Here is a 124,655-nt window from a genome sequence, read left to right as displayed (position 1 = left end):
GTATGATTAGAACTTAACGATAAACTTTATTTTTTAACAGTCATCTGAGTTTATATAGTCACATAACTTTTGTCCCTCTCTTAGAAGTCACCTTGGGAAGTTAAAATCTTTCAACAATGTCCTTCATTGCTCAGATCTTCTGGGACCTTGACCTATGGAACTATAGGCTAAATCAACTGTAGTGTTGGCAAATCTCTGTACTTTGAGGGTTGATTTTATCAGTATTTGCAGCCAAGGGTCATTCTCATCCAAGGCTGGTAAATAAGGTGAGCGGGCAGGCTTGAGTGTTGCCATTTTGAGTCAAAAGGAGATAGCTTCTGGAATAATCAGACTGATGTCTTGTGTGATTTGTGAAGAACCAGGGTTTACATTCATTTAGCTATACATTCATACAGGTTTTCTTAAAGGTCTCTTATTTCTGGATATCCATACTGTAAATACCTTCATGACAATACTGCAGTCTCTAATTACTTTTTAGCTAGACTAAAAAGCCCTTTCTGACTCTGATATCTCACTTCTGATTCCTGCTATTTCTAACAGGCTCTATCTAAGTTTAGAGTATGCATCCATGCATTTTGCATTAAAAAAAAAAAAAAGCCCCTTTATTTGGAATCTATTTCAACTCATAGCAACCCTACAGTATCTACGTATTTTACATCAACTGCTGTTGGGGAAATAGAATCAAAAAATAAAATCGACCCCCAACCCAGAAAACCTCTCCAAAAAAAAAAAAAGAAGACAAGAAAGAAAAACGTTATTATTGAATAAGCATTAAACCGGAATGTGAAGCATCATAGGCAATCAGCTAAAGAGATTGCAAAGACAGAGTTTTTATTTTTTAACACTCATCTAAGTTTATATAGTCACATAACTTTTGTTCCTCCCTTAGAAATCACCTTGGGAAGTTTAACTCTTTCAACAAGGCCCTTCATTGCTCACATACATAACTGAGTATGGAGTTCGGTGGGGGAGGGGGGGAGCAGAAATGAGCAAGTGTTGGACTGCTAACTGCAAGGTAGGCAGTTTGAACCCACTCAGAGGCATTTCGGAAGACAGGCCTGGTGATCTGCTCTGAAAGGTCACAGCCTTGAACGTCCTAAGGAGCAGTTCTGCTCTGCATACTGGGGTCGCCCTAAGTCGGAATCAACTCAACGGGAACTAACAACACATATAGCTGAGTGGCTACAGCCTATTACAGTCATGTGTTCAAGATATACTACTTTTCTAGTATCTTTACGGCCAGAGGTAGGTTTGGAATTTGGGGCCTGGGCCACCTGAAAAACAAAAACCAAACTCACTGCCATCAAGCCTATTCTGACTCCTGGCTACCACCCCAGTGTGTGTGGGGGCCACCTGAGGTTATGCTAATCTCCTCTAGGAAGCTGGAAGTTAGGGGAAAATTACCTGAAGTTACATTTTAAAGAGGCGGCTGCCAGGTCCCAGTTAATAAATACACTTACTTTTCAAAGAGACAAAGAAAGAATTTACAACTACAAGTTATCTAAGGTGAATTCTGAAAGAACAGGGAAGAGGCTCCTTTGTTTTTTCAACACGGAGAATGGAAACATCTAAATTTCAATTTGTGTCTGTCCTCGTTCTCTCCGTGTATCTACAAGATTAAACTATTAGGAGAGCAAGAATGTTCAAAGGAGTCTTCCTTCCACCCCCCTCCCATTTGCTGTCTCCTAGCGATTTTCACTTCAAGTTTCACAAGCCATAGCACACAAATTCATAAGCCCCCAGGCATTGCATTTCCAGAGCCTGGAAAGTCTTCCCTCTTCTTATTTCACTAAATTATATTTCTGCCTTTTTTCCAAAGGCTGTTCAAAATGCATCTACAGGAAACCTTCCTAATTTTTTCATGTGGAGAGTATTCTAATCACTCCAGTGATTCCCTCCACACATTTACGTGTTACAAGCCATTCTATTTTCTCATGTTTCCCATACACCCTCTATTAGGTTGCATATTTTTGGAGGCAGGGAGTATGGGTGTGTTGATTACTACCTTGGAACACTCCGCTGTTCCACATATAAGGGGAACTCAGGAATGTAGTGAAGCAACTTACTTACTCCAAACCTTAAAAGAGCTGCAATGACCATCTCAGACATTGTTATTTTCAGCAAGTTTTCCCAATTTATTTTAAGTAAAGAATAGGTAAGATGTACAAGATAAGGCAAGTTCTGCAGCCCTAGGCTTTCTTTAGCACGTTTTAAGATTATTACAACATGACAGCTTTGCCATATTTTCCTTAAACGGAGTGTGGCTGCTGGGTGTCCCAGCCTGAGCAGGTCAAGCACATTAGGAATATCAGTTTGAATCAACTGCCAAAACCCACTGCACACAACAGAGGCCCTCTGGGCCAAGCAGGGTGGGCCCTGGTTTGGGAGGTAAGGTCATTAGGCAAAGCATCCATGTTTCTCCTTGAACTCCCACAAAATGTTGTTTTTTCCCAGAGATTACTAAGTGAAAAACCAATTGCCATTTAGTCAGTTCCAACTCATGGTGACCCTATGTGTGTCAAAGTAGAGCTGTGCTCCACAGGGTTTTCAACAGCTGGTTTTTAGGAAAATCGCAGGCCTTTTCTCCCAGGCTCCTCTGGGTGGACTTAAACCAACAACGTTTCTGTTAGCAGCTAATCGATTCCTGGGTGGTGCAAACTTGCTTGACTGCTGAGTGAAGGAACCCTTTATTAAAGGTACAGCAGACTCACTGAAGGAGTCTCTGTTTTATGATATATCACTTGTTTTCGGCTGATTTGCTGCTAACCAGTTATTGATGGCCATAATGGCGGGTCTCTGGGACAGAGTGTGACTCAGTGGCTACAGCCTTACTTGTACCAGTTACTATGGAGTCAGTTCTGACTCGTGGTAACTCCATGTGTTTCAGAGTAGAGCTGTGCTCCATAGGGTTTTCTTTTTATTGTGCTTTAGGTGAAAGTTTACAGCTCAAGTTAATTTCTCACTCAAAAATTTATGCACATATTGTTTTGTGACATTGGTTGCAATCCCCACAATGTGACAGCATGCTCCTTCTTTTCACCCTGGGGTCCCTGTGTCTCTCTGTCCAATTCCTGTCCCTTCCTTCCTTCTTATCCTGCTTTTGGACAGGAGCAGGCCATTTGGTCTCGTGTATTTGACTAAACTAATGCCTGTGAACTTTTGAAGGTAGATTTCTTCCAAGGTGCCTCTGAGTGGATTTGAACTGCTAACCTTTCAGTTAGTACCTGACCACTTAAACATTTGTACCACACAGGGACTTTTGGGACAACCATACAAAAAGTAAATTGTCCCTTATATGTAGTTAACCAATGTTTTTTCCCATAACCGTCCTTGAAAGTTGTGAGTGGAAATAGAGTTTCTTAAAGTATGGGCTAAACTTTTGGGACCATAGTCATTAGAATCACTTGGGGAGTTTGTAAAAATATACATTCCTGGGTGTTACCTCAGCCAGAGTCTCTGGAGTGAAGCTGGAGATGTGCATTTTAGCAAGAGGAATCTAGAACCACTGGGACCGAGGGAAGAGGATAACGTGACATACTAAAAAAAAAGCTTTAAAAACCTGATTCTGACTCACAGTGACCCTACAGGACAGAGTAGAACTGCTCCACAGGGTTTCCCAAGGAGTGGCTGGTGGATTTGAACTATCAGCCTTGTGGTTAACAGCCGAGCTCTTAACCACTGTGCCACCAGGACTCCTAATGTGACATAGTACTCTCAAAAGTATAGAAGAATACTGAGGGATCACTTTTCATCATGATCATTACCATCTATCATTAGCTCACAGGGTCCCAGCCATATGCCCCGTAAAACAGAGTGGATAAAAGATATAGACAGGGGAAGGAGATTATACCAGGCTGGAAGCCTGTGCTCTATTTTAGGCCTGCCACTAATTGTGTGGCTTTGAACAGTTCACTAACCCTTCTAGGGTTGGTTTTGTCATCTGTAACTGTGCATTGATCAGCAAAGTGTTAAATTTTAATAATCAAGGAAATGGCCAGTACCATGAGGCCTAGAAACCTGGTCACACACAGGAGTAGCTCTGAGTAATTAAGCATGCATAGTCAGAAGTGAGGACTTACAGAGTTTAATGTCCTTTCTATCCCTAATACTCTCTGACTGAAATATTGAATTTTGAAACTATAAATAGAAAGTACAAACTCTTTTGTTGGCATCTGCGAGGTAAAGGCAAAAGAGGTTGATAGTTTGCACAAAATGAAAGCGTGACTCAGATACAGAGGCTAAAACTCTGCCCCAGGAGCCAGTAACTCGTCACCTACTGGCTGTGTGATCCAGGCAAGTTATCTGCACCTCAGTTTCCTCATCCGTAAAGTGACAATGATACCCGCTCAACCACTTCCTGGGGTTCTTGAGCAGGTCAAAGACATAAACCGTTCAAATGTTTTGAAAACTGTAAAGTACCTATCAATGCGGTGTAGTATCAATAGTCACATCTAGGTTTGGATTAATTCAGGTGAGGATCAGGTATCGTGAGGTGCTTAAATGCTTGCTATCCAGAGTGATGTGGGAAGCACCGTGGAAGCAGAGTTCCATTAGAAAGACTCTGAGGCTTGAGTGAGAAGATCCCAGAAAAAGCCAAGTGGCCTGAGCAGGGCTGAGGGAGGGCAGGCAGACTGTATACCAAGAACCACCAAGAAGTTTATACGACACTTATTTTAGCAGCAGACATATTTAGCCCCTAAGAAAGAAAGTGAACAGGAGAGGCCCTACAATATCTTTGGATGCTTCAAGAATTTTAAAAGCTGCAACTTGGAATTCAAAGCATTCACTTCCTTTTCTAACAAAATTGAGACCCTATAGGGTAATTTCATTCTGAGGACCTCCCTCCCACTTCTTTAAAGCCTGTTTGGAATTTGAGATAGTAGGAACTGGCCAAGACTCTTACTATCTAGGATGAAAGGCATCATAAGGTAGGAGAAAGAGTATGAGCTCTGGAATTAGGTTGGATTCAAATCCCAGTTTTCCATCAATTTATTCTGAGTCTTTGGGGAAATCACCCAGTGTCTCTGCTCCTCAGTTTTCTCATGTGTAAAATGGCAATGATAAAGCCAGGTGTTGCGAGGGCTGATGAGAAAGCACAGGGAATACTTAATACTGGTGACTTTCACGACCACGGTCCTCAGCATCGTTCCATTCTTCCACGGAACAATCCACACTGCTGAAATTGCTAAACGCAGCACATCCCAGCAACCTTCACACGCTACTGAAAATTGGCATAATGGCCTCCTAGTCTTAAACTTTTAAAGATAGAAGATGAACACAGATGCAACAGAACAGTGTGTTTCAGGATTCTCTTCCTATCAGCTGTATCTTGTGAAGGCCAACAAAAGGAAAAGCTGAATCTCTGTGAATCGCTTCAGCCAGTTCAGAAGCATTTTATTCATCACCTAATTCAAAACAAGGTTTTTCTTCCCTCCCCAACCCCTGCCTCTTGGAACAATGCTAGAAGTAAATATAAATGTGAATTTCTTTTAAGCAAATGGCTATCACAGGAATTTGTCAGTATGATCATCATACTACAAACTTATATTTTATCCAGAATTCAAACAACTATAGTGCCCAAATAGCAACAGCTTTTTTTCAGTGACATGTAACAATAATTCTGGCTTTTCAGTTGTGACCTAAACGTGCTTCGTGGTTCAGACATTTCTTCAGAAGTAAAGCATTCAGTTCAGTACTTTTTGTGTATATAATTATTTATATTTAGCTTGTGTCTTATATATATATATGTATTTAAATAGGTCTTTGAAAATTGATAAGTCAGATGTGTTAGATACAGCACCCCTCATTGATCCAGGATATTTGCCTAACCAGAATATCTCATTATGCTTGCTGAGTCAGAAATATGATTTTAATCAATTTTCTTATTTTGCAGCAATTTTTTTTATGCAAGTTTTTTTTTTTTTTATGCATGATATAAGTGATTCCTTCCAGGGACAGGCCTCTAGCAAATCTACATGCAGTCTTTGGTCACCTTGGGTTTAAAACTCATAACGGAACAATTGAAAACACGTTTGTTTTCCTGAATCCATGACAACGACTTTATGCAAAAACCAGCTGTGAACGCCAGTTGACTCCACTGACCTGAAAGAATGCAGGCATGGTCTGTATTTTGCATACGTATTTGTCGGTGGAGTACTTTTTTGGTAGAGAGGAAGAGAAAATTCTGGCTTCTTCAGAGAACTACAAGAAGTAACCCCTCCTCCAAAAGCAGTCAAAATACCACTCTGGAGAACCTTGACTTTATAAGGGAAGGCAGCTTCTGAATCACAGAAAGCCTTTTCCTGCTTAATTCTCACTGGCTAGCCTGGAATGACACTCAGCTAAAAATGTTTCAGGCAGTTGTTGAGTTAGGGGTTTCTGACCTCTTTTCTAATAACAGAACGTGTACATATTACGGCGTCTGTAGGTCTATACCTTACTCACCCCTTTTAAAGTCCTTTTTTTGGAAAGTAGATGTCGAGGGAGGATTTCCCAGGCTTTGAGAAGGAAAAGTTTCTTTGTATAAATTTGGCATTTTGGGTAAAACATTATATTGTTTGATTTTTTTTCCCCCAGACAGCAAAAAAAAAAAAAAAATCCATTGCTGTCAAGTCAATTCTGACTCACAACAATCCCATGTGTTACACAGTATAATGGATCCATAGAGTTTTCTTGGCTGTAATTTTCATGAAAGCAGCTTACCAGGCCTTTCTTCCACAGCATCACTGGGTGGGTTTGAACTGCCAACCTTTAGGTTTGTGGTCAAGCATAAACCATCTGTGCCACCCAGGAATATTTTCAGACACATCTAGACTGAAAATGGATTCTCAGTCTGGGTAGAAGCTCCTTTTGAATAAGGAAAAGTATCCCAAAAAACATAAAAAGTGAAGGGTTGGAAAGCTATTATCTGTGTGTTATTCCAACTTTATGAGGCATTGGTGGTCTAGTGGTGGAATTCTTGCCGTACATGTGGGAGACCCATGTTCAGTTCCAGGCTGGGGCACCTCATATGCAGCCACCACACCTCCCTCAGTGGAGGACTGCTATGATGCTTAGCGGGTTTCAGTTGAGCTTCCAGAAAAGGACAGACTAGGAAGAAAGGTCTGGCAATCTACTTCTGAAAAGAGTCCAGTGAAAACCCTGTGGATCACAACAGTCCTAGCCTCAATTGGCCATGGTGATGGCACAGCATAGGGCAGTGTTCTGTTCTGGTACGCATGGAGTCACCATGAGTCGGGGGCTGACCGGACGGCAGCTAACAGCAACATTGTGACTTTGTCATTTTTTTTTTCTCCTTTTGGAGCCAAGAAGTAGAATCCAAATGGTGGGGGTGAGGGAAATTGGAACATGTTGCTGTTTCCACAGAATTAAAATAGATTTTTCAAATGCCCTGCTCACCTCGCCATCTCCCTCATCTCCCAAAAAAGGCCTTTAGTGCCAATGTTCCATCCAAAACACAGTGCATTGGAAGAAATGACTATTTCCACAGTCTAGTATGTCTTGGGGTCACAGCTGTCATTCTACATCAATGGGCCTTGAACATCTCTATTTGAAAGAGCCTGAAAATCCAAGGAAAGACATGCCCAGGATGGCATATTCTCTCTTGTGCAAAGGAGATTATCAGAGCTTCAGCCTTCATTTGTTGTGGTCACTTTGGGGCTGTTTTACTGAGATTTTTCAGATCTCTCAGATTATCAATTTCTCAAGGAAGCCTGCCCTGGTCTCCACATCTCCCTCTCAACTAGACCCATGTATATACTTTAATATCACTCTACCTTTTCCTCGTGGTGTTTATAATAGTATGCAATAATATATTCCACTAAAAAAAAACCACTGCCATTGAGTCGATTCTGACACATAGTGACCCTATATGACAGAGTAGAACTGCCTCATAGGGTTTCCAAGGAGCGCCTGGCAGATTCGAACTGCCGTCCTTTTGGTTAGCAGCCGTAGCACTTAACCACTACACCACCAATATATGTAATAATATATTCCCATCCAACCCACTGCCGTCGACTCATATTACATATGATTATTTCATTAATCTCTGCTGTCTCACAAGACTGAAGCAGGGACTCTGATTATTTACCATTATATCCCAAGTGTCCATCATAGTTTCTGGGCATCAGAAACCAAACCAAACCTGTTGGCGTCGAGTGATTTCAACTCATAGCGACCATATAGGACAGGGTAGGACTGCCCCATAGGGTTTCCAAGGAGTGGTTGGTGGATTCGAACAGCCAACCTTTTGGTTAGCAGCCGAGCTCTTAACCACTGTGCCACCAGGGCTCCAACCGGGCATCACAGGTGTTCAGCAAACTGGGTGTTGGTAAATTATAAACTCTGCCAAGGCCTTTATGATGAATGAATGAATGAATGCCTATACCCATTGTGAAGTTGGTACTTTATTAAAAAAATGCTGATTGCAGACCTCAGATGTAACTGCACTGATAAGTGAGTTGGTGGGGTGCAGGCGTGAATTTAGACAAATTTTTAGAGATAAAACAGTGCTCCCAATATTCAGGCAACCCATAAACCCCTTATGTTTAGTGTCAAAATGCAGGATAAAAACCAAAATAAATAAATAAATAAACCTGTTGCCATCAAGACAATTCCACTCATAGAGACCCTATAGGACAGAGTAGAACTGCCCCATAGGGTTTCCAAGGAAAGGCTGGTGGATTTGAAATGCCGACCCTTTGTTTAGCAGCCAAGCTCTTAACTGCTGTGCCACCAGAGCTGTTAAAAAAAGACATTTTTACTTTTATGTACCTGTATCAAGGCACCCTGGTGGCACAGTGGTTAAGAGCTATGGTGCTGACCAAAAGTCGGCAGGTAGAAATCACCAGGTGCTCCTTGGAAACCCTATGGGGCAGCTCTACTTTGTCCTATAGAATTGCTATGAGTCACAATCGACTCGTTGGCAACAGTTTGGTTTTTTGTTTTTGTTTTAATAAAGGCACCTACCCCTCACTGGCAAAGTCACTGCCCCTTTCAAGTAGATCTGGCTCTCCAAGGAGGGCCTCTCCAACTTTTGCTTCCTACTCCATCCTCCAGAGATCTTCCCCTAAACCTGTCGCTCTCCGGTCAATTCTGACTCATAGTGACCCTATAGGACAGAGTAGAACTAGTTTAAATTCAACTATTGACTGACCTTCAGGCCGCATAAAAATAAGGGGCTGTCTAATGTTATTTATAATAGCGATTGAGGAACAACAGGAGTTTTGGAAACAGGCAATTTAGGGAAACTTTTGATTCCCATTTATCTGTTAATCCGTTAACATTTGGAAATCCTGGTGGCACTGTGGTTAAGAACTCGGGTGCTAACCCAAAGGTTGGCAGTTAGAATCCACCAGGAGCTCCTTGGAAACCCTGTGGGGCAGTTGAACTCTGTCTTGTAGGGTCACTATGAGTTGGAATCGACTGGAGAGCAACAGATGGATGATTCCCATTTACTTGTTAATCCATTAACATTTAATTTGTTATGTCATTGGATTGAGGTCTACCAATTTATGATTTGTTTTTGTTCATCCCCTCTGTTTTTGTCCTTCTCTTTCTCCTCTCCCGCCTTCTTTGGTACTATTCAATATTTTCTAAATTCCATTTTAATTGACCTATTGCCTTTTTTTGCTATATCTTTTGCTTTTTTTTTTTGTTTTAGTGGTTACTTTAGGGAATAGAACATACATCCTTAAGTATTCAAGATCCACTTAGAGTTAATGTTATACCATTTCATGAAAATGTAGAAACCTGACAAGGGTCTAAGTCCATTTACCTCCCACTCTGTTGTGATGTACATTGTAAACCCCAAACAATGGGATAATTTTTGCTTTAATATTCTCTGTGTCATTCCCATTTTAGTGTATGTGCTGCCAAAGTGAGCATTCCATTTATCATTTTTTAAAAACATTTTATTGTGGTTTAGGTGAAAGCTCACACAGCAAACTAGTTTCCCATTCAATAATTCATAACACTAATTTTTCTGTGACATTGGCCACGATCCCAGCAATATATCAGCACTCTCCTCATTTCTACTCTGTGGTCCTTGTTTCCATTTGTCTGGTTTCCCTGCCCCTTCCTGCCTTCTCATCTTTGCTTCTGGGTGAATGTTGCCCTTTTGGTCTTGCATACTTGACTGTTCTAAGGTGCACTTTTCTCACAGGTGTTACTGTTTATTTTACAGGTCTGTCCATTACTTGGCTGAAAGGTGACCTCTGAGAGTGGCTTCAGTTGTACATTACAAAGGTATCTTAGGGGCATAGTTTTGGATGTTCCTCTGGTCTCTATCAGACCAGTAAGTCTGGTCTTTTTTTATTAATCTCAGTTTTGTTCTACATTTTTTCTTCCACTCTAACTGGGACCTTCTATTGTGTTCCTGGTCAGAGGGGTTGGTAGTGGTAGTCAGGCAACATCTTGTTTTTCTGGTTTCAGTTTAGCGGAGGCTGTGGTTCATGTGGGTACATTTATCTTTTTATCTGTTCCTCATCCATTTCCCCAATAGCTATTTGAACTGAGAATCTTAAAGACAAATTTGTAGCATTCTAGGCATTTTAGATGGCAGATACAAAGACTATGTGTGTGTGTGTTTGTTATGTGAGGGCTGAACTATTAAAAAGAACTATTGCAGAATACTAAAGCAAGATAAAACCCATGTAGAATTCATGGTTGTTTTATTTTACAAGCTACACTTCTATGTCCTTAAACCATAACCTGGTTGCCATCAAGTCGCTTATGACTCATAGTGACCCTACAGGACAGGCTAGGACTGTCCCATAGGATTTCCAAGGAACGGCTGGTGGATTCGAACCGCCGACATTTTGGTTAACAGCTGAGCTCTTCTTAACCACTGCACCACCGGGGATCCTTATATGTTGTTAGTCTCTCCAAAAATAACTTTAACTTCTAAATTTCACTTTTCTATTTTCATTTTGCTTGGACCTTCCCCAGCCCTATGCCTTTCCTCTGTGGGACCCTTAGTTAGGAATTCTCTGCTTGGATAATTCCTGGCACTTCTTTGGAGATGGAGCCCAGAAGATTGACCCCGGAGAGCCTCACTGTGGACCAGATGGATTCCCACACTCGGGAACTTCTGGGTCATCATCACCATCTGAACAGCTTTAAGAGACACAGGAAGAGGAATGTCCTGATGGGGGAGTGATTAGACAGTCCAGAGGTTACCATGATTGTGAAATCCTTTCACTGGAGCTCAATGTAAACAGGACACTTTCCTGTTACGAATCAACTCTTCCTTCCCCTTTCTATAGAAAAATAACATTTCATCCTGATTAACCAATTTAAGTAAGTACCCACAGATGTGAGGCAGCATGCCCTGTCACCTAGGCACTGTTGGGGGTACAATGACACACTTGTCCCTGGTTCCCCAAAAGCCTCTTTAACATGAGCCATTCTTTATTTGGGTACAAAGTGCTTACACTGAACAAACCCTGAACAGTTCTTAGTAATTTAAAGACATATAAATAAAATCCATATTCATTTTTTGCAACTGAACCAAAGCCTTTTCCAAAAAATCGCCAGGCAAACTAGTTTTGCCATGCCAATATAAACAGGTACATATGCCCATGCTTATTCAATCTGTATGCTGAGCAAATAATCTGAGAAGCTGGACTATATAAAGAAGAATGTGGCATCAGGATTGGTGGAAGATTCATTAACAACCGACCTTATAAAAATGACACAACCTTGCTTGCTGAAAGTGAAGAGGGCTTGAAGCACTTACTGATGAAGATCAAAGACTACACCCTCCAATGGGCTCAAGCGTAACAAGAACCTCAGGATGGCGCAAGACCGGGCAGTGTTTCATTCTGTTGTACATACGCTATCAGTCTGAACCTACCTGACTGCGCCTAACAACAACATATGCACATACATGTATATTTCCCTGTCTGTTTTGCATATTTACTTAAACATATACATTCGGAACTATACATTTTTTGTTAACTTTTAAAACTGAGATTAAATTAGACATCGAGAAAGCCCATAAACATAACCTGACTAAAATGATATTTTTTAATTGGCTTAAATCTCCAGTAAAGAAACCAGGTTCTCAAGATCTCTATTTAGGAAACCAACAACAAACAGAAAAATATTCTTGGCATTTTCCCAAAATAGATGTCCAAGGAGTTTGAACTTTAGTCCAGGTGATTTATGGGTCATAAGTGAGACTGAAGGTGAAGCCTTATCTGGTTAATTTGAAGATGTGGGAAAAGCAACTCTCATAGCATGCAATTTATTAAATGTTCTCAGAATGAACTCTTCTGGGAGCCAGAGAGATCAGTTAATGGTTATTAAGTGATAAAAATGTTTTTGTGAAATTCTACCTGACCATTGACCTTGGCAAGTTGTTCCTGTCTCCTGTCTTTAAAAACAAAATAAACGAACAAACGACACCACCAACAAAAAACCCCACATAGACCAATGGAACAGAATGGAGAACCCAGATGTAAATCCAGTGACCTATGGTCATCTGATCTTTGACAAAGGACCAAAGTCCATTAAATGGGGGAAAAGATAGTCACTTTAACAAATGTTGCTGGTAAACCTGGATGTCTATCTGTAAAAAAAAATGAAATGGGAACTGTATCTCAGAGCATACAAAAAACTAACTCAAAATGGACCAAAACCTAAAACAATAAAGATTATGGAAGAAAAAGTAGGGACAATACTAGGGGGCCTAATACATAACATAAATAGAATACAAAGCATAAAACTAACAACGCACAAACACCAGAAGATAAACTAAATAACTGGGAGCTCCTAAAAATTAAACACTGACGCTCATCAAAAGACTTCACCAAAAGAATAAAAAGAGAACCTACAGACTGGGAAAAAATTTTTGGCTACAACATATTCAGCAAGGGTTTAATCTCTAAAATCTATAGAATAACACTCCAACAACAAAAAGACAAACAACCCAATTAAAAAGTAGGCAAAGGGTATGAACAGACACTTTACAAAAGAAGCCATTCAGGCAGCTAACAGACACATGAGGAAATACTGATTGTTAGCCGTTAAAAAAAAACCCAGTGCCCTATGGGACAGAGTAGAACCGCCCCATAGAGTTTCCAAGGAGCGCCTGGCGGATTTGAACTGCCGACCCCTTGGTTAGCAGCCGTAGCACTTAACCACTACGCCACCAGGGTTTGCTGTTAGCTGTTAAAAATGCAAATCGAAACTACAATGAGATACCATCTCACCGCAACATTACTAACACGAACTAAAAAATAAGAAAATAAATGTTGGAGAGGTTGCGGGGAGATTGGAACTCTTACGTACTGCTGGTGGGAGTGTAAAATCCTACAACCACAATGGAAAATGCTATAGAGTCTCCTTAAAAAGCTAGAAATAGAAATACCGTATGACACAGCAATCCCACTCCTAGAAATATATCCTAGAGAAATAAGATCTGTCATATGAATAGACATACGCACACCCATGTTCACTGCAGCGTTATTCCCAATAGCAAAAAGGTGGAAGCAACCCAAGTGCCCGTCAACAGATGAATGGATAAACAAATTATGATACATACACACAATAGAATACTACACAATGCTAAAGAACACTGATGAATTTGTGAAACATCTCACAACATGAATGAATCTGGAGGGCATTATGCTACATGAAATGATTCAATCACACAAGGACAAATACTGTATGAGACCACTATTATAAAAACTCACAAAAAGATTTACACACAGAAAGAAACAATCTTTGATGGTTACCAGGAAGTGTTAACTTTGGTGAAGGGAAAGACGACACACATTATAGAGGAAGTCAGCACAACTTGACCAAGTCAAAGTCATAGAAGCTTCCTAGATACATCCAAACACCTTGAGGGACTGAGTTAGTGGGGCTGAGGGCTGGGGACCATGAACTCAGGGGACATCTAGGTCAATTGGCATAACATTGTTCATGAAGAAAATGTTCTCCATCCTACTTTGGTGAGTAGCTTCTGGGATCCTAAAAGCTTACGAGTGGCCATCTAAGTATTGGCTGTCTAATACACACCTATTGGTCCCAGCATGATTGGAGCAAAGGAGATTAAAGAAAACCAAAGACACAAGGAAAACGTTAGTCCAGGGCTAATGGACCACGTGAACCATAGCCTCCACCAGCTTGAGCCCAGAACTAGATGGTGCCTGGCTACCACCACTGACTGCTCTGACAGGGATCATAATAGAGGGTCTCAGACAGAGCGGGAGAAAAATAAAGAACAAAATTCAAATTCGCCAAGACCAGACTTACTGATCTGACAGACTACAGGGATCCCCAAGACTGTGGTCCCCAGATCCCCTGCTAAATCAGAGCTGAAGCCATTCCCAAAGTCACCTTTCAGCCAAAGATCAGACAGGCCTATAAAACAAACAATAATACACATGAGGAACATTCTTGTTAGTTCAAACAAGTATACGAGACCAAATGCACAACACCTGCCCAAAAGCAAAGAGGAGAAGGCAGGAAGGGACAGGAAAACTGAATGAGTGGACACTGAGAACCAGGGTGGAAAGGGAAAGGGGGAGAATGCTGACACACTGCGGGGATTGCAACTAATGTCCTCAATTTGTAGATAAAATTTTTGAATGAAAACCTAATTTGCTCTGTAAACTTACACCTAAAACACGATAAAATGAAAAAGAAAGAAAGCAAACGCACTGTGTGGAATCGATTCCAATTCATACCAGCCCTGTAGGACAGAGTAGAACTGCCCTATAGAGTTTCCAAGGCTGTAAATCTTGTGGATGCTGACTGCCACATCTTTTTCCCACAGAGCTGCTGGTGGGTTCCAACTGCTGACCTTTTGGGTTGCAACCAAGTGCTTTAACCACTGCACCACCAGAGTTGCTCTCTGCTATTCACTGGAGGAAAAGTAAGGTTACAAAACACAGAAGGAAGAAGTAAAAATTAAACGTGCATCAAAAACTGGGCATTGGTAAGAAAAAAATCAACTTTTCGTTTTACGTTTAGAAGCATTGTCCACTACCCAAAACACTGAAAGACAGAGAGAGGGAAAAGCACAATTGAAATTACAGATTCTTTAGCTGCTATTAAGGTGACTCTCATGAGCTATGGGAGCCCTGGTGGCACAGTGTTGAAGAACTCAGCTATTAACCAAAAGGTCAGCGGTTGGATTCCACCAGCCACCCCTTGGAAACCTTATGAGGCAATTCTACTCTGTCCTATAGGATTGCTATGAGTCAGAATTGACTCAAAGGCAATGGGTTATTTTTTTTGGTTTTGGGAATGGGCTATGAGCCCTGTTAGTGCAGTTGTTAATCACTGGCTGCAAACCATTGGTTAGTGGTTCGAACCCACCAGCCACTATGCAGGAGAAAAATGTGGCAATCTGCTTCTGTAAAGACTTACAGCCTTGGAAACCCTATGGTGCAGTTCTACTCTGTCCCATAAGGTTACTATGAGTCAGAATCCAACTCGATGGCAGTGGGTTTGGTTTGGTTTGGCGTGGTGTGGTTTGGAATGAGCTACACTGTTGGGAGAGCCCTGGTGGCACAGTAGTTAAGAGCTTGGCTGCTAATCAAAAGGTTGGCAGTTTGAATCCACCAGCCACTCCTTGGAGGTCCTATAGGTCAGTTCTGCTCTGTCCTATAGGGTCTATGAGTAGGAATTGACTGGAAGGCAAAGGGTTCGGGTTCCTTTGGTTCATTGTTGGGGGAGAGGCAGAGTGAGGAATGTGAGAGCTGAGACAAAGGGAAGGAAAAATGGGTCAGTGAGTTCCCAGGCTCCACAGCATGGTGCTTTGCCAGCCTTGGCTCCTAGGAAAGGAGGCCTTGTGATTCATCACAAAGCAGATTCCTGCTGACTTCAAAGAGATATGTTCACCAAGAGAAGATGCTAACACTCAGGAGAGATGAGAATCGGATTAAATAATCATCAAGAACCCTTCAAATGTAGGCTGATCTTTGGATAATATTAAACTCTGGCAAGTGTAGGCAGCAATAACCTTAAAAATTAAGTTTGAGGAAAGAAAACATGATAGTCTAAAATGAGACTGATTTTCCTTCCTTCTTTTCCTGTCTTCCTTCCTCCATCCTTTCTTCTTCCTTCCTTAGTTCTTTCCTTCCTTTCCCCCATTCCTTCCTTCTTTAGTTCTTTCCTTTATTCATTAGTTCTTTCTTTCCTTCTTGTTTTTATTAACATGTCTGTTAACCCTAAGAGGTGGAGGAAAGACAACATGAATGCAATTGTTTTCATGATTCTATCAAAAAGCAGGACAAAATTCAAGCCCAGATCAACAAGAAAAGGCTAAAAATGCTTGACTGTATAATTTGATCGCCCTCAAGTTCTGAATCCACAATCAAATGGTAGGTGGATTCAATAGCAAGAGCAAGATCAAAGGACATTTCAAGTGTCTGCATCCTCATTACACACATTCTCCAACATCTATAAAGTGCCTGTGAGCTTTGGGTGAGCCCTGGTGATATGGAGTAGTAGAAAACACAGTTTCTGCTTTCAAGGAGCTCCAAATCTAATTATGGCGACTGACTGACAGAAAAGGCAAAGCTCAGTTATAAAGTGGCCCAAAGACTGAACTGGGCTTCTTTCCACTTGAAATTTTTCTTTTCTTTTCTTACCAATTTCACGGCTTCCAAGCTCCTCATCCTTCTGGTCTTGATGGAAGGAAATTAAAGAGGTCTGTATTAGATACATTAAAGAGTTTGGGGCAATGAGTGGGAAATGGGCAGGAATTAAAAATAATGCACTTGAAATGTAGACCTAAGGAGTCAGAGTAAGAGGTATAGGTGTGAATGTCATCTGGGAAGAGGTGATAGTTGAAGATTTAGGGCATTTTTGCAGGAGGAAGGTGAACAGAGTCTCTGGGTGGCACAAGCAGCTAAGCGCTCGACTACTAGCCTAAAGGTTGATGGTTCAAACCACCCAGAGGCATCTTGGAAGATCGGTCTGGTGATCTGCTTCCGAAAGATCACAGCCTTGAAAACTCCATGGAGCAGTTCTACTCTATGCACATGCGGTCCTAATGAGTGAGAATCAACTGGATGGAGACTAACAACAAAGGTGAACAGAGGCTTGAGGACAATGCTTTAGTGAGCCTCAGGATGCTGGCCATGACCGGTTTTATAGCAGCAAGGAAGCACCTGCCAGGGAAGAACGAGACCTAGAACAGTGGTGCCTGGTAAACCAAAGAAGAGAAGCATTTTGGGAGGCAAAGAGAGGTTGGGGCTGACTATTATAATCATTAGTTTCATGTGTGGTCCCCACTCATTTGTCAAGTCCATGAATGCAGGGACTGGATATCCAGTTCACAACTATTGCCCAGGGTCTAGCACAGTTCCCTGTCTATCTGGCACTGTCCCTGACACAGAGTAGGTACTCGTAAATATTTATTTCATTGAGGAATGATTGTTGGGAGGCTAACTTAAACTTTAAGTCCCCATTCTGGCTAAGAATATGCTTCATGTGATTTAAAGTCAAGAACAGTTCCAAGGCAATGCATAAGTAAGAGTATGATAGATCAGTTCCAAGTGAATTTGGATTTATCTCAAGTATAAAATTTAAAAAGAAGAGAATTTTCACATATTCCAAATATAAAAATCAGCCTCATTTACTCCTCCAAAGTGCTGAGAAAGTTCTAAGTTTGGAAAGGTCACAATGGGGTGAAGTGAATTAGGAAAGACTACGAGGTTTTGATTTTGACTTATATGAAAAGTGAGATTTGGATTGTCCAGGTGGAGGAAGTTGGTCCTTCCAGAGGGAAGTGAGGATGTCAGGGTAGGAACGGGGTACGAGGAGGCAAAACACCAGGAAGTTGGTTTAAGCACAGGGAAAAGACACGGCACCATAAAAGAGGGAATTGGAATAGGTGGAAAAAGTGGTAAACTAGGAGACACTAGACCTATATCCCAACCCCTGCTCTAACATACACAGGCTGTGTGGTCTTGGGCAAGTTATTTAATGTCCTCAGATCTAAGATTCTTAATCTGTAAAATGAGGATAAAATTCTATATTATAAATGAGAAGATTATATGAGATCATGTGTATGGAAAGCATTTTCCTAGTGTTGTTAAATTCTTGGTAAATGTTGGTGAGTTCTTAATCACTGGACAGAGATGGCTTGGAGAGAGATGGGTTTTTTGAAGGAAGAGGCCATTCTTTAACCTCCATCATTGTGGTTTATGGACTGCGGCTGTATTTACAACATAAAAATAATCTAGTAAATTCTATTTTGGGTGAGATTTAGACTAGCATCCAAGAAAAGGAAAGCAAAATGGAGAGATGCAATCCTAGGGCATGGGGAAGAGCCAAAGGTCAGACATTTCCCAATTTAATCCAATGTATACTTTGCTAATAATGCCACAAAGAGGTAGGTGGACGGTGGTCTGGGCCATGGTTCTGTAGGAAGAGAGAACTGTGGGGTAGGTGGAAGAGGGAGATGGGAAATATGGTAGAAAGAAGTTAGGTAAGATATTTTGGACCCTTCCAGAAAAAGTGTCCAGGACCTGGATACTACATATTTCAGTCTGTGCTTGGCTATATACAAAGATTTCAGATTGGTCCTATAAATAAAATAGCATGGGGCAAACTGCCTTATTCACTAAAAAGTTGGGAGATACAATATTGTGCAAAGGACACAGTTTTAGAGTCAAGCAGACCTGGGTCCCTTACTTGCCAGGTGAACTTGATCAAGGTATCTGCCTACAGGAATAAAAAAAACTATTCTTTCCTCATAGGTGTGGATATGCGAATTAAAGGAGATAATATACAAAAAGCTTGACACATAGTGAGTGCTCAATTAGATAGCATGAATGAACTGGTTCAGGAAGAGGGTAGCACATTGTTAAAGGCAAGAAGCAATTACCTTGGTTCAAATTCCAGCTCAGTAAGTTGCTTGCTGTATGACAATTGCAAGATCCTTAGCCAGTCTGGGCCTTAGTTTCTTCACCTGTATAGTGAGCATTATAAGAGGACCCTATCTCATAGGATTTTTATAAGCATTAAATAAAATCATACTTAAAAGCACTTAGAATAATCCCTTGTTCCTAGTAAGAGCCTTAAACATGTTAGGTATTATTATTTAAAAAAAAAAATCAAAAGCTTTGTGTATATTAATAGTTTTCAACATAAAAGACAATGGATTATGAGATGAGAGATCTCACTGAGCTTATTTATTTATTTTGAGAAGAGAAAAATTAAGACATAAAAGGCAGAGTATGTGGCATAGAATTGTCCACGTCCCCATGACAGAAAATTTTTTTAAAAAGGCAGAGATTCAGAGGGGGAAATTCATGGACATTTATGGTCACATTATTCTGATTGGCTGAGGGAATCAGCAGGCCTCCAGCCAGTTTTCTTTCTGTTCACAGAAATAAATGCTCAGTGTTGGGAAATGAACTAAGGTTTGTTTCGGGGGTGGGGGGTGGTTCTTTTCCTTGATAGGAAGACTTTATTTATGTAGTCTGAGCAGACTTGTTTCTATTAAGTGAAAGTCTGGCCTAAGTTGTATAATATTAAGCTAAATAGAAACTGGAAAAAATATATTTATTATGAGATTAGTTTTTGATTTTTCTATATTTCCCATCTAATCTCACTAAGGAAATGCTTAAATAACACTAATAAAAAACAAAAAACCATTGCTGTTGAATTGTTTCTGACTCATAATGACCCTATAGGACAGAGTAGAACTGCCCCACAGAGTTTCCAAGGAGCGCCTGGTGGATTCGAACTGCCAAACTTTTGGTTAGCAGCCATAGCTCTTAACCGCTACGCCACCAGGGTTTCCAAAATAACACTAATCCAACTGGCCATATATCAAAAGTTGAGTTGTCTTGTTTTCATCTGTATGATATCAAGCAACTGGATTGATGGATTGTTTCCCCAAGCTCACAAGACTTGTCACCTCAAGTGCCCTTTCCAGTGGGGGCATTGGCATCATCCATGAGCTTCTTAGACAAACAGAATCTCAAGCCCCTTCTCAGATCTACTGAATCAGAATCTGGATTTTGACCACATCCCAAAGTGATTTATATGCATATTAAGGTTGGAAAAGCACTGAGTTAGTTTGGAGTTTTGAGCCCACAATCTTATACTGTATTTCAGTCCAATCCAATTTACAGGGGTAAGAGCTATGGTTCTTGGACGGGGAAATGGCAAAATTTCTTTCTCGATGGAATTAGTTGGTACAATAAAAAATCCCCTTAGCTTAATATAGTAAGATTTTAGTACATAAAGTCTGAACTTTATGGAAATAAGAAGACGAAAGTATGCTGATAATCAACAGGAAACCATGCACTCAATAGAACAACCAAAACAACTGGGTTTTGTACTTCCTTGAGGAGAGTTTACTTTTTAATCGTAAGGCTGCTGATGTAACTTTTTTTGTGAAGAGGAAGTGGATTCGGCAAGAACTTTAGGCCTCAGCCAACTAGTAACCACGTGACCTTGGTCAAGTCACTGCAAGTGTGTCATCTGTGAAAATGGAAGATGGAACAGAGCCAACTTCACAGGGTAGTTAGGTGTGTGACTTAGATGAGTTGATAGATATGCAAAGAACACACAACTATCCCTTGTACTATAGAAGCATTGCTGTTGTTGGGAGCCTAGTCCAGTGGATTCCGACTCATAGCAACCCCATATGACAGAGTAGGAGTGCCCTACAGGATTTTCTCGGCTGTAATCTTTACAAGAACAAATCACCAGGTCTTTCTTCCCATGGAGCAGCTAGGTGGGTTCTAACTACCAACCTTTAGGTCAGTAGTCGAGTGCTTAAGCATTGTGACACCAGGGCTCCTCATATATAAAAACCCACTGCCGTATTATTAATGATACCTTATTTTTGTTTGATTTCACAATTCCTCACTCCTTAAACTATTCCTCCTAACATATTCTCATGGTTTAAATAAAAATAAATCTAAAGGAAAAAAAAAAAGTTGATAAACCCCTTGGATGACTTGAAAGTTCCCAGAGGATTTCAAAGCCAGATATGGAACGCCTGCTTAGTATCATTCCTCAACGTGGAGGACGGTGAATAAGCCAATTTCCCCCTCAGTTCAGATTAGAGAGTCAGATTGCCTAGATACCCTTTCTGTTTGGATAAACGATAAGATTGCAGATTTGCGAAGAGGTTATGGGGAAGTTTGGGACAGCAAAATGCCTCTTCCTTCCTTGGGTGAGGGGAGCATTACTATCACCCTTTTCCATGCGATTATTCCAATCTGTTTATAAGTAGTATTCTTGTCCAACTACAGGAAGTTATAATGTCAGTGAGAACGTCTTACTACTGGAAAGAGTTCTAAAGTGGAATGAACCTCCTCATGAGGTAGTGGGAGCCAGGTGCTGGAAAGGTTCAAACTGAGGCTGGCGCTTGCTCTTAAGGATGCTGTAGAAGTGGGTCTAGTTTCAAGTGGGAGGTGTTAATCTGATGTCTCAAAGGTCTCTCTGTGGCTGTAGACTGGAGGCTGTTAGGAGTGGGTGGGAATAGCCTAGGCCCCTAACGAGACTGTACATTGAAGTTTTATGTGTTAAAAGCACCAACCTGCTAAAAGAAACATTTAAAACTCTGCAGTTTTGGTCAACTTGTTTTGGTATTTGTGTTGATTTTTCTTTTGCTTCAATATACTAAAAGAACTTCAAAAGATGCAGGCCAATCTCCCCCAGCCAGGCCTCTCTTGACCTTTGACAGGTCTTGTTCTAAGTGTACATGAATCTCTGGGGTCCACTGTTCCCTTGCTCCATGTTCTGCTGACACTTTCCAAAAGAAATCCAATCCAGCCAGCATATTATGATGGTCCACAGGAAGAGAGGACTCATCAAAAAGGGTACCACAAAGAACACTTCCTTGGGGAAAAAAATACCCCATCAGACAGGTTCTTACAAATCTATTCCTCTTGACCCCCCATAGGCCTCACTTCCCTGAAGCCTTCCTCACCCCACTGGTACCCCACCAAATATCCTCACCTCAACTCTAAACCTCACAACCATTTCTCATGTAGGGCAATTTTGCTCAGTCCCAGCCTCCCCAAGCCAGCAGACTTAGACCCACTGTAGTACTCGGGACAGTCTTTCAGGGAATCATCCTACTTAGAAGGCAGTGTGGATAAGGGAGGAGGGTTCTTAGAAATTTTAACTAATTTTAAATCAATACATGCCACCTTCTTTTTTTTTTAGAGTTTCCTATTATGGTTTTGAGCTACTTTATAATCATTTAGGCACATCGCAAAGCAGACCATTGAGATTATTGCTCTTTTCTTTTTCAAACAAGACTGTTTAGTGACATAGAACCAATAAATGAACCACCACAGACACAACACAACCTGGGCCTGCAGTTTGCATTTAGTTATTCATGAATTCATTGGGTATCTGTCTTAATGGCCAGGTCATACACAAAGAGAGAAACATCTCTCCACCTTCGGAACTGACTCTGATCAAAGGTGACAACAAACCACTATCAGGTCAGGAAGTGAAGAGTCTGATCCAATGATTCCTTTTCAGTTCTTTTGGGGAAAGTTTTAAAAATATAGTCTTCTTCCTGAAGAAATCAAGATGATGGGCTGCAGGCAATGCTATGCTCTCTACCTAGTGAGGAGAAGAGCAGCACAGGTATAGAAAAGAGGCACTGAGATTGGTCACTGTGGGCAAGGCCTATGCAAGTTGTCACCCATAAAAGATGTTAGTGACCAACATGGTCATGAGACGACCATTTACAAACTGCAAAAACAAAATACAGTTACAAAATGAAGACAAACTCCCAGACAAATTGTTATTGCTGAGTTTATGTTTACCAGACCCCTAATTATTTGTCATTTGTTTCAAAGTTTATCTTGAATCTTGAAATAAGATCAAGATCAATGCCTTGATAAAACCAGCTGCCGTCGAGTCAATCCTGATTGTTGGCGACCCCATGAGTGTCACAGTAGAACTGTGTTCCATAGGTTTTTCAACGGCTGATTTTTTTTCAGAAGTAGATCACTAGGCTTTCTTCTGAGGTGTCTTTGACTGGACTCAAACCAACAGCCTTTTGGTTAGCAGCCGAGAGCATTAACCATCAGGACCACCCAGGAAGAGTAGAACTGCCCCATACAGTTTCCAAGGAGCACCTGGTGGATTTGAACTGCTGACCTTTTGGCAAGCAGCCATAGTTCTTAACCACTACACCACCAGGGTTTCCAATGCTGTAAGTAGGGTTTACAAAAGCAATTAAGTCTGATTACTTCATGTAATTAAAACAACAGAGTTGAAACTTCCATATATTGCATGGAGGTTAAGAGCCCCGGCTTTGGACTGGGGTAGACTTGGGAGCAATCCTCCACTCTACTGCTTCCCAGCCACGTGAATGGGCAGGCCACCTAACTTCTCTGAGTCTCAAATTTCTCATCTGTAAAGCGGAGATAATAGTACCTACCGCGTGTGGTTGTTTTAAGGGTTAAACGAGATAATTCATGTAAAACACTTAGCACAGTGCCTGCTACATTATAAGGATTCAGTAAATGAGTACTAACTGAGGGAGTTGTAGTAGGCCGTGAATCTAAAGTGAGGGGTGGAAAACAAGGCATTTATTTCCCAGTGGTCTCCTCGCACTCAGCAACAGAAGATGGTGGTCTGTCGGTGTCCCACTTAGAAACACTTCAACCACAAGCCTGTGGAGTCAGTTGGCTCACCTGCCGTTCACGGCATCCTAAACTCTGATTTGGATTCCATTTCTCCGGGCGCTCCTTTCCTAAGAAAGAGGCCCACCAAGGGCCTGCATTAGATATCCTTCTCAAGCCTGTTGGAAGGCAGGCCTGGTGGTGGGTACTTAGAGAACCAATCTTCCAGTGCTAGATGAGGCCTAGAAGGCTACAACAACCGCCCTCCGCCTAGTGCTGCTCTGACACCTTTTCTTGCTGTTTCTCATCTCCTCCCTTCCAGCATCATGTGGAGGGCCTGAGGACAGGCCCTGGTGGTCACTGGAGGACAGAGAGCAGGGCTTCTCCTATAGTAAAGTACTTTAGCAATGGTGGTTTGCAGGCAAATATTTTGTTTCAATAGTTGTGTATTTATTTTTTATAGATACCTTCTAAAAAAAAAAAATTTTTTTTTTTTCTATTTTTGGCAAGGAATGCTGATTTTCCATTTATGGTTATAATGTAATGTTTCATTTTAAAATAATATTAAGAAACTAAGTAAGTTGATTTAAAAATATGTATTAATTAAATGAACATCCAAGTTGAACACAGAAAGGCAAAAGGGTGGGATGTGAATGGCTAAGATTTAGAAAATAATGCTTTAAACAAACTCCCCCCACCAAAAAAAAAAACCAACTTGTTGCTGTCAAGTTGATTCTGACTCACAGTGACCCTATACGACAGAGCAGAACTGCCTCACAGGGTTTCTAAAGCTGTAATCTTTACAGAAGCAGACTGCCACGTCTTTTTCCTGTGGAGCAGCTGGTGGGTTTGAACCACTGACATTTCATTTAGCAGCTGAGTACTTAACCACTGTACCACCAAGGCTCCTTAAAGCAAGCACACCCAGGGCCAAACCTCATTTACCCCAGATCAGCACCTCTTCTCTAGCTTTCCATGTGCTGAACACTTGGTGGTAGGCACACTTCTCAAGTGTGGATTCCTAGAATATCTATGATTTCAGGGTACCCTGAGATGCAGAAAACCGAATTATTAATCCCGGGCCTGCAGAAAAGCTGATTTTTCTATGCACTTATGGCCTACATGCTCTCTGGATCTTAGATGCTACAGTTTAAACTTTCTTTAATCCATCATCTTTTCTAGGTTACTACACCATTTTTATAGTGGGAGAAATTGGGAGATTTAGTAGCTGGCTCCACATCTCAGATGAAGCATGGCCAAAATTTCTAGCCTGGTCAGCCAGGCTACAAAGCACATTTGCTTGGGCTGAGCCGTTCTGGCCTTCAGGCCCAAGTACAGGCACATACAGAAAGTAGTATAGGAATGGAGCTTGAAAGCTGCTTGCCTTTCTTTTCATCTGAACTGTGGCCCCACGTTAGAATCTTGTGTCTGTGAAGGAAGAGCAATGTAAAAGTAGTAGCTAGTATTCCTTGACGGTGCTAGGTGCTTTGCATACATCATTTCTTTGACCCTGTAAGAATGAATATAATTTGAAAACCAAACCCAACCCAACCTGTTGCCATCAAGTCGATTCCATCTCATAGAGACCCTACAGGACAGAGTAGAACTGCCCCATAGGGTTTCCAAGTTGCCGCTGGTGGATTCCAGCTACTGACCTTTTGGTTAGCAGACAAACCAGGGCTCCATATAATCTCAAGGAGATGAAAATGTTTATATGATCAGGTTCACAGATTATCCAAATCAAAGCTCTCCCTTCCTCTTTCTTCTCTTTCCCAAGAACCCGTATTCCCATTAACTGTTAGAAACAAAATTCAATCTGCTTAGGCACTTGGCTGGAGCCTGGTGGTGCCATGGCTAAGAGTTCGGTTGCAGTTCGAATCCATCAGCCGCTCCTTAGAAACCCTATATATGGAGCCGTTCTACTCTGTACTATAGCATCCCTGTGAGTCGGAATGGACTCCACGGCAACAGGCTTGTCACTTGGCTGATGTAGGCTCTGATGCCATCTAGTGATAGAAAGTTTTTGGTAAAAGTAATGTCCCTGGATCTTCAGCTATCTCCACAGGATTGTTTAGGCAAGTATCCTTACATGAGCTGAAAATTATAATTGTTAATTCGTAACAGAGAAACCCTGGCGGTGCAACGGTTAAGTGCTTGGCTGTTAACTGAAAGGTTGGCTGTTTGAACCCATCCAGCTGCTTCTATTTTGCCCACTGTACAAACTGCCCTGCAACCCTGGTTAAGAGCTACCACCGCTATCCAAAAGGCTGGCAGTTTGAATCCACCAGGGGCTTCCTGGAAACCCTACGGAGCAGGTCTACTCTGTCATAGGGTCCCTATGAGTCGGAACCGACTTGACAGCAGTGGGTTTGGTTTTGTTTGACAAACTGCTTCCAAACTCACGCACATTAACAGTGTCATTATACAAACTTCCCTTCTGTAAAAGCCATGCAAAATTATCTAAACAGATAACTACTTTCCCAAAACAATAGTGACTTTGAACAGTGTTAACCAGAGCACTAAAGAATTATAAGTTTTTTTTTTTTTTTGTTAAGAAAATTGGCCAGGAAATAATGAGTAACAAAAGAGGGGAAGTAATTGTGAGCGAATGTTACAACCGGAGCTGTGTGACTTGTCATAGTAGTTAACTTTGTTCTCTTGAAAAATAAAAGTTAAGGGGCCTTCCTCAGAATCCCACAGAGCAGTGTCTGAAAATCTTTCCATATAATGTAGTTCTGTTGGGACTCATAGCGACCCTACAGAACAGAGTAGAACTGCCCCCATAGGGTTTCCTATGCTGTAATCTTTAGGGAGCAGATCCTCGGGTCTTTTCTCCCCCGGAGATGCTGGGTGAGTTCAAAGCGACAACCTTTGGGTTAGCAGCTGAGCGCAACCACGACTCCATGTTCAGTAAAATAGTTGTCAGTCCTTACACCATTTATAGGTTCCTGCAAGCGCCTCGTATCGCAGACACAAGAGAGTTTGGTGACAGCCAGGTTTTCCTCTTTGATTCTCCCCAACGATTAACCAAGGACCCCAGCAGCACGGGTGTTCTTTGCGCTCCAGTCTCGGTTCAGTGCCCTTCCCAACCTTCCTGTTTTGTTTGATTGCAGCAAAAGGGTTTAGTACGGAGAGCGTGTGAGCTCTCAGGGTCCTCACCTGAACTGAGCGTGGCAGCGGGTCCCGGAAACGCCCCAGAATGGGGAATGCCCATTTGTGCTCCTTCCCCGCCCCCCCCATCCGTCGCGCACAAGCCAAGTTGCTGATTCAAAGGAGCCCTCCCCCGACCGGGCGGTCCCCGGCAAAGTTTGTCCCCACCCCACCCCCCGCTCTACCCAGGAGGCATTTTGTAAGTTGTCTCTCCGGAGAGGAACACACAGGTGGTTACAGACGCTTCTGGGGGGAGAGAAAGGGAAGAAACTTGGAGTCAGTGTGTCCGAGCGCAGGCAGCGGACCCCGGCCGGGAACAACCCCCCAGGCCGGGGCTGGGCAGGCTGTCACTTCGGGATCTGCTCTAAATTCGAGAGGCCCTTTCACTTGGGCGGGCGAGTTGCTCCACTGCCATGCCGGGGTTCTGGATCCTCCTGTCTCTGGTGAGTCCTCCCCTCAGTGGAGACTTCTCCTGGCCTGGCCCAGGGGCGGGCGGGCGCGGGAGCCCTAAGGGGCAATGGCCCGGGGGGATGCGCGCTTGCTGATCCAGGCCGCGACCGGCATTTGACAGACAGGCTCCCGGGAGGCGGCTAGGACTTTCCCTCCCGCCGGGGTGGTCAAGGAGGGGGGAAACTCCCTTTTTTGGGTGCTCGATAAAAATGTGGACCCCGCGGGGCAGGCGGAGCAGCTCTGGGCTCTTCCTGGGAGGGCAGTCCGTGCCGCAGGAAAGAGGTGGGCGCGGGGGGCTGGCAGGGGTTGGGGCAGGGCCTGGGAGGTTTGCGGGTCGCTGGAGGGAGACACTGGCGGGGGACAGGAGGACATCTGCTAGACCAGTCCTTACTTGTCAAATCAAAGGGGTGGGTGTGTGTGCGGAGGAGCCAGCGAGCGGCCAGAGAGCCTGCGGTCTTGCTCGTTTCTGACAGTTCCCAAAGTTGGGGAATCAAGGAGCACGGAGGCAATGGTTAAAGCCGAAGCTTCAGAAGTCACCGTTTTCTTCTTGAAAAAGTTACCTTGGGGCTAACTAAGCCTCAGGAGGCTTGTTTACCCTTTGTCACAAAAGAGAAAAAGAAACTGTTTTTGTTTCCCTTCCGGGAATCCCTTTCCTTAAGACTCTGAGTCACTGTGGCAGGGTTTTTTTTTTTTTTTTTTTCTCTCCTTCTTCTTTTTGTTTCATCCTTTCTTAGCTTGCAGTCCCACGGTGGTTTCTGAAACCCGTGGTGGGAGAAAGCCCTAGCTTCCCTCCTCCGCAGCGTGCCTATACCCACTGCGCATGCTCCCAGGCGACTTTACTAATTGAAGGTTTGTGGCAACTGGGAGCTGGTTTTCCAACAGCATGGGCTCACTTGTGTCTCTGTGTAACATTTTGGTAATTTTTGTAGTATTTCAAAATTATTTCAAAAATAATTTTCATTATTATTATTATATCTGTCATGGTGATCAGAGATCTTTGATGTTACTACTGTAATTGTTTTGGGGCGACAGGAACCGTGCCCGTATAAGATGGCGAACCCTTAATGGATAAATGTTGTGTGTGTTGTGAGATGGGCTATTCCTCTGTCTGTTTCTCTTCCTGTCCTCGGGCCTCCTTATCCCATGAGATGGACAATATTGAAATTAGGCCAATTAACAGCCCTACCATGGCCTCTAAGTGTTCAAGCGAAAGGAAGTGTCATACTTCTCTCACTTTAAATCAAAAGCTAGAAATGATTAAGCTTAGTGAGGAAGGCATGTGGAAGGCTGAAAACAGGCTGAAAGCTAGGCCTCTTGCACAGAACAGCCAAGTTGTGAATGCAAAAGAAAAGTTCTTAAAGGAAACTAAAAATGCTACTCCAGTGAACACATGAATGAGAAGAGAAAAAGCCTTATTGCTGATATGGAGAAAAGTTTTAATGGTCTGGATAGAAGATCAAAGCAGCCACTGCATTCCCTTATGACAAAACCTAGTCCAGAGCAAGGCTCTAACTCTCTTCAATTCAATGAAGGCTGAGAGAGGTGAGGAAGCTGCAGAAGAAAAGTTTGAAGCTAGCAGAGGTTGGTTCATGATGTTTAAGGAAAGAAGCCATCTCCAATGGCATAAAGTACAAGACGAAGCAGCAAGCGTTGATGTAGAGGCTGCAGCAAGTTATCCAGAAGATCCAGCTAAGAGAATTGATGGAAATAGCTACACTAAACAACAGATTTTCAAAGTAGACGAAATAGCCTCATATTGGAAGAAGATGCCATCTAGGACTTTCATAGCTAGAGAGGAGAAGTCAATGCCTGGCTTCAAGCTTCAAAAGACAGGCTGCCTCTCTTGTTAAGGGCTAATGCAGCTGGTGACTTTTAAGTTGAAGCGAATGCTCGTTTACCATTCCGAAAACCCTATGGCCCTTAAGAATTATGCTACATCTACTCAGCCTGTGCTTTATAAATGGAACAACAAAGCCTAGAGGAGAGCACATCTGTTCACAACAAGTTTTACTGAATATTTTAAGCCCACTGTTGAGACCTACTGCTCGGAAAAAAAGTTTTCTTTCAAAATATTGCTCATTGACGATGTACCTGGTCACCCAAGAGCTCTGATGGAGATGTACAAGGAGATTAATGCTGTTTTCATGCCTGCTAACGCAACATCCATTCTGCCTGGATCCAGGAGTAATTTTGACTTTCAAGTCTTATTATTTAAAAAATACTTATAGAGCTGCTATAGGTAATGATTTGTAAAATTTATTGTATAGACGGTAAGTTGAAAACCTTCTGAAAAGGATTCATCATTCTGGATGCCATTAAGAACATTTGTGATTCATGGGAGGGGGTCAAAATATCAACATTAATGGGAGTTTGGAAGAAGTTGATTCCAAGACGCACGTAGGACTTTGAGGGGTTCAAGACTTCAGGGGAAGAAGTAACTGTAGATGTGGTGGAAATAGCAAGAGAATTAGAATTAGAAGAGGCACTTGAAGATGTGACTGAATTGCTGCAATCTCATGATAGAACTTTGATGAGAAGCTGCTTCTTATGAATGAGCAAAGAAAGAGGTTTCTTAAGACGGAATCTACTCCTGGTGAAGATGCTATGAACATTGTTGAAATGACAAGAAAAGATTTAGAATATTACATAAACTTAGTTGATAAAGCAGCAGTAAGGGTTGAGAAGACTGACTCCAATATTGAAAGAAGTTCTCTGCGGGTAAAATGCTATCAAACAGCATTGCAGGCTACAGAGAAATCTTTTGTTGTCTTATTTTAAGAAATTGCCACACAGCCAACCCAACCTTTAGCAACCACCTCCCTGATCAATCAGCAGTCATCAACATCGAGGCAAGACCCTCCACCAGCAAAAGGATTATGACTTACTGAAGGCTCAGATGATGGTTAGCACTTTTTAGCAATTAAGTATTTTTTAATTAAGTTATGTACCTTTTTAGGCATAATGCTGTTGCACATTTAATAGACTACAGTATAGAGTAACCATAACTTTTATATGCACTGGGAAACCAAAAAATCTGTGTGACTTGCTTTATCATGCTATTTGCTTTATTGCAGTGTCTGACCCCAAACCCACAGTATATCTGGTGATATATAGGCACATAGCCCCATTCTTTACCACTTTGTTTCTCTTTCTGTCTCTCTTCCTTTTTGGAGTTGGTTTTCTCTTCCCTGGTTTCTGGGCATTATTTTTCTGGCGCTTAACAATAAATAAGTTTGAAATCCCAAAACATTAACAAAGTTACCTTAGAAATTTGGGTGAGAAATAGCTGTGAGTACTGCTTTTTCTTTTTTAATAACATGTGGCCCCACCTACAAGGTTACTGTTGTTGTTGCTAGATGCCATCAAGTCAGTTCCAACTCATAGTGACCCTATGTACAACACAACAAAACACTGCCCAGTCCTGCACCATCCTCACAATTGTTGCTATGTTTGAACCCATTGTTGCAGCCACTGTGTCAATCCATTTTGTCGAGGATATTCCTCTTTTTTGCTGACTCTCTACTTTACCAAGCATGATGTCCTTCTCCAGGAATTGATCCCTCCTGATAACATCTCCAAAGTACATGAGACAAAAGTATCACCATCCTCACTTCTAAGGAGCATTCTGGCTGTACTTCTTCCAAGATAGATTTGTTCATTCTTCTGGCAGTCCATGGTATATTCGATATTCCTTACCAACACCCTAATTCAAAGGCATCAATTCTTCTTCGGTCTTCCTTATTGATTGTCAAGCTTTCATATGCATATGAGGCGATTGAAAATACCGTGGCTTTGGTCAGGCACACTTAGTCCTCAAAATGACATATTTGATTTTCAACACTTTAAAGAGATCTTTTGCAGGAGATTTGCCCAATGCAATGTGTCATTTGATTTCATGACTGCTGCTTCTACGGGCATTGATTGTGGATTCAAGGAAAATGAAATCCTTGACGACTTCAATCTTTTCTCTGTTTATCGTAATGTTACTTATTGGTCCTGAGTTGTGAGGATTTTTGTTTTCTTTTTGTTGAGGTGTAACCCATATTGAAGGCTATAGTCTTTGTTCATCAGTAAGGGCTTCAAGTTCTCTTCACTTTCAGCAGGCAAGATTGTGTCCCCTGCGTATTGCAAATTGTTAATGAGTCTTTCTTCAATTCTGGTTCCTCATTCTTCTTCATACAGTCCAGCTTCTCAGATTATTTGGTCAGCATATGGATTGAATAAGCATGGTGAAAGAATACACCCCTGACACACACCCTTACTGATTTTAAACCATAAAGTATCTCGTTGTTCTGTTTGAATGACTGCCTCTTGGTCTATGTACAGGTTCCTCATGAGCACAATTAAGTGTTCTGGAATTCCCATTCTTTGAAATGTTATCCGTAGTTTGTTATGATCCACACAACTGAATGCCTTTGCATAGTCAACAAAACACAGATAAACATCTTTTGGTATCCTTTGCTTTCAGCCAAGATCCATCTGACACCAGCAATGTTATCCCTTGTTCCATATCTTCTTCTGAATTTGGCTTGAATTTCTGGCAGTTCCCTGTCAATGTACTGTTGCAACTGTTTTCCCAATATTTTCAGCAAAATTTTACTCATGTGTAATATTAATGATGTTGTTTAATAATTTCTGCATTGTGTTGGATCACCTTTCTTTTGAATAGGCCCAAGTATGGGTCTCTTGCAGTTGGATAACCAGGTTGCTGTCTTCCAAATTTCTTGGCATAGATGAATGAGCACTTCCAGTGTTGCATTCATTTGTTGAAACATCTCAACTGGTATTTTGTCAATTTCTGAAACCTTGTTTTTTGTCAATGCTTTCAGCGCAGCTTGGACTTCTTCCTTCAATTCCATTAGTTCTTGATCATATGCTACCTCCTGAAATGGTTGAATGTTGACCTATTCTTTTTGGTATAGTTACTCTGTGTATTCCTTCAGTCTTCTTTTGATGCTTCCTGTTTAATTCAATATTTTGCCCATGGAATCCTTCAATATTGCAACTCAAGGCTTGAAGTTTTTCTTCAGTTCTTTCAGTTTGAGAAATGCTGAGCACGTTCTTCCCTTTTGATTTTCTAACTCCATGTCTTTGCGTATTTCATTATAATACTTTGTCTTCTTGAGCTGCCCTTTGAAATCTTCATTTCAGCTCTTTTACTTCATCATTTTTTGTGTTCCCTTTAGCTACCCTACATTCAAGAGCAAGTTTCAGAGTCTCTTCTGACATTCATTTTGGTCTTTCCTTCCTTTCCTGTGTTTTTAATGATCTTTTGCTTTCTTCATGTATGACGTCCTTGATATCATTCCACTACTCATCTGGTCTTTGGTCATTAGTGTTCAGGGCACCAAATTTATTCTTGAGGTCATCTCTAAATTCAGGTGGGATATACTCAAGGTCATACTTTGGCTCTCGTGAACTTGTTTTAATTTTCTTCAGCTTCAACTTTAACTTGCACGTGAACAATTGTCTGTTCTGCAGTTGGCCACTGGCCTTGTTCTAAATGATGATGTTGAGCTCCTCCATAGTCTCTTTCCACAGATATAGTCAATTTGAAATACCAGTGGCATAACTTCCAGCATCACAACAACATGTAAGCCACCACAGTATGACAAACTGACAGATGAGCGGTGGCCTAAAAGGGTGGTCCTAGCCTGTCTAGGACTAAGGCCAGGCAACCGCTAGCAGTCAGTTTTGTCTCCTACATTTCTTAGAGGCGTTGTCTTAAAAAAATGTTTGAGAGAGAAGAGAGAGTGTTTGGAAAAGAAACCAAGGTATATAAAAGGTATAGTTTTGGAGAGAAAATAAAGAACAATTATTTTATGTATAGGCCTCTGGGTTGTATAAGTGGTTTGTGCTTGGCAAATAACTGAAAGTTTGGTGCTTGGAACCCACCCAGCAGCACTGCAGAAAAAAGGCCTAGTGATGTGCTTCTATAAAGATCATAGCCAAGAAAACCCAGTGGAAGCCTTCTATTTTGTAATACACAGGGTCTCCATGAGTTGGAATTGACTCAAAGGCAATGGGTAAAGGTTTAATGTAAAGTTTAATCATTCTCCTTAAATCAGTATAAGAAACACAAAATGGGGTTACAATGGGTTTCTATTTATTTTTGTTTTTAAATGGACTTTACTTATCACAAATGACTTGAGAAATTTTATGAACACAATAAAATTATGAAATGCAAATTAAAACATTAACAACCAAGATGGAAAAACACAAATGATGGCAAGATTTTGAGGCAAAAAATAAACTGATATATGGAGACTATCAGGGCCTCCACCAGTAGCTACAATTTAGATGAATGAGAAGCCTTCAATTTTTCATGTCCATAACACAATTACCACCCTTAGTGGCAAACTAGAGTTTTATTTGGAAGAAGAAATATTATTTTTTGAGCTGAGTTTGGGGGGGCGGGGGGGAGGGTGGCGAATTAGAGTCAAAAAGAAACTAGAATTTGGATGTTGCCTCTAAGTCTCTTTGGGACAGCACACGAGTCATTTACTTCTAAATAACTCTTAGAGTGGAAGTATCATTATTTCAAAGGAATCTCTCTGAGGGCTACTAGAATGCTTTAAGGAAAGCAGATCACTTAGCAACCCACACAACTGACAGTTTGAGAGAGTAACCATTTTCTAAGAGATGGTCAGAAACCTGAATAAGGAAATCCCCCCCTTGAAAGCCCCTAGTGAGTTAAGTGCCTTTTGGTGATTTATCTTGGGTCCCAAAAGTCCCTTAAAGAGTACATGTTTCATAACCTGTTACAAAATCATAAGACTATTTGCTTATGATTAAAAAAATAATAATAAAGAATGGAAGGGCATAATTTAAAACTTGATCCACAAGATAAAAAGCACATTGAAGGCAAACTTACAACTGTGAATCTGTTTCTTCTTTTTTAAATAGCCAAATTGTAGAAAAACTGAACACATGATGTAGAAATAAAAAGTAAAGCTAATAATGAAAAAAATAAAGTCACTAATTATTGCATCACCCGAATACAAGCATTGTTAGTTTTACTTATAACCTCCCAACCTTGTCTATGCAATACATCATTGCAGGTTTAAGCAGTGCTAAAAAAAAAAAAAATTTTTTTTTTTTAAATTTATAGTCTGCATTTATTTATTTATTTATTAACATTTGTTGCCACTATTTAAATGTTGGGGTCCCTGAGTGGTGTAAATGGTTAATATGCTCAGTTGCTAACTGAAAGATTGGAGGTTTGAGTTCATCCAGAAGTGCCTCAAAAGAAAGGCCTGGTGACCTACTTCCAAAAAATCAGACGCTGATCTTCAACAAAGGCTCAAAGTCCATCAAAGGGGGAAAGACAGTCATTTTAACAAACAATTCTGGCAAAACTGGATGTCCGTCTGCAAAAAAAAAAATGAAACAGGACCAATAAACAAAAACACCATACACAAAAACTAATTCAAAATGGATCAAAGATCTAAACATAAAGCCGAAAACTGTAAAGATCATAGAAGAAAAAAATAGGGTCAACATTACAGGCCCTAATACACAGCATAAACAGGATATAAACCATAACTAACAAAACAAACAACAGCAGGTAAGCTAGATGTCGCAGATTGAATTATGTCCCCCCAAAAATGTGTGCATAAATTCGCCTGGGCCATGATTTCCAGTATTGTGTGGTTGTCCTCCATTTTGTGATTATAATTTTATGTTAAAGAGGATTAGGGTGGGATTGTAACACCCTTACCCAGGTCACATTCCTGATCCAAGGTAAATAGAGTTTCCCTGGAATGTGGCCTGTACCACTTTTTATCTCTCAAGAGATAAAAAGGAAAGGGAAGCAGGCAGAGAGTTGGGGACCTCATACCACCAAGAAAGCAGCACCAGGAGCAGAGCGCATCCTTTGGACCCGGGGTCCCTGCGCCTGAGAAGCTCCTCAACCATGGGAAAATTGAGGACAAGGACCTTCTTCCAGAGCCAACAGAGAGAGAAAAAGCCTTCCCCAGGAGCCTATGCCCTGAATTTGGACTTCCAGCCTACTAGACTGTGAGAGAATAAATTTTTCTTTGTTAAAGCCATCTACTTGTGGTATTTCTGTTATAGTAGTACTAGATAACTAAGACAGTAGATAACTGGGATCTTCTAAAAATTAAATATTTATACTCATCAAAAGTCTTCATCAAAAGAGTAAAAAGAGAACCTACAGACTGGGAAAAAAATTTCAGCTATGACAAATCTGACAAAGGCCTAATCTCTAAAATCTATAGGAAAACTCAACACCTCTACAACAAAAAGACAATCCAATTAAAAATGGGCAAAGGATATGAACAGACACTTCAGCAAAGAAAATATTCGAGTAGCTAACAGACACATGAGGAAATGCTCATGATCACTAGCCATTAAAGAAATGCAAATCAAAACTCCAGTGAGATACCATCTCACCCCAACATTACTCACAAGAATAAAAACAAACAGAAAATAACAAATGTTGGAGAGGCTGTGGGGAGATTGGAACTCTTATGCATTAATAGTGGGAATGCAAAATGTGTACAACCATTTTGGAAAACAATATGGCACTTCCTTAAAATGCTAGAAATAGAAATACCATACAATCTAGCAATCCCACTCCTAGGAACATATCCTAGAGAAATAAGATTTGTCACACAAATAGACATATGCACACCCATGTTCACTGCAGCATTATTTACAATAGCAAAAAGATGAAAACAACCTAAGTGCCCATCAACAGATGAATGGATAAATTATGGTACATATAAACAATGGAATATAACACAATGATAGAGAACAATGATGAATCTGTGGAACATCTCACAACATGGATGAATCTGGAGGGCATTATGCTGAGTGAAATAAGTCAATCTCAAAAGGACAAATATTATATGATACCACTATTATAAAAACTCATGAAAGAAACAATCTTTTATAGTTATAAGGGAAGGGAGGGGTGGGAAGGGAAAAACATTAAATGGACAATAGGTAAGTGGTAACTTTCGTGAACGGTAAGACAGTACACAGTACTGGAGAAGCCAGCACTACTTGACCAAGGCAAGGTCACGGAAGCTTCATATACACATCCAAACTCCCTGAGGGACCAAATTACTGGGCCGAATGCTGGGAACCATGGTCTCGGGGGACATCTAGCTCAATTGGCATAACAGTTTGTAAAGAAAATGTTCTACATCCTACTTTCGTGAGTAGTGTCCAGGATCTTAAATGTTTCTGAGCGGCCATCTAAGATACTCCACTGGTACCCAACCCATCTGGAGCAAGGGAGAATGAAGAAAACCAAAGACACAAGGGAAAGATTAGTCCAAAGGACTAATGGACCACAACTACCACAGCCTTTACGAGACTGAGTCCAGCGCAACTAGATGATGCCTGGATAACACCACCGACTCCTCTGACAGGGATCACAGTAGAGGGTCCCAGACTGAGCCAGAGAGAAATGTAGAACAAAATCCTAACTCACAAAAAAAGACCAGACTTACTGGTCTGACACAGACCGGAGAAACCCCCAGAGTATGGCCCCTGAACACCTATTAACTCAATACTGAAATCACTTCTGAGGTTCACCCTTCAGCCAAAGATTAAACAGGCCCATAAAACAAAACAAGACTAAATGGACATACCAGCCCGGGGCAAGGATGAGAAGGCAGGAGGGGACAGGAAAGCTGGCAGTGGGAAACCGCACATCGAGGAGGGGAGAGTGTTGACACGTCATTGGGTTGGCAACCAATGTCACAAAACAATATGTGTATTAATTGTTTAATGAGAAAGTAATCTGCTCTGTAAACTTTCATGTAAAGCACAGAAAAGAAAAAGAAAAAAAAATCAGTCACTGAAGGCCCTGGAGCACAGTAGAGCACAGCTGTACTCTTGCACACATGGGGTCTCCATGAGTCAGAACTGACTCGAGGGCAAGTGTTCTTTAATTTAAATATTGGAAGATTTTGATTTCTCTTAAAAAAAAAAGAAAGAAGAACAATCTGGGCCCACACCATGCAAGGCCCCTAGACCAACGGAGCTCATGACTGCCCCTTTCTTCCAGGTAGGCACACTGCAATTAATCCACCCCTTCCACTCCTCATTGTCTATTATACCCAGGTGTTTTTTATTACCTAAGTGGCCCCTCGGCCTTTAAAAACTCTGGGATTGTAGTTTAGGATGTGGTGGCCCTCAGATTACCTGTTTGCAAAGATGACTTTTCTTCTTTTCAGGCTTATTTTTGGAAACCTTATGGTTTCCCCAGGAAAAGTAAAATTCTGATTTGCAAGTATAGAACACTGACACTGTTAGTCTATAAAACGATTCTTTTCTCACATGTAAAGGTAGTAGCCTGCTAATCTTGGATTTTGCTTCCTTTGGCCCAGTTTTTCTCCAACTGTGGTGCGCATCAAAATCATAGGAAGGCACTTGTTAAAGATCCCACTCTCAGAATCCTGATTCATTAGGTCTGTGGGGGGCCTAAGCATCTACTTTTTTGTTTTCGTTGTTGCAAGGATCCCTTCGTGAGTCTGGTACATGTCAGAGTTTTGAGAATGATTTTTCTAATTCTAGCACTAAGTTTAAAATTAAACCCCAGGTAAACTTTTCTAGGGTCTATTATTTATTGCTTAGTCGGTCACAGGCCTCACCAGTCACTTATTCCCACTGCTCCAAGCATCTCTCTTCTGGTCTTTCCAAAAATTGGCCTTTAGGAAGAGAAAGGACATTGCTGGGATAAGATACTTGGTGAATTTTTATTTAGACACTTTGAAAAAATAAAAATGAATGAATCTTCGCTTATCTCTTTCCTGTAGAAAATTATTTTGCTTTATTTTTATTTTAGTTTTTCAATAAAGTACCTGTTATAAAATGTCATTACTATTTGCCTAATTTTTGCACAAATATATTAAAGAAGTGTTATATTATTGGAAACAAGGAACTATTATAATGATCTTTTCAAAATTTCTTTTTCCTCAAGTGTTGATAAATAATAAAAAGTCTGAAAAGCAAGAGACAATGAATTAGTTGGCTAAATGTCATTTCTTGCTCCATTTCTTGTCCTCAACAGCAGAAGACTATAAGCTTTAACCTAGCCTAGCAGGTGCCAGTAAGAGCGTGAAGAAGCAGTTCTGGACCCTGTGGATACATTGATGATCCCAGTTCTAAAAATCCTGGGAAATGTTCTATTTAGCTCAGTGATGGTTGAAGATGAGAAATCCCCCTTGGGCTCAGCTCTAAGACATCCCAGATGCATTATGCATCGCTGCTGTACTTCAAATCAAGAACGTCAGGGAATCAAGAGGCTCTAGTTCTGGTCCCGAATCTCTTGAACCAGATGTGCAACTGTGGGCAAGTCGCTTCGCCAGTTTAGGGCATAGCTTCTTCATGTCATCTCTAAAATCCTTTCTGCTCTAAAATTGTGATTATAATGAGACACCAAATTTCAGTTTAAATGAGTAACGTCTTAGGAATTAACTGGAGAATTTGCTGGTGTCAACACCTTTTAAAAAAAATTCTCACTTTTGCTTCTACCATCCTCCCACTGCCCACACTGCCTCCTGTTACTCTTAGCTGAATTCTGAGAGAAGATTTGTGCGGGGGTGGCGGGGAGCTCTTTTCTCCAAACCTGCTAGCCCATCTAGTCTCATCAATGTATCTGAAGTTCAGAACCAGGGGTTTCAATTTCTGCGTTACTACCTGCGATGTCTTTCAAATCGCTCTCTTAACACGCCTTTTTAAATGAAATTCTAAGTATTTTAGTTTATTGTACTTGTATAACAAATAAAAAAAGTATTATACTTGTATAATAAGATTCACTTTTTAAAACACCAGCTGAAAATATAAAATAATATGCCCGATATTTTAAAACAAATTTTCAAAAACTCACACATTGAAATGAATGTCTTTTTCCCCCCAGCGTACTCTCTGTGGGTGACTAAGGAATGAATCTCTGTATTACTGGAATTTTTTCAGTCAGTTTGTAAGCCACACAAGTCAGCCTATGTCCTTTGTAGTTGTGAACAAATGAGTGTTAATCTAAGACATAAATCTACTCATTCACAGTTTGGTAATAGGACAATAAGATGCTAAATTCTGAGATTCATTTTGTTTGTCTTATCATCTTGTGACAGCCCAAGAAGGAATTCAAGTGTCGTATTTTCTCTGTAGAAATCTATCAAGGTGTGGTTAAGTACTCTTTAAAAAAAAATGAACCAAGATTTAATGAGAGCTAGAACTTACTGCAAACTATAGTTACCAGTTTGTGGTGATTTGTAGAACTGTGCTTTTAATTTCAGAAATTAAAAAGATAAATTTCCGTGAGCGTGACGCATCTCTTTGTCCAAAGATTTTACTTCAAAAACAGGACAGGATTTTCTTCAAAAACAACACTGCTATTATGAGTGGTGATATACTTCATCTCAGTGGGCCAAACAGAAATAAGATAGTCCTGGTAAATAATTTTGGGTGGGGGTAAATAATAGGTGAAAGAAATATCCAATTAAACAACAGTTAATGTTCATTACGAAGTTCAATTTGGTAAAATTATGACTATTTAAAAAACTTCAAAGAGCAAAAAGATTTATATGAAAGAGTAAATGATAATAATTTAAAGATTAAAAAAATCCAGTTTCCAAATGGTAGGTAAACTCTTGTGAATTCACTACCATCATTATCCATATATTCTAATCTCGTTAAAAAGGAATAATACAAATGAGAAATCAATGTAGATTTACATACAGGGTCGCTATGAGTCAGAATTGACTCGATGGCACTGGTTTTTTTTGTTGGTTTAACACAGTCTTGCTGCCTCTAAACTTGACTCCATTGATTATTTTATCATACAACTAATACAGGTGCATTGTAGAAAAACCAGATGAATTACACAAAATGAAGAAAAAAAAATCACTCATAGTATTGCCAACTAGAAATAAATACTATGAACATTTCGATGAGTTAAAAGTAATTTTGGCCAGACATTTTTTTCTTGAAATTTTCCTCTTTTACTCCTTTTCCTTTCACTTTCTTAAACCCTAATACCCAGTATTGAATTGTCTGGAGCATTGTTCTGCAGTAACTGAGCACAATGGTCACCTTGAATAAACTCCCTTCTGAGCTTTGGTTAGAAGTAAAATACTTCACGGTGATGACTGTAGAGCTGGTTGCTGTCATGATAACGTGTTAACCCACTTGCCATCTCGTGTCTGTGCTAAGTATTGAAAAGTCTCACTGACAATTCCTGTTCCAGTCATCTGTCTACTCATTTTTTTTTAAAAAATTTATTGTCTTTTAGGTAAAAGTTTCAGCACAAATTAATTTTTCATTCAAAAAATTTGAGACATTTGTTGCAATCCCTGCAATGTGTCAGCACTCTCCCTTTTTCCCTTTTCACTCTGGGTTCTCAGTGTCCATTCACCCAGTTTTCTTGTCCCTTCCTACCTTCTCATCTTTGCTTTTGGGCAGGTGTGGCCCATTTGGTCTCGTATACTTGATTGAACTAAGAAGCATGTTCCTCACGTGTGTTATCTTTTGTTTTATAGGCCTGTCTAAACTTTGGGTGAAAGGTAGATGTTGGGAGTGGCTTCACCTCTGAGTTAATAGGGTGTCTGGGGGCCCTAGTCTCAGGGCTTCCTCCAATAACCATCTGACTAGTAAGTCTGGTCTTTTTTTATGAATTTGAATTTTGTTCTATATTTTTCTCCCGCTCTGCCCAGGACCTTCTATCATGATCCCTGTCAGAGCAGTCTATGGTGATACCAGGCACCATCTAGTTCTTCTGGGCTCAGTCTGGTGGAGGCTGTGCTTCATGAGACCATCAGCCCTTTGGACTGATATTTTCTTTTTGTCTTTGGTTTTCTTCATTATCCTCTGCTCTGAAGATGCTGGGATCAATAGATGTATCTTAAAGGCTTCTCGCAAGCTTTTAAGACCCAGATGCTACTTACCAAAGTTGGATGTAGAATATTTTCTTAATGAACTATGGTATGCCAGTTGGCCTAGATGCCCCCTGAGACAATGGTCCAGAGCCCTCAGCCCCAGCAACTCAGTCCTTTAAGGTGTTTGGATGAGTATAGGAAGCTCCTATGGCTTTGCCTTGGTCAAGTTGTGCTGACTTCCCTTATATTGTGTGTTTTCTTTCCCTTCACCGAAGTTACCACTTGTCTACTGTCTAGTTAGTGATTTCTCCTCCCCACCACTTCTCATGGATAACCATCAAAGATTGTTTTTTGCTGTGTGTAAACCTTTTCTTGGATTTTTATCACAGTAGTCTCTTATAATGTTTGTCCTTTTGTGATTGACTTATTTTACTCAACATAATGTCCTCCAGATTCATCCATGTTGTGAGATGTTTTACAGATTCATCATTGTTCTCTATCGTTGCATAGTTCCATTGTGTTTATGTACCATAGTTTGTTTATCCATTCATCTGTTGATGGGCACTTAGGTTTGTTTCCATCTTTTTGCTATTGTGAATAATGCTGCAATGAACATTGGTATGCATATGTTTATTCGTGTGATGGCTCTTATTTCTCTAGGATATATTCATTGGAGTGGGATTGCTGGATCATATGGTATTTCTATTTCTAGCTTTTTAAGAACACGCCATATTGTTTTCCATTGGGGTTTTACCATTTTACACTCTCACCAGCAGTCCATAAGAGTTCCAATCTCACTGCAATCCCTCCAACATTTGTTATTTTCTGTGTTTTTGATTTGTGCCAGTAATGCCTAGGTGAGATGGTTTCTCATTGTAGTTTTGATTTGCGTTTTTCTAATGGCTAATGATCACAAGCATTCCCTCATGTGCCTGTCAGCAACCTGAATGTCTTCTTTGGTGAAGTCTCTGTTCATATCCTTTTGCCCATTTTTAAACTAGATTATTTGTCTTTTTGTTTTGAGATGTTGAAGTATTCTATAGATTTTAGAGATTAGACCCTTGTTGGATACATTGTAGCCAAATTTTTTTTCCCAGTGTGCAGATTCTCTTTTTACTCTTTTGGTGAGCTTAAATGTTTAATTTTTACGAGCTCCTAGTTATCTAGCTTATTTTCTGGAGTTTGTGTATTGCTAGTTATGGTTTGTATTGTATTTATGCCATATATTAGGGCTCTTAGCATTGTCCCTATTTTTTCATTCATGATCTTTATCATTTTAGTTTTATATTTATGTCTTTGATCCATTTTGAAGTTAGTTTTTGTGTATGGTGTGAGGTATGGTTTCTGTTTCATTTTTTTTAACAGATGGACATCCAGTTTTGCTAGCACTATTTGTTAAAAAGGCTGTCTCCCCCCGCCCACCCCCAATTTAATGGACTTCAGTCCATTGTCAAACATTAGCTAGCCACAGGTGGATGAGCTTACTTCTGGGTTCTTGATTTTGTTCCACTGGTCTATGTGTCTGTTGTTGTACTTCTACCAAGCTGTTGACTATCGTGGCTGTATAGTAGGTTCTAAGATCAGGTAGTGTGAGGCCTCCTACTTTGTTGTTTTTTTTTCCGGTAATGCCTTTCTTATCTGTGCCCTCTTTCCTTTCCATTTAAATTTGGTAATTAGTTTTTCCATCTTGTTAAAGAATGCTGTTGGTGTTTGGATCAGGATTGCAAAATGCATTTATTTTGAAGGTTCAGTGTGTACTTAACACTCAAGCTTCTTGCCAACAAATTGAATTGTTTGCGTACCTAACTGAAAGAAAAGTAATTATGAAATTGACTTACAAACCTGAGACAGAGCCTGGATTTGAGCCACAAGTGCTGGGTCTGTGTCCTCCCTTAGCCACTCCTAACTGTGGGTTATTGGAAGTTCTGTGATCAGCTTCCTCAATTATAAAATAGGACAATAATAATTCCTCATGCATAGGTGTATTTTCACTACCAACGAGATGATATATGTGAATTAACTTTGTTAAAAGCCATGCAAGTTTCATGTTGCTCGAGTCAGTTCTGACTCATGGTGACCCCATATGATAAAGTAGAACTGCCACATAGAATTTTGCAGGCGGTAATCTTTATTTATTTTTTTTAATCTTTAATGAAACAGATTGATGGTCTTTCTCCAACGGAGCTGCTGGGTGGGTTCAAACTGCCAACCTTTCCGTTAGTAGCCAAGCACTTAACCATCGTGCCACCAGGGCTTCTTTGAGGAATATTAGATATCTAAAAATAGGAGTAGAGATTTTTTTTCCAATTGCGATATTCTTATTTTTTAAGTAGTTATATTTTGATTTCATTAGATTGCAGAAATCAAAGGGCTAGCTATCAAAATGCATCCTAAAAAGTAAAGGTTTAGGGACAGAAATTTTTAAAGGAAAATATGATAGTATACTTAAATTTGTGCTTTTATTGGTTTGGACCCACCTAGCGGCACCGCAGAAGGAAAGGCCTGGCAATCTGCTTCCATAAAGATTACAGCCAAGAAAACCCTATGGAGCACTTCTACTCTGTAACACATGAGGTTACCATGAGTGGAATCGACCTGAAGGCATAAGACCATAACAACAACATTGAACCTGTACTATAATAGAGATACGTATCTGAAGTTTTTTCCAGTAAATTCAGCAAAAACTGGACAGGAATATCAAAAGAGAGTTTCGACTTTAATAAAAATCTGAAGCAGACTTTACTGATGATGGTATCCCATGTCCTGGCCTGTGCCATTAATTTACTTGTGGACATTAGCCATAGATCCCCACACATGTGCATGCACACATGTGCATGCACACATGTGCACACACACATGCACAAACACATACACTGACATGTAGCCACCTCCCTCATTATTTACCATCACTTAAAGTAAAATAAGAGTCATAAGAGTGCTCCAGGTTTGTTTGTTTTATAATACTATTTGCATGGAATTTTCAGACTCTTTATATAACAATACCCGTTAACCAAACCTGTTGCCATCAAGTAGATTCCGACTCACAGTGACCCTATAGGACAGAGTAGAACTGCTCCATAGAGTTTCCAAGGAGTAGCTGGTAGATTCGAACTGCTGACCTTTTGATTAGCAGCCGTAGCTCACTATTTCTTTTAACCACTGTGCCACTAGGGCTCCCAACTGTAATAATAGCTCTTATTAGTTTTTATTTTTAATAGCGCTGGGACATAATATAGTCACATCTATACTTCAAATTGGCATATAAAACCAAACCAAAAACTAAATCCAATGCCATCGAGCTGATTCTGACTCATAGCGACCATGTGGGACAGGGTAGAACTGCCCCATAGAGTTTCCAAGGAGCGCCTGGCAGATTTGAACTGCCAACCCTTTGGTTAGCAGCCGTAGCACTTAACCACTACTCCACCAGGGTTTCCAAACTGGCATATAGGATTCCTTTAATAATTCCCTGTTAAATCAGAATTAATCTTGCTAAAAAATCAAAACAGTTGCAAGGATTAAGAGTTTGAAGAAAAAGCCTAGGGGAATGCAGAGAGCTCCTTTTGTGAATTTTGTTCTCTTTCAATGCACATAGCCCATGCACCAAGCACACCGTCCCCAGGACAACGTGAGTTTCTCTTTTCTCCATCTGCATATGTGCATAATTGACCGAGTGCCCTTGGTATTCAGTGAACCTCTCTGGTCTTAGTGTCCCCATCTGATGCTTATGGTCCCTTTCTGCTTTGTCATTCCAGTGTCCTGTGAGATTATAGCATCTCTGGTTGTAGTAACTGTGTGATCCCACTTTGGCCCTAAGAGTTAAACAAGTTAATTTGTGAGGTTCAGGAGACATTGCTTTTTACTTCTTTTAATAACTGCTAGTGATGTTTTGCTGAGGACCTCAGATACTTGTCCACTTTGGCCAAGTCAAGTTCCTATAAAACCTCTGGTGTGACCTGTCTAGAAAGCCCTTCCCAGATATCCATCCACGCTGCCATCAAGCCACTGCCCAAATGTCATCTTATCCAATGGCTTTCCCAAGCCACTCTTCCAAAAACAGCACTGCCCACACCTCAAACTCTCCATGCCCCCTAAGTTTGCTTTATTCATTTAAATAGCACTTGTCCATCCATAAGGAGCCCTGGTGGCACACTGGTTAAGTGCTCAGCTGCTAACCAAAAAGTCAGCAGTTTGAACCCACAAACTGCTCCACAGGAGAAAGATGTGGCAGTCTATTTTCATGAAGGTTACAGCTTTGGAAACCCTATGGGGCAGTTCTACACTGTCCTATAGGGTTTCTGTGAGTTGAAATCAACTTAATGGCAGTGGGTTTGGGTTTGGGGTATCCCTCCATGGCACTTATTTTTTTGTTTTTTGACCATCTTCCTCCACTTGCATGTAAACTCTGTGAAAGCAGAGACTGTTCACTGCTCTATTGCACATAGTAAGTACTCAATAAGTATTTGCTTAATTAATTAATTAACTAATATTATCCCCAGCAGAATACACATTGAGGTTTCTCTGATTGTTTTAGTCTTTATTATGATGGAGTTTGAAAATAATTTTTATTCTTCATTTTTTTTCCCCCATTTATCATTTGCCTTAACTTATTGACATCTCAGATCTTTGGTTTAACTCATTTTTCAGGCCTTTTCAGCCTTTTCTGAAAGAAAAAAAATTGAACCCTTAGAGCATTTAGTTCTTTGTGGGTTTCCTGCCTTGTTACTGTAAAAACGCGCCAGTTTCTGCCTGGAAAGTTTGGGTTAAATCTTTGCATACTGCAAACCTAAGATCATGCAAAACTTTATAAAAAAAACAACATATCGTAGCAAGCTGTATGGAGAGGAGCTTGTATCACATCATGAAACAGTTACAACATAGTCTTCAGACCCAACTTTCTATTTTGCAATTGAAATAACTCTTTGATGTTAACTGAGTGACAAAGTTTTCCTGTAATTCAACTCTGCAAAGCAGGCATGATTAAATATGTCATGGGGTTGGGGCTGGTAGCAGTGGCTCACGGCCTATATATTTTGTCTCTTCACTGCTCTACCATAAAAAAAAAAAAAAAAAACATAGGTTTCTCAAATTCTGAGTGTGGTTTGCACATTGGATTTTGATTTTGAATCAGAAATGTCAAAGCTAATGCAAAATGAATTAGGAAATATGGTACATTTCTTTTCGGCAACTCGACTAAGTTGAGTATATGTGCATTTTTCCAGAAATAGTACTAATGGTTAACAATTCATAAATATACTGTGCTGCTTCCCTGAATACTTGACCATTTAAATTGGGAATGTGGACCTGCTCATAATACCGTCTTATGAATATTGGGCACAATTAGCATATGAAGGAGGGCAGGCCATGCACGCACACACACACTCTATTGGATATTAAGTTTGAATGGCTTTGACATATGAATTTTGTCTTCGTCCAATCCCTGTAAATCCCTTTGAATTTAATCTGTGTCATGGGTTTTTTTTGTTTTCAGTTTGAGGTAAGAAACCGGAGTTCAAAGACAAGGAAAACTAATATCTCTCCATTAGCTCTTTTCTTCACAACAATGAAGGTATCTGGCAAGAGAAGGGAATTGTTCCTACTCAGTTTGAGTGTTTCAATTCAGATTCAATTATCTGTTGCAGACAGGATTTACTGATTTCTTCCAACTACAGAGAAATTTTCACACTGGTCTGAGACTTTCCATGTGTTGGCAATGTCTGGAATACCAACCTTAGTAAAATTAATTCTTGACTGTCAAATACAACAATGAAGTTGTGATGGAATTGTTGCTGTTGGTAGTTGCTGTCCAGTCCACTCTGGCTCAAGGCGACCCCATGTGTGCAGAGTAGAACTGCTCCATGAGGTCTTCAAGGCTGTGCCCTTTCGGAAGGAGCCCCCAAATTTGAACCATTTTTATTTGAACAAACAGATAAAGTTTCAAATTTTTAGTTTTCAATCCCATTATTATTTACCTCGATTGCTGTAAGTGATAATGCCCAAGTGATTGATGCTTTCAATCCCATAATTATTTCCTAAAGTTCTCAATTCAGATACCAAGCACTCCGTATTGATTCTCTGATCTAGAGCAACGAGTGTTAGCAGGAGGACAGGATGACCTTCTACTGTAGGAAGTGGCGAACTGATATCATGAAAAAAACAATTGACGCTAATAAAGATTTTTTTTTTGTTCAAAGCTGAATGTTGTGCCTTAGAAAAAGATTACAGATTTGAATGTGTTTGGAAAAATAAGTCATACAAATATATAGAACAACCCCAAATTATTAATGCATCACACTTCACATGACCATATGCAAATCTGTTCTTTGAAACTTAACAACCATTTTCCGTTATAATCAATGCTATTCTTCTTTGTATTCTCAGAACTTGGAACATACTAGGTGTTTGAGAAATGCCTGTTGGTTAGAAGAGGTGATGGTTTAGTATGAAGCCCAAATATTTAGGCATAATTCCTCTGATCTGTGTGCCAGTTCTGTTTATCCCATACATGTAATTGTTCATATATTGAAAATGATTATACTCTATGTTAAATTCACCAGTCTGGGTAGGGGAAAGAAGACTGTAATAGGAGTTAGGAGGCTTAGACAAGTTCTAACTCTACATTTTGCTAATAAGTGTGCCTGGACAAGTCAGATAATTTCTTGGCTTTGTGATGTCATTCTCCTTCTTGGCAGTCTAGATGTTAGAAATGCATCCATCCAAGGAGCAAAAGTGAACCATCACATCACCGTCATCCTTCCTCCCTCAGTCAGAGTTCCCATGGTATCCTGTGACCTGAAGGGGATACAGGCTTTGGTGACAGAGAGGGAAGGATTAACAGGGAAGAGGTGGGGGCTCCCATGGCAGTGATTTTTAAGTGTGGACCATTTAGTTCTTGACTCAGAAGATGCTGGTATTATTGCTATACAATAAATAAATAAATAAGACGTGTTGAAAGCTGTGAAGAAATAACCTCTGGAAAACAAAACTTAAAACTAACCAGTAGTTAATGTTTTCTGTGTCATTCGTAAGAGAATTTACATATTTTATATAAGGGGAGAGATTATTTGAATATATGTTTAGAGAGACAAAAAATACTTAGGAAACCCAAGAAAGAAATCAACCAAAACTGGTGATTCAGTGGTCATATACAAAAAGGGAAGAAATAGAACATGCTACAATGCTATAAGCTAAGTACCGGGTTTGGTGGAAATTATCACTTTTTTATCCTCACAACAATCCTTTAAGACAGAAAGTACTGTTCTTGCTTCACTGACGAAGACACTGAGACTCAGAGAGGTTTTATAACTTGCCTGAGGTCACATGGTATTGGTAGCAGAGCTAGGTTTCAAACTCCAGTCATTTCTAAGTTCATCCTTTTTCCTGCTCCGCTCTGCTGCTGCTCATTGGAATTTGATGATGATGTAATTTATTAGGCATTTCTTTATTACGTGCCAGGTACTAAGCTAAGAGCATTCAGTGTGTTATCCCTTTACATTCTCAAAATAAACCTGTGAGGAAGAGGTGATTTTCACTTTATAAATAAAGAAACCGAGACTTGGAGAGCTTAAGTGACTTTACTCCAGTCACAGGCTTGGTAAATGGGAGCCAGTGTTCGCTTTTGAGTCCAGATCTTTGGCTGCTACCATCCACTGTGCTATTCCCAGTGTGGCTGGAGGACTGTCAGCATTGGCTGTCATGCAGTTGATCTGCACATTTCTCGAACATGAGTTAAGAAAAGAACAGAGCCCACACTAACTTGGGCTATGCCACAGCAGACACAGTGATTTGGGGTAGGTTATACCTGTTTGGAGCCCCGGTGATGCAGTGGTTAAGAGCCCAGCTGCTAACCAGGAGGTCAGCAGTTTGAATCCACCAGCCACTCCTTGGAAACACTATGGGGCAGTTATACTCTGTCCTATAGGGTTGCTGTGGGTCAGAATCGACTGGACAGCAACAGGTTTTTTGGGCATACCTGTTTACCAAGTGGCTTAGTTCAAAAGTCAATAAAATGTTTTTTTATGCTTTTCTTTTACAGATATTCACATTGATTGCTGGAAACGATAATGCCGGAGCGACTGCCATCAACTTTGAAGGGTCAAAATTGAGGAGGAATATTACAAAAAGGGATTATAGATGCGGGGAAGACCTGCATCTTGCATCCCAAAATCATGACAGCCACCTGTGCTGTCAGTTATGTCCTGCTGGTATGTTACTCGAAATGTCCAGAGCTTAGAATGAAAACCAGGGTGAGGAGTAGAATATAACAGTAATGAATAAAATGCTTTCAGAGCTTTTGGTTCCCCTGCATTATAACATTACAGGAGGAAAAACATCTATGAGATGATTTTCCCCAAACCAGTTTAACTCATCTTTATCACTCTGGGTTGACATGGTACAAATAAATACGATTTACAAATGACATATACCTCTAAAATGAGAGGATTTGTCTAGCTCCATGTTTTAAGAGTAAGGAAGACTCATCTGCGAGTATTGAGTTTTTACATCAGAACTGATGTGACTATATCACAATACTTGTGGCACTCTGAAAGCAAGGGATTTCCACCCTTCAGAGATGTGTCTCAGCACTTCCCTTCTGTCAAAAGTTCTCTAAGAAAGCTGTCTGTCCTTGCACTGAAGCCTGCAAAATACATTTGAATTTTTTGCAGTTGAATAGCTAGATGAGTTAGAAAAGCAACGGACAAAAACCAACATTTCAAAAAATCAGTTTTTTTGAAATGCAAAACCAATTTCACATCGGAAACCCTTCAAACATTGGCAAAGTAGAAGCTAAGCAAAATGTAGTGGTGCAAACCTTTTCTCAAGTGAAGTAGAGTCGGCACTGTTTCCTACAGATATAGATCTTTCTCAACAGCATGGTGAAGAAAGACAGGAAGAAAAAGGAGGACAACACACAGGTTGCTGCTGTAGATTGACAGAACCAGACAGGACAACGAGAGGTCTTAGGGTTGACCTTCCAGGCTTCCAGCACTCAAACTGTAAACTCAAGTGGGCCCTGTTTATAAAAGATTTAGCAGTCTCCTTTGGCCTCCTGGTCCATATTTTAATAACCCATATTTTAATAATATGGACAATCTTTGTCATAATATGGCCCATTTATACTAAAGCCAATTTACTTTTATCCTTCACGAAAGGGGAATAAAGAATGACTTCCTAATTTTTTGGAACATGATAAATACAAGCAATTTGTCCCATGATTTGAAATCTTTATTCAATTTTCAGTTTGCAATCAATTTTTAGAAAGTAAAACGCAAATTAAAAAGAAGGTAATACGCATTGCATAGCAAACTCTCAAGGATTTTTGTTTGTTTGCTTTTTTTGCTTTGTTGTGTTTTTGTCTAAGAAGTGATCTCAGCCCTGGTGAGTTTGCTTTTCAGGTGAGAACTGTCACATAACACTGTTGGAGTGTAAATTGTTACAACCTTTTTTAAAAAAAAATTGGACATATGGGTCAAAAAATTGAAAATGTTCATATTCTTGGACACAGTAACCCACTTCTAGAAAACCGTTATAAGAAGATAATAAAAAATATAGGAAAATATTGTATGCGTGGCATTTCATTATGGTGCCTAACAATGTGAGATTGGTTAAGTAAATTATGAAATATCCAAAGGCTTGAATATTATGTATAATCCTCAAGTATATAAATCCCTTTAAGTGATTTCCATTCAATCGCCTGCTGGATAACTGACTCTCTCCATCCCCCCTCTAAATGATCCTGAATAGTGTTCAACACGCAGTGAACACTTTTCCCACTTCTATTCCATCTTGTTGAGTTTTAGGCTTATCGAAATATTCAAATTACATCCAGATCTGTCTATGCTTATTGACTTTGTTATATTAGTATATAATTTAATTAAATATTATATAAATCCACGATTTACAAATGCAGGAAAAAAAGACAGGTTTTGTTACTTTGAAAGCTAGGTTGAATGCTTTGGAGAATTTCAGTAAAGGTGAGTTGCTAATTTATTGTTGACAAATTGGGTGAGGGCAAATAACTATGAAAAACTAAGTAAATTTTAAAAATCCAGAAAGACTTTCATGCAGATTATTGGTGTCTTAGCCTTTTTTTTTTTTTTTTATAAAAAAAAGAAAGAAGGAAGGGAGGAAGGAAAGAAAGATAAACAGAGTCATAGGTAATATATTATGGGTATGACTTAAAGCAAAAAGAATCTGGAATTCTAATAAACTGTTGTAAATAACAGGATTGGTAAACATCTTAGTTACCTAGTGATGCTGTAACAAAAATAAAAAAGTTCATGTTTTTATAGGCATAGGAATGCACCAAGTGGGTGGCTTTAAATTAATTTTTGACGGTTCCAGAAGCTAGAAATACTAATTTAGGGTATGGGGAATAGGGAGGTCCCTCTTTGTCTACTTCAGATTCTGGTAACTACCAGCAATCCTTGGCGTTCCTGAGCTTGTAGATACATGTACCATTTCTGTCTGTCTTTGTATGGCATCTTCCCCCTCTGTGTGTCTCTGTCTATTCTGCTCTTTTTATAATTCAGAAGTGATTAGGTTTAGAACTTACCCTACTTGTATGACCTCAATAAAATAATAAAAGAAAACCCTTACACCCTTTCCTCACTTATCAACACAGTTCGGTTCCAAAGACCAGGTCGTTATGTGAAATCGGTGTTATGTGAAAACGGAGGATGACCACATCAGATCACAAAATGGAAGGTAACTATATCATTACATAAGTGCCAAATTACATTGTTACATAACTGACAAACCACTGAGAATCATGGCTCAGCCAAGCTGACACATAACCTTAACCATCAAAGCCACTGCTACTCTTGCTTTGCACCTCAGCATTTGTTACTGCCAGCTGCACATCATTAATGTGCAGAACAGTAGATAGTAGATTTTTTACTATTTACAGTGTATTGCATACATATTGTATACACACACATACACACATACATATACACATATATATGTTCATGTTTTTATAGGCACAGGAATGCACCAAAATTATAATAGTATCTCAGGAACATTGATATACAGTGCTTTTTATACTCTGCTGCCTTTGCCACATTTTCTACATTGAACATGTTACTATTACACTCAGAAAGAAATTACCTTAAAAATCTCATTTTTAAGAAAACAACCACTCATTATTCATATTTTTATAAATTTAGGTTGTATACTTTGGAGGAAAGAAAGAACCTGCCAGTTACTGTATCCCTCTTATGCTTGGAGTCACTGTGCTAGACACGTTCCACATGTTAGTTCATCAAACAGGCCAATTCATTTAGATATCATGTAACTTCACCAGCAATAAAATAAAACTGTACTTTGGTTGGGTTTTCTTTAAAATATTGTTATAACTTTATATAGCTCTGGTATACCATATTTGAATTTGGTTCAGGGCATCCACAGTTGGCTTTTTTTTTTTTTTCAATTGACAGACTTTTGTTTACTAAAATACAATGTTAAGTTTCATAATTTGCTTATGTAGTAAATATTTTGTTTTATCACAAAGAATGCTGAGGTTATTTAAAAGTCATGTATCTTAAAAAGACAGCATAAACTGTATTAGATGTATGCAGGGTTGGAACTGATTAGGCTTTGCCTATTTTTCTAAATTAGTTAAAAAAAAAAATTAGTTAAGCCACTAATAGTCACTTCTAATGCTTTTCTCTTAGATTTCCCTTTATATTTTCTTCTTCATTCTCTGCCACTTTGCCTTAATCTGGTGATCCCGATAGCACTTATCAGAACCTGTCATTATATATTTATTCATATATTGTCTGCCTTTACAGCCATTCTATATTTATTTGCATGTTGTCTGCATATACCTCAAGAAGGTGAATTCCCTGAGGACCATGACTTTGTCTTATTTCCTCCTCTATCTCAAGCCCTTAGAAAGTTAAAAAAAAACATTGAATTTGCTAGATGTCTTAGTCGTCTAGTGCTGCTATAACAGAAACACCACAAGTGGATGGCTTTAACAAAGAGAAATTTATTTCTTCACAGTAAAGTAGGCTAAAAGTCCAAATTCAGGGTATCAGCTCCAGGGGACGGCTTTCTCTCTATCGGGTCTGGAGGAAGATTCCTTGAACTCAAACCTCCCCTGGTCAAGGAGCTTCTCCGATACAGGGACCCCAGGTCCAAAGGACACACTCTGCTCCCGGTGCTGCTTTCTTGGTGGTATGAGGTCCCCACTTTCTGCTCGCTTCCCTTTCATCTCTTGAGTGACAATACGTGGTACAGGCCACATCCCAGGGAAACTCCCTTTACACTGGATGAGGGAAGTGACTTGAGTAAGGGTGGTGTTATAGTCCTACCCTAATCCTTTTAGCCACAGGCAGAGATTATGATTTATAACACATAGGACAATCACAAAATGGAGGACAACCACACATGGCCTAACCAAGTCGACACATATATTTTGGGGGCACAATTCAATCTATTACACCAGGAGAAGGCATTGCTGCATAATGCTTAGAAACAGCACTACAATGACCCACTTTATTTTTAAATTGAATGCAAATGTGAATATTATTTAAAATTGTATTACAGTAACAAATTTTATGTATTTTTTAAGTGTGTTTTAGGTGAAAGTTTACAGCGCAAATTAGTTTCTCATTCAAAAATTTATACACAAATTGTTTTGGGACATTACTTGCAATGTGTCAGCACTCTCCCCCTTTCCCTTTATAGCCCAGTTCCCCGTGTCCATTTTTCCAGGTTTCCTATCCCTTCCTGCCTACACCTCTTTGCTTTTGGGAAGGTGTTGCCCATCAGGCAGGTTTTGTGTACTTGATTGAGCTAAGAAGCACTTTACTCACGTGTGTTATTGTTTGTTTTATGGGCCTTTCTAATCTTTGGGTGAATGGTGAACTTCGGGAGTGGCTTCAGTTCTGAGTTAGCAGGGTATCTGGGGCCCGGGCCATAGTCTCTGGGGTTCCTGCAGTCTCTCTCAGGCCAATAAGTCTGGTATTTTTTTTTTTATGACTTTGAATTTTGTTCTACATTTTTCTTCCACTTTGTCCAGGACCCTCTATTGTGATCCCTGTCAGAGTGGTCAGTAGTGGTAGCTGGGCACCATCTATTTCTTCTGGGCTCAGGCTGGTGGAGGCTGTGGTTCATGCGGTCCATTAGCCTCCTGGACTAATATTTTCCTTGGGTCTTTTGTTTTCTTCATTCTCCTTTACTCTGAATGTGATGGGACCAATGGATGTACTTTAGATGGTTGCTCGCAAGCTTTTTAGACCCCAGGCACTACTCACCAAAGTAGCATATAGAACATTTTCTTAATGAACTCTGTTATGTGAATTGACCTGGATGTCCCCCGAGACCATGGTCTCCAGCCTTCAGCCCCAGTAGTTCAGTCCCTCAAGGTGTTTGGATGTGTCTACGCAGCTTCTATGGCTGTGCCTTGGTCAAGCTGTACTGACTTCCCCTATATGGTGTGTTGTCTTTTCCTTTACCAGAGTTACCACGGATCTACTACCTGGTTAGTGATTCTTCCTCCCCCTTTCCTTCCCTCCCTTGTAACCATCAAAGATTATTTTTTTCTATGTTTATATTGAGTTTATATAATAGTGGTCTCACACAACATTTGTCCTTTTGTGATTGACTTATTTCACTCAACGTAATGCCCTCCAGATTCAACCATGTTGTGAGATGTTTTGCAAATTCATCGTTCTTTATCACTGCTTAGTATTCCATTGTGTATATGTACCGTAATTTGTTTATCCATCCATTTGTTAACGGGCACTTATGTTGTTTCCATCTTTTTGCTATTGTGAATAATGCTGCAATGAACATGGGTGTGCATATGTTTATTCGTGTGATGACTCTTATTTTGCTAGGATATACTCCTAGGAGTGGGATTGCTGAGTTGTATTTTCTATTTCTAGCTTTTTAAGAAGGCACCATATCATTTTCATAGTGGTTGTACCATTTTTTACTTCCACTGGCAGTGCATAAGGATTACAATCGCCTGCAACCCCTCCAACATTTGTTATTTTCTGTTTTTTTTGATTAGTGCCAGTAATGTCAGTTGAGATGGTATCTCATCGTAGTTTTGATTTGCATTTCTCTAATGGCTAATGATTATGAGCTTTCCTCATGTGTCTGTTGGCTGCCTGAATGTCTTCTTTGGTAAAGTCTCTGTTCATATCCTTTGCCCATTTTTTAACTGGATTATTTGTCTTTTTGTTATTGAGGTGTTGAAGTATTCTATAGATTTTAGAGATTAGACCCTTGACAGATATATTGTAACCAATTTTTTTTTTTCCCTATTCATAGGTTCTCTTTTTGGCAAAGTCTTGTTCTTCTTCTTTTTTTTTTTTTAATAATTTTTATTGAGCTTTAAGTGAAAGTTTACAGATCAAGTCAGTCTCTCACACAAAAACTTATATATACCTTGCTACATACTCCCAATTACTCTCCCCTTAATGATACAGCCCGCTCCCTCCCTGCACTCTCTCTTTTCGTACCCATTTCTCCAGCTTCTAACCCCCTCTACCCTCTCATCTCCAGGCAGGAGATACCAACATAGTCTCAAGTGTCCACCTGATCCAAGAAGCTCACTCCTCACCAGCATCCCTCTCCAACCCATTGTCCAGTCCAATCCATATCTGAAGAGTTGACTTCAGGAATGGTTCCTGTCCTGGGCCAACAGAAGGTTTGAGGCCATGACCACCAGGGTCCTTTTTAGTCTCAGTCAGATCATTAAGTCTAGTCTTTTTATGAGAATTTGGGGTCTGCATCCCACTGCTCTCCTGCTCCCTCAGGGGTTCTCTGTTGTGTTCCCTGTCAGAGCAGTTATCAGTTGTAGCCAGGCACCATCTAGTTCTTCTGGTCTCAGGATGATGTAGTCTCTGGTTTATGTGGCCCTTTCTGTCTCTTGGGCTCGTAATTACATTTTGTCCTTAGTGTTCTTCATTCTCCTTTGATCCAGGTGGGTCGAGACTCGTTGATGCATTTTAGATGGCTGCTTGCTAGCGTTTAAGACCCCAGACACCACTCTTCAAAGTGGGATGCAGAATGTTTTCTTAATAGATTTTATTATGCCAATGGACTTAGATGTCCTCTGAAACCATGGTCCCCAAACCCCTGCCCCTGCTTCGCTGGCCTTCAAAGCATTCAGTTTATTCAGGAAACTTCTTTGCTTTTGGTTTAGTCCAGTTGTGCTGACCTCCCCTGTATTGTGTGTTGTCTTACCCTTCACCTAAAGTAGTTCTTACCTGCTATCTAATTAGTGAATACCCTTCTCCTACCATCCCTCCCTCCCCCCTCTCGTAACCACAAAAGAATGTTTTCTCCTCAGTTTAAACTATTTCTCAAGTTCTTATAATAGTGGTCTTATACAATATTTGTCCTTTTGCAACTGACTAGTTTCACTTAGCATAATGCCTTCCAGGTTCCTCCACGTTATGAAATGTTTCACAGATTCCTCACTGTTCTTCATCGATGTGTAATATTCCATTGTGTGAATATACCATACTTTATTTATCCATTCATCCATTGATAGGCACCTTGGTTACTTCCATCTTTTTGCTATTGTAAACAGCGCTGCAATAAACACAGGTGTGCATATATCTGTTTGTGTAAAGACTCTTATTTCTCTAGGATATATTCCGAGGAGTGGGATTGCTGGGTCATATGGTAGTTCCATTCTAGCTTTTTAAGGAAGTGCCAAATTGATATCCAAAGTGGTTGTACCATTTTACATTCCCACCAGCAGTGTATAAGTGTTCCAGTCTCTCCACAGCCTCTCCAACATGTATTATTTTGTTTTTTGGATTAATGCCAGCCTTGTTGGAGTGAGATGAAATTTCATTGTAGTTTTGATTTGCATTTCTCTAATGGCTAATGATCGTGAGCATTTCCTCATGTATCTGTTAGCTCCCTGAATGTCTTCTTTAGTGAAGTGTTTATTCATACCTTTTGCCCATTTTTTAATTGCGTTATTTGTCTTTTTGCAGTTCAGTTTTTGCAGTATCATGTAGATTTTAGAGATCAGGTGCTGAACAGAAATGTCATAGCTAAAAACATTTTCCCATTCTGTACGTAGTCTTTTTACTCTTTTGGGGAAGCCTTTGGATGAGCATAGGTGTTTGATTTTTAGGAGCTCCCAGTTATCTAGTTTTTCTTCTACATTCTTTATAATGTTTTCTATACTGTTTATGCCATGTATTAGGGCTCCTAATGTTGTCCGTATTTTTTCTTCCATGGTCTTTATCATTTTAGATTTTATATTTAGGTCTTTGATCCATTTTGAGTTATTTTTCGTGCATGGTGTGAAGTATGGGTCCTGTTTCATTTTTTTGCAGGTGGATATCCAGTTATGCCAGCACCATTTGTTTAAAAGACTGTCTTTTCCCCGTTTAACTGTTTTGGGGCCTTTGTCAAATATCAACTGCTCCCATGTGGATGGATTTATGTCTGGATTCTCAATTCTGTTCCATTGGTCTGTGTACCTGTTGTTGTGCCAGTACCATGCTGTTTTGACTACTGTGGTGGTGTAATAGGTTCTAAAGTCAGGTAAAGTAAGGCCTTCCACTTTGTTCTTCTTTTTCAGTAATGCCTTACTTATCCAGGCCTCTTTCCCTTCCATATGAAGTTGGCAATTTGTTTCTCCATCTCATTAAAGAATGTCGTCGGAATTTGGATCGGAATTGCATTAAATGTATAGATTGCTTTTGGTAGAATAGACATTTTTATAATGTTAAGTCTTCCTATCCATGAGGAAGGTATGTTTTTCCACTTATGTAAGTCTTTTTTGGTTTCTTGCAGAAGTGTATTGTAGTTTTCTTTGTATAAGTCTTTTACATCTCTGGTAAGATTTATTCCTAAGTATTTTATCTTCTTGGGGGCTACCGCAAATGGCATTGATTTGGTGATTTCCTCTTCGATGTTCTTTTTGTTGGTGTAGAGAAATCCAACTGATTTTTGTATGTTTATCTTGTATCCTGATACTCTGCTGAACTCTTCTATTGGTTTCAGTAGTTTTCTGGAGGATTCCTTAGGTTTTCTGTGTATAAGATCATGTCATCTGCAAATAGAGATAATTTTACTTCTTCCTTGCCAATCTGAATGCCCTTTATTTCTTTATCTAGCCTAATTACTCTGGCTAGGACCTCCAACACAATGTTGAATAAGAGTGGTGATAAAGGGCATTCGTGTCTGGTTCCCGATCTCAGTGGGAATGCTTTCAGGCTCTCTCCATTTTGGGTGATGTTGGCTGTTGGCTTTGTATAAATGCCCTTTATTATTTTGAGGAATTTTCCTTCTTTCCTGTTTTGCTGAGAGGTTTTTTTTTTTATCATGAATGAGTGTTGAGCTCTGTCAAATGCCTTTTCTGCATCAATTGATGAAATCATGTGATTCTTGTCTTTTGTTTTATTTATGTGGTGGATTACATTAATAGTTTTTCTAATGTTGAACCATCCGTGCATACCTATTATGAATCCCACTTGGTCATGGTGAATTATTTTTTTGATATGTTGTTGAATTCCATTGGCTAGAATTTTCTTGAGGATTTTTGCATCTAAGTTCATGAGGGATATAGGTTTATAATTTTTTTTGTGTGTGTGGTGCCTTTACCTGGTTTTGGTATCAGGGATATGGTGGGTTCACGGAATGAATTTGGCAGTATTCCATCCTTTTCTATGCTCTGAAATACCTTCAGTAGTAGTGGTGTTAACTGTTCTCTGAAAGTTTGGTAGAGTTCTGCAGTGAAGCCATCCGGACCAGGGCTTTTTTTTGTTGGGAATTTTTTGATTACCTTTTCAATCTCTTCTTTTGTTCTGGGTCTATTTAGTTGTTCTACCTCTGTTTGTATTAGTTTAGGTAGGTAGTGTGTTTCTAGGAATTCATCCATTTCTTCTAGGTTTTCAAATTTGTTAGAGTATAATTTTTCATAGAAATCTGATATGATTCTTTTAATTTCAGTTGGGTCTGTTGTAATATCGCCCGTCTCATTTCTTATTGGGGTTATTTCCTTCCTCTCCTGTTTTTCTTTTGTCAGTTTGGCCAGTGGTTTATCAATTTTGTTGGTTTTTTCAAAGAACCAGCTTTTGGACTTATTAATTCTTTCAATTGTTTTTCTGTTTTCTATTTCATTTAGTTCAGCTCTAATTTTTATTGTTTGTTTTCTTCTGCTACCTGTGGGTTTCTTTTGTTGCTCTCTTTCTATTTGTTCAAGTTGCAGGGATAATTCTTTGATTTTGGCCCTTTCTTCTTTTTGTATGTGCATTTACTGATATAAATTGGCCTCTGAGCACCAGTTTTGCTGTATCCAAAATGTTTTGATAGGAAGTGTTTTCATTCTCATTGGATTCTCTGAATTTCTTTATTCCATCCTTAATGTCTTCTATAATCTAGTCTTTTTTGAGCAGGGTACTGCTCAGTTTCCAGGTGTTTGATTTACCTGATTTTCCTGTTATTGATTTCTACTTTTATGGCCCTATGGTCAGAGAAGATGCTTTGTAATATTTCAGTGTTTTGGATTCTACTAAGGCTTGCTTTATGACCTAATATGTGGTTTATTCTAGAGAATGTTCCATGTGCACTAGAAAAGAAAGTACACTTGGTTGCTGTTGGGTGGAGTATTCTGTATATGTCTATGAGGTCAAGTTGATTGATTGTGGCTTTTAGATCTCCTGTGTCTTTATTGAGCTTCTTTCTGGATGTCCTGTCCTTCACCGAAAGTGGTGTGTTGAAGTCTCCTACTATTATTGCAGAGCTGTCTATCTCAGTTTTCAATGCTGATAGAGTTGTTTTATGTATCTTGCAGCCCTATCATTCGGTGCATAAATATTTAATATGGTTATATCTTCTTGGTGTGTTGTCCCTTTAATCATTATAGAGTGTCCTTCCTTATCCCTTCTGATGGATTTAACTTTAAAGTCTATTTTGTCAGAAATTAATATTGCCACTCCTGCTCTTTTTTGATTGTTGTTTGCTTGATATATTTTTTTTCCATCCTTTGAGTTTTAGTTTGTTTGTGTCTCTAAGTCTAAGGTGTGTCTCTTGTAGGCAGCATATAGATGGATCTTGTTTTTTAATCCATTTTGCCACTGTCTGTCTCTTTACTGGTGCACTTAGTCCATTTACATTCAGTGTAATTACGGATAGGTATGAATTTAGTGTTATCATTTTGATGTCTTTTTTTGTGTGTTGTTGACAGTTTCTTTTTCCCACTTTATTTTATGTGCTGAGTAGATTATATATTGTCCTTTACTCATATTTGTTGTTGTTGATTTTGTTTCTGCTGATTTCTCTATTTTCTTCTTGTATTTTGTTTTGATGAGTAGGATAGTTTGTCTCCTTTGTGGTTATCTTACTATTGATCCCTATTTTTCCAAATATAAACCTAACTTTTATATCTTTGTATCACCGTATCTTCCTTTCCATATGGAAGGTGTATGGTTACATTTCTTAGTCCCTCTTTATTATTTTAATGTTATCTTCTTTTATATAATAACATCGCTGTTACCCTGTTTTGAGCTTTTTTTTTTTATAATCTTGCTTTGTTGTTTTTGATTTCCCTGTCTGGGTTGACTTTCAGTTGTTCTGCCCAGTGTTCTAGTCTTGGGTTGATACCTGATATTATTGATTTTCTAACCAATGAACTCCCTTTAGTATGTCTTGTAGTTTTGGTTTGGTTTTTACAAATTCCCTCAACTTGTGTTTATCTGGAAATGTCTTAATTTCACCTTTATATTTAAGAGACAGTTTTGATGGATATATGATTCTTGGCAGGCAATTGTTTCCTTCAATTTTTTAAATATGTCATCCCATTGCCTTCTTGCCTGCATGTTTTCTGCTGAGTCATCTGAGCTTATTCTTACGGGCTTTCCTTTGTAGATGACTTTTCGTTTATCCCTTGCTGCTCTTATAATTCTCTCTTTATCTTTGGTTTTGGTAAGTTTGATTATAATATGTCTTGGTGACTTTCTTCTAAGACCTACCTTATGTGGAGTTTGATGAGCGTCTTGGATAGATATCTTCTCATTTTTCACAGTATCAAGGAAGTTTTCTGCCAACAAATCTTCAACAATTCTGTCGGTATTTTCTGTTATCCTTCCCTGTTCTGGTACTCCAATCACTTGTAGGTTATTTCTTTTGATAGAGTCCCACGATTCTTAAGGTTTCTTCATTTTTTTTTAATTCTTTTATCAGATTTTTCTTCAAATATATTAGTGCCAAGTGATTTATCTTCGAGTTCAGAAATTCTAGCTTCTACTTGCTCAATTCTGCTCCTCTGACTTTCTATTGAGTTGTCTACTTCTGTAATTTTATTGTTAATCTTCTGAATTTCTGATTGCTCTCTGTCTATGGATTTTTCCAGATTATTAAACTTTTCATTATGTTCCTGAATAATCTTTCTAATTTCTTCAATTGCTTTATCTTATGTTCCTTGGCTTGCTCTGCGTATTGCCTCGTTTCCTTCCTGATGTCTTGAAGGGTTCTGTATATTACACTTTTGTATTCTGCATCTGGTAATTCCAGGAACGTACTTTCATCTAGAAGATCCCTGGATTCTTTGTTTTGAGAGCCTGTTGAGGTATCATGGTCTATTTCTTTATGTGACTTGATGTGGACTGTTGTCTCCGAGCCATCTTTAAGTTATTGTATTAGTTTATGCTTGCTTACTGTGTCGTAGCTTCTTGCTTTGTTTTGTTTTGATATACCCAGATGGGTTGCTTGAGTGAGCTAGCTTGATTATTTTTGCCTTTCGGGCTCTGACGTCCTGTCCCCAGCTGGCTAGAGCTGTTATCAGGTACATCAGTCTAAATGTCCATTCTGTTTTCTTGTATGAATTCAGCTCAGGTTTCCAGATAGCTGATCATCAAGTGTGTGGTACAGGCTCTGTCCTACAGTCTTAGAGGGGCAGGGGTGATTGGCGTATATACTGGTACCGGATTGCAGCAGAGGGTCATGCTCTGAACAATGCAGGGGGCTGAGAACCGACCCCTGAGTGTCTCTGAGGAAAGCATGTCCCTGTTCCCTAGAGTGTGCGGGTGGGTGGGTTCTGCAGACCAACAAGGGGCACCCAAAGTTTTTGGTTGTAAGGACTGGGAGGTACCAATTATCCTTGGACCCCTGTCATGGGTGGCTGGGTGACCTTATGTGGGTAGGTGAGGACCTTGTTTAATAGGCAATGTCAAACATCAAACACACATCTCTCCACTGCACAGCTGAAACGGTTGGAGTCTGACAACAAGGGTGTATTCTCCCGAAATAGGCCCACACATGTCCATGCAGAAGGGAAAAGTTCTCAAGGTCCACGGACCATTTATGCCTGGACAGAAACTGCTTCTGTCCTGAGCTCCCCCAGTTAGTGGAGCTGGCAAATTATCTTTTCCCCAATTGCAATTTTTTTCGTTCTTCAAGGCCTGGAGGGGGGCTCTAGGCACCCAACAGGGCCTATTTCAGGCCCAGGGAATTCAGCCACTGAAGCCAGCTTGTGGGCAGGGGGATGCGGGAAAATACGCACAAGTACTCTGCTTTTGCCGAGCGTGCCGCTCTTCTCTGGTTCCAGAGGTATGGGTAGGCTGTGTGGCTGGCTGCTTCTCCCTGAGAAAACTGCGGCAAAATGCTAGTACGAGCCAGTTGCCACCACTGCTCTGGGAATGGTGCCTGAGGGCTCCCCACGATTCAGGTCTGGCAACTCCTCTCCGCTTCTGAACGACCTCTTCCTCCCCTGCCCCTCAGTTCATTTTCTAAGCTTGCCTTTGAAGCTCAGGGCTCCTAGCTTGTCACGAATATACTCGTTTCACTTGTTTTTTCTCGTCTTTGTTGTAAAGAGGGCTCACCGGAAGCATCTGTCTATTCCGCCATCTTGGCTCCGCCCCCCTGGCAAAGTCTTCTGAAGAGCAGAAGTGTTTAATTTTCAGGTGTTCCCAGTTATCTAGTTTATCTTCTGGTGTTTGTGCATTGTTAGTCATGGTTTGTATTGAATTTATGCCACGTATTAGGGCCCCTAATTTTTTGTCCATGATCTTTATTATTTTAGGTTTTATATTTAGGTCTTTGATCCATTTTGAGTTAATTTTTGTGTATGGTGTGAGGTATGGGCCTGTTTCATTTTTTTACAGATGAACATTTAGTTCTTCCAGCACCATATGTTAAAAAGAATGTCTTTCCCCCATTTAATGGACTTTGGTCCTTTGTCAAAGATCAGCAGACCATAGGTGGATGGCTTTATAATTATGTCAGAGTTCTCAATTCTGTTGTATTGATCTATGTGTCTGTCCTTGTACCAGTACCAGACTGCTTTGACTACCGTGGCTGTATAGTAGGTTCCGAGATTGGGGAGTGTGAGACCTCCTACTTTGTTCTTTTTCTTCTATTATGCTTTGTTTCCTTGGCCTCTTTCCTTTCCATATAAGGTTAGTGATTAGTTTTTCCATTTCCATAAAGAATTCTGTTAGTATTTGGATCAGGATTGCATCATATCTGTAGATCTTTTCATTTAGGATGGACATTTTCACAACATTGAGTCTTCACATCCACGAGCATGGTGTGTTTTTCCATTTATGTGGTATCTTTTGGCTTCATGAAATTAGTGTTTTGTAGTTTTCTTTGTACAGGTCTTTTACATCCCTGGTTAGATTCATTCTTAAGTATTTTATCTTTTTACCAAAACCCAAACCTGTTGCCATCAAGTTGATTACAACTCTTAGCGACCCTGTAGGACAGAATAGAACTGCCCATAGGGTTTCCAAAGAGCAGCTGGTGGATTTGAACTGCTGACCTTTTGGTTAGCAGCCAAATGCTTAACTGCTGTGCCACTAAAAAAAAGGGCCCCTTTGTCTTTTTACTGGGTATTATAAATGGTACTTTTCTCCCCTGATTTCCTTTTTGAAGTTCTCTTTGTTGGTTTATAGGAGTCCAAGTGATTTTTGTGTGTCTTTTTTTTTTTATACTGTATCCTGCTACTCTGCTGAATCTTTCTATTAGTTCCAGTAGTTTTCCTGTGGAATCTTTAGGGTTCTCTGTGTGTGGGATATCATCTGCGAATAGGATAGTTTTACTTCTTTCCAATTTGGATGCGTTTTATTTGTGTTTCTTGCCTTATTGCTCTAGCTAGAACTTCCAGCACAATGATAAATAGGAGTGGTGATAAAGGGCATCCTTGTCTTGTTCACATTCTCAAGGGGAATGTTTTCAGTCTTTCTCCATTGAGAATGATTTTGGCTGTGGGTTTTTTATAGATGCCCTTTATTATGTTGAGAAATTCCCCTTCTATTCCTACTTTATTGAGCATTTCTATAAGGAATGGGTGTTGGACTTAAATGCCCTTTTCTGTGTCAATTGAAATGATCATGTGATTCCTTTGTTTTATTTATGTGGTGGCTTACATTGATTGATTTTCTAATGCTGAACTATACTTGCATATCTGGTATGAACCCCACTTGGTTGTGGTGTTTTTTTTTTTTTTTGTATAATGCTGAGTTCTATTGGCTAGAATTTTTTGAGAATTTTTGCATCTATATTCATGAGAGATATTAGTCTGTAATTTTCTTTTTTTGTGGTGTCTTTGCCTGGCTTTGGTGTCACGGTTGTGTTGATCTGACAGAATGAATTTGGGATTGTTCCTTCCTTTTCTATGCTTTGAAATAGTTTGAATAGTACTGGTGTAAGTCCTTCTCTGAATATTTGGTAGAATTCTCCAGTGAAGCCATCTGGGCCGGGGTTTTTTTTGTTGTTGTTGTTACGAGTTTTTTTTATACCCTCTTCGATATTTTCTTTGTTTAGATGGTCTGTTCAGATTTTCTCTCATTTTGTGTTAGGTAGGTAGGCAGTATATTTCCAGAAATTTGTCCATATCCTCTAGGTTCTCAATTATGTTGGAGTACAATTTTTCATAGTATTCTGTTATGATCCTTTTAATTTCAGTCAGTTCTGTTGTAATGTCCCCCATTTCATTTCTCATGTGGGTTATTTGCTTTCTCTCCTGTTTTTCTTTTGTTGGTTTACCAACGGTTTCTCAGTTTTGTTAATCTTTTCAAAAAACCAACTTTCAGTCTTGTTGATTCTATTGTTTTTCTGATCTCTATTTCATTTGGAGCCCTGGTGGCATGGCGCTTAAGAGCTCGGCTGCTAACCAAAACGTCAGGTGTTTGAATCCACCAGCTACTCCTTGGAAACCCCGTGGGACAATTCTATTCTGTCCTATACGGCCGCTATGGGTCAGAATCGACTCAACAGCAGTAGGTTTTGGTTTTATTTCATTTATTCCTGCTCTAATGTTTATTATTTCCTTTCTTCTGGTCGCTGTGGACTTCTTTTGCTTTTCTATTTGTTCAAGTTGTAGGGTTAATGTTTGGATTTTGGCCCATGTGTCTGTTTTAATGTGTGCATTTATTGCTAAAATTGACCTCTGAGCACTGCCTTTGCTGTGTCACAATGGTTTTGGTATGACGTGCTTTCATTCTCATTTGATTCTAAGAATTTTTTGATTCCCTCTTTGATTTTTTCTACTACTCAGTTGTTTTTTTAAGTAAGATGTTATTCAGTTTCCTTGTATTTGATTTTTTTCATTGCTGTTCTTGTTATCGATTACTACTTTTATGGCACTGTGATCACAGTAAATGTTTTGTATTTTTTCAATCTCTTTTTACAGGCACATTTAAGCCATTTACATTCAGTGTGACTGTCGATAGTATGATGGTTAAGATTGTGTGTCAGCTTGGCTGGGCCATGATTCTCAGTGTTTTGGCAGTCATATAATGTGGTGATCACTTCCATGTTGAAACTTGATATGTGATCATCCCCATGATGGGATCTGCTGTGAGTAGCCCATCAGCTGAAAGGTAGTTTCCTTCAGTGTGTGGCCTGCATTGAATATAAGTGGACATTCTGGCAAGGCTCGGTGGCTTTTTGCTCGTGCCGAGTCCTGCAGCTGACTCCTGTTCATCTGACTCCGGTCCTTGGGACTTGAGCCAGCAGCTTACCTGTGGTCTTGTCTGCTGATCCTTGGATTCATCGATCTTTGCAGCCTGTGAGCAAGAACTCTGCTCTCTGACCTGTGGATCTTGGGTTCACCAACCCTTGTGGCTACATGAATCAGGAGAAGCCTATGTTCTGACCCATCAATTTGGGATGTTTCAGCCTCCGAAAATGCATGAGTCATTTCCTTGATATAAATATATATATATTTATATATATATATATATGCTTTACTGGTTTTGCTTCTCTAGAGAACCCAGCCTAAGACAGATATGTATGAGTTTACTGCTGTCATATTGTTGTATCTTTTTTTGTGTGTGTGGTGCTGACGTTTTCTTTGTTCCTCTTACTCTCCTGTGCTGAGTACCTTTTGGTTTTGGATTTTCTTTTCTTTTTTTCATTTTTACAGATTTAAGTTTACGTAGACTTTATATTTTTCTTCTTTTTTACTGTGAGGAGTAGGTTACCTTGAAATTTACCCGTATCTTCCTAAGTTTGAACCCGTCTTTTATTAACTTGATATCACTTTGACTTCCTCTCCGTTTGAAAGTTCTATACTTACACCATTTATTCCCCCTTTTATTGTTTTGACCTTGTCATTATTTTACAGATTGATATCTCTGTCTCCCTGGTTTAAGTCTTTTAATTTTGTTTTATTATTGAGAGCTCTTTACCTATGTTGGTATCTGGCTGATACTGTTATGTGTCCTAGACTCCGGTTGTTTGATGTTGTTGGTTCTCTAACCAATGGACTTCCTTTAATATTTCTTGTAAGTTTGGTTTAGTTTTTATGAATTCCCTTAATTTCTGTTTATCTGGAAATGTCCTAATTTCACCATCGTATCTGAGAGAGAGTTCTGCCATATATATTATCCTTGGCTGGCAGTTTTTTTCTTTAAAGGTTTTATATATATGTCATCCCATTGCCTTCTTGCCTTTGTAGTTTCTGCCAGGTAATCAGAGTTTAGACTTACTGTTTGCCCTTTGTGACTTTTCATTTTTCCTCAAGCTGCTCTCAGGACTCTGTCTTTGGTTTTGGCAAGTGTGATTTTGATATGTCTTGGTGACTTTCTTTTGGAGTCTATCCTGTATGGGGTTCATTGAATTTCTTAGCTGGTCAGCTTTTCTTCTTTCATGATACTCGGGAAATTTTCTGCCAGCAAATCTTCAGCAATCTTCTTTGTGTTTTCCATTTTCTCCCCCTGTCCTGGTGCAAATTTTTGCTCTTGACTATGTCCCACATAATTCTTGGGTTTTCTTCATTCTTTTCTCTGATTTTTCCTCATAGTGGTATCCATGGATTTGTCTTCGGTCTCACTGATTCTGTCTTTCATTTTTTCAAATTTGCCCCTAAAACCTTATATTGAATTGTCCATTTCTGAAATTTTGTTGTTTATCTTTTGGATTTCTAGTTGCTATTTTCATATGATTTCTAATTGTTTATTTGTTTTGACATTCTGTTCTTGTATAGTTTTCTGAATCCTATTGTTTGTCTGTGTTATCCTTGATTTTAGCTATGTTTTCAATGGTTTTATCTTTGTTTTCCATAATTTATCTACTTTTTTCCTTGGCTTTGCCTGTGTTTTTCTTCATCTCTTTCCTAATCTCTTACTCGTACCCATTGCCGTTGAGTAGATTCCAACTCATAGTGACCCTAAAGGACAGAGTAGAACTGCCCCATAGAGTTTCCAGGGAGTGCCTGGTGGATTCGAACTGACAAACTTTTGGTTAGCAGCTGTAGCAATTAACCACTACGCCACCAGGGTTTCCTCATCTCTTGGATGGCCCTAAATATTAGTCTTTTGAATTCCATATCAGGTAGTTCCACTGCCTTGCCTTCCACCAGAAGGTCATCTGTTTATTTTGGTCACTACCGGAGCCATTTTGTCCTGGTTTTTTATATGCCCCGATATTGTCTGCTGTCTCTGAGACATTAAGGTACTTTTTTCTGTATTTATTGATTGTGTGTTTGTTTGATTTGTCCTGCTTCTTTGTTTTGTTTTAATATGTCAGGGTTGGCAGGCTGGGTGTGCTTTCTACTTGCTCATCTGTGGGCACAATAGCTCTCACCACCTTGTCCAGGTGTGCAGGGCAGCAGCAGGCAGGGTCAGCCTACTTTGCTGTACACTGGTTTGGCAAGGTGGCTGAGGGCAGACTGTGCTGGTGCTGTCTACCTCCTCGTGTTCGTCCAGTGGCATGGGAGCATTCACACCCCCTCACCAGAGAGGCAGGGGTGTCAGATGGGGAATGGTAGAGTGGCAGAAAGGGAGGGGCAGTGCAAGCCCAGTGCAGTGGCAGGCCTGAGCCGAGGATGCTTTAGCCATGGTGGTACTGCAAGAACCAATAGGAAGGGGGGTGTAGCATATGGGGGCAGGTGCCGTAGCTCTTGTTAGGAGCTCCATAGAGTTTCCCTCCTGTACTCCCTGCCTGGGGTCATTTCTGGCTGTGCTACAAGATGAAGAAGCTTGTGCCATGTAGTTGGCTGGTGATCTCCACTCCATATCTCTCCTCATTCTTTGTTTTTGTTCAGTTTCTTCTTCCATTTGGTCTTTGATTTAGTTGTTTATCCCTTCTTTTGATACTTAGGTTTCCAGGATAGATGTTTGTAACTATTCTACTTAGTTTTTCAGGTCTTTGCTGCAGAGGGAAAGCATGATGTGTCTGTCTAGGGTGCCATCTTGGCTCTGCCAGCTAAATTTTATAAATTTTGCATAATAAATATGTTCAGGTTTGCCTATCAAAACTGACTGTGCCCCTTGATAGAAAAGGAATAGAAGGAAAGGGGAAAGGGAAGGGAACTGTGATTGCTTACTAAGTGGCAGGCCCTGTGCAGTTCTGACAGCAATGTAAGACAAGTATTATTATCCCCATCATGGGGATGAAGAAAGTTAGACTTAAGGTAAGCACTTTGTTAGAGATCTTACAGCTACTGAGGGATTGACCAAGGTCTTCAGAACATGCTCTTTACCTTACAGTACACTATCACTTATCAATATTCGTAGACTTTGGAGAGTAAATGAGAAGTCAAAGCAAGGTGAATTAGTTAAGTCATCTCAGTGGCCAGTGGCAACCATCTCCACCATATGTACTCAAAAAGTTAATTAACTCAAAAAGTTAATCAGTCAAAGCACTGCTTTTTTGGTCACTTGGCCATTCTAAGTCTCCCCTTTTTATACACTCCTATTGTTAATCCTGGTGGTTCAACAGTTAAGTACTAGGCTTTTAACCAAAAGGTTAGTGGTTTGGACCCATCTAGCAGCTCCACAGGAGAAAGACCTGGCTATCTGCTTTCATAAAGATTACAGCCAAGAAAACCCTATGGGGCAGTTCTACTCTGTCACATGGGTTGCTATGAGTTGGAATTGACTCGATGGCACCGAAAAACAACATTGTTAATCAACAGGTCGCCATGAGTTGGAATCAATTCTAGGGCAACTAACAACAGCAACACTGTTAATCAAGTTCCCCGGGTAGCACAAATGGTTTGCGCTCTACTACTAAGTAAAAGGTTGGCAGTTCAAACCCACGTAGGTGGTAGTGGAACTGATTAGACTTTGACTATTTTCTTTTTTTAATTAGTTATGTCACTAATAATTAGAGTCACTTTTAGTGCTTTTCTCTTAGGTGTTCCTTCATATTTTCTGGTTTTTTCTTCTTGATTCTCTGCCAAGAAAGAAAGGCTTGACAACCTGCTTCCATAAAGATTATCCAAAAACCAAACCAAAACCATGGCCATTGATTCGATTCTTACTAATAGTGACCCTACTGGACAGAGTAGAACTGCCCCATAGGGTTTCCAACTGCTTCTTTGTGGCAGCAGATTGCCACATCTTTCTCCTGTGGAGCGGCTGATAGGTTCAAAATGCCGAACTTTCAGTTAGCAGCCAAGCACTTTAACCACTGTACCACCAGGGATCCTCCCATAAAGATTACAGACAAGAAAATCCTGTGAAGGAGTTCTACTCTGTAACACATGGATTCACCATGAGTTGGAATCGACTTGACAGAAACAGATTATTGTTAATCATTCTATTTCTGCAGGCAGATTCCTTCAGTCATTCCTTTTTACTTTTGTCGGGAGATTTTTTGTCTCTTGACGTGATTTATACAATAATCGAGCTCTCCCTCTTGTACTTATATATCACTAGCCTAACTCACAAAGAGTCCGGGTGGCATGACAGTTAAGCACTCATCTGGTAACCAAAAGGTTGGTGATTCTAACCAGGGAAAGACCTCCAGAAGAAAGACCTGGAGATTTGCTTCTGGAAAGATTACAGCCTAGGAAACCCTCCAGGGCAGGTCTAGCCTGTCATATGGGGTTGCTGTGAGTCAGAATCAACTCAACAGAACCGAACAACAACAGCCTAACTCCCCATTTTGGTAGTTTTTATGGTCATTCTTTCATACTTCCTATGCTCTTGCATGAGCTCTTAACATTCAAACACTTGCCCCCTTTGTCTTGGACAGGCACATGGAAAACTGCTGACTGCAAAGACAATGAAGGACACCCTAGCTGTACGCCCTGCAAAGAAGGGCAGGAGTACACAGAAGAGAAAAATTATTTAGATTACTGCCGCAGATGTGACTTTTGTGATGAAGAACATGGTAAGTGTCTTAAAAAGCAATCGAAAGAGACTAGTCATGATACTCCATGTAGAACCATTTTTATGGACTGAATCTAAGCAATTTTCCCAGAGATAGGAGAATGACTGAATATGGACCCTGTGAATAGGGTTCATCAGGGCCAATTAAAGCAGCAGAAATGATTTGTTCTCTACCTTGACTGATACTTGTGTGATGGCTCTTGTTCTTGGCCAGAAAGATTGTGGAAGCCTGAAGATACATGCACAGAGAAGAAGCCTCTGGATGAAAAAGACTCTTGTCCCTAATCAGGGTCTAAATCAATGTTGTTCAACCATGGCTGTAAACAAATCAAAATCTCTAAGTGAGGGCCTTGACACTAGTCTGATTCAGTAGGTCTAGGGCAGGACCTGCCATTTTGCATTTCTAGCAAGCTCCTGGGTGATGTTGATACCACAGTTTGGGTAGCCAGCCTCTAGACTAGAAGAACAGGTGAGGCATCTGGGAAAAAGGTGGGATTGTCTGTCCACTTAAAAACCTATGAGATGATTGCTGGCCTTGGTTGCTGGACTGTCTGCCCATTTAAAACTCTGAGATGATTTCTGGCCATTTCAACTTGGGGTTGCCTGTGTTGCATTTAAACACTAGTTGTGTTATGAAAAGTGTGATGGGCATGACTGTTGATATAAACTGTGGATATTTGAAATCCATTCAGCTCTGCCCATCATTTTCATAATCCATTTAAAAGTAGCTTCTGTAATTAATTGTTTGCAAACTGGTTTTCTAGGCTTAGAAGTGGAAAAAAACTGTACCCGAACCCAGAATACCAAGTGTAGATGTAAAGCAAACTTTTTTTGTAACGGTTCTTCATGCGACCTCTGTGAACCTTGCATCACGTAAGTTTTAGTCTTTCTCTGATTAAAACACTAGATAGACCTTGAGGGATGATGTCTCCCGAGGGAGAGGAAACAATGGCTGGGAGTCAGAAATTTGGGTTGTAGTCTTCCCTTGCCTCCAAGCAGCCAGATGACCATTGGTTTATTTAAACATCAACTCACCAAACATTATTTATTTATTGGCACATTCCTGGCACCAAGAGTCTCAGTCTAGAGGTAAAGAGAGTCAAGAAAGGCAATGGTTATTGAGTATCAACACCATGTGGCATCAGAAGAGTCTTGTGCCAGAGTGCTATGAGTTATACAAAAAAGTGTTTCCACTCTGTCTGGGGAGATGGGGGTGAAGCTATGACACATGGCTTGAGTCTCAAAAAAAAAAAAAAAAAAAAGAGCACCAGCACATGCACACAGATAGAAAGCGCATTTCAGGCAGGGGAACAGCAGCTGCAGAGAGACAGAAGAAGCTGGAGAAGGCGCCAGGGCCAAATCATAAAGGGCCTTGTATTTCATCCAAAAGAGCTTGGTTTTGATCCAAAGTTAGAAAACCTGATTGTCCAGCTCACTTTTCTGCTGATTAACTGGGTGAGTTTGGGCAGATTGCTTAACATCTCTGAATTTCAGTTTACGCACTCATAAGATGCCAATAAGATTACTTGTCCCATCTGCCACATTTCTGTGAAGATCAGATTGGATAATATGTGTTACGAAAGTAGCTTTTGCTTTGTAAGATATTATTTTGTATGAATATAAAGGTTTAGGATTATCATTTTCTTCTCTTAAAACTTGAAATTCATTTTGAGAAACTTCTAAGAGTTCATCTAGTAGGCTTAAAGAGTAGGGACAAAATACTTGATGTCTCTTCTCACTAGAAAAATGTTGTTATGTGAAGCTACCCTAGCCTCTTCCTTCCAGCCCCAAATGTCTGAGAGGGCCTCGTGGTGGAAGGACAGGTATGGATTTGAGGATGCGGGGGAAGCACAGGGATAACTTAGTAAAATAATAACAGTAATAGTCGTTCTAACTACTGTATGATCTTCAGTTAATTTTTTCTCACCACGACCATTTGAGGTGAATGGTATTATTATCACCTTCTTATTTATGAGCATACATGCTCCCAGAGGTTAAGTGACTTGCCCAAAGTCAGGCAGTTAGGCGAGGGACAAAGCCAGGCTGTGAACTCAGACATTCTGATTGTCAGTGTTTGGCTGTCTGAAGACAGTCCCACATGAGCCTCTTGAGTCTCCCAATCACCACTTGATGTTAAAACTGACAACCTCTAATGGCCAGCTGGGCAGGCTCCCTAAGCAGAATCATAGGCAGTGGCTATCATTTGGCCATTTTATTGTTGTATGCAACTTTTTTGAAATTGCTTCGGGTGGTTTATGACTCCTGAAGACATTTGTCATTCGAACATATAAATTATATTACAAACTTGTACCAGCTTTAGATATTAATCTAGGAATCTTTAAAGGAAGAGGTTTGGCAGAGATGCAAAAATGAACAAAATGGCCCCAGATTTATAGTGCATCATTGAAATGATCAAGGAATCAGTCCAGCAGGGTGTTTAGTATTTCCTCTATATTTTTTTCTAGGTGTGAACATGGAATCATTGAGAAATGCACACCAACCAGTAACACTAAATGCAAAGGAAAAGGTTATTATTATTTTTTTTAATAGTTATATTCTCCTTTCTCCCATCCCCAGGGTAAAATATAAAGAAAAGCTGATCCCCTTTGATGCTATTTCTGAGAATATTTTGCATAATCTTAAAGATTGCTTATTTTCATATGAAATGTCCAATGTTCTAATCCATAGAATCTGGATCTAACTTACCGTGGTTACTGTGCCTCCTGGTGATTCCAATAATTCTTGCAATAATTTGGGGTAAGTTCCTACTCTGTTCAAACTGTACATTGAAGTAACACCGCAAGTAGTTGTTCAAATAATTTCTCTCTGTCTCCTACCTGTAAGAAAGCTTCTATTAGGTAGGTATGGAGTCCCCGGGTGGTGCAAATGGGCAATGTACTCAACTGCTAGCCAAAAGGTTGGAAGTTGGAATTCACCCAGACATGCCTTGGAAGAAAAGCCTGGCAATCTACCTCCAAAAGATCAGCCATTGAAAACCCTAGGGAGAAATAAGTCAGCCACAAAAGAACAAATATTGAATGACCTTGCCTACATGAAATAAGCAAGTACATAGAAATCAAAGATTATTATTATTTGGGAGGAAGAGAGAGAGATTTTGCTTAGAGGGGGGCACTGAGTTTATATTAATGGTGGTGGGATAATTTGGAAAAGGATAGTGATAATGGTTGTACAACGTGAAGAACACAATCAATGTCACTGAATTATACATGTAGAAATTGGTTAAAAAAAAGAAAAGAAAGAAAGAAGACCCTAAGGAGCACAGCTGTACTCTGACACACATAGGGTTACCATGAATCAGAATCCATTTGACTGCAGCTGGTTAGTTTACCAGATAGGTAGCTCTATTATACTGTTAAATTCCTGCCACCGAATCCCCCCCTGAAAACTGATAAGAATGGATGATATTATCCTTCAGCTAGTCTTTCCAAGCAACTGTTTGGGGACAATGATTGGTATTCCCATCCTCCCTGCGATCAAGGGTGTTTTCGTCCAGGCAACTGCAGAGTTGACCAAGAATCAGAGATCACCCCATGTATAAACAGAACACAAGAATCAAGGAGCCTTCTATGAGCAGGCATCGCAGGAACACTTGATGTATTCATTCCTTTCTCTGCCTTTTCTCCTTTGACCAAATTCAGTGCTTTTTTCATTCTTAATCCTCCTTACCTTAAAACATTGTGGTGACACGTCATATGTAAAGGTTACTTAGTAAAGTCAGTAGGTAAACTAAAATTGTGTATAATCATAATTGCTGCACAAAATCCCTTTAAGTCACCCATAAAACAAAGTATAGGGCCAAGTCTCAACAACTATGAAGAAGCCAGGTTTTCCTTCTCTGTTGGAACAAGTCCCTGTTTCTTCAGTTCAGCTGAAGATAAAGTGGTTGCCTTGCGTTTAGAGGTTGTTTAGCTAAAAATCCATGCTCAATATTTAAACTATAATTGTACTCAGAGACTTACAGGTTCATGTCTTCTATCTTGCACTTGCTCCAAGGCATATACTTACTGAGTGTGTACACTTGAGTTTTTTCTGAGTATGTGTACTTAAATTTTGAATATTAAATGTCATTCCTCAGCAAGATGATGTGGACTTCCCATGTTCTAAGGCTTCTGTGCCCTGCTGTAGCCATGCCATGCAACTCCACTGGTAGGGGTCAGGGTTGTGTGGTGATGGCCATGAAATAACTCAAAAGCCAGACTCAGGCTAAGCCAGTGTGTAGTAGTTGCATAACTCAATTAAGATATGATGTATCTCTAGAACACTTGGGAGCCTCTGGGTGGTGCAAATGGTTAACATGCTCAACTGCTAACCAAAAGGTGGGAGGTTCAAGTCCACCTAGAGGCACCTCAGAAGAAAGACCTTGCAGTCTACTTTCAAAAAATCAGCCACTGAAAACCCACGGAATACAGTTCTACCCTGACACACACGGGGTCACCATGAGTCAGAATCAACTTGATTCCAACCATATTTGTTTGTTTGTTTGCTTTCTGGCTAGAACTCTTGAGGCCATGGGATGGGATTTCCAAAATCAGGACAGTGCTGCCTTGTGTGGAACTTGGCCACTTTGAGTTTCACTGATGAGTTTCTCCTTCTTCCTTTTCACATTTCTTTTAGCATGAGGGTATATTCTCACGTGCTTCCTACCAGGCTGATACCTGAGTCTGACAGAAATTTCTTTGAATTTTCAGGGTGGTTGAAATATAAAAAGGGCAATGCAGAAACCCCTGAGAAGTCTAAATCTACTGTAAGTGTTTCATCAGCTTTCTTTTTTTTTAAAAAAAAGCAGTAATTCCGCTTTTTATCTATTTTTTTCAGCAAACATTTATTGTATGCCTACTTGTGTACAAGCGTTAGAAATGCATCTAAAATGAATTCAGATGTGGTGCTTAATTTATAAGTAAGTCTCTACACAAATAAGAATCAACAAAAGGGGTCAGTGAGAATATGTTCAGTGTGAGTTTAAAAAGGACTTAGTGAACATCCATGGTCTCTGTTGGTGTGACTCCTGCAGAGAGATTGCAGAGACATCCCTTTGCAGGGCCTGGACAGTATCAGGGTTCCATATCCAAGCCCTCTCTACCTGTTGACCTAATCTCTTGCCATAACTTTTTCCAATACGGGATATCAAGGCATTTCAAAAAGCAAAAAGACACACTGGGAATTAAGTTCCACTTAATTGAATAATGATTTTTGCATTTGGGGACAGTCTCAGTGGGAGTTAAGTTTCTTTAAATCAATATGGTATAAAAATTTCAACTTGAGCCATTTTCTGGTGTCGAAAATAAGGATAATTACAGTGAAGTAACTTTCAGGATGATTATGTTTATTATGCTTATTTTCATGTGTCTATGTGAAAAATAATCTCAAGAATTATTCTCAAGAAATCCTTAAGTTCCTACCCTTTGTAAAATGTAAGCCAATGTTGCTTTGTTTCTGGCAACACTGGAGCCTTTCAGAGTAAGAATTTGAAGGGTAAAAAAACCCCTCTTAATCACTTAGTCTAGTTTCCTAATTTTATACACCAAGCAACTGGTTATACTTCCTTCTGAAATAAGGAAGAATTAGAAGAGTATCTTAAAACCATTCTAAATATGTTTTTATTTATCTTTCTCCTCACCTTCATTTTCTCTCCCTAGGAAATGGAACCACTGAATTTCAGAGGTAAGGCTTTTATTATAGCCAGTTTTAAAGTAAAATAAAGTTACTCATTTCAGTGATGTATTGCGGGGCCTTGCTACTTCTTGAGCTTATAGTTCTTACTACTCACCATCAAGAGTTTATCAGAGAATTTCTTTAAATTTATAACCATCATACATAGTTAAAATAAATCAGGTAGCCACGCTGTAGATTGTAGATACTTGTTACTTCTGGTGATGGGAAAAGTAGCACAGAATGTGGGTGTAATCAGCACAGCTTGGCCAAAGTAAAATGTCACTAAGAGGTACAAAAGAGAAAATGATGTTTGTGCTAAAGAATATGATATATGTAATTTGGCAACAACACCAACAATAACCAAAAAGGAGTGTATGGACACAGATGTAGGTGCATAGGCATATATGTGTACAGATAGGTACAGGGGCACACGTATGTGTGCACAGATAGAAGTATCTATATGTACGTGTACATACAGATATGTGTGTGCACACATATATGTTCATAGAGAACACAGTTACAGGTACTTCTCAGACATAACCAAACGCTTTGCAAGAATGATTTTCTTGGGTTTAAAGGCTTAGGTCCTTAGTCTTATGGGACAACTCAGTCAACTAGCACTACAAAGCTTACGCTCTGCATCCTAGTGAGTTGAGTAGCATCGAGGATCTTAAAAATTTGCGAGCAGCCATCTAAGATACAACTATCGGTCTCTACTTGTTAAGAGTAGAACAGAACGAAGGAAACCAAAGTCTCAGAGAAATTAGTCTACAGGGCTAATAAACTACACAAGCCACAGCCTCATCTACTTTGAGACCAGAAGAACTAAATTGTGCCCAGCTACCACTACCGGCCATTCTGATCAGGGTCACAATAGATGGACCCAGATAGAATAGGAGAGAAAATGCTGAACAGAACTCAAATTCTTAAGAAGTCCAGACTTAGACCAGTTGAGACTGGAAGGCTCCCTGAAACTATCACCCTGAGATATTCTTTAAACCTTGAACGGAAACTATTCCCTGAGGTCATCTTTTAGTGAAATAACAGATTAGCACACAAAATAAAGAATATTACCTGTGAGTACAGTGCTTCATTAAAAAATCTTCTATATGAGACCAAAAGATCAACAATTACTCTAAAGCGAAGACGAGAAGATAAGGGGGCAAGGAAACTAGAGCACTGGAAACGGAATAACCATAATGCAGTTAAGGAGAATGTTGACACTTTGTGAAAAATGTAACTAATGTCCCTGAACAACTTGTGCACAGATTGCCAAATGGGAACCTAATCTGCTGTGTAAACCTTCACTGAAAACACAATAAAATATTAAAAAAAAAAAAATCAGGTAGCAATGGGACACTATATTCTAAGCCTTAAGAGAATTTTTCTTCACAACCATTTAGGCACATAATAGAACTCCTGCCTAAACTGATTTAGAGGTCAATTTTAATTGTAGACTCGGTTTATTATGGGTGTAGCCAAGCTCTGTAACAACATACATGATCATGTTCAGTTCTGTTCTTTGACTTGTGATACATAGATAAGATGATAATGAACCCTTTGCCCGTACTTTTAGATTTGTGAGTCACTGATCATCAGATTCATAAAGGAACTTAGGAATGATCCTTCCCAGCCGTAGCATTTTACAGATGAGAAAAGAAGATAAAAAGATGGTATATATCTTTTTCAGGTTATATAGCAAATTAATGGGGACATAGCAGGAGTTGGGATTAGAACTCAAGGTTGCTTTTGTTCCCCCAATCAGCTCTTGAGATCTCTAGGACTTAGTTGTATTCTTAAGTACCAGAAGGGGAGAAATAAAAATGGCCTGTAGTAATAAGAATTTCTTTTAGAAGAAACAAACTTTCCAAGACTTTTCTATTTTTCAGATGTTGACTTGAGTAAATATATCACTTCTATTGCTGAACTAATGACACTAAATCAAGTTAAAGAATTTGTTCGAAAGAATGGTATGAAAGAACCCAAAATGGATGAGATCAAGAATAACCATCCTCAAGATACAGCTGAACAAAAAGTCCAACTGCTCCGGAATTGGTATCAACATCATGGGAAGAAAGGCGCGTACGATGCTTTGATTAAAAGCTTACCAAAAGATATTGCAGAAAAAGTTCAGGATATGGTTCAAAAGGACATTACTAGTAATGATGAAAACGCAGACTTCAAAAGCGAAAATGAACGACAAAGCATGGCCTAGAGTGAAAAAGAACTCAGTTCTGAGTATGCGTAGTTAATAGAAAGAAAAGTAGTGTTTGGATAAGTTTGTAATAGCTGAGGGCTGTAAATATTGCATGGCTTTTTACTCAGTGTGTTTTATTTTTTCATTCATTAGATTTGTAAACCTAATATGTTTACAGGTTTTAAGAATCTAATGATTCTGCCTTCAGGGATGTTTAAAACCTAGTTGAGAAGACAGACATCGTCAAGAGAACGTGCAGTGGCATGTTAAATACATAGGAGTGTGCGCAAAGGACAATTGCTGGGATTATGCTCTACTGTCTAAACCCTGGTGGGGTAGTGGTTAGGTGCTACGGCTGCTAAGCAAAGGCTCGGCAGTTTGAATCTGCCAAGTGCTCCTTGGAAACTCTATGGGGCAGTTCTACCCTGTTCTATAGGGTCGCTGTGAGTCAGAATCTACTCTACAGCACTGGGTTTGGTTTGGTTTTGGTTTTATCTAAAGTATCTAAATTATGGAGCCCTGGTGGCGCAGTGGTTAAGAGCCCTGGTGGCACTGCTAACCAAAAGGCTGGGAATTTGAATCCAACATTCACTCCTTGGAAACCCTGTGGGGCAGTTCTACTCTGTCTTTTGGGGTCTCTATGAGTCGGAATCGATTTGATGGCAACAAGTTTATCACAACCTAGGAAACCCTATGGGCAAGTTCTACTCCATCATATAGGATTACTATGAGCCAGAGTCAACTCAATGGGCACACAACAACAAAGTACATGCACACACACACAAATATAAATATGATCAAGTCATATATGCTTGTAACCTGCTTTTCACTCAAGAGTGGGTGGTGGACATTTTCCATGTTAATAAATATAATAAATAAATAAATATAGATACATAATAATTCCTTTTTGGGGGGTGTATGGTATTTTACTATTTGGAGATACCATATTTTATTAATATATAATGTCATAATTTATTTTGCTAAATACAAATGTTACACAGGAATGTGAAGATATTTATCCACTATGGGCCATTAGCAATTTGTTTCTTACTTGATTTTTGTTTAACCTTAAAAACACAATGAAGAGGCACAAGGACGCAATGACTTAGAAAGCATGTACTGCTAGGATGGCAGGCTCAGGTGAATGTAGTGCTCCTAGGTGGCCAGGGAAGGGGAGGCTCCAGACAAAGCTAGAAGGAGAGCAGACTGATGCTGAAAATTTACTTTTCCAGGTAGCTATATTTGGGTCAGAGCCCTGGTGGTGCAGTGGTTAAGAGCTCAGCTGCTAACCAAAAGGTTGGCAGTTCAAATATTTGGGTCAGCCCTGCCTGAGACTTTCCAGCCCTGCCTGGAAACAGAACAACCAGAATGGAAATAATGAGAATGCTGACACATTGTAAAAAGTGTAACCAATGTCACTGAGTAGAATGTATAGAAACTGTTAAATTAGAACCGAATTTGCAATGTAAATTTTCTCCAAAATCACAATAAAATATTTTTTAAAAACTACAACTAGCATCACAATTAATGGGGAAGGATTGAAAATACATTACCTGAATAGTCCTTTCAAAGCTTCTATGAACTGGGTTCTGATATCCTAATTTTACGGATGTCGATTAACTTGTCCAAAGGCACACAACCAGTAAAGGTTAAAGAATCCTAAAAAACTAACAGCCTGTTTTCAAGCAAAATTGCAACCTTTCAAAGTTTTACTTGGATTCTAAAATTAGTCTAACTGCCCCTGACCTTGAGCTTTGCTTTTTGATAAAATAGAACATAAGCAGCAACTTTAAGATGTCTGACACCAAAAAATCTCAGATTCACTCTGGAGGTTTCATCAGACAGTTCATCAAAGACATAGTTTGGGAGGTATGATTGGAGGGGAGTAAGGATGAGGTTATTGGACCAGGATTAGCCTCATTTACGTGTTCATTCATTCATTCGATAAATGCTTACTGCATTTCTACGCTGCACTGTGTCTCATGAGCCAAAATAAACACATTTACCTCCAGCCTACAGTCTAGAGACAAACATTAATGGAATGGTGATGCGATCCAATGCTAAATCACAACTGTGACGGAAGCTATTAGAAGAAAAGATAGAGGGTAACATGACAGGAAGATTGGACCTAGTGTGCGAGGTCAGGAAAGAGACCAATGGTCTGAAATCTGAAGGAAGGAAAAGCGTGCAAAAGTCTCCATGGCAGAAGCGAGCATACAGAGCAGAGAGAAGGAAGGAAGGGCAGTGTGGCTGAGCAGGGAGACCAAGGCCAGCCAGGCAACCTGGGCTGGTGGGAGGTGCTAACTGTGGCACTTACCATGCAACAGCTTGGGGATTTCTCCATTTGAGACAGGGGAGGGGCCCATGAAGATTTCTAAAACCAAGGACCAGTCAGTAATTGGCAATTTGCATAGATGCCTGGGGTGGCTTAAACAGATTTTTAGTTATTTTGAGGGCTGATTGTTTTATGTCTATCTGGCCAAACAACACTGGGTGTTTCGGGTTTTCTGGACAGTCTGTGGTCTGTATGATGTGTCTGCTCAATGATAGGCTCTAAGATAATTCTGTGTGAGTTTGCAGAGGTCAGTGTGGTGAAGTGGAAAGGAGGAAAGGAGTCCCCTCATCTCTGCATACTCCTGGGAATGGGGGCCGAGGGCATGTCCCACTCCCTGATACTGAGATAAAACCTTGGCCCTGGGATGTTCCACACCCACCTTTACCCTCCTCCCCACCCCCGCCATCAGGGAGAACTTGAGGACAGGCTTATGTCTCATTCATACTGTGTGCCAGCGACTAGCACTGCCAGGCCCACGTGCTCCATAAATGTGTAGGGAACAGTTGAAAGGATCACCTCTACAGGCACCTTCCCATCTGTACAGAGGAGAAAAAGAGCAAACAAGAAAGGAATTGGGGGAGGGAAGCCAACACGGTGCCCTAAACTGACACACTATGCTGTCCCACTGCAGCAAAGACCTAAAAAACTAAGTAAAACAGATATAATCATCAATCCTGGAATCCTAAGCATCTAATGAAAGGATAAAGATCAAACTAGATCAAACATCAAATGGAAGAAAAAACTGATGAAAAACAGAGAACGAGGAAACATACAGAGTGGTGGTCCCCTGCCAACTAACATAGTGCAGTGACCCTGGACAGGGAGTATGGGAAGGCACCTTCATGGACATCCCAATGGGAGACAGAGCACCCAGTAACCAGAGAAACATGCTTTCCCACTCCTCACCTTTCTGCCCCATATACCACCTGACCCCCCTTCTCACCTGCCCCCAGGTTCACCCTGCCCCCATCCACCAGCTACCCTTTTATTTTTCCTTTCTCTCTTTTATTTTCTTTCTACCCCTCACCTAGCCTCACATACCACCTCCCCCTTCTTGCCAGCACCCATCATACTGCTGTAGCTAGAATGCCCCCAGTACTCAAGCCCACTGCCACACCAGGCCTGCACCACTCCTCTCCTCCTGCCAACCAACCAGCTACTGAATGGACAGACGTGAGCCTGTACCACACCCCTTCCAACACCCCTGCCCATCTGGCAAGGGTCTGTGAACATTCCCGCACTGCTGAACCAACATCAGGAGGCAGACAGCACCCACACAGTCCACTCTCAGTCACCTCACCAAACCAGTGTACAACTAAGTGGGTTCACCCTGCTGCTGCTGCCCTACCCACCTGGACAAAGTGGTGAGAACTATCATGCCCACAGATGAGCAAGCAGCAAAGCATGCCTGGCCTACATGCTCTGAGATATCAAAACAAAACAAAAAAGCAGAACAAAACAGAAGAATGCCAATAAATAAAGAAAATAATATCTTAATGTCTCAGAGAGAGCAGACAATATCAAAACATATAAAAAAGCAGCACAAGATGGCTCCAGCAAGTGATCAAAACAAAGAAAACCCTCTGGTAGAAGAAAAGGCAGTGGAACTACCTTATATGGAATTCAAAAGGCTAATATTTAGGGCTCACCAAGAGATTAGGAAAAAGGTAAAAAAAAAAACAACACAGATAAAACCAAGGAAAAAATAGACAAAGCCATGGAAAACACAGACAAAACTAACAAAAACATAGCCAAAATCAGGGAAAGCACAGAAAAAGCAATAGAGGAATTCAGGAAAATATACAAGAATAAAACATAAAAATAAATAAATAATTAGAAATCATACAAAAACAGGAACTAGAAATCCAAAAGATAAACAACAAAGTTTCAGAAACGGACAACTCAATAGAAGGTTTTAGGAGCAAATTTGAAACAACAGAAGACAGAATTATCAAGATTGAAGACAAATGCATGGACACCACTTTTTTGAGGAAAAATCAGAGAAAAGAATGAATAAAACTTAAGAATTATGTGGGACACAACTAAGAGCAAAAATTTGCCTGTGATCAGAGTTCCAGAACAGGGGGAGAAAATGGAAAACACAGAGAAGATTGCTCAAGATTTGCTGGCAGAAAACTTCCCAAATATGAAAGATGAAAAGCTGACCATCCAAGAAGCTCAGTGAACCATATATGTGATAGACCCCAAAAGAAAGTCACCAAAACATATCATAATCACACTTGCCATAACCAAAGACACAAAGAATCCTGACAGCAGCTCAAGAAAAATGAAAAATCACTTACAAAGGGAAAACAAGAAAACTAAGCTCTGATTACTTGGCAGAAACTGCACAGGCAAGAAGGCAATGGGATGACATATACAAAATCTTTAAAGGAAAAAAACTGCCAACCAAGAATGATATATCCTGCAAAACTCTCTCTCAATATGATGATGAAATTAAGACATTTCCAGATTAACAGAAATTAAGGGAATTTGTAAAAACCAAACTTACAAGAAATATTAATGGAAGTCTTTCAATTAGAGACCAACCACATCGGACAACAACTGAAGTCTAGGACACAGGACAGCATCAGTCAGATACCAACCTAGGTAAAGAACTCTCAATAATAAAACAAAGCTAAATGACCTAAAACAGGGAGAAAGAGACATCAATCTGTAAATGATGACAATATCAAAACAATAAAAGAGGGAATAGATGGAGTAGGTATAGAACTTTCAAATGGAAAAGTAGTCAAGGCAATATCAACTAATAAAATACTGGTTCAAACTTAGGAAGATATGGGTAAATATCAAGGTAACCATGAAGAACGTTAACAAATCTTCAGAAGAAAAACACAGACTCAGTAATAACGAAAGAAAAGAAAAGAAAATCCCCAGACAAAAGGAACCCAGCACAGGAGAGTAAGAGGAACAAAGAAAACATCAACACCACACACACACACAAAAAGACAATATGACAATAAACTCAAACTTATTGATAATCACACCAAATGTAAGTGGCTTAAATGCACCTGTAAAGTGACAAAGAGTGGCAGAATGGATAAAAAACATGACCCATCAATATGCTGTCTACAAGAGATACACCTTAGACAAAAATATAGATAAATTAAAAATCAAAGAACGGAAAAAATACATCAAGCAAACAGTAATCAAAAAAGGGCAGGAATGGTAATACTAAGCACAGATAAAATAGACTTTAAGGCAAAAATCAACCACAAAAGACAACAAAGGACATTATATGATGATTAAAGGGATAATCCACCAAAAAGACATACCTTAATAAATATCTACGCACCCAACAACAGGGTTCCAAAATACATTAGACAAACTCTAACAGCACTGAAAAGTGAAATAGACAGTTCCACAACAATAGTAGGAGACTTCAACACACCACTGTTGGTAAAAGACAGAACATCTAGAAAGAAACTCAACAAAGATACGGAGAATCTAACCAACTTTACCTCACGGACATACATAGAACACTTGACCCAACAGCAGCAAAGTGTACATTCTTTTCCAATGCGCGTGCAACATTCTCAAGAATAGACCATATTTTAGGCTACAAAGCAACCCTCAATAAAGTCCAAAACATCAATATAATACAAAGCATTCTCGCTGATCACAATGCCACAAAAGTAGAAATTAATAACAGGAAGAAGGAAAAAAAAAATCAAATACATGGAAACTGAATAACACCTTGCTTAAAAACAGCTGTGTAACAGAAGAAATCAAAGAGGGAATCAAGAATTTTGTAGAATCAAATGATAATGAAAACACACCATATCAAAACCTTTGGGACACAGCAAAGACTGTGTTCAAAGGTCAATTTATACCAATAAACACACACATCAAAAAAGAATAGACTGAAATGAAAATGCTAATCCTACAACTTGAACGAATGCAAAGAGAACAGCAGAAGAAGCCCACAGGCGCAAAAAGAAAGAAAGTAAAAATTATAGCAGAAATAAATGAATTAGAGAACAGAAAAACAATAGAAAGAATCAACAAGACCAAAAGTTCGTTCTTTGAAAAGATCAACAAAACTGACAAACCACTGGCCAAACTGACAAAAGAAAAACAGGACAGGAGCAAATAACACAAATACGAAATGTGATGAGGGACATTACAACAGACCCAACTGGAATAAAAAGGATCAGAACAGGATACTATGAAAAATTGTACCCCCACAGATTTGAGAGCCTAGAGGAAATGCACAAATTTCTAGAAACATACTACCTACCTAAACTAACACAAGCTGAGATAGAAAATCTGAACAGGCTCATACAAGAAAAGAGATTGAAGAGGTAATAAAAAACTCCCAACAAAAAAAGCCCTGGTCCAAACGGCTTCACTGGAGAATTCTACCAAACATTCAGAGAAGAGCTCACATTAGTACTAGTGAAACTATTTCAGAACATAGAAAACGAAGAAATACTCCTGAATTCATTCTATGAAGCCAGCATAACCCTGATACCAAAACCAGGCAACGACACCACAAAAAAAAAAAAAAAGGAAAATTACAGACCAATATTTCTCATGAATATAGATGCAAAAATTCCCAACAAAATTCTAGCCAGTAGAACTCAGCATCACACTAAAAAAGCAATACACCCCAACCAAGTGGGATTCATACCAGGTATGGAAGGAGGGTTCAACATTAGAAAATCAATCAGTGTAATCCATCACATAAATAGAACAAAAGAAAAGAATCACATGATCATCTTAATTGACATAGAAAAGGCATTTGATAAAGTCCAACACCCATTCCTAGTAAAAACTCTCAATAAACACGAATAGAAGAGAAATTCTTCAGCATAATGAAAAAGGGGCCCTGTACATCATTCTCAACGGAGAGGCTGAAAGCCTTGCCTCTGAGAATTAGAACCAGACTAGGATGCCTTTATCACCACTCCTATTTAACATTGTGCTGGAACTCCTAGCTAGAACAATAAGGCAAGAAAATAAATAAATAAAACGCAGCCAAACTGGAAAGAAAGGAGCTAAACTATCACTATTCACAGATGATATGATATTATACACAGAGAACCCCAAAGATTCCACACAAAAACTACTGGAACTAATAGATTCAGCAGAGGAACAGGATAGAATATGAACATAAAAAAATCAGTTGGATTCCTATACACCAATAAAGAGAATGATGAAAAGGAAGTCAGGAAATACCATTTATGCTAGCATCTAAAAAGATAAAATATTCTGGAATAAATCTAACCAGGTACATAAAAGACCTACACAAAGAAAACTACAAAACATTATTGCAAGAAACCAAAGGAGGCCTACATAAATGGAAAAACATACCACGCTCATGGATAGGAAAACTCAACATTGTGAAAATTTCAATTCTACCCCAAAAGATCTACAGATATAACCCAATCCCAATCCAAATACCAATAGCATTCTTTAATGAAATGGAAAAACTATAAACCAACTCTACATGGGAAAGAAAAAGGCCCTAGGTAAGCAAAGCATTACTGAAGAAACAGAACAATGTAGGAGGCCTCACACTACCTGATGACAGAACCTATACAGCCATGGTAGTCAAAACAGCCTGGTACTGGTACAACAACAGACACATAGACCAATGGAACAGAACTGAGACCCAGATGAAAATCTATCCACCCATGATCAGCTGTTTTTTGACAAAGGACCAAAGCCCATTAAATGGGGAAAACACAGTCTTTTTAACAAATGGTAGTGGCAAAATTAGATGGCCATCTGTAAAAAAAAAAAAATAAAACAGGACCCAAACCTCATACCATACACATAAGCCAATTGAAAAATAGGCCAAAGACCTAAGTATAAAACCTAAAACAATAAAATCATGGAAGAAAAAATATGGAAATGCTAGGGGCCCTAATACACAACATAAATTGAATACAAACCGTAACTAACAATGACAAACATCAGAAGGTAAACTAGATAACTGGGGACTTCTAAAAATTAAACACTTATGCTCATAAAGACTTCACCAAAAGAGTAAAAAGAGAACCTACAAACTGGGAAAAAAAAAAATTTGGCTACGACATATTCAACAATGGTTTAATCTCTAAAATCTATAAAATATTTCAATACCTCAACAACAAAAAGACAAGCCAATTAAAAAATGGGCTAAGGATATGAACAGAGACGTCACCAAAGAAGATATTCAGGCAGCTAACGAACACATGAGGAAATGCAATTGTTAGCCACTAGAGAAATGCAAATCAAAACTACAATGAGATACTATCTCACTTTAACATTAAAACAGAAACTAACAAATATTGGTAAGGTTTCAGGGACATTGGAACTCTTATGTACTGCTGGTGGAAATGTAAAAAGGTACAGCCCCTATGTAAACAACATGGTGCCTCATTAAAAAGTGAGAAATATCAATACTATATGATCCAGCAACCTCACTCCTAGGAATATATACTAGAGAAATAAGAACCATCACACGAATAGACATATGTACACCCATGTTCATTGCAGCATTATTCACAACAGCAAAAAAACCCCTAAATGCCCATCAACAGAAGAATGGATGAACAAACTATGGTACATACATACAATGGAGTACTACACAAAACTAAAGAACAATGATGAATCCGGGAAACATCTTACAACATGGATGAATCTGGAGGGCATTATGTGGCCTGAAATAAATCAATCACCAAATGAGACCATGATTATAAAAACCTAAGAAAAGGTTCACACACAGGAAAAGAAAAAAAAACTTTGATGGTTACAAAGGAGGGGAGGGGTGGGAAGGTGAAATCACTAACTAGGTAGTACATAAGTGTTAACTTTTGTAAAGGGAAAGACAACACGCAATATAGGGGGAAGGCAGCACGACCTGACCAAGGCAAAGTCATAAAAGCTTCCGAGACATGTCCAAATACCTTGAAGGACCAAGTTACTGGGGCAAATGGCTGGGGACTATGGTCTCTGGTGACGTCTAGGTCAACTGCTGAAACAGGTCATAAAGAAAATGTTCTATATCCACCTTTGATGAGTAGCCTCTGGGGTCTTAAAAACTTGCAAGCAGCCATCTAAGATACATGTATTGTTCCCATTCTGTCTGGAGCAAAGGGATTGAAGAAAACCAAAGATACTAGGAAGATACTAGTACAAAGGAATAACGGACCACAGCCTACACAATGCTGAGCCTAGAAGAACTAGATGGTGCCCTGCTAACACCACCAGCTTCTCTGACAGAGAACACAATACAGGGTCCCAGATAGAGAGGGAGAAAAAAGTAGAATAAAATTCAAGTTCACAAAAAAATGCCAGACTTTCTGGTCTGACAGAGACTGGAGGAGCCTCCAAGACTATGGTGCCTGGACACCCTGCTAACTAAGAACTGAAGCCACTCCTGAAGTCCATCTTTCAGCCAAAGATTAGATAGGCCTATGAAACAAGCAATAACACTCCTGGGGAACATGCTTCTTGGTTCAATCAAGTATACGAGACCAAATGGGCAACACTGCCCAAAAGCAAAGACGACAAGGCAGAAAGGGACAGGAAAACTAGAGAGATGGACACAGGGAACCTGGGGTGTAAAGGGAAAAGGGGAGAGTGCTGACATAATGCAGGGATTGCAATCAATGTTACAAAGCAATTGGTGTATAAATTTTTGAATGAGAAACTAATTTTTCCTGTAATCTTTCACTTAAAGCAGGAAAAAAAAAAAAAACTTGGCCCTTTCAGGAAGAATTTGCAAGGCCATTTAAATGGGGAAAAGACAGTCTTTTTAACAAATGGTGCTGGCAAAACTGGATGTACATCTGTAAAAAAAATGAAACAGGACCCATACCTCACACCATACACAGAAACTAACTCAAAATGGATTAAAGATGTAAATATAAAGCCTAAAACTATAAAGATCATGGAAGAAAAAATAGGGACAATGCTAGGGGCTCTAATATACTGCATAAATAGAACACAAACCATAACTAACAATGCACAAGCACCGGAAGATATGCTAAATAACTGAGAATTCCTAAAAATTAAACACTCAGGCTCATCAAAAGACTTCACTGAAAGAGTAAAAAGAGAACCTATAGACCAAAAAATACATCTGACAAGGGTATAATCTCTAAAATCTACAAGATACTGCAACACCTCAACAACAATAAGACAGATAATCCAATTAAAAAATGGGCAAAGGATATGAACAGACACTACACCAAAGAAGACATTCAGGCAGATAGTAGACACATGAGGAAATGCTCACGATCATTAGCCATTAGAGAAATGCAAATCAAAACTACAACGAGATACCATCTCACCCCAACATTACTGGCACGAATCAAAAAAACAAACAAAAAACAGAAACTAACAAATGTTGGAGAGGTGCAGGGAGATTGGAACCTTTATGCACTGCTGGAGGGAATGTAAAATGCTACAGCCCCAATAGAAAACAGTGTGGTGCATCCTTAAAAAACTAGAAATGGAAATACCATATGATCCAGCAATCCCACTCCTAGGAATATATCCTAGAAAAATAAGAACCATCACGTGAATAGACATATGCATACCCATGTTCATTGCAGCATTATTCACAATAGCAAAAAAGATGAAAACAATCTAAGTGCCCTGTCTTAGTCATCTGGTGCTGCTATAACAGAAATACCACAAGTAGATGACTTTAACAAAGAGAAGTTTATTCTCTCAGAGTCCGGTAGGCTAGAAGTCTGAATTCAGGGTGTCAGCTCCAGGCTTTCTCTCTCTGTAGGCCTTCTTGTCAGTCTTCCCCCAGACTAGGAGCTTCTCCATGAAGGGACCCCAGGTCCAAAGGACGCGCTTTCTTCCTGGCATTGCTTCCTTGGTGGTGTGAGGTCCCCAACTCTCTGCTTGTTTCCCTTTCCTTTTATCTCTTATAAGATAAATGGTGGCGCAGGCCATACCTCAGGGAAACTCCCTTTACATTGGATCAGTGATGTGACCTTTGTAAGGGTATTACAATCCCACTCTAATCGTCTTTAACATAAAATTACAATCACAAAATAGAGAATAACCACACAATACTGGGAATCATGGCCCAGGCAAATTGATACACACACTTTTGGGGGGACATAATTCAGTCCATGACATTCCACACTTTGGTCCCCCCAAAAAATCACATCCTTGCAACATGCAAAACATATTCATTCCATCATATCATAGCAAAAGTCTTAACTCCAAGTCCAAAAGCCAAAAATTCCTCTTCATCTGCGAAATCTAGAATACAAGTTATCTGTTTCCAAAGGTACGATGGCAGAACAAGCACAAGCTAGACATTTCTATTACAAATGGGAGAAATTGGAGGGAAAGAAGGCATAACAGGCACCAAGCAAGTCAGCAGAACACGTTAAATTAGCCCTCAAGGCTTGAAAATAATCCTCTTTTCTCTGAGACCATTTACACCATGGCCCTGCCCTCCAGACTCCAGGTATTGGCGACACTCTCCAGATTATGAGTGAAGGCCCCTCCGCCCCGGGCTTCATGTCTGCCTTCCAGACCCACTGGGACAGCAGCTCAGCTCCCTTGGCTTTAGGGGCCATTCTCCTAGTCCATCTGAGTGGCAAGTCCACCCTTAGAAACACCAGAGGCTGTGGCTCCATCCTTTGAAACCCCAGAGGTCCTGGCCATACCTTTTGAGACTGAGGCAGCTGGGCTGCTGGTGTTCCTTGTCTCTTCAGCTTCTGCTTTCTGGTTTCTTGGCCTCTTGGCTCCTTGGGCTTCATGCCCTCATCTGCACCGCTGTGGCAAGTGTTTCAAAGCTCAATAGCTCCACTTATAAGTACCTGGAGGAACCCCACTCCTCCAGGAAGCCTCCTGCACACAGGCACTCAGCTCTCTCGCTCTGTGGGTTGGCTCCAGCGCTGTCTTGTACTGGTCTCCTGGTTCTGCTGTCGCTGTTGGCCCTCTGCTGCTGCCAGTTCTCTCTCTGCTGCTGTCTGTTTTCTACCATTGCCAGGTCTGCTGCTTCTCACCATCTATGTCATCTCCAGTGTAACAGCTCTTCTCATTTCCTTCTGAGTCCTCTATCCATTCGCAGTTTCAAAACCATTACCACATTTTAGGTATCTGTTAGAGTAGCATTCCGCTCTCTTGGTACCAAATTCTGTCTTAGTCATCTAGTGCTGCTATAACAGAAATACCACAAGCGGATGGCTTTGACAAAGAGAAATTTATTCTCTCATAGTCCAGTAAGCTAGAAGTCCGAATTCAGGGCATCAGCTCCAGGGGCAGGCTTTCTCTCTCTGTTGGCCTTCTCATCAACCTGCCCAGTCCATGACATGCCTGTCAAGAGAGAAATGGATAAAAAAAATTATGGGACATACACATGATGGAATACTATGCAATGATAAAGAACCATGATTAATCCAGGAAACATCTTACAACATGGATATATCTGTAGGGCATTATACTGCATAAAACAATAACAAAAGAACAAATATTGTATGAGACCACCATTATAAAAACCCAAAGAAAGGTTTACACACGGAAAGAAAATAATCTTTGATGGTTACAAGGGAAGGGAGTAGTGGGGAGAGGAAATCACTAACTAGACAGTAGATAAGTATTAAGTTTGGTGAAGGTAAGGACAGTGCACAATATAGGGGAAGTCAGCACAACCTGACCAAGGCAAAGTTGTAGAAGCTTCCTAGATACATCCAAACACCCAGAGGGACTGAATTAATGATGCTGAGGGCTGGGGACCCTGGTTGCAGGGTCATCTAGGTCAACTGGCATAACAAAGTTCATAAAGAAAATGTTCTACATCCATCTTTGGTGAGTAGCCTCTGGGGACTTAAAAGCTTGTGAGCATCTAAGTTACATCTACTGATCCCATCCCATCCTGAGCAAAGGAGAATGAACAAAACCAAGGACACAAGGGAAATATTAGTCCAAAGGAATAATGGGCCACATGTACCACAGCCCCCATCAGCCCGAGCCTAGAACTAGATGGTGCCCAGCTACCACTACCAATTGCTCTGACAGGGATTACAAAATGTAGAACAAAATTCAAATTCACACACACAAAAAGAATAGATTTACTGGTCTGACAGAGACTGGGATAACCCCGGAGATTATGGCCCCTGGATACCCTTCTAACTCAGAACTGAAGCCACTCCCAAAATTCACCCTTCAGCCAAAGATTAAAAAAAGATTAGGCGGGTCTATAAGACAAACAACAGCACACGTGAGGAATGTGCTTCTTAGTTAAACCATGTATACAAGACCAAAAGGACAACACTTGCCCAAAAACAATGACGAGAAGGCAGGAAGGGACAGGAAAAATTGACTGATGGAAACATGGAATTGGGTTGTAGAAGGTGAGAGTGTTGACACATTGCGGGGATTGCAACGAATGTCACAAAACAATTAAAAAAAAAAAAGACATTCAGTCGGCTAACAGACACATGAGGAAATGGTTGCGATCATTAGCCGTTAGAGAAATGCAAATCAAAACTAAAACGACATACCATGTTTTAATTATCTAGTACTGCTCTAACAGAAATACCACAAGTGGATGGCTTTAACAAAGAGAAATTTATTCTCTCACGGTCTAGTAGGCTAGAAGTCCAAACTCAGGGCACCAGCTCTAAGGGAAGGCTTTCTCTCTCTGTTGGTTCTGGAGGAAGGTCCTTGTCATTAATCTTCCCTTGGTCTAGGAGCTTCTCTGCACCGCTTTCTTGGTGGTATGAGGTCCTCCTTTCTCTCTGCTGGCTTCTCTCTTTTATATCTCAAAAGAGATTGCCTTAAGATACAATCTAATCTTGTAGATCTCACCAATATAACTGCCACTAATTCATCTCATTAACATAACAGTGATAGAATTTACAGCACATAGGGAAATCACATCAGATGACAAAATGGACAATCACACATGACTGGGAATCCCCTGGTCCAGCCATATTGATACACATATTTTTGGGGGACACAATTCAAATCACGATACCATCTCACCCCATTACTGGCACAAATTTAAAAAATCAGAAAATAACCAATGTTGGAGAGGCTGGGGGGAAATTGGAACTCTTGTGCACTGCTCTTGAAAATGTAAAATGCTATAACCCCTTTGGAAAACGATATGATGCCTCCTTAAAAAGCTAGAAATAGGAATACCTTATTATCCAGCAATTCCACTCCTAGGAATATACCCTAGAGAAATAAGAATTGTCACACAAATAGATATATGAATACCCATGTACACTGGATCATTATTCACAATAGCAAAAAGATGTAAACAACATAAGTGCCCATCAACAAAAAAATGGATAAACAAATTATGGTACATACACACAATGGAATGCTATGCAAAGATAAAGAACAGTGATGAATCTGTGAAACATCTCACAACATGGAAGAATCTGGAGTGCATTATGCTGAGTGAGATAAGTCAATCAGAAAAGGACAAATAACTGTATGAGACTACCATTATAAAAACTCAAGAAAACGTTTATACATAGAAAAAAAAATCTTTATGGTTATGAGCGAGAGGAGTCAGGAAGGGGAAATCACTAACTAGATAGTAGATAAGTGGTAACTTGGGCTCAGTGGTTAAGAGCTTGGCTGCTAGCCAAAAGGTCCTTGGAAACCCTATGAAGCAGTTCTACTCTATCCTATAGGGTTGCTAGGAGTTGGAATCGACTCAAAAGCAGTGGTTGTGGTTTTTTGGTTTGGTTGGTGAAGGGAAAGACAGTGTACATTACAGGGAAAGTCAGCACAACGTGACTAAGGCAAAGTCATAGAAACTTCATAGATACATCCAAACACCCTGAGCAACCAAATCACTGGCCTGAGGGCTGTGGTATCATGGTATCAGGGGACATCTAGGTCAATTGGCATAACAGTTCATAAAGAAAATGTTCTACATTCGGCTTTGGTGAGCAGCCTCTGAGGTCTTAAAAGCTTGTGAGCAGCCATCTGAGATACATCTACTGGTCCCATTCCATTTGGATCAAAGGAGAATGAAGAAAACCGAAGACACAAGGAAAATGTTAGTCCAAAGGATTGACATACTACAGTACCACAGCCTCCACCATGGAGCCCAGAGCAACTAGATGATGGCTAGTTGTGGCTACCACCACTGACTGTTTTGACAGGGTCGCAGACAAAGCAGGAGAAAAATGCAGAACAAAATTCAAATTCACAAAAGAAGACCAGACATACTGGTCTGAAGGAGACTGGAGGGACACCCGAGACTATGGCCCCCAGACACACTGCTAACTCAGAACTGAAGTCACTTCTGAAGTTCGCCCTTCAGCCAGAGATTACACAATCGTATAAAACAGTAACACACATGAGGAATGTGCTTCTTAGCTCAGTCACGTAAATGAGACCAAATGGGCGACACCTACCCAAAAGCAAACACAGGAAGGCAGGAAGGGAAAGGCAAATGGGACATGGAAATGGGGAACCCAGGGTGGAGAAGGGCAGGGTGTTGACACCTTTTGGGGATTGCAACCAATTTCACAAAATAATTTGTGTATAAATTGTTGAATTAGAAACTAATTTGCTCTGTAAACTTTCACCTAAAGCACACACACACACACACACACAAAAACCCACAAGATCTAGAGGTATGTTGACTCCAGAAAGTACTTCATGAAGTCCCTTGTATCTGTTGGTTATTACATGACACTAATGTCCCTGTGGAGTCCCTGGGTGGTCCAATCGATTAATGTGCTCAGCTGCTAACCTGAAAGGTTGGCAGTTCGAGTCCACCTACAGGCAACTCAGAAGAAAGGCCTGGCTATCTGTCTGTGAAAAATCAGCCATTGAAAACCCTATGGAGCACAGTTCTACTCTGCCACACATGGGATCACCTTGCCTAAACATGTAAATTAACTTCATCTGGGAGAAAAATCTCAGCTACAGAGCCAAAGCCCATCTCTCTCCCAAATTCATGATCTAATGAATCATTGGAATGTGAAGATGGCTCAATACATCCAATTTCCATCTCCATTGCTGAAAAGTGATTGGCATGCCTACTGTGCCAAGACTGAGTGATAGGAAATCACCTCCTGGTCAATGACAAGGTTACGCTTAGGTTTCAGGTGGCCACAAGATGGCAGTGTTTCTCCTAGTACTACATTCGCTCAGACTTGGAAGAGTTCCTACGTGGCGCAGATGGTTAAGAGCTGGGCTACTGACTGTAAAGCTTGGTGGCTCGAGTACACCCAGAGATGCCTCAGGAGGCAGGCCTGGTGACCTGCTCCTGAAAGGCCACAGCCTTGAAAGTCCTGTGGAGTACAAAATGTTGTTATCCCTATGGAAATATATTCCAGTCATTGTGTTTTCTGATTTTTTTTCCCCCCACCAGTGAAGCATAAAAAAGCATGGGAGAGGGCAAAGACTGGATCTGCAGTCAGACAAATTCACGTTCAAATTCTAGCTCTGTTGTGAATAACTGTGTGACCTTGGATTTAGCATCTCTGAGTTTCTATTTTCTCATCTATAAAATGAAGACACACCTCACCTGACCTCCTCACTCACTATATACTGATGAGGCACAGATAAGAAAGTATATCTGCAAGTGCAATCAATTAGAATGTACTATGACACTGGTTCTTAGCCTTTAAAGTGCATGAGAATCACCTGAGGAAGTGATTAAAATGCATATTCCCAGGCCCTGCTCCCAGAGATGATACATCAGGTCCAGCTCTGTGTTTGAGAATCTGCATTTTACCAAGTACCCTTAATAATTATGATGCCGATGGTCCTTGGACCCCAGTTGGAGAAGCTGTACAGTGCAAATATATACTAGCGGAAGGAGAGAAATCAAGGCACAGAAGTTATTCTTTGCTTCCATTAATTAAAAAACCAAGCCAGTTGCTGTGGAGTTGATTACGACTCACAATGGTCCCATGTGTTTCAGAGTAGAACTGTGCTCCACAGGATTTTCAATGGCTCTGCTATTTCAGAAATAGATTGCCAGGACTTTCTTCCAAGATGCCTCTGGGTGGATTCAAACTGCCAACCTTTGAGTTAGTAGCCACTTAATTTTTAATTAAAGTTTTTCAAAATCTCCACTAGTCTTAGATTAATTAATTGAGGGTAGAAACCTGCGTTTGATTCATCCTCTTAGGTTCGGAAATGCTTGTTGGGTGATAGTCACACAACAATGGTGGACAGTCTGAGCATCCCTGGCAGCGTTTTCCCATCTATAGGTATATTTGGGTAACAGAACTTGGCAGACCCAATAAAATTGTCTTGGGCTTTGCCTTTGGGCCCCCATGGACCCTACTTTGCTTCCAAATAAGTAACCTAGTGCTTCCTGGTGACAGCTGAATCGTGGGCTTCACCCTGCTGAAACAGGCAGTTGTGCAGAAAGTTCAGCAATAAAGTTTTATGAACCTCCTGGGGTTCTTTCTTCGTCATCCCCTAAGCCCTTCCTAGATAGAACATATTCTGTTCTGAGCATTTTCTCCACCCCCACTGCCCCCTCTCCACTGGTTGACCTTTCCAGTGGTTGACCTATGCATCATACCTCACTCATCCTTTCACTGAGAAAGGGCTTTCTCAAGAAATTGTATTTTGGAAAGTCCCTTAACTCTAGAAACCCTCAAGTGAGGCTGTGAATTTTAATCACCACAGAGTCAAAAAGAAATGCATTGGCAGCTAGTTACTGTCCAAAAAAAGAATCAAAGGCTTTTCAGAATTTTTCAGCATCAGAAGGTGACATGAGAAAAATGAAACATACGTAAAGCTCAGCCGACTTCTATTTCTTAAGGCCAGTTTGCTTTGGATAAAGATTCAGAATACGGATGGCATCAACAAGAGCTTTGACAGGTCATCTCATAGCCGCACCTGAGTTTTTTGTCCTTGCTGTCTAAAAGGTCAAATGTGCAAATAAGGAGACTTACTATGCTAGTTTCCTGCTATTTGTCTGTGTGTTCATTTGTTTTTTGAGGCGGGTGCTGGAGGTAGGGTCTCAGGTGTGGAGAGGGCTGAGGTCCTCTTATTCTCCAGTTTATGGCACATTATCATCAGAAGTCCATGCAAGAATCCATCTTTGTTTTATTTTCACTAATGCGCTTAATTCTCAGATTCCACTTTCAATCTCATCTTGAGTCAGTAACCATTCTAACGTATTTAATGTGAGTCTTTTTGTTTGTATGTGGTCTTACAAAAGAGTTATTGCTGTCTTGTGTACCTGCCTTTTTAATTTATATAAATGACACTGCGTTTGTTACATAGCTCATTATGTTTTTACTCAGGACCACGTTTTGAGGATCAATCCATACGTGTGTGTGTGCATATATATAAATGTATGTGTGTGTGTATACATGTTTATACATACATACATACATATATATATACATATATATATATATGTAAACCCTGGTGGCGTAGTGGTTAAGTGCTACAACTGCTAACCAAAAGGTTGGCAGGTGGAATCCACTAGGTGCTCCTTGGAAACTCTGTGGGGCAGTTCTACTTTTTCCTATAGGGCCACTATGAGTCAGAACAGACTCGATGGCAGTGGGTTTTTTACATATGCATACACAGAACAGCTGGCAGAAAGTTGGTGTTAAATAAATATATGTTGACAAAAGGATCAACTTTTGCTCCTCATACCCACAAAGTACTTGGGTCTTTTTCAAAACTAATCTACCTTTTGAACTCCAGGATAGATACAATTATTATTAACAATAATAATAATTACTTCATATATATGTTACCTCTTTTTATTTTCACAAGAACATTCTGAGGTAGGTATTATTACCTCCATTTTAAAGATGAAGAAAATGAGGCTCAGAGAAGATAAGTCCTTATACGAATACAGACAGCATTCTACTGAGAACTCAAACTGGGTCTTTATACTCCAGGGAGATTTCTAAGATAATAAGAGGTGCCATTAGGAATCTCTCTGGAGTATAAAAAAAAAAAAAAATAAGAACCCAGGAAATCTCAATCATGCCCTCACTGGGACCTTAATGAACCTTCATTGAACACCAACAATTGTTTGCCATGAGATCTAGAGTTAGATGAAGTGGTTCCTGACCCTCAGAGAATGGTCTCAGTTCACAATAAAGATGACTAGACAGGTTCAATTTGGTCAGACATTTTTTAATGCCTCTTGCTTTTCATAAATTGTGTGTGTGTGTGTGAATTCCCTATTCTATTTCAGATTTACAAAATGCAATGGTGCCTAACAAGAACTCAGGTAGCGTTGTTTGTTTCCATGTGGTTCTTTTAAGACTGCTCTTTACAAAATTATTGAGATAGCAGCTAAGTGGCTTTAGAAACACACATGCATCCATACAAAAACACACAGACCTTTAATATTACATTTTGTTACCTCAACAAATATTTATTGAATATTTATCGAACTATATTCTTGCACTCAGCCAAGTGCTAGGAATGCAACAACGAATAAGAATGAACACTGTTGATTCATACCATGTTGAATTTATTGCGTTTATCTCATGATAGAGGTATATAGGAGAAAAAAATCTAGAGTAATGAATTAAATTATTTCTGCTATAATGAGATGTATCTAGGAGCCCCAGTGGTACAACAGTTAAGTGCTCAGATGCTAACTGAAAGATTAGTGGTTTGAACTCACCCAGCAGCTCCATGGGAGAAAGGTCTGGTGATCTGTTCCTGTCAAGATTACAGTCTACAGGAGGCGGAGCCAAGACGGCAGAATAGACAGACACTTCCAGCGAGCACTCTTTACAACAAGGACCTGAAAAAACAAGTGAAAGGAGTATATTTGTGACAAGCTGGGAGCCCCGAGCATCAAAGGCAAGCTTAGACAATGAACTGAGGGGCAGGGGGAGGAAGAAGCCATTCAGAAGTGGAGAGGAGTTACCAGACCTGAATCGAGGGGAGCACTCAGGCACCATTCCCGAGCGGTGGTGGCAGCGGCAGTGGCGGCAGTGACAGGCTGGTGCTAGCGTTCAGCCAGTTTCCTCAGGGAGAAGCAGCCAGCCACACAGCCTACTCACACCTCCGGAAGCTGAGGAGAACGTCACTCTCGGCAAAAGCTAAGTACTTGCGTGTATTTTACCGGCCCCCCCACCCCCCGCTCCCACCCCAAGCCAGCTTCAGTGGCTGAATCCCTGGGCCTGAGATAGACCCTGGTGAGCACCTAGAGCCATCCTCCTGGCCTTGGGGAAGGAAAAAATTTGCAATTGGGGGGAAAAGATAATTTGCTAGCTCCACTAACCAGGGGAGCTCAGGACAGAAGCAGCTCCTGTCCAGGCATAAAATATCTGTGGACCTTGAGCACCTTTCCCTTCTGCGTGGACCTGTGTGGGCCTATTTTGGGAGAATAGGCCCTTGTGGGCAAACTCCAACCATTTCAGCTGTATGGTGGAGATGTGGGTGTTCGACATTTGACATTGCTTTGCCTGTTAAGCAAGGTCCTCACCTACCCACATCAGGGACCTAAGGACTGGTAGCTCTACTCAGGTCACCCAGCCACCCGCAACAGGGGTCCAAAGATAACTGCTACCTCCCAGTAATTACAAACAAAAACTTTGGGTGCCCATGGTCCTTCTGCATAACCCACCCACCAGCATGCTGTAGGCAACAGAGACATGTTTTCCTCAGAGACACTTGGGGGTTGGTTCTCAGCCCCCTGCCTTGTTCAGAGTGTGACCCCCTGCTGCAATCAGATACCAGTATATATGCCAATCACCGCTGCCCCCTAAGACTGTAGGACAGAGCCTGTGCCACACACTTGATGATCAGCTACCTGGAAACCTGAGCTGAATTCATACAAGAAAACTGAATGAACACCTAGACTGATATACCTGAAAACAGCTCTAGCCAGCTGGGGACAGGACACCAGAGCTCCAAAGGTGAAAAGAATCAAGCTAGCTCACTCAAGCAACCCATAGGGGTATACCAAAACAAAACAAAGCAAGCAGCTATGACACAGTAAGCAAGCATAAATACAGTTAATACAGTAACTTACAGATGGCTTGGAGACAACAGTCAATATCAAGTCACATAAAGAAAAAGACCATGATCACCTCAACAGGCTCTAAAAACAAAGAATCCAGGGATCTTCTAGATGAAAGTGCATTCCTAGAATTACCAGATGCAGAATACAAAAGCTTAATATACAAAACCCTTCAAGACATCAGGAAGGAAATGAGGCAATATGCAGAACAAGCCAAGGAACCCTCAGATAAAGCAACTGGAGAAATTATAATGATTATTCAGGAACATAATGAAAAGTTTAATAAGCTGGAAAAATCCATACACTGGCAGCAATCAGAAATTCAAAAGATTAACAGTAAAATTACAGAATTAGACAACTCAATAGAAAGTCAGAGGAGCAGAATTGAGCAAGTAGAAGCTAGAATTTCTGAATTCAAAGATAAGTCACGTGGCACTAATATATTTCAAGAACAATCAGATAAAAGAATTAAAAAAAATGAAGAAACCTATCTATTAAGAGAAATAACCTATGAGTGATTGGAGTACCAGAACAGGGAGGGATAACAGAAAATACAGAGAAAATTGTTGAAGATTTGTTGGCAGAAAACTTCCCTGATATTGTGAAAGATGAGAAGATATCTATCCAAGATGCTCATCAAACTCCACATAAGGTAGATCTTAAAAGAAAGTCACCAAGACATATTGTAATCAAACTTACCAAAACCAAAGATAAAGAGAGAATTATAAGAGCAGCAAGGGATAAATGAAAAGTCACCTGCAAAGGAGAGCCATAAGAATAAGCTCGGACTACTCGCCAGAAACCATGCAGGCAAGAAGGCAATGGGATGACATATTTAAAAAAATTGAAGGAAAAAAATTGCCTGCCAATAATCATATATCCATCAAAACTGTCTCTTAAATATGAAGGTGAAATTAAGACATTTCCAGATAAACACAAGTTGAGGGAATTTGTTAAAACCAAACCAAAACTACAAGAAATACTAAAGGGAGTTCTCTGGTTAGAAAATCAATAATATCAGGTATCAACCCAAGACCAGAACACTGGGCAGAGCAACCAGAAGTCAACCCAGACAGGGAAATAAAAAAAAAAAAACAAAGAAAGATTTTTTTTTTTAAAAAAAGCTCAAAACAGGGTAAAAGTGATTTATTTTATAAAAGAAGACAACATTAAAATGATAAAGAGGGACTAAGAAATGTAATCATATACCTTCCATATGGAGAGGAAGATATGGTGATACAAAGATATAAAATTTAGGTATAAATTTAGAAAAATAGGGGTAAATAATAAGGTAACCACAAAGAAGACAAACTATCCTACTCATCAAAATAAAATACAAGGGGAAAATAGAGACTCAGCAGAAACAAAATCAACAACAAATATGAGGAAAGGACAATATATAAAGATAATCTACTCAGCACATAAAGTGGGAAAAAGAAACTGTCAACAACACACCAAAAAAGACATCAAAATGATAGCACTAAATTCATACCTATGCATAATTACGCTGAATGTAAATGGACTAAATGCACCAGTAAAGAGACAGACAGTGGCAGAATGGATTAAAAAACAAGATCTGTCTATATGCTGCCTACAAGAGACACACCTTAGACTTAGAGACACAAACAAACTAAAACTCAAAGGATGGAAAAAAAATATATCAAGCAAACAACAATCAAAAAAGAGCAGGAGTGACAATATTAATTTCTGACAAAATAGACTTTAAAGTTAAATCCATCAGAAACAATAAGGAAGGACACACTATAATGATTAAAGGGACAATACACCAAGATGATATAACTGTATTAAATATTTATGCACTCAATGACAGAGCTGCAAGATACATAAAACAAACTATCAGCATTGAAAAGTGAGATAGATGACTCCACAATAATAGTAGGAGACTTCAACACACCACTTTCGGTGAAGGACAGGACATCCAGAAAGAAACTCAATAAAGACACGGAAGATCTAAATGCCACAATTAACCAACTTGACCTCATAGACGTATGTAGACACTCCACCCAACAGCAACCAAGTGTACTTTCTTTTCTAGTGCACATGGGACATTCTCTAGAATAAGCCACGTATTAGGTCATAAAGCAAGCCTTAGCAGAATCCAAAACACTGAAATATTACAAAGCATCTTCTCTGACCATAAGGCCATAAAAGTGGAAATCAATAACTGGAAACTCAGGAAAAAGAAATCAAACACTTGGAAACTGAAGAATAGTCTGCTCAAAACAGACTAGATTCTAAAAGACATTAAGGGTGGAATAAAGAAATTCAGAGAATTCAATGAGAATGAAAACACTCCCTATCAGAACCTTTGGGACACAACAAAAGTGGTGCTCAGAGGGCAATTTATATATCAATAAAAGCATACATCCAAAAAGAAGAAAGGGCCAAAATCAAAGAATTATCCCTACAGCTTGAATAGATAGAAAGAGAGCAACAAAAGAAACCCACAGGCACCAGAAGAAAACAAATAATAAAAATTAGAGCTGAACTAAATGAAATAGAAAACAGAAGAACAATTGAAAGAATTAACAAGACCAAAAGCTGACTTTTTGAAAAAATCAACAAAATTGATAAACCACTGGCCAAACTGACAAAAGAAAAACAGAAGAGGAAGCAAATAACCCAAATAAGAAATGAGACAGGCGATATTACAACAGACCCAATTTAAATTAAAAGAATCATATCAGATTACTATGAAAAACTATACTCAAACAAATTTGAAAACCGAGAAGAAATGGATGAATTCCTAGAAACACACTACCTACCTAAACTAACACAAACAGAGGTAGAACAACTAAATAGACCAGAACAAAAGAAGAGATTGAAAAGGTAATCAAAAAATTCCCAACAAAAAAAAGCCCTGGTCCAGTCGGCTTCACTGCAGAGTTCTACCAAACTTTCAGAGAACAGTTAACACCACTACTACTAAAGGTATTTCAGAGCATAGAAAAGGACAGAATACTACCAAACTCATTCTGTGAACCCACCATACCCCTGATACCAAAACCAGGTAAAGGCACCACAAGAAAAGAAAATTATAGACCTATATCCCTCATGAACGTAGATGCAAAAATCCTCAAGAAAATTCTAGCCAATAGAATTTAACAACATTTCAGAAAAAATAATTCACCATTACCAGGTGGGATTCATACCAGGTATGCAGAAATGGATCAATATAAAAACAATTAATGTAATCTACCACATAAATAAAACAAAAGACAAGAATCATGTGGTTTTATCAATTGATGCAGAAAAGGCATTTGAGAAAGTTCAACACTCATTCATGATAAAAACTCTCAGCAAAATAGGAATAGAAGGAAAATTCCTCAGCATAATAAAGGGCATTTATACAAAGCCAACAGCCAACATCACCCTAAATGAAGAGAGCCTGAAAGCATTCGCACTGAGGTGGGGAACCAGACAAAGATGCCCTTTTACCACCGCTCTTATTCAACATTGTGTTGGAGGTCCTAGGCAGAGCAATTAGGCTAGATAAAGAGATAAAGGGCATCCAGATTGGCAAGGAAGAAGTCAAAGTATCCCTATTTGCAGATGACATGATCTTATACACAGAAAACCCTAAGGAATCCTCCAGAAAACTACTGAAACTAATAGAAGAGTTAAGCAGACTATCAGGATATGAGATAAACATACAAAAATCAGTTGGATTCCTCTACACCAACAAAAAGAACATCGAAGAGGAAATCACCAAATCAATGCCATTTGCAGTAGCCCGCAAGAAGATAAAATACCTAGGAATAAATCTTACCAGAGATGTAAAAGACTTACACAAAGAAAACTACAGTACACTTCTGCAAGAAACCAAAGGAGACTTACATAAGTGGAAAAACATACCTTGCTCGTGGATAGGGAGACTTAACGTTATAAAAATGTCTATTCTACCAAAAGTGATCTATACAGTTAATGCAATTCTGATCCAAATCCCAATGACATTCTTTAATGAGATGGAGAAACAAATCACCAACTTCATATGGAAGGGAAAGAGGTCCCAGATAAATAGGCATTACTGAAAAAGAAGAACAAAGTGGGAGGCCTTACTTTACCTGATTTTAGAACTTATACAGCCACGTAGTCAAAACAGCCTGGTACTGGTACAACAAGAGATACATGGACCAATGGAACAGAATTGAGAATCCAGACATAAATCCATCCACATATGAGCAGTTGATATTTGACAAAGGCCCCAAAACAGTTAGATGGGAAAAAGACAGTCTTTTTAACAAATGGTGCTGGCATAACTGGATATACATCTGCAAAAAAATGAAAGAAGACCCATACCTCACTCCATGCACAAAAACTAACTCAAAATGGTTCAAAGACCTAAATATAAAATCTAAAATGATAAAGATCATGGAAGAAAATTAGGGACAACGTTAGGAACCCTAATATATGGCATAAACAGTATACGAAACATTATTAAGAATGCAGAAGAAAAACTAGATAAAACTGGGAGCTCCTCAAAACCAAACAGCTATGCTCATCCAAAGACTTCACCAAAAGAGTAAAAAGATTACCTACAGACTGGGAAAAAGTTTTTAGCTATGACATTTCTGATCAGTGCCTGATCTCTAAAATCTACATGATACTGCAAAAACTCAACTGCAAAAGACAAATAACGCAATTAAAAAATGGGCAAAAGATATGAATAGACACTTCACTAAAGAAGACATTCAGGTAGCTAACAGATATATGAGGAAATGTTCACGATCATAAGCCATTAGAGAAATGCAGATCAAAACTACCATGAGATTTCATCTCACTCCAGCAAGGCTGGCATTAATCCAAAAAACAAAAAATAATAAATGTTGGAGAGGCTGTGGAGAGATTGGAACACTTATACACTGCTGGTGGGAATGTAAAATGCTACGACCACTTTGGAAATCGATTTGGCGCTTCCTTAAAAAGCTAGAAGTAGAACTACCATACGATCTAGCAATCCCACTCCTTGGAATATATCCTAGAGAAATAAGAGCCTTTACATGAACAGATATATGCACACCCGTGTTCATTGCAGCACTGTTTACAATAGCTAAAACATGGAAGCAACCAAGGTGCCCATCAACGGATGAATGGATAAATAAATTATGGTATATTCACACGCTGGAATACTACGCATCGATAAAGAACAGTGAGGAATCTGTGAAACATTTCATAACGTGGAGGAACCTGGAAGGCCTTATGCTGAGTGAAATTAGTTGCAAAAGGACAAATATTGTATAAGACCACTATTATAAGAACTTGAGAAATAGTTTAAACTGAGAAGAAAACATTCTTTTGTAATTAAGAGAGGGGGGAGGGAGGGAGGGTGGAAGAGGGGTATTCACTAATTAGGTAGTAGATAGGAACTACTTTAGGTAAAGGGAAAGACAGCACACAATACAGGCGAGGTCAGCACAACTGGACTAAACCAAAAGCAAAGAAGTTTCCTGAATAAACTGAATGCTTCGAAGGCCAGCATAGCAAGGGCAGGGGTCTGCGGACCATGGTTTCAGGGGACATCTAAGTCAACTGGCATAATAAAATCTATTAAGAAAACATTCTGCATCCCACTTTGAAGAGTGGCATTTGGGGTCTTAAACGCTAGCAAGCGGCCATCTAAGATGCATCAATTGGTCTCAACCCACCTGGATCAAAGGAGAAAGAAGAACACCAAGGACACAAGGTGATTACGAGCCCAAGAGACAGAAAGGGCCACGTGAATCAGAGACTACATCATCCTGAGACCAGAAGAACTAGATGGTGCCTGGCTACAACTGATGACTGCCCTGACAGGGAACACAACAGAGAATCCCTGAGGGAGCACGAGAGCAGTGGTATGCAGACCCCAAATTCTCATAAGACCAGACTTAATGGTCTGACTGAGACTGGAAGGACCCCAGTGGTCATGGCCCTCAGACCTTCTGTTGGTCCAGGACAGGAACCATTCCCAAAGCCAACTCTTCAGACATGGATTGGACTGGACAATGGGTTGGAGAGGGATGCTGGTGAGGAGTGAGTTTCTTGGATCAGGTGGACATTTAAGACTATGTTAGCATCTCCTGCCTGGAGCGGAGATGAGAGGCTGGAAGGGGTTAGAAGCTGGTGAAATGGACACAAAAAGAGAGGGTGGAGGGAGACAACAGGCTGTCTCATTAAAAACCAACCAAAACGAAACCCAGTGCCATTGAGTCGATTCCAACTCACAGCTGTCTCATTAGAGGGAGAGTAATTGGGAGTGTGTAGGAAGGTGTATATGGATTTTTGTGTGAGAGACTGACTTGATTTGTAAGCTTTCACTTAAAGCACAATAAAAATTATAAAAAAAGAAAAACAAACAAAAAGCTATATTGCTCACATGTCAGTAGGTTAAATATGGACGGTTTCCAAGGATAGAAGTTTTCAAAGATACTTTAAGAGACTGAGGGTAAAATTCAGCTTCAGATGGGAATGTGTCAAAGAGTCGACCTGCAGTGGACTCATTGTTTATATACCAAATGTTTCTGTATATACATTTTCTCAGGTAGAAAGGAAGACTATCATTACCTCATTCAAAGCATTCTTCCCAGATTTCGCTGGCCCTACTTCAACCTGAATTATAGGTCTGTCTGCCTTAAACTCCTTCTCCACAAATTCCCAGGTTCCTCAGGGTAATGCTAAGAACTTCCCTGCCTCCTGGGTTCCACATTATGTTAGGTAAGGTAATGCTAGCTGCTGTAACCAATAAACCTTCACATTTCCGGTGCTTATCACACACACACAAAAAAAGATTACAGCCTACAAAACTCTATGAGGCAGTTCTTCTCTGTCACATGGGGTCGCTATGAGTTGAAAATCGACTCAACATTACTTAAGAACAACAACAACTAAGAGGTATCAAAGAAAAGTAGAGGTGCTATGAACTGGTATAATGGGATAATGGGGAAACCTAATCTGGACTAGGGTAGGGTAGATGACCAGGAAAGGGCTTTCCGAGGAAATGACATTGCATGTGTATCCTTCCTATCTAAATGTACCCGTATATAGATATGAATGGATATATTCATGAAAACTTAAGGATAATTATCTCCAGTGACTGGAATTTTGTGGGAACATATACATGACAGAATTTATTTTTTAAAGGCATTTACTATGAAGATAATGTATATAAGTTTTGTGGAAATTTCAGTTTAAGCATATTTGTAAAAATCCATAGCTGGGTTAAACTGCGTAGATTTTGCATCTTTGACTTAATAAGGAGCTATACCATGTTCACAGAGAGACTTGAGAAATATCAGAGGTGTCATTTTTCTGAGGAATAGATTGAATCCACATGTGTCTGCTGGACCCTAATTGAAGCCATCACATGAGGCTAATTTTCCTGTAACACCAGACAATTAGTCTCTTTTATGGAGCACATACACCATGGACTTCCAGAAGAATGAACAAATCGGTCTTAGAAGAAATACAACCAGAATGATCCTTGGAAGTGAGGATGACAAGTCTTCATCTACTTTGGATGCATCATCAAGAAAGATCAACCACTATAAAAGGACATCATGTTTGGTAAAGCAGAAGGTCAGCGAAAGTGAGAGAAACCCTCAATGAGACGGATTGACACGGTAGCCAAAACAAAGGACTCAAACATACCAAAGATCATGAAGACGGCGCAGGACCAGGTAACGTTTCATTCTGTTATCCATGAAGTTGCCATGAGCCAGTCGACTCTTGACAACTAACAGCAGCAGCAACAATGGAGCACACACTCAGGACAGAGCCCCTATACTGTGTATGGATACAAAATAAGACTTTGACGAGAGTTTCTACTACTTGAGAGCTTGCTGTCTAGTGGAAAGGCAAGACAAGCACATAAAAATGCATTCTGAACCCACATAGGCAGCATTCTATTATTCCTTCACAGTAATCCAGATGACCACTTGTCTGTCACTTTGTCATACTGTGGTGGCTTAACCATTGCTATGATGCTGGAAGCAATGCCACTAGTATTTCAAATAGCAGCAGGGTTACTCACGGTGGACAGGTTTCAGTGGAGCTTCCAGACTAAGATAGACTAGGAAGAAGGCCCTGGCATCCAGCCTAAGACAGACTAAGAAGGACCTGGTGATCCACTTCCAAAAAAAAAAATTGGCCAGCGAAAACCTTATGGATAGAGTGGAACACTGTCTGATACAGTGCTGGAAGATGAGTCCCTCAGGCTGGAAGGCACTCAAAATACGACTGGGAAGAACTGCCTCCTCAAAGTAGGGTTGACCTTAATGACACGGGTGAAGTAAGCTTTTGAGACTTTCTTTTGCTGATGTGGCACAATTGAAAATGAGTAGAAACAGCTGCAAACATACATTAGTAATCAGAATGTGGGATGTATGAAGTATGAATCAAGGAAAATAGGAAGTCATCAAAAATTAAATGGAACGCTTGAAGATTGATAGAGAAGGACATCGTCTTGGTAAAGTAGAGGGTCAGAGACAAAGAGGAAGACCCTTAATGAGATAGATTGACACAGTGGCTGCAACAATGGGCTCAAACATAGCAAAAGTTGCGAGAATGGCGTAGGACCAGGCAACGTTTCATTCAGTTGTACATGAGGTCACTAGAAGTCAGAGCTGACTCAATGGCACCTAAGAATACAACAGTAACCTAGAAAGTTAGGGCATCTTAACTGTGGTCATTTAACTTCTGCAGCAATGAGTACAGATGAGTCAGCTGGCAGGGATCATGGAGTATGTCCTGTACTGTCCTCCAGCCCCAGAGATTCTAGTGCAGAGGTGTAGCCCAGAGGCATGAATTCCTAAGATGCTTCCCAAGTCATCAATTCCAGTGAGGACCTTTGAGAACTACCTAGAGGATGGTCTTCACAGAGGCCTTGAATCCTCTAAAATTATATATTAATTTGGGCTTGCATGTAAATTTGTCTAGGAAACAGTCTGTTGATGAGCTTCTCTAAAATCCATATTGAAAATGGGTTAAAAATCACCTCCTTGGAGAGTAAATATTGCTGTGCTCTTACCAAGAGCCAAGTCCTGAGCTGGCACTTTACATATATTGTTTTATTTCAACAACAGACTGTGAAATAAGTATTGATGTCCCTATTTTACAAACGATAAAACTGAGGGTCAGCGGAGCTAAATATCTCTACTATGTCCCCCCAGGTCCCTGGGTGGTATAAAAGATTTGCTTTTGACTACTAACCTAAAGCTTGTTGATTCAAACTCACCTGGTGGTATTGTGGAAGAGAGGCCTGGCAATCTGCTCCTGTAAAGATTACAACTAAGAAAAACTTACGGACCTCAGTTCTACTCTATGACATATGGGGTCACCATAAGTCAGAAGCAACTTCATGGCAATGGGTTTGGGTTTTGGGGGGTTATTTTCCCCCAGGATTATATGGCTCAAAAGGTGAAACCAGAATCTGGACTCCAGTCTTTCTTCTTCCACCTCTTTATTGTGTGTGTGTTTTAAGTTTTTGTTTTAATGTCTTTATTAAGATATAATTCACATACCGTAAAATTCAGCTGCTTAAAGTATACATTCAATGATTATTAGTATATTCACAGAACTATTTAACCAGTACCACAATACAAGTTTGGAATATTTTCAGCACCCCAGAAAGAAATCTCATACTCCATTTCTCCTACCTCCAGCCCTAGGCAACCACTAATCTACTTTCTGCCTCCCTAGACTTACTTATTCTGGACATTTCACAGAAATGGAATCACACAGTATGTGGTCTCTTGTGACTGGCTTTTTTTCATTTAGCATAATGTTTCCAAGTTTCATTCACGTTGTAGCACATATCAGTACTTCATTTTTTAATTGCTGAATAATATTCCATTCTATGCATAAACCATATTTTATTTATCCATTCACCAGTTGATAGAAATTTGGGTTGCTTTCACTTTGGGTCTATAATGAATAATGCTGCTACAAACACTCATGTACAAGTTTTTGTGTGGACGCGTGCTTTAATTTCTCATGGGTATATACCTGGAGTGGAATTACTGGGCCATGTGGTAATTCTGGTGGTGTAGTGGTTAAGTGCTATGGCTGCTAACCAAAAGGTCAGCAGTTCAAATCCACCAGGCGCTCCTTGGAAACTCTATGGGGCATTTTTACTTTGCCCTATAGGGTCCCTACGAGTCAGAATCGACTTGACGGCAGTGGGTTTCGTTTGAGTTTTTTACGGTAACTCTATGTTTAACAGGACACCCTGGTGGCGTAGAGGTTAAGTGCTACAGCTGCTAACCAAAGGGTCAGCAGTTTGAATCCGCCAGGCGCTCCTTGGAAACTCCATGGGGCAGCTCTACTCTGTCCTATAGGGTCGCTATGAGTCGGAATTGACTCGACGGCACTGGGTTGGGTTCTATGTTCAACTATTTGAGGACTTATTAAACTGTTCCGCAAAGTGGCTGCAGCATTTTACACACCCACTAGCAAAGAAATGATCTAATTTCTCCATATCTTCCTTAACACTTGTTACTGTCAGGGTTTTGATTACTAATTATTTTCACTATTGCCATCCTAGTGGGTGTAAAGTTTGCAGCTGGGGGAGTCAGTGTGTGTGTGTGTGTGTTTTTCTCCACACTGTCTTTTTCTTTCAAATTCTGTTTCCAATCAGATTGAAAAAGACAAGCAGTGTGTGGGGAATCGGAAAAGAAAAATGAATAAAGTGTCATCTTCAGTTGCAACCATGTGTCTCAAATGATTCCTTCTAGCTCTTCATCCTCTTCTTCTTATGATCAATCTTTATATGGATTTTCTGCTCAAAACACTGATTGGCAACATAGAAAATCAAATTTTAAATTACTTAACTGCCACATTGTTCCAATCTTGGAGTAAAATCGATGATTCAGGAAGATACACCATAATATCTTGTTGATTTACACAACTTTTGGTGTTGTTAGGTGCCATCAAGTCATTCCGACTCATAGCAACCCTACGTACAACAGAACAAAACAGTGCCCGTCCTCCGCCACCCTCACAATCGTTGCTATGCTTGAGCCCTTTGTTGCAGCCACTTTGTCAATCCATCTCATTGAGGGCCTTCCTCTTTTCTGTTGATTCTCTTCTTTACCAAGCATCATGTCCTTCTCTAGGGACTGGTCCCTCCTGATAACACGTGGCTGTAATTTTTATTTCAGTTCTGTTAAAATGAGAACTATTCCGAGGGCACTTCTGTCCTCTCACCCTTCCCTGACCTTTCCCTTTTCTGGCTTCCCTCCACCCTCATCTTCCCAACGTGGGATCAAAGTGATTTATTTTGGGGGAGTTTACCAATGTGGGGAGTTGTCAGAGATATAAATTTAGGGAAAGGGAAAGTCATCAAGTTATGGTGTATGGGTGTGTGTGCATGTGTGTGCACGTGTGTGCATGTATGTGTTCTGTTCTGAAATTTCCATGGAATCAAACACATGGTGAGCAAAATACAATTACACAAAGAGATGAAATACATAAAATAGTAAGGCAAGCAGTTATTTATATCTCTGAGTTCTCTCAAAGTAGGATAAGGAGAGTATTAGTTTATACCTAAAGTTATTGCTCAACAAGCAACAATTCAACCGCTTGTGCTGGTAGATTCTGGAGATAGGAAGGAAGATTGGTAGATGAGCATTAGCTATCATATCCACCTTCTCAGTCAGCCACCAAGCAACACTCGCAGATCCTCTTCAGAGGTAACAGTTTTGGGAGTAGGGGTAGAAAGGCAAGAATATTTGAAGCCAAATAATGCAATCAATTGGAAATATGTTTCAGTATCTAAGTACTTTCTTTGAGGGTATTCATTTCATTTATATATTCATTCATGCAGTCAAGAAATATTCATTACCAATCACTCTGTGTCCCAGCCCCTCAAGAATGGGAATAATGTCTTTGTATTGCCTGCAGCTAGCATAAGTGTATTAGTTGTCTATTGCTGTGCTGGTGGCGCAGTGGTTAAAGCTATCGATTGCTAACTGAAAGGTCAGCAGTTTGAAACCACCAGCGGCTCTGCTGGAGAAAGATGTGGCAGTCTGCTTCCATAGAGATTTACAGCCTTGGAAACCTTACGGGTTCACTATGAGTTGGAATTGACTCGATAGCTCACTGTGCTAGACCCAAACTTAGCAGCTTAAACTAAGAAACATTTATTGCCTCACACCGTTTCTGATAGTCAGGGATCTGAGAGTGGCTTAACTGGATGGTTCTGGCACAGGGTCTCTCATGAGGTTGTAATCTAGCTGTTGACCAGAACTACAGTCTCATCAAAAGGCCCAGTTAAAGGAGGATCCATTTCTAAGCTAACTCGTATGGTTGTCAACAGGCCTCAGTTCCTCTCTGATTGCCAGTCTGTGGCTATTGGTCAGAGACTTTAGTCCCTCACCATGTGGACCTCTCCATAAGCTGCTGGAGTATCCGTATGATATGGCAACTGGTTTCCTCCAGAGTGAGTGATCCAAGAGAAAGAGTGAGAACCCCTAAGACAGAAGCTACTGTCTTTTTATAGCCTAACCTTTGGTGTAACATATCATCACTTTGCCATACGCTGTTGTTTACACAAGCCAAACCTGGTATAAGCTGAGGGGAACTACATGAGGGTGTGAATACCAGTTGGCAGCAATTATTAGGCACTATAATATTGACTATAAGCCTGAAGTGTTCAACTGCGGGGAAATTCTCTAGGATAAGGTATAGATCAGATAATCAGAGTTAACTATATTAAAAAGCAAAGTAGAATTTAGAAGGTCACTCAATATAAAGAAAGCAAATGGAAATGAACTGCTTTTAATAATCAAGATCATAAATGAAATATAGCATTTAATTACTTAAGATCATATTTCCCTGACTGCAATGATACCTGTCTTTTGAGATGACAATTCGTTTTGTAATCCCTTGATAATTATAGAAGCCAGGAATCATTACATGTATCTCTTGGGCTATCAGTTTAATTTCCTGAGACATTAAATTTTAACATACAGGAAAAATTTTATAACAGACCTAAAAGAAGATGAAAATATGGAAGTTTGAGCCTCACAGAGAAAACAACTTTCAATTTTCTAATAGATCAGTGTGAATTAATAGAAAGACCTAAGTTTTCGAGCCAGGCAAATCTAGGCTCAAATCCTAGCTCCAACACTTAATAGTGGTGTGGCTTTGGCCAAAAACAGAACCTCTCTGAGCCTTATTTTCCTCACATGTAAAATGTGCATAGAGTAGTTATGAAGATTAGATCACATAGTATTAATCTACATCAATGACAGAGAAAAGAAGAATGGAGTATGCATGGGGCACAAATCTATCTCCTCAGGTTCTCCCAGCTCTACCTTTCAGCCCTCCAACTGTTTGCTCCATCTCAGTCACTACTATTCCCTACTCTCTGCTTGTTGTTGTTGTTACTTGCTATCAAGTCGAGTCAGACTCATGATGACTCCATGTGTGCAGAGCAGAACTGTGCTTCCTAGAGTTTTCAGGCTGTAACCTTTTGGAAGCAGATCACCAGGCCTGTCTTCCATGGCCAACTCTGGGTGGGTTCAAACTGTCAACCTTTCAGCTAATAGTTGAGTACTGAACCATTTGCACCATGCCAGGACTCCTTAGTCCCTCATATTCTTGGGCCTGAGGCCACCCAGTAACTTGCTCTGAGAGTTTTGGGTCCCCTGCCTCATTTGATCAGCTGTACAACTGTTGTTTTTAGCTGCCATCGACTTGGCCCCTCAAGGTTCTCCCTGACTCATGGTGAACCCTAACTTACAGGAACTCCATGTCTAATGGAACAAAATATTGCCTGGTCCTGATGGGTTGTGGGTCAGACCATTGTGCCCTACAGGGTTTTCACTTGCTAATTTTCAGAAATAGGTCACCAGGCCTTTCTTCCTAATCTGGCTTAGTCTGGAAGTTCTGCTGAAACCTATTCAGCATCATAGCAACACACAAGGCTCCAATGACAGATAGCTGGTGGTTGCACATTAAGCGTATTGGCTGAAAATCAACCCTGGGTCTGTCGTATAGAAGGCAAGAATTCTATCACTGAACCATCAATGCCCCTAGCTGCACACCTATCAACCCGGTGACTGGTTCTGACCACCATTTCTGGGGCTGGATGGAACACCACACAACAGGGTGTGATCTTTGGCTTCCCAAGTGATCAATGAAGGGATACACCCAGAAGTGCAAGGAAGTTATCTCCTTGTGGGGAAATTTTTGACCACTGAGAAACAAGAGTAGAAAGGGTTCTGGGCAGATAAATTCTCTCTTCTTCCTCTTTCCCTAAAACACAGTTTTTCCTTGCCACCCAAATGGAGATGACCCAAGCAGAGAAGCCTGCTGAGCAATCTGGTATGTCTAAATTACCCTACTGAGCAATCTACTGGGTCTTGTCATCACTTGCCACAGAGTAGTAGACAGCCTCGTGTCAGATGGGTTTACATCCTTTCTTGCCAAGATCCTCAGACAGGCATTTCAGCAGAGCTCAGGTCTACACAGTACTGCCATCACTTCCCATCTAGGTCTAAAATTTTTTCTTGTGGATTTTGGGTAAGAAATTGCAAAGATCTATGACACTGCATTGATAAGCTAATAGAACACTCATGCCTTGAACACAAGCCCAATATTCCTGGAAGCCTCTTTTACAGAAGATCACGCCCTCTGGAAAGTTGGAAATAGTCATACAAGAGGAGAAATATCCCAATTGATTGTTTCACCCTAAGGAAAAATTACTTAAGCTAGGAAATTTATGTCATTTTCTTCTTCACTTCTCATATCCTATCCATCACCAATGCTGGTCAATGTAACTTCTTAATATTTTTCCCAACCACTTCCCTATGCTTTCTCTAGTTATCAACTTAGTTGAGGTTCCCGTCATCATTCCTCTTGACACAACCCTCAGAACTGGTCTTCCAGCCTCATCCCTCTCAAACCTGTTATCCTAACTGCTACCAGATCCAAAAAAAACCAAACTCGTTGCTGCTGCATCAATTCCAACTCATAGTGACCTTATAAGACAGAGTAGAACTGCCCCATACAGTTTTCAAGGAACACCTGGTGGACTTCAACTGCCGAGCTTTTGGTTAGCAGCCATAGCTCTTAACCACTACACCACCAGCGTTTCTGCTACCGTATCAAAAAACCATATCAGCCTATCTAAAATACAAGGCAGATAGCTTTGTTCCCTTGCTCAAAGATGTTCAATGATCCTTCATAGCATTTTAGAGAAAGCCTTCAGGGTAAACTCATTCTATGAAGACACTTTCTCCCTACCCAAACTAGATTAATTACAAAACAGTATGGTAAATACAGCAGCCAAGAAATCAAACAACAGATTGTACTGGAAAAATCTGCTGCAAAAGATCTCTTTAAAGTTTTCAAAAGCAAAGATGCTACTTTGATGACTAAGGTGTGCCTAAACCCAAGCCATGGTCTTTCCAATCACCTCATATTTATGAAAAATCTGGACAATAAAAAAGGAAGACAGAAGAATTGATGCACTCAAAATGAGGCGTTGGAGGAAAATATTGAATATACCGTGGACTGCCAGAAGAATGAATAATTCAGCCTTAGAAGAAATACTACGACAATGCCCCTTAGAAGCAAAGATGTTGAGACTTCAGCTCGCTTACTTTGGACACATCGTCAGGAAAGATTAATCACTAGAAAACGTCATCGCATTTGGTAAAGCTGAGGTTCATCAAAAATGAGGGAAACCCTCAATGACATGGATTGACACAACAGCCAGAACAATGGATTCAAACATACCAGTAATCATGAAGATGGTGCAGAACCAGTCAACGTTTTGTTCTGTTATCCATAAGGTCATCATGAGTCCAAGTCAACTCCACAGCAACGAACAACAACAACAATGGGGTAATTGGCAACATTTTAAGAAAGATATTGATGTCTGAACAATGTTTTCTTTCAACTAGTTTTAGAAAGTGTCCAACTCATTTACTGTTCTTTTTCCTATATAAAGATGTTTACTACAGTAGATCATGTTATTGTTCAAAATATTCCCTACTCCTACCTGTGAAAGGGTTTTGCACTAGCCTGTTATGACTTGTCATGTGATCTGTGCTCCTCCTTAAGGGAGGATTATATTTTCTACCTCATTGAATTGATTTTTTTTGGCCACATGACTTCTTTGTCTAAGGAAATGTGAGTAGAACTTACATGTACTACTTCTGAGTAGAAGCGTTAGGAGCCAGAATGTGGTTCCTCTGTTTTCTTTTTCCCTTTTACAATGGGATCCCAACTCACTGCTGTTGAGTCAATTCCAACTCATAGTGACCCTATAGGACTGAGTACAATTGCCCCATAGGGCTTCCAAGGCTGTAAATCCTTATTTATGGAAGCAGACTGCCACTCTTTCTCCCGAGGAGTGCCTGGTGGGTTCGGTCTGCAGACCTTTAGGTTCACAGCCGAGTGCTTTAATCACCTGGGATCCACAATGAGATCAACATGTCACAAACAGAAGTTATTCCTTCCACTCAGGCCCTAGAATAAAAATCAGCTGGAGCAGAGCTGCAGCTGATCACAATAGATAAGTAATGAAAGTGAGAGAGAAACATTTGCTGCCATGAGTCACTGAGATTCGGGAGTTGATTGTTACTGTTGCATAATCTAGTATATGCTGATCACTGATTCACTTATGTAATGTTTCAGTTATCTACTGCCCCAAAACTGTTGTTGTTGTTGTTGTTATGTGCCATTGAGTCAGCTCTGACTCACAGAGACCCCCTCCACAACGAATGAAACAGAATGGTACTTGGTCCTGCACCATTCTCACAATGGACGCTATGCTTGAGCCCATTGTTGCAACCACTGTGTCAATCCATCTTGTTGAGTGTCTTCCTCTCTTTCACTGACCCTCTATCAAGTATGATGTTCTTCTCCAAGAAATGGTCCCTCCTGATAACATGTCCAAACCATGTGAGACAAAGTACTGCCATTCTTGCTTCTAAGAAGCATTCTGGGTGTACTTCTTCCAAAACAGATTTGTTTGTTCTTCTGGCCAAACCGAAACCAAACCCATTGCTGTTGAGTCATAGTGACTCGACAGGACAAAGTAGAACTGCCTCCTAGGGTTTCCAAGGAGCAGCTGGTGGATTCAAATTGTTGACCTTCTGATTAGCAGCTGAGCTCTTAACCACTTCACCAGCAGGGCTCCTGTTCTTCTGGTTGTTGTTGTTGTTAGGTGCTATCGAGTCGGTTCAATTCATAGCGACCCTATGCACAACAGAACGAAACACTGCCCAGTCCTGAGGCATCCTTACAATCATTGTTATGCTTGAGCTCACTGTTGCAGCCACTGTATCAATCCATCTTGTTGAGGGTCTTCCTCTTTTTCTCTGACCCTGTACTCTGCCAAGCATGATGTCCTTCTCCAGGGACTGATCCCTCCTGACAACATGTCCAAAGTATGTAAGACGCAGTCTCACCATCCTTGCCTCTAAGGAGCATTCTGGCTGTACTTCTAAGATAGATTTGTTTGTTCTTTTGGCAGTCCATGGTATATTCAATATTCATCACCAACACCACAAATCAAAGGTGTCAATTCTTCTTTGGTATTACTTGTTCATTGTCCAGCTTCCACATACATATGATGCAATTGAAAACACCATGGCTTGGGTCAGGCACACCTTAGTCTTCAAAGTGACTTCTTTGCTCTTCAACACTTTAAAGAGGTCCTTTGCAGCAGATTTACACAGTGCAATGCGTCTTTTGATTTCTTGACTGCTGCTTCTTCCATGGCTGTTAATTGTGGGTCCAAGTAAAATGAAATCCTTGACAACTTCAATCTTTTCTCCGTTTATCATGATGTTGCTTATTGGTCCAGTTGTGAAGATTTTTGTTTTCTTTATGTTGAGGTGCGATCCATACTGAAGGCTGTGGTTTTGATCTTCATTAGTAAGTGCTTCAAGTCCTCTTCACTTTCAGCAAGCAAGGTTGTGTCATCTGCATAATGCAGGTTGTTAATGAGTCTTCTTCCAATCCTGATGCCCCATTCTTCTTCATATAGTCCAGCTTCTCGGATTATTTGCCCAGCATACAGATTAAATAGGTATGGTGAAAGAATACAACCCTGACGCATACCTTTCCTGACTTTAAGCCAATCACTATCCCCTTGATCTGTCTGAACAACTGCCTCTTGATCTATGTGAAGGTTCCTCATGAGCACAATTAAGTGTTCTGGAATTCCCATTCTTCACAGTGGTATCCATAATTTCTTATGATCCACACAGTTGAATGCCTTTGCATAATCAATAAAACACAGGTAAACATCCTTCTGGTATTCTCTGCTTTCAGCCAGGATCCATTTGACATCAGCAATGATATCCCTGGTTCCACGTCCTCTTCTGAAACCAGCTGGAATTTCTGGCAGTTCCCTGACAATGTACTGCTGCAGCCATTTTTGAATGATCTTCAACAAAATTTTGCTTGAGTGTGATATTAATGATATTTTTCTATAATTTCCACATTTGGTTGGATCACCTTTCTTGGGAATAGGTATAAATATGGATCTCTTCCCGTCAGTAGGCCAGGAAGCTGTCTTCCATATTTCTTGGCATAGACGAGTGAGCACCTCCAGTGCTGCATCCCTTTATTGAAACATCTCAATTGATATTCCATCAATTCCCAGAGCCTTGTTTTTCACCAATGCCTTCAGAGCAGCTTGGACTTCTTCCTTCAGTACCATCGGTTCCTGATCATATGCCACCTCTTGAAATGGTTGAACGTCGACTAATTCTTTTTGTATAATGACTCTGTGTATTCCTTACATCTTCTTTTGATGTTTCCTGTGTCGTTTAATATTTCCCCCATAGAATCCTTCACTATTGCAACTTGAGGCTTGAATTTTTTCTTCAGTTCTTTCAGCTTGAGAAACGCTGAGCATGTTCTTCCCTTTTGGTTTTCCATCTCCAGCTCTTTGTACATGTTTATTATAATACTTAACTTTGTCTTCTTGAGCCACCCTTTGAAATCTTCTGTTCAGTTCTTTTACTTCATCAATTCTTCCTTTTGCTTTAGGTGCTCGACGTTCGAGAGTTAAGTTTCAGAGTCTCCTCTGACATCCATCTTGGTCTTTTCTTTCTTTCCTGTCATTTCAATGACCTCTTGTTTTCTTCATGGGTTAATACGTCCTGGATGTCATTCCATGACTTGTCTGGTCTTCGGTCACTAGTGTTCAATGCATCAAATCTATTCTTCAGATGGCCTCTAAATTCAGGTGGGATATACTCAAGGTCATATTTTGGCTCTTGTGGACTTGCTCTGATTTTCTTCAGTTTCAGCTTGAACTTGCATAGGAGCAACTGATGGTCTGTTCCACAGTCGGCCCCTGGCCTTGTTCTGACTGATGATATTGAGCTTCTCCATCGTCTCTTTCCAGAGATGTAGTCAATTTGATTTCTGCGTGTTGCATCTGGTGAGGTCCATGCGTATAGTCGCCGTTTTTGTTGGTGAAAGGAGGTATTTGCAATGAAGAAGTCGTTGGTCTTGCAAAATTCTATCATTCGATCTCTGGCATTGCTTCTATCACCAAGGCCATATTTTCCAACTACTGATTCTTCTTCATTTCCAACTTTTGCATTCCAATCACCAGTAATTATCAATACATCTTGATTGCATGTTTGATCAATTTCAGACTGCAGCAGCTGATAAAAATCTTCTATTTCTTCATCTTTGGCGCTAGTGGTTCGTGCCTATATTTGAATAATAGTTGTATTAACTGGTCTTCCTTGTAGGCGTATGGATATTATCCTATCACTGACAGCGTTGCACTTCAGGATAGATCTTGAAACATTCTTTCTGACGATGAATGCAACACCATTCCTCTTCAAAATGTCATTCCCAGCATAGTAGACTAAATGATTGTCCAAATCAAAATGGACAATACCAGTCCATTTCAGCTCACTAATGCCTAGGATATCAATGTTTATGCATTCCATTTCATTTTTGACGATTTCCAATTTTCCTAGATTCATACTTCATACATTCCAGGTTCTGATTATTAATGGATGTTTGCAGCTCTTTCTTCTCATTTTGAGTCATGCCACATCAGCAAATGAAGGTCCTGAAAGCGTTAGCCTATCCATGTCATTAAGGTCAACTCCACTTGGAGGAGGCAGCTCTTCCCCAGTCATGTTTTGAGTCCCTTCCAGCCTGGGGGGCTCATCTTCTAGTACTATATCAGACAGTGTTCCGCTGCTATTCCTAAAGTTTTCACTGGTGAATACTTTTCAGAAGTAGACTGTCGGGTCCTTCTTCCTAGTCTGTCTTAGTCTGGAAGCTCAGCTGAAACCTGTCCTCCATGGGTGACCCTGCTGGTATCTAAATACCGATGGCATAGCTTCCTGCATCACAGCAACATGCAAGTCCCCACGATACGACAAACTGACAGACACGTGGGAGGTTCTTCTGGTAGTCCATGCTATATTCAATATTCCTTGCCAAAAGCATAATTCAAAGGCATCATCTCTTCTTTGGTCTTTCTTATTCATTATCTAGCTTTTTTATGCATATAAGGCAATTGAAAACACCATCGTTTGGGTCAGGCGTACCTTAGTCCTCAAAGTGACATCTTTGCTTTTTTTTAAAAAAACATTTTAAAGAGGTCTTTTGCAGCAGATACCCCCAAATTGTGGTTTAAAACATCATCATTTATTTTGCTTACAAATCTGTGACTTAGGCAGGACTCTGAGGGAATAGTTTGTCTGGCACCACGCAACAAAAACTGGTGCAGCTGAGAGCTAGAATCACAGGAAGATTTGCTCAATCACATGTCTGGTGTTTGAGGCCAGCTGTCACCTGGAATCTCAGCTGGAGCTGGGGCCAGAATACCAATCCATGGCCTTCCCATGTCAATTCTTATCTTCCTTGCAGCATGGTGGCTGTGTCCTAAGAGCAAGCACTCCCGAGAGAAAGAAACAGAAGCTGCATGGCCTTTTATGATCTAGCCTCAGAGGTCACGCAGAGTCATCTTCACAAAGGTCACTCACAACTCATACACTGAACGTTAATGTATTTCACTCAGACGTTGCTAGTTCCCCAGGAGAAATACAGTTCTATCAGTTCTTTTTGTGATTCGACTAATAAACAACCCACGCACCAACCCAGGGGCAACAACGAGAAGGCAGGAGGGGACAGGAAAGCTGAAAATGGGGAACTCAAGGTCAAGAAGGGGAGAGTGTTGACACGTCATGGGGTTGGCAACCAATGTCACAAAACAGTATGTGTATTAATTGTTTAATGAGAAACTAATTTGCTCTGTAAACCTTCACCTCAAGCACGGCAATTAAAAAAAAATTTCCTACTACATATAACAGTACAACAGGGTTAAGAAAAAACAAAATAGAAACTACATGCTTCCCATATTTTATGGAGACCTTCATTAAAAAACAAACTCCAACGATGAATTTAAATGTGGTTCTTTAAAAAAAAAAAAATGAATAAACTGATTTAACTTCTTTTCTATGATAAATTAATCTGAAAAATAAGAGTATGTCTTTCATTTCTAAAAAAATAAAATAAAAAACAATCCACTCATCAGGCATTAGTGAAAAGTGTTTATTTTATTAAAAAAATTCATATGTCAGATAGAGTAGGGAAGTTTATGATGCACTTTCAATTTAAAATGCTCCATTTACAATTAAGAAAATAAAATCAATTATGTGGAAATGTAAATTCTCCCAGAATGTAGACATAAAGGAAAAAAAAAGGCTTCGAAGAGATAACTGTAAGGTCATTTTAATGATAAGTATTTGTCTTCTTTTATCTCTTCTTTTTTTTTTTCTTGGAAGAGATAAAAGAAGACAAATACTTATCATTAAAATGACCTTAGAGTTGTGGTTAATATACCCCATATTAAATAGATTCGTTTAATCCAATCAATTAATACAACAACCTAGGTAGGAGTTATACAGTAATCATATCATGCGACAAAGTTGAAAGAAGTTCAAAATGATACCAGAGTATACTTGAACCTAGGGGTCAGAGTTTTAAAACTAATCCCATATGATGAATATTAGCTAGACTCTCCCATTGTCTTAGCAATTACACAAAAAGGATGAGAGCAGAGCTTAATGCTTCTGTCTGCAGCTTAGGAAGACTCAACTTGGAATTCTATACCTCCCCCTCCTCCCCAACTCTTCATGCTGGTTCCAAATCTTTGATTAATAACTCTATTAAAGTTACCAATTATCAACACAGAAATGATAGAGATAACTTCAATTCACCTAGAAGGTAATCATCCTATCAGGTAACCTCATCCTAATACGACGATTCTGCTTTTCTTAGTGGAAATGATTTTTCATCCCTGGAAAATTAATAATAAATATGGAGATAAAGTAAATCAATGGTTCAATGGTAGATTTACTATTTGTGTGTTAGGTTTAAGAATAAGTTTTGTAATCAGTGGTATAATTTCCCAGTATTTGAACTTAAAATGCTTGCAATGTTTAAGAGATTCTGTCATAAGTCTGGCGACTCCTAATAAACTAGGTAATTGATTTCAGAGTTTTGGATTTAAGTTGAACGGTATAAAATAATTTGCCAAAATGTATAAACAGTATTGGAATGTTGAAAGTAATTTGAGATTAACTACTAAGCTAGTTTGTTAGATGTACGATGATTATTTTAAGTACTCGGGAAGAACTTGATAGTTAAGGTTGCAAATTTGCTGGGTCTGGCTTTTGGAATACTTAACAAGAACCCTAAACATAATAATTATAAATGTACTTCAAAACATTTGAAGAATTTACAAAGTTTGTAGATAGTTCAGTATGTTTAAATTGAGGTGATAAAACTTCTATCAATGCCCTTTCTGGAAGTGAAATGTTATTTTACATAACACTTATTCAGTGAGTGATTGAACTTTTATCAAAGTCCCCCTTCCAGAAGTGATACGTGTTATTTTATATAACATTTACTCAATCTATAAGTTTTTAAAATCAATAAAAAATGTAAAGGCTTAAGGAAAACTAGGTTTCTAATTTTTTACTTTAATAAATTGAATATTAATTTAGAACCCAAATAGCTTAAACAATTTATTTAAATTGAAAGCTTCCTCATGAAGACAAAAAATAACATTGGCAATTTGGATGTCAGAGACCAAATCAACATCTTAATACGTATAGGGATTCCATGTCAGAAACCATCACAATTGGAATCAAAGTAACATCAGATATAACTGAATTAAACTTTCCCAAGTTGGATAAATAGCTGGACATATAGGATTAGAACGTTCAAGGCAAGACAACGAAGTGACTCTTCATCTAAATATATGCTGGCAAACTTTATACATTAAAAGGATGAACATCCAGACAGGGGAAAATTGTTACTAACTAAAAAAGATAAAATATCAAGTTGGTCTCATCAACACTAAATGCCCAAAGACAATGGGGAAAAACAATGTCCTACACTTTTTTATTCCCAGATAAGTCATTTTCACCTATGAATGTAAGGAAAGGATAGCCCGAGTGATTTTGTAAAGTCTGAAAAAAATATAACAACCATATACCCTTCTTAGGGGAAAAAAACAATGGTCTAAAGACAGAATTTTAATGTCAAAGAGATGAATCAAAGTAAAGGATTCAAGAATAGGAATGTCAGGATACAAATGAATTGCAGGTCTTTTCTTCACCATTGGTATAAAACTCAAGTTTCCAGACCCTGCTACATAGATTCTAGAATTTGGAGGCCAGTGCTTGTACATGCAGTATCTTCTTCAAGTGTTTCCCTTCTGCTTCTAGTTTAGTCTCAGTACTAAGAAATGTGTTTCTGGGAACAGATTCATCATTCCATTAATTAGGTGGAATCTCTTACTATTTTTTGAGTAAGACTTATAATAACCCTACCACCGATGTTGGTTCTTCTGAACAAACAAATCTGTCTTGGAAGAAGTACATCCAGAAAGCTCCCTAGAAGCAAAGATGGAGAGACTTCATATCACGTACTTTGGACACATTATCAGGAAGGACCAATGCCTGGTGAAGGACATCACGCTTGGTAAAGCAAAGGGTCAGCAAAACAGAAGAAAACCCTTAAGAAGATGAATTGATACAGTGGCTGCAACAATGGGCTCAAACATAGCAACAATTGTGAGGATGGTGCAGGACCAGGCAAGGTTTCATTCTGTTGTGTATGGGGTCTCTATGAGTCACAACCGACAGCACCTAACAACAACAACCAGTGATGTTACATTAAGTAGTTGTATGTCAACAACGGCCTAGCTCATTATAAATTCAGATACTGGTCTATATGAATTACAAAGAAAAGAGATACGTAGGATAATATAATTATTTTCATTGCCAAGAAATTTGTAAAATTATTTTTTATGATAAAAAAGTTATACTAAGTGACATACCATTACACATTCTATTTGCTTTTTCAATTAGGAAGAAACTAATAAACCATTCATACCTTTCATCAAGTTCTTTCCCATATTGTATTCTTTTGAGGACCAGAGAATGTGCTAAGTAGGCTTAAATTACCAGTAAGAACTCTAAATATGCAAATAAAAAACTATAAGATAATATGCTAAAATGTTTAATCTGAGTGGTATACTCGTGGTTTTGACTTTTTATGTATTTTGTATTAGTTAAATTTTCTGTAATAAGCATGTATTACTTTTACAATCTGGACAAATTAACATTTTTAAAATTTGGTATACAATGTTCTAAATGCCGTAGAAGATAGTCATACTTACAGTATCATCTAACCATATCATGTGACAAAGCTGAAAGTGTTTAGAATGATACAAGGGTGTACTTGAATTCTGGGGTCGGGGCTTTAAAACTAATCCCATACAAAGAATATTAACTAGACTCTTCCATTGTCTTAACAATTATAGAAAATGGGCGTTGCTATGTTTGAGCCCATTATTGCAGCCACTGTATCGTGTTGCAACTTGAGCAACAAAATAAAGTAGGATTGGATTATAACCCAAAGTATGAAATAAATACCTG

The 124,655-nt window shown here is 39.8% G+C and overlaps 1 protein-coding gene across 2 annotated transcripts; it reads left to right on the top strand.

Annotated features, from left to right (window-relative positions):
• The first annotated feature begins 26,895 nt into the window (after positions 1-26,895).
• On the top strand, positions 26,896-85,329 carry FAS (Fas cell surface death receptor). 2 transcript variants are annotated; one of them, XM_010589125.3, is made up of 9 exons: positions 26,896-27,166; positions 49,062-49,230; positions 70,439-70,576; positions 71,340-71,448; positions 73,041-73,102; positions 73,264-73,332; positions 75,285-75,340; positions 76,233-76,257; positions 78,138-85,329. In XM_010589125.3, the coding sequence occupies exons 1-9, from the start codon at positions 27,137-27,139 to the stop codon at positions 78,461-78,463; spliced, it is 984 nt and encodes a 327-aa protein (XP_010587427.1). In that variant the 5' UTR covers positions 26,896-27,136; the 3' UTR covers positions 78,464-85,329. The 2 variants fall into 2 exon arrangements, with proteins under 2 accessions (XP_010587427.1, XP_023402710.1); XM_023546942.2 differs by lacking the exon at positions 26,896-27,166 and adding an exon at positions 51,651-51,733 and having other exon boundaries at positions 49,113-49,230.
• Positions 85,330-124,655: the final 39,326 nt, after the last annotated feature.

Source organism: Loxodonta africana, chromosome 16 (assembly GCF_030014295.1).
Source record: "Loxodonta africana isolate mLoxAfr1 chromosome 16, mLoxAfr1.hap2, whole genome shotgun sequence".
Lineage (NCBI taxonomy): Eukaryota > Metazoa > Chordata > Mammalia > Proboscidea > Elephantidae > Loxodonta > Loxodonta africana.
The sequence above is the reverse complement of the archived record's forward strand: the minus strand, read 5'-3'. Positions and strand labels throughout refer to the sequence as shown.

What these genes read in the sequence shown, in the direction of transcription:
- FAS (XM_010589125.3), top strand. Translation starts at nt 27,137, where the DNA reads ATGCCGGGGTTCTGGATCCTCCTGTCTCTG. An exon ending in CACTAAATGCAAAGGAAAAG is followed by an intron (nt 73,103 to 73,263) that starts GTTATTATTATT and finishes TCTAATCCATAG; the next exon opens with AATCTGGATCTAACTTACCG. An exon ending in CTGAGAAGTCTAAATCTACT is followed by an intron (nt 75,341 to 76,232) that starts GTAAGTGTTTCA and finishes TTCTCTCCCTAG; the next exon opens with GAAATGGAACCACTGAATTT.